Below are 144,179 nucleotides of genomic sequence, written 5' to 3'. Positions count from 1 at the left end.
AACGCTAGTTGATAATCAGACGCGTCTTGAGGGGCGAAATATCACCTGGGGAGACTTCAACTCTGCTATCATAAGACTTGCGACTTGAGATAAGTAATCATGGTGTGGGGACGTAGCTATTGCTGCAGCTGCCATGGCGGGGAGGCCTCCCTGGAAGGTGTGCTGCGTAGCAAGCAGCGCGCGCTGGAGTCGCAGTTGGCTTCCCTGCGGCCTCAGCAGCTCCAGTCCCGTTTGCTTTCCCTTTCCCCTTCTCCGACTCCTAACGCTCTCCTTCGGGCCATCCGGCAGCGCACTAGCACCAATGGCAAGGACGTGGCTTTGGTTGCCGAGGTCGCACGCGGCTCTGAGTCTGCGGATGTCTTGGCGCGCTTGTGCAACGACTATGCACGTTGGGGTGAGGTGTGCCTTCCACCTACATGTCTAGTCTTCTGGTTTGTCTTGACGCCTTGGGCAAAGCAACCCCCGGTGGTCGTGCATACAGAGCGACTTTCATTTTATGTACAAGACCGCATCAATAGTGCAACGAGAGCGTGTCATGATGCGGCAAGCAGCCAAGCAGTAATAGCAATGTTGCAAGTGATGTTGCTATACACCGTCAAGTGGTTGTACATGTAGAGCAACGTTCATTTTCATATACAAGACCACATCAATAGTGATTCAAGATTGCGCTATGATGCGGTAAAGAGTCAAGCTGTAATGGCAAAATTGTTGCAAGGGCTGTTGCTACGCAGAATCATGCAATAATGACATCATTTTTGCTTGGCATGTTGCTGCATCCCTGACTTTTTCCTTTTCATGTTCAGGTGTCGATGCAGTCGCTGTGCGCACAGATGAGAACTCTTCTCCTGATGGCTTAGCTGATCTTGCTGTTGTTTCCAACTGTCAGTATCGAAACTTTCTGATGTCCTTGACTCTCTTGTTTCATGCAATGTAAAGTTTCTCCTTCTGCTTGCAGATGTTGATATCCCAGTAATTCGGGCCGATTGGATCCTTCACCCATTGCAGGTCCTTTATCTGCACAGTCAAACATTGAATGCTTACTGCTTTATGCCTATTGTTCATGGTAGGACCATTTCACTCACATCTGACTAGATCATCATGCAGGTTGCAGAGACCAGGGAAGCAGGTGGAGCTGCACTGCCCATTGTGTTTTCAATCGTCAAAAAAGGTTCAAGAGTATGTCTGTTTGCCTTGTTCTCTATTGTGACCTTGTTTGAGCTTAGTTGATCAAATATCTCTCTCTCTCTTGTTGTAGGCTTACCAGGGCTGTTCAGTTATGCAACGTCTTTATGCTTGGATCCTATTGTTGAGGTAAACATTCAGTAGTCTGTTATGTTAAAGCATGCCTTTGAATTGTTAAAGTTCAAACAAAGAAACAACGGCACATAATAATGTGTACTTGCATGCACGGATACACATAAATTATTATGCATGTATACATATGTTAAAAGTTAAAACTCCCCATACTTCACAAAACCAAATCTCCCCCCCCCCCCCCCCCCCCCCCCCCCCCCCCGCGCGGCCGTGATGCACCTGCACTCGTTCACTCACTCAACACGGCACAGAAAGGTAACATGATATGTGAGAGCAAGGTATACTCTTGTATTATTTAATCAAAGAAACAATACAACATAGGCACATCCCAGGACTACACCCTCATGACACTGCACATAAGAGAGGGTTTGCCATTGGGTATAGAAAATCGCATGTAGAGTGGAAACCAAACAAAGCTTAGAGTCAGTACTTCTCTTTATATAGGTGCTTTTGGTAGCAACACCATGGTATAGTTACAAAGCCCTTACACTCACCTCCGCTTACTGGATTGCTGTCCTCAATAATCTAAGGGCAGAGGTTATTTGACTCATATGGGGTCTTAACACAACTTTTGCTAACAAGCTGGTCAGTGTTTGCCAATCCAGGACTTGTGAGACATTCGTGGGGTCTTAATGCAGTCTTTACTATTAGACTGGTCAGTGTGTGCTGCACTAGGACTTGGGGGTTTTAACACAGCTTTTTCTAGCAAGTTGGTCAGTGTCTGCCTATCTAGACTTGGTAGGGGCTTTTGGTTTATTCGGGTTACCATGCAAGTTCACCCTTGACTCAAATACATTTGAGGAGTAGATGCGTTATTAGGCCTATGATGAGGGCCGTTTTTGGGATGACTCAAGGGGCATTGGAAGAATTGGTGGGATTTTCCTTGAGTCAGATGGCGAAGGCATCTTTGCCACGTTCGCGTGCCTTCTCTTCCGAAATCCAAGTGGCTTCCTTGAGAGGGCACCCGCGCCACTTGGTGAGATACTCAGGGTACCCTTTGTGTCCCCGACGCCAGAGGAATGCTTCTACTTTGAAGGGGCCATTGGAATGGAGCATTGGTACATACTGTCTCCATTGGTTGTCGGGATAGAACTTGTGCAGAAATCGAGCATGAAAGGCATCATAAACACAAATACTTTCTGGTAGGTCAAGCTTGTAGGTGACTTCATTCAGCACTTGAGTAATGCGGTAAGGTCCATAGTAGCAACGATTGAATCTGGGGCTCATTCTTTGGGAGTGACATATTCTTGGAGTTGATTAGGACCATGTCGCCCTTGGTGAAAAGTACTGCCTTTCTCTTTTTGTTAGCTTGTTCTGTCATGGTGATTTTACTTTGTTCTAGGCTCTACTTTGCTGCAGCATTGCGGTCTCCATTTTTTCAAGAATTCTTTCGCATCTTGATCTTCAGTTTGGCTGCTCTTGATGCTAAGGCTAGGGGGGTGATGACTTTTTTTCCCAATGGCTAATTCAAAGGGTATGTAGCTTGTGGCAGAGTGGATTGAGCTGTTGTAGTGAAACTCTAGCACATCGAGGTATAAGGCCCAATCCTTTTGGTCCAGCCAGGCATAGCTCCTAAGATAATCTTCAATGCCTTGGTTGACTAGCTCTGTTTGCCCATCTATCTTAGGATGGAAGGATGATGAGAATCTCAACAGTGTTTCCAGGGTCTTGAAGAGTTCCTTCCACATGTCACTCATGAATCTTTCATCTTTATCTGACACTATGGCTAAGGGTAGACCATGTAGCTTGAATATATGTGTGAAGAAGAGGCGGGTTATCTCCTTGGCATTTAATGGTGGCTTGGTAGAGATGAAGCGAGCTTGCTTGGAGAAATAGTCCACCACTACAAAGATGATGGTGTATCCATGGGATTCAAGGAGCTCCACAATGAAATCCATGCTAATTACATCCCATTGTCGGCTAAGTACTGGCATTGGTTGGAGTAAACCTGTAGGCTTAGATTGTGGTGCCTTCACAAGTTGGCACATAGGGCATGTCTTGATGTAGTCTATGACTTCTTCCTTCATGTTTGGCAAAAAAAAAAACTTTTTGAGTGCCTCAAGTATTTTGCTTTGTCCTTTATGTCCACCTAGTTTTCCATCATGTATTTCATGTAAGATGACTTTCTTTAGCTCCACATTGTTGGGGATGTACAATCTCTTTCCTATGAATAGAATTCCCTTCTCAAGGATATACATGGCCATGCAGTGTCTTGTCAGCTTTTATATCTTCTATAATTTTGTGCATGTCTTGGTCTTGTTTTAAAGCCTCCTTCACTAATTCAGGGAAGTTGTTGCTGACCACACTGATGGCTTTCAAATCAGCCTTTCAGCTTAGGGCATCTGCTATCTTGTTGGTGGAGCTTGGCTTGTGTGCGATCTCCAAGTCAAATTCGGCTAGGAAGTCTAGTCAACGAGCTTGTTTAGCAAATAGCTTTGGTTGGGATTGGAAGTATTTGAGGGAGATATTGTTGATGAAGACTATTGTGTGTTTGTTCTAAACTTAATGCTTCTATTTTCTGAGGTAGTGGATTACTGTGAGCATCTCCTTCTCGTGTGTGTTCCATTTGGTTTCGGCATCTGTGAAATTCTTGGATTCATAAGCTATGGGGTGGCCTTCTTGTACCAGCACGTCCCCAATGCCATAATTTGATGCATCTGAGGAGATCTCAAAGGGCTTGGTGAAGTTGGGTACTTTTAGGATAGGGGTTTGACTCATGCATTTCTTCATAAGCTCAAAAGCACCCTGTTGCTTGCTGTCCCATATAAATGTGTTATCTTCTTTGGTGAGGTGGGATAGTGATGTGGTGATGAGGTTGTAATCCTTGATGAACCTTCTATAGAATACCGTGAAGCCTAGAAACTCCCTCACTTTCCTTATAGTCTTTAGCACAGGCCATTTCTGGATGGCTTCTACTTTCTTAGGGTTCACTTTGATACTGGCTGCTCTTACAATGAATCCTAGGAATTCTAACTCTTTTACTGCAAGCTCACATTTTTCTGGTTTGGCATATAGCTTATGTTGTCTCAACTTCTCAAAAACTAAGCGTACGTGCTATTTGTGTTCTTTTAGAGTTTTGCTATATACTAGGAGATCATCGATGTAGATAATGACGAATACATCTATTCCGGATCTAAAGACTCCATCCGTGAGGCAACAAAAGGTGTCTGGTCCATTACTTAGCCCAAATCCCAAGGCTAACCGTTCAAAATTGCCATATTGAGTACGGAAAGCTGTTTTGGGGATATCTTCTACCATGCGAATGTGATGGTATCTTGACCTAAGGTCTATGTAGCTAAAGTACTTGGTTCCATGTAGTCTATCTAAGAGGTTCTCCACTAGAGGCATGGGATATTTATTTTTGATATTGATCTTATTAAGAGCCCTATAATCTATACGTAGCCTAAGTCCCTTATCCTTCTTCTTGACAAACAACACTGGGGCACCAAAGGGGGATTTGTTGGGGCGGATGAAACCTTACTCTTCTAATTCATGCAACTGCTTCTTCAACTCCATGAGTTCTGTGATTCATATGATAAGGGGCTCTAGCTGATGGGGCGGCTCCTAGAATGAGTTTAATCTTGTGATCCACATCCCTTTTGGGTAGTAGGCCCTTGGGTAGTTCTGTTGGCATGACATCCTTAAACTCCTCAAGTATTTTTGCCACTTTTGTATTACTAGATTGGGGTTTGGGCTTCTTGGTGACCTCTTACTCAATGGGTCGAATCATGCATAGATAAACCATATCTCCTTGCTTAACTACCTTTTCCACTTGCTTGGCAGTACACGTCATGATGCGCGGTTTGATTTGGTTCACTTGACAAGGTGGTGCTTGGGTTGGAGCTCTTGGTTGGCTTGCACTTGATTTCACTGTTTGGTGTGAGACGCTGGGCTTATTCTCATTCATTTGTACTTTGATTGGTGTTCTGCTTGGCAGCAGTTGTATTCTTTTATAGGGTACTCTAACGCCTTCTCCTTGTATATCCAACAATCCTCTTGGTACTAAGGCGGTTTGTGACGTGGCTGGGGTTATGCTTGAGGTTTGACTCTGCATTTTCGAGAATGGGTCTCTAGGAGCATTGGGTCTTGGGGTCCATGAATTGTTGTTGAGGTTGGTGTTGAATCTGTTCTGGTTCCCTTGGGCTGTCCTCCTGCCTTGTAGATCTACTAGTCTTTCAGCCATTCTCATGGCCTTGGGTAGGCTAGTTGGCTCCTGTCTCTCTACATCTCTTCTGGCCCATTCTTGCATGCCAAATAAGAATCCATGCAGTTTAGTGTCAGTGTCCATGTTGGGTAGTTGTAGCATGAGTTGCCTGTATTTGCTTACATACTTCTTCATCTTCCCTTGCGTTTGTTTGAGGTTCCTTCATTCATCTCTAAATTTGAATTTCTCCATCTTTGAAATGAAGTAATCTTTGAGTTCCTCTTGGAGTTCTTCCCATGAAAAGATGGTGTGTCCTTGCTCTTGTTCCAGCAGGTACCAACTAGCAACATTTTCCTCTTAAGTAGATTGCTGCCACCTCTCCCTTTCTATCTTCAGTGATCCTGCCATAGTTCAAGTATCTGTCTACTTTGGTGATCCATTTCTTCAGGACCAATCCGTCCCTCTCTCCTTTGTACTTGGTGGGTAGGGGTATCTTGAACTTGCCGTAGTTGTCTTCTGAATTGTTGCTCTTCTCCTCTTCTCACTGATTGTGTCTTTTGTTCTTCTTATTGTCCTTCTTTTTACTTCTCTCTTCCACTGCCTTCTCCTTGTCCTTTCTTGTATCTTCCGCCCTCTTAGAAGTCTCCTCTCTCCCTAATCTATCCATCTCCTCTTGTAGCTTTTGCCTTCTCTCTTCTTCTTGTTGTAACACCCACTCTGTAACCTTGCTTCACTTTTAATTTTCTTCTCCTTTTCTCTTCCTTCTCTTTCATTTGCATGTTTCTTCAAATTGAGTCCAATAGGCCTGACATACTCTCCAACTGCCTCTCTAGTTCGGCTACCTTATTTTCTTGGGGTACTCTCCATTCTTGCCCTCTGCTCTTTTTTCTCTTCCATTGTTGGGATAGGTACATTCTCTCTGTCATTCTCCATGTGGTCATGGGGAGCCGTGCCTCGGCTTTTGGGCTTGTTGATGCGGGGAAGCCGGATTTCGCCTTCGGGTGGTGGTTGTGCCACGGGGAAGCTGCGTCACGTCTTCAAATGGTGGATGGTATCGGGGTCGTTGTGTTGGGGGTACACACTGGGGTCGAAGCGATGTGGGGCGACACGACGTAGGTCATTTCGGCTTGTTCTCTTTGGGGCATTGGATCTTCTCTCCTGCTTCCGTGAGCACTCCTTCACTCTGAGCAAGAGTTGCTCTGATACCAAGTGTGATGCACCTGCACTCGTTCACTCACTCAACACGGCACAGAAAGGTAACACGATATGTGAGAGCAAGGTATACTCTTGTATCATTCAATCAAAGAAACGGTACAACAAAGACACATCCCAAGGCGACACCCTCGTAATGCTGCACATAAGAGGGTTCACCATTGGGTGTAGGGAATCACATGTAGCGAGGAAACCAAGCAGGGCTCAAAGACACTACTACTCCCTATATAGGTGTTTCTAGTAGCAACGCCATGGTATAGCTAAAAAGCCTTAAAAAAAGAAAAAAACAGAGACCATTGTGCATTGCACTCTTCTTTCCTTTTCTTTATCATCCTAGAGACCATGGTTCATTGCATTTATTTGTAGTAATGTTAAGTCCCTCCAATATTACAAATAGTTGAAATACCAACCATACCATTGCTGCATAATATTTGCTAGTTTATGATAACCATATATTTGTTGATAGTGACTATTTACACTTGATGAGTATGTTAGAATTTATAACACAAAACTTCATGGCACTGTCCATATGATCCACAAAGCTCATGTTATCATCCATTATACAAACACAACATGGATTTGGGCAGCTGGTCTAGTAACTTCCAAAGAATGAGATGTAGCTGCCAGTGAAGTTGGTTTTATGAATCATGTGTCAAATTGGACTGGAAGAGCAAAGTCAGCATGAGTGCTCAATTCAAGAAGAGGTTGAGTCAACATGAGCCCAAAAGTGGAGAAGTTGTCACGATCTGAAAAGAAGGGGACTTTTCCATGCCATTGGGGAGGTATGGAATTGGAGAAGAAGTCATTGCAATCTGAAAAAAAGAGGACTCTTTCATGGCATCAGGGAAGTATGGAAACGATAGGTTGGTGTTGCTGACATTAGCACTCCCTTGATGAAGCATGAAGCTCGGGGAACACTCAAGTGGTATTGATAGAGGTGAGAAGCCTCCAAATGTTTGTGGTACTGGAGAGCATGATGGCTGAAATTCAAGCATTGGAAGGCTTCCTTGGAAGCCCATGGTTCCAATAAGCCATTGAACCAACTTGGGTGAGATGCTTTAAGGAGTCTCTTGGAAGGTCTTTTGAATCTTGAATTGATTCTTAGATCACGACGATATCTCTTTTACTATAGCTATTGCATCTTTTGCAGAGGTAGATCCATGTTAGTTTGGATAGGTTGGATTGAAGTGAGAGCAATTTTCAGCTTGATTCAAGAATTAGGGGTAGGGAAAGAGAGAAACATAGCAGGATAGGTCTGATCTATGGTAGTCTAGGGCTGACTTGGCCCAAAAGACATGGCGGGAAAGACTACAAATGTAACAGGGACGTGAAAATGTGCTTTCCTTAGCATTTGATTAAAAATTAATTAAATGTGCAAATGTGACTTGCACCTCAAGTATTCATAGTGTGGGATCCAAGATTCCAAGATATCAGTTGGTGCCAAAGGTAAAAGTTGTAATAAGTTATGCTTGATAGCTACTAGGTAGTATTGGGTATTAGAAGTTGGCCTAGAATATTTAATTAGCCATTAGTATTAGTGGTGATATTAGGGAATTGGGATTAATTAATCAATCAATGCTAGTTTCGAGCTAACAAGTGCTCAAAATCACTTGGATGATACATTGGCTAGCCAATTTAATTGTTGGTTGGTTAGATTATTTTTTCGGGTACAAACTAATTATTAAATTAATTTTGAGGATTTATATCCTGAAAAATAGTTTAATGGGCTGGATAATATTGAAAATTTAGTTTAGAAGGTTGCCACTTAGTAAAACTTGCCCATGCAAGTTTGAGAAAGTTGAATTAGGGCTAAAGGGAGAAGGAAATCTCTTTTTGTATTTTGGAGCTGTCAGAAAGAGAGGTTTGGATGGTCTTGCCTACTTTTGGGGCCATTTCCGTTATTGGAGACCATTTTGGTGAAGGCGGTTGCATATTTTTGACCAAGGGAAGCTTGTGATCATGGCTGATGCAGTTTCTCTTAAAGATTATAGCCTCTGATACTCCGTTTGGTGTTGGAGAATCCATTTGGGGTTGGAAAATTGGATCAACAGCTCAATTTCACCAAATTCTTGTGACAAATCTTTGAATTTTCTCTCTCCATTAGTCTTTTTCTTTCTCTAGCCATTTTCTAGCTTTGTTCCAAGTTTTACATCAATCTAGCCATTGGAGGTGGAGATTTTGGGTGAATCTTTGTTGTAAAGTCTAATTTACAGTAGAAATTAGGGTTTGGTAGCCACCTAGTGTGTTTAGATTTGAAGGTTTCAGACTTGAAATCAGTGTATTTCAGGAGCATTTAAGAGGCCAGCCAGCCAACATTGAATTTGGGGCTAACTTATCTCCCAAGGAGTACGGGTGAGGGTCTAATTTATAATAGCAAGAGGCATTTGGATTAGCGGAGGAGGTTGAAGAATCTTAGTTGTATTCTATCCATTTGCAATACAAGTTAAAGAAATCCAGCAAGGGATGCCAAGTTTTGGGGCCAACAGGCTATTCAATGTCCAAGATTAAGTGGTAACATTTGCATTTTCAGTTTATGTGAAGTTTATGCTTGCTATAATTGTTGGTTAATTAGGTCATTACCATGCTCTTTGAGGAAGAAGACCGGCTTCAGCAAAATTGCAGCCCAAAGTAACAAATTGCATGTAGAAAGTGCTATCATGGTTGCCATTATCACCCTTGTTCTCCTTGTGTTGAGCTACTAAAATTTGCCTCTAATTTATCAATTTTTTACATCATTATATGACAAGTGATTTCATTGCTAGTATATGCTACCTGATCTACAATTGGGCTATATTAGCCTGATCTGTGTTGTGGACTAGATCTGCTTTGTTTTAATGTTCCGAATCAACCCGATCTGCATTTTGCATTTGCAACTGGTCTAAGCTAATGCTCTTCTAATCCCTTCAAATCCGGGCTTCCATTGGGATTGGATGCAACTAGTTGTCTCAATTGCGGTTGCTCAAGGACGTGTTTACATTGTTGAGGATCTCAATGTGAAGGATGAAGAACAATTGATAAACTTGTTGAAGAAATATCGGGATGTTTTCGTGTTGAACTATGTTGACCTTAAGGGTGTTGCAAGTTCTTACCTACACAATTTTCCTCAAGGATGATGTGGAGTCTATCAAAGAGCATCCCTATCCTATGAATCCTCGATATGTCCATCATGTCAAGGAAGAGATCCACAAGTTACTAGAAGAGGGATTCATCTATGAAACTGAGCATACCAATTGGGCATCACCAATCATCGTGGTACTTGAGAAAAACGGAAAAATATACGTATTCATCAATCACAAGAAATTAATTTTATATTGTTTGCATTGTGTGTTGAAATTGTGTGAACTTTTGAACTCTCGTCTTCGTTTAGGCCAGTTGATCATAGTGCCCTAGGTATATATGTTTGTCTCTTGTTATCTTCTTGCATATCATTGTTTCTATATTGGCTTCTCTATTGGATGTGACCTAACCTTGTTTCTTTGAGGCTTATTTAGAAAGCTAAGAGTATGTTTGGGATATGATGCTCTTCTATTATAGGTTCTTCGCCTTATGCATGGGCTGAATTCTTGGCTTCACCGACATGATTCGTCTCTTTGGTGCTTCTAGAGGCTTCTTGAAGGATGGTGGTTTCCAACATTATGGGTCATCGAGGTTCCTTGTTGACTGCTCTTTAGAGGCGTTGGTGGCAATTTGCCTTTGTTTCATTAAAAAAAGTGTGTCATGTTTTTTAGGTGGTGGTGGTCATGTTGCTTTCAAATGAATAAATGGTGGTGATCAATGTAGAGAGGATCAATGAGTTCTTTAGTGGCATGGCTTGTTCCGAGATGGTGGATAGATGGTTGCTACATTGAGCTTTGACTCATTGAATTGACTTGGATATGGATTCCTTTGTTAGTATTTTCTATCATCGATCTGACTTGGATGTTGATTCCTTTGTTAGTGTTTTTCATCATTGAGGCTCCATTGGTAGAGAGGGATGCCTACATTGCTGTCAGAAGGGTCCAAGTAGCAAAACATAGGTGTAGAAAATGACTCTAGATGCTTGTGATGGAAGTGACAAGGTAAAATACAAGTAACTAGCCATTGTGAACACCCCAAATGCTGTCACAGCAAGGCGTTAGGGTAAAAAACAGCTTTTGGGATTGAAAATGTGAGGTTGGGATCTCCATTGAGTTGTAAATTGCATGGAATCATGTCACTACTAATTGAGTGATGATATCAATGCAACAAGAAGTTGTTAGGTGACGATGATGATGTTGAAGTGTTGGTATTGATGAGACTCTTGAAGTACCACAAGAAAAGCTTTGAGGCTTTAACTTTGGGTTGTGACTCCCATTCTAGAAGAAATCTAAAGAAGTATCACCAAGTTGATGTCAACCATACTCAAACTTTAGTCATTGAAAATGAAAATAGATAGATTTTTGTAGAAAGCACACCGTGATCATGGATTCCCTACCTTTAATCAAACCTTTGAAGTGTCTCGCCTATGCGAGAACTAATTAGGAGTAAATATTGTTTAACATCCAAACCTCCCATCATGGACTTGGAAATCAAACTAACTCTAGGACTCAACTGCTAGACTATTTTGGTGCATGTAGAAAGCCTCCCCAGGGTCCATCGCATCATATGAATTTATGGTAGGCATTAGCCTTACTTCCACCTTGCCACAATCATCTCTCTTTGGCTTAGGGATATGTGAGTGAAACGCCCACCTAGGATCCAACTTGCATAGGAGACATAGCACAAGCTTTATCCATGAACATATGGGGAATGGACATTAGACTCTCATCTCCCAACTGTTGAGTCAAATGGGCTCACCCTTGAGCTTGGGAGCTAGCAACCAACTCGGTCATGACCACATTCCAAGACCTGTTGCCTAGACCCACCAGCTCACACTGTCCTAGTGTACAGGCGTGTTCGCTTACATGCCTCGGATCAAGATTCTAAGAGTGGTGATCACACAATGAATGTGCACAATAGGGCCTTGAGTCCTATAAATAGGACTTGGTTGGGCTAACTTTGAAGTGCCACCTAGTGCATTCGTACTAGTCATATGAACATTTTGACCAATGCTACTAGCACCTATTCAAGATGTCCAAGGATGCAACAGTGAGGATGGCCACTTCATGACTATAGGATAAGAATATCTTGCTCCTATTAAAGACAAACAATGGAGGAGAATGGGTGTTGCAATATAGAAGATCTAGTGTATTCGCACTAGTCACATGTGATATTTCGACTTTGATTTAAAATCTTTCCGACTTCTTGCAAAATGGACTTGAAGAACTTTAAAATCTATAAGTAGAGAATATCTCAAGCAAGAAAAAAAAAACGAGGATTGTAACCCAACATTTTTTCCGGATTAACGAGGACTATAGCTACCTGTCACGGAAGTTACCACGTGAATGAGAGTTATGAGCCATATTAATCATTAGTGTCAATGTTTATAGTATGGATGGTCCAAAAATATTAGATTTTTGGACAAAACTAGCATATTTTGGATATTATTTATTGTAAATATCTTAAAAACCTATGGAAACTTCTAGAACATGGTGTTGAGTATAAAAAACAAGTGGTTTTTTCAGCTAGTTTTGGAGATGTAATGCAAAAAGAAGGATTAGTGAAATCGTGTGTATCATGATCGCAGTTTACAAGCAGCAAACAACACTCTGAAGAGGGAGGAGGAGTGATCTGGAAGACTTTTGACTAGGGGTCTCAGGGTTTTACCCCCTTTCGGAGGCAACGGAACCATTGGATTTGCGATTTGAGCATTAGATTGCATCTTGGAAGCTTCAGATTACTTTTTTTGCCAAGATCTCCTCTATAAAGAGCTCTTCTTCTTAGCCATAACCCTTCTCTCTAATTTAGCTATAAATAAGAACGAATGGAATATAAAGAAATACAACTCATTTTGGATTAAAATCTAGGCAGAGGACCCCACACAATTATTTAATAACTAATGGACAGATCTTAGCACATGTGTGAACATGGCTAGTGCCTTATTTCGATCACACATTTTGATATATTTTAATTTTTAAAATTTATGTATTTTTTTAAAAAAATCAAGATAAGAAATGACCCCTCAATGTTAATATTGAGGAGATTGCGATCAATGTCGATCGCTTGCAACAGTGTTGCCAAGCATTACGCTTGACGGGTCATTTTACAACCAACGTTGAAGGTGAGCGCTCGGGCGGTCCAAATACGTGTGAACTGTTGCTTTAAGAATTATTTAAACTTTTATAATTAAAGGTTGAGCAGAAAGAAAAAGTTTTAATGTGGCTGATCTGTTTGATTATGGGCCGGTAGCTGACAGGCAGCTTATGTGGCTAGGCTCCAGGTGGGGACAGGCATGTGGGAGTCAGTGGCAATACGGCGCAGGGCTGGGTTAGAAGATGACATGTGCTGATGGGCTGCTCATTAGGTCAAATGCTGCACGGATGTCACGCAGGTACGTGGCTGGAGCTGCAGGGGAAGTCACACACCTGTGTGCAAACTAGATGACTGCAGTGACAGTCAGGAGGATTGTGGACAGATTGTCGAGCAGGGCTGGTCCAGAAACTGCAGGACAGATGGCATAATGGACAGGGCATGGAGCTTGGGAAGGTGACGACCAAAGGTCAACATGTTTTGGAACAGACACAGGCTGCTGAACACAGCACTGCCCCCTCCTCCTCTTCTTCTTCTTCTTCTTTTTCTTCAGTCAAGGGCAGACCTTCCTTTTCTTGTAGCATGGACAAAGGCTAGCAAGTAGAACAGAGGAGCTGGTGCAACAGGCTGAGATGCACTCGAACCTGCTCTGATACCATTGTTGGGTATGGAGCTTGTGAAGATGGACCAGCAAGCTATGGCGGATGGAACTCAGAGAGAGAGAGAGAGAGAGAGAGAGAGAGAGAGAGAGAGAGAGAGAGCTCTTGCAAGTACACACAAACTAAAAGATAGATTGATAGTGAGATATGTAGGATGAAAGTACAAGTGATAGGGCTTGAATATGTAGGCTTAGTGTCCACCTACACCTTTGACCCTTATTTAATACCTAAGTGGTGTAAAAGGTGTTCACACCTAAACACACACTTTTACGCACAATAATGTGTGTTCACACACATGGATAAATAAATCTGACATGGATAACATCGAGATGGGGCCATCAAAGCCATTAGGAAGTGGCCATCAAGAGACTTGGATGAAGCATGCTAGAAGCCACCATCATTTGAAGAAGATTCTAAGAGTACCAAAGATGGGGAGTGAATTTGCAAGACTCAGAACATTGTTGAAGCAGAAATGAAGAATCTACAACATCAAACCAAAGATTAAGTGTTCTCCAAGCTCAAAAAGAAAGCCTCGGAAGATTAAGATTGGGCTATGATATAGAAGTCTCAAGCCACTCAAATAGAAGAGTTAGAGTGAAGATTGATGATATGCAAGATGATAGGGATAATAAAGGAGGAGATACTTGGGGTACTTGTGGTCAACCAGCCCGAATGATTAAAAATAGGTTCAAAATTTTAATAAAAGTTCAATCAACCACATAGAAATGGGATCAATTAGTGGAGAGAGTGTAGTGCACAAACATGGCAACCGACACATATGAACCCTCTCTAAAGCACAAATATAATCAAAAGGTACCAACAGCCATAAGAACACAATTGCATGATGAATCATGAAACATAGCGGAAAATGACCATGAATGTCAATGTGCCACATGAAGGAAAAGATCGTTGTCAGCAAGTTAACTCAGAAGTCACAACAATAGTAGGCGGCAACAATCTAGGTAGAAATGCGGAGTTGGTGAGTAGTCTAGAAGGTAATGAAGAGTTGGTGGCAAGAAGTTGAGTTAGCACTTGCTTTCTATGGTGGCCTTCTTATTACTCGATCTTTAGCGAGTATGTTGAGTAATGCTCATCCGGATCTCTTGCCTTTACCAGTATCTTTTCCACGGTGCGATCATGGAGGTGATCTACTTGTGTATCGGTCCCTCGTGTGACAATCCCTCAGAATGAGTATAACTCTCCCCCTTTGGGGATTTTCAAGGTTTCAAATAAAAACAAGGCAAAATAGCCTATCTTTACTTAGGAGAACATTTCTTTTCTACACAACAAAATGTATCTTAAAACATATCGATCAACACCAAAACAATTTCCTTTGAATGTTCCACAAGGAATTGTCTCACTAATAGAATACAATTTATGACATTTCCCATTAGGATAATAAAATCGTAAGTTGCCAAGATGAGAATGTAGCAGTTTCAACATGTCACCCAGCAAAAAAGATAACATCAGTAGCACAAATGCAATCATTGACAGCCTTTTGAGTAGTATATCAGCCGGTAGAACTCTTTCATAGCAAGAACAGCAACACAAAGCACTGAAACCAGCAACATTGGTCATTTGATACCATGTGAGCATGAGCAATCGAAGTGGAAGGATTGCAACTGCTGAACGCTGAGAAGAATGAATAGTGAAAGAGAAAGCATAAGAACTCAAACAATGAATGAACGGGCAAAGGAATCCATAACACAATACATGAGATGTACCAGATAAACTATATAGGGGAATGACACATGTGGTGATCAGCAGTACCTCCAGTCTCCCTCTCTCCAAGTGCATGTGATCTGATATGACAAGACTGGAGGAATGGAGTATATCTAGGCCTTAGGACGAGACTTGAGACAACTGGGCTAGCCCTAACTGGGCTGCCCAACTGCCCATAAAGGCGCCCAATACAAGGGAGTGGCTAACTGCTTGGTGGCTTCTTGGCAACAGCTATACTAGCTCAGGTGCTTCTCGGATGCAATAGTGGCTAAAATGTGTCTAGTTCTCCGAAACATCTGAGACTTAGGCACTTCTTTATTTCTATGGTAGTATAAGCACGAAGCCCTACTTGGATCCATCTTGGGAGGGTATTGGAAAGCAACACCCTACTTGAACATGTTTCCATCTGTTAAATGAATCATCTTGTCTTTGAATATCCATTGTCCTCGCAGAGGAAAAGCTGGTCAAAGCCTACCAATTGTTATGTTACTGTTATTTGTTAAATAAATATGCTTTTGTGGGCATTGCCTCATTGTGTTTTCGGAGAGTCATTCTGGTTCTCTGTTTTCTATTTCTTTTCCTCATTTTGTGATGTGTGAACTTTCATTTTGATGATTGTATGCAATGTGATGCCTTTGTGAAGTTTTTAAGTTGATCGGTGTTCAGCAATGGGATACCGCACTACCGCCTGTAACACTCAAAAAAATGAAAGCTGTTTCCACACACTTTGTAGCCTTCATAAGCTATAGGTGGTTCATTAGGTCTTTGTTTGGAGATGTTAATCAAAGTCAAGATCCAATTTTCTCAATAATGTGGGGTTTCCTGTTTTTTTGGAGACAGCCATGGTGATAATAGATGTAAACCGAAGTTGAGGGCCAAGTATTCAATAACTGAGTTGTTTCTTGTAATTGTTGGAATCTTGCTTAAGAGTACAAGCATTCAGTTCTGATACCGAATTTTGATTATGGCTTCCATTTTGGTTCCCCGTGGAGCAGATTGTGAATCTCCAAGAAGTGGAAGCTGTATCACAATTGGGAGTCAGCCTGTATGGAATCAATCTTTCTGTAGGAATTTCGGTAAGTCTTTGGGCTTCTGTTTGGATCATATAGATGGGTTGAAGTCTACATGGCAAATCATACTATGCTAACTGCCTCTCACCCGTTGCAGCTTCCTGTGCCTGGTATCAGGCAAGACATAGCCAAGTCTCTTCTCCAACTTCTGCATTCTAAATCCCAGACCATTGTGGTAATAAATGCTTGCATTTCACAGGATCTTTCAGAAACGATTCAAGTCTGCTGCAAATTTTGCTAGTTGGACCCTTCATTATCCACTGCCTGCATCCTGTGCAGGGTATTAGATCAGTTGAGGAAGCCTTGGAAATGAAGAAAGCTGGAGCAAGTGCTGTATATTTTCAGCAGGAGGTTTTTCAACAAGTCATGGGTGGAGAGCTTGAGAAGGAAACATGTGTCAGGAGGTTGCGTGATGTTCTTTCCGAAGGCTAGCTCAGGTTGTATTACTGAAAGTCACATGGTCAGCGACCATCAGGAGTCCAATTGAGATTTTCTTGTGAACACCAAATGGCACTGAGATCATATTTGAACATGCATGGAAGATTTGCAAAAATCAGCCTACTGTTGTGGACTCCATTAATTTTAGTGGTTCACAGCTTGTGGGAGTGCCTGTATTGACGCTATTTGAAGTGTTTTTTGCTTCAATCAATTCATATTATGTAAACTGTCATTGTTAACCATCTGAGTCGCTGCTCTGTGAGCATCTTGTTCTTTCAGTTTTAAACTAAGCATGCACAACCTTGAATGAAGTGTGGCTTCTCTTTCCACAAGGACTCTGGTGGAATGCGGGATGTCGCTAAGAGGTCACCGCAACCAGATACTGGTGTTCTAGGGTGGCTAGAGGCGGTCATGCTCAGAGCTAAAAATGGAGATGCGCAGATTTTTAGTTATGATGGCTGCAGATTGACAGCGTTTAGTTGCACTGCAGTCAGATGTCCATACAGCATGCCAATCAAAAATGATGTCTCCCTAGACCACACTCTGAGGAGGGGACTTTGCTGGCTGGGTTTCAAATCACAAGATGTAAGGTGTCTCTTGTCGGGTAGTTGATGTTCCATTCATAAAGCTTAGCAAGATGTCATGACATTCTTCTGTTTTGGTACTACAACGTACCCATTAAAAATCGTCAACGAGATTATTGCTGCTGTAATTGTGCCTCTAAAGCGACTTTTGTAAAAATGTGGAAATAGAAAATAGAAGAAGGGAGAGACGATTCTCCCATTTGAGTACTCTCTTCTCTCGCCTCTCTGTGTTTCTTTGATTGCACCTGTAAATGATTGCTGTCCTTCCCAATACTTGAGGATTGCCCAATACAAAGGAGTTAAAGCCATGAAGTGAGCTAACTTGTTGTAGGTCCAAACATCAAGACATTGGTAATGTGACCCTCTCCTTGAATCATACACAAATGCATCCCAACCATCGCTATTGAGATATGGGTGGTAGCAGGAAACCCTGTACTCTCCTGACATATACCCATCTCATGTCTTCTTCATCAATTGCTGCTCTCTCCAAATCCAACCAAGCAAGTTTACCTCGACTCACTTTTTAGTGCCCCTTGACACTTTGAATCCCAAATGGTTGATGCAAATGATGTAGCGGCCACAACATTTTGTGCCTATGCAGCTCCTGCATCAAAATTTTTGGAGGACAGATACGAGCTGCCCCAACTTCTTTCTAGCCTTAATGTTTTCACAATCAACAGAGGAAAATCTTGTTTTAGTTGGAGCATGTTAGGGGTCATTATTAACTTTTGATATTGTTCCATATTGCTTAAGTTCTTGCAGATTTTGACTCTTAAGTTCCCCCAACCAGATAATATTACTAGCTTGTAGGTTGTTGCTTGGGTTATTGAATTAATTGGCTTGTGCATACTTGGAACTTTCCTTGCAAGTGGCTACTCAAATCCTTGTGCAGGTATCTTGTTTATATGTATGCAACTTTGTGGGTTTTCGATATTGCTAATGTACTTGCACATATGGCATGACTTATAATGTGATTGTTATTTGTTGGGTTGATTTGACTCTAAATGAGGTAGGTGATGTTGGCACCCATAGGTCTAAGCAGACCAATTGTTGATCTTTCGTTGTTGTAGGGTCATCTATTTGTTCACATAGATAGCAGATAGATTGTTGAATGGCATGTTAATGTCACTCTTGATTGGATGAGTTATTTAGATGGTTAGCTAGTCTTGGAGTATCCTGCTATAAAGGTTTATGTTGCCCCTTTCATCATAATTAATTTCCATCCTTCTCTCTCAACTTTCCTTTTGGGGATATAACAACCTATGAAAGTACATAGTATGATAGATCATGGAACAAATGTAATTAAGTTCAAGGCTTTTTGAAAAGCTTGAATCTTATGTTAAGGAAGACCTTCCTTAACATAAGATTCAAGCTTTTTGTCTTCATGAGAAGATTTGCCAAGTTGACTTTAGCGGATATGTAAGGCAACTTTATATCTCCAGTTGTCATCTACTCATGAACATAACAATAATAAACTTCAATGGGTATGTAAGACAACTCTATATCTCTAACTATCATCCACTGATGATTATAATGGTAATGAACTTCTATGTGCTTTGTGTTGGCTTGGAACACTAGGTTTTATGCAATGACCAAAGTACTTTGGTTGTTAGTGTAGATAAGTTTTAGAGCCATTTGGTTGTTAGTGTAGATAAGTGTTAGAATTGTTTGGTGCACATGAAGTTCTACAAGTAACTTGTGGAGCCAAATACACTCCAGTTTGGCTATGAACATTGTTTTGTACTTGGTCTCAGAATTCGAAGTAGCAATTGTAGTTTGTTTCTTGCTAAACCAAGTAACAAGGGATGTACCCAAGGAGAAATAGTCACCACTATAAGGGACACAAGAATCTGAACATCTAGCCCAATCACTATCTGAATATCCATTCAAAGAGAGTGAAGAATCAATATTCTAGAAAAGACAGAGATCCTAGGTGCCTTCAAGATACAAAAAGACATACTTCACTACATGTTAATGAAGTATTGAATGGATGTGCATGAATCGACTTAGTTGGGGGAGATTAGTCTATGCATGAACTTGCTCAGTTGGGAGACAACAAACTAAAGATTGGGCCTCATGTGGCATAGATATATCAAGCATCCAACAACTTGCTGATGTAAAGTAGTGTCAAAGGTTTCGCTACTGTCATCAAAAGTGAATTTGAAACTAGGCTCCAAGGGAGTAGACACTAGCTTGTAGTCCTCAAACCGAGAGTGCTAATGAAGCTATCCAATACACTTAGATTGTGTCATGATGATGCCCCCTCAATGGTGGTAAATTAGATACCCAAGTTATACTGAATTAGGTTGGTTGCGCACCAAGTCAAACCCCTTGCCCAACCTTATAAATACATGGGTGCAATGAGACGTGCCAAAAAGATGTTTGCTCTACAATTTTTGGACCGCAAATAAATTTGGACGGACAATAGCTCCCACCCAAGTGAATCATCCATGTCCAAGTTGCATAAGACAATATCCTCAATAAAAACATAAGTGCATTTAGGGGTGTTTGAACTCCTGCTACTTCTCTCACACCCAATTGGCTTAACCACTAGGCCACCATCATCTTTTTGAAAATATATGGTTGTCTCAATGTGTAATGAACTTGGACCTAGTTTGTTACTTCTTTGAGCTAGGTGGGTGGGGGATTGGGTGTGTGTAGCTAACCTTAGACTAGGATTTGTTGTGGCAAGCATGTCATCAATATAGAGTATAAGAATGATAAAATCGAATCCCTGATGCAAGCTTGTGGAGCCTACTTTAAACCATACAGAGTCTTCTTGAGATGACAAACTTTGTGCTCGAAGCCTTTGATCTAAAACTTGGAGGTTGTGAAATATCTCTTTAGTGAGATATCCATGGAGAAATGCCATCTTCATGTCTAGTTGATGCACCTCCTAATGAAAGCCTTTAATCTAAAACTTGGAGGTTGTGAAATATCTCTTTAGTGAGATATCCATGGAGAAATGCCATCTTCATGTCTAGTTGATGCACCTCCTAATGAAAGTGGGAAGCAAGGGTGATAATACTCCTGATGGTAGTGATGCAAGAGGTAGAGGCAAAGGTCTCCACAAAGTCAATTTCTTGTTGTTGTGGACATAGCCCTTATCAATGAGTGGGTTACTCATGGGAGGGATATCATGTTGTTGTGGTTGTAATTTAGGCTAATTTAAATGTTGTAATGAACTTGTAGATGGTGGAAATGAAGGTTGAGTAGAAGGATAAACTGTAGAACTTGTAGATGGTGAAAATGAAGGTTGAATAGAATGATTAACCATGGAACCATTATGGAAAAGCAGTAGCAGGCTATCAAAGATGTTTGCAACATCAATAATACATTGTTTTTAATAGTCCAATAAAGAATGAGAAGCATTTTCAACACATATAACATCTTAGCTAACAATAATCTTGCATGTACAAGGTAAAGCTAGTACCCTTTGCTTTCAACACTACAACCAATAAATAATACAATGAATAGCTTTATGATCCAACTTATGCATTTTTTGAGAATGCATATGAGTATATGTCAATGATCCAAAAGTCTTCATATGAGAAAGAGAAGGTTTGGAGCCAATCTATACCTCATAAGGAGTGATGGTGCATGAAGATCTTGTGGGACACCTGTTCAAAACATAAGTGGCACAAAGAATAGCATCGAACCAAAAAGAATTTGAAAATTTCTTACTTTTCATCATGCATCTTGCCATCTCCATGAGCGATCTATTCTTCCATTCATCTACTCCATGTTGTGGGGAGTAAGGTGCGGTGTGCTAATGATGAGTAACTCGAGATGCAATATACTTTGAAAACTATTTAGAAAGATATTCACCCCCTTGTTGGTGTGAAGGCTTTGAATGTGAAAGCTACTTTGGTTTGTGAGCATGCTAATAAAAGTCTTAAAGTAAGAGAAGACTTAGACTTAGACTTCAACCCATATACTCAAGTGAATCGAGATTTGTTATCAATAAAGGTGACAAAATAGAGGAATCCACCAAGAGATTTGGTCCACATAGGACCACAACCATCATTGTGAAGAAGATGCAAAGTAGATGAAGAATCGACATGAGAATCTTTGGGAAAGGAAAAATGATGTGTCTTACCAAGTAGGCATTCTTCACAAATGTGATTTGATGGTAGATGGACTTTTGTAAGATCTCTGACCATATCCTTTGACTAGAGTTTCATTAATGCACAATAGTTGATGTGGCTAAGCCTCTGGTGCCATAAATGTGTACCTTGAAAATATTTATTTGTTAATAAGGTACGATCCGATAGTATCTTCAACTTGGGGAATTCACTATATGTATACCGTCTATATCACGTGTGTTCAAGGCTTATCTATAAATATCCTTATCTATGAATTTTCCCTTAATAAAACATAACCATTTTCTATTCAATCTGTAAGTAACCCTTTTATATGGGACCCTTATGTATGTAAAAAATGTGTAAAAATGATATTTTAAAAGTCCCTTATATTGAACCCACATGATACATATATATATTTATGACTAATCTCCCCGGGATCGCAAGATGGTAGAGGCCTTTAGTGAGGGTGCATGTCAGGACAATGAAAGAAGAAACTTGATCATCATATATTGCACATTTAATGCCATAAAAAATGATGTAAGACCTTGAAGTTACAATGGTTGAAATAGAAATGAGATTCTTCTTGATGTAGGGTACATAGAGAACATTGTGCAATGTCAAAGAAGTGCTTGAAACAGAGACAACCTACACATGGCCAATGCCTTCAACTATGTAAGAGGCATTGTTGGCACATATAACTATACCCCCCTTAGGTACTGAGAGATAAATGAAAACAATGCTTGACAAGAGATGACGTGCTTAGGAGCATCACTATCGAGATACGAAGTAGAAGTTGCATCTCTAATAGATAAATAAGTATCATGAATAGAAGGGTTATACTAACATTGAATGAAAAATGTATAATCCTTAAAATAAGGAACATTCAGGGTCTCATGTGTGATAGAAAGACCAAACTCCTTCTCCTCGATGCAATGCATTTTTGATATTTAGTAATGGGAGGACATCTTTGATGGAAAAGGTGTAAAAGTAGAAGGATGACTAGCATGAAGGTTTGTTGGCTTTTGACTAATAGGCTTGTTTTTTACTTTAGCTTTTCCCTTTCCACAATGATGGGTGGAAAAGGCCTATTCAATTGCCAAAGTAATGTTGTGGTTGAGAGAACTTTGTTCTCCTTGCAACAAAAGAGACACAGCCGATCAAAGATGTAGGTAACTTGGTTGCCTATAGTCACCAATCGTAAAGTAGTAGCAAAACTTGATAGGATTTGAGTAGATAATTCAAAGGAATAGAAACAAGCTGATTATTTGGCTAGCACTACTTCATAAATATTTAACAATTATTCATGAAGATATTTGGTGCTAATGAGATAGGCATCCATGTTACCTCCTCCTTCTATACTAACTTCTTTTAGTTACTTACGTAAGTAACCATCCTTTGTTGCATACTCGATATAAGAAGGCAAGCTAATCCCATGCATCCTTGGCTGTCTATGATGATCGAATGTGTGGAATGATACCTCTCCTCACAGATAAAGCAATTAATGCATGCGCTTGGGTGTTATGGCCATCCCATTGAATCTACTCTTGTGTGGGAGGCAATGTGGAAGAGGAAGATGATTCAACATCATGAGACCCACCTCTCAATGAGGAGATGGGAGGTGCTGCCAATCTTGGAAAAGTTGGCCTTTGCTTGATGCTATTTATAATATGCCACCATAGATTCTTTGTGACAAGAACATGTCACATCATATATGCCCACATAGGATAATTGATGCCATCAAGCTTGTCCACTGGCTCCAAAAACATGCCCAATAGGTCATTATTATTACTACCCATCAATGTAAATCAGCAATTAAATAATAATTTCCAAAGGAAGAGATAGAAGATAAATGCTTGAATCATCAATAGAAGAGATGTTGATTGCTTCAATGGAGTCGAGTAATCTGAAAAATAATATTTTTATCTTCCTATTTTCGTATTGATGAGAGGGAAAAATATGTTGAAAATATTTTTTTAAAAATAAAATATTACACAAACAAGGCAACAATCAATAACATGCTAAAATCAAATATTAATGGCTAAAATGCTTCAAGAATGTGAACACCAAGTAGAATTTGAGAAGATTCTCCCAATAAATGCACCCAAATGATAGAAATTTTCCTTAATGTAGAGAAAAAAACAAGGCTTGTAGACAAATAATGTGATTTCTATACATGCACAAGTTGAAGAAAGTGATTTGAGGCAAAAGCCCCAACTTACAAGTGTCTCAAAGGTAAAATTGGGTGAAAGCCCTAAATTTTACTTGAAATTTGAAAAGAAATTGAAGAAATCAGATAAACTTAGTACCCCATTGATGTGAAATGTAACACCTCAAGCTAAATTAAGCCTCGATTTTGATTAAATTAAGTCCTCCATTGCCTACTATAGCACCCTAAAGCTAAAGTCTACTAGTGAAAATAGAGGTTGGTTTGCTTGCATATCTCTTTAACTATTGTCATGAATGGTAGCTTGGGGATGGTTGACTAGAGTGGTCCATGATTCACTTAATAACATCTCCATCAATCATTAGCTTGCAAAGCAACTATATTCTTCCTTGGACCTGATCCCTTCTACCCATTATGTAGATCTCTTATGGACACCATCCTAGAAGTCTATTGTGTGAGCCATCTGTACAGAAAAATAGAGGATGATATAAGAACTCTCATCACAAATAGTAGAAAATGGAAGAGATGGGGTCTAAGAACTAGGGGTGACACAATGTGATAAGGGCCCCCCAAAAATGGAAGGGATGGGGTCTAAGAACTAGGGGTGACACAATGTGATAAGGGGCCCCCAAAAATGGAAGGGATCCCCCTCACATGGGTCCACGATCTACACAATACAAAAAGGGAAGGAGGGAGGCACTTGAAACTCTTAAGGCCCTCCCACGCATTGTACAGGTCTCAGACTCGTACAATGTGACAATGGACCCTTGACAAATTTTGTGAACCCTATTTGCATTGTGTGGGTCCTATACCAATACAACGTGAATAGATGCCGCTCAATCTCTTAAGAGGCCCTATGATGTGTGGACTGAGGATGTGCACAATGCACATAAACACCCCCACACCACCCTTAATAGATTGGGGGGCCCTATTCACATTGTGTGGATCCAAGTTGGCACGATGCAAATAGATATTATTAACATACAACACATACCCCCCTCTCACATTGTGCAAGTCAAAGGCTTGAACAACATGAGAGAGCTCTTCAATGGGCAATGGAGGAAGGGGGATTGGGCTAGCACAATGTTAGACGAGGGTGTTTATTGTGCTTGAATACACTCCTCTCATGTTGTGCTAGCTTTGGGGCTCAATGACTCATTGTTAGATGATCTTAGAATTTGATTTGGGTGCTAAGGATATGCTAGCTCTAAGAATGCAATGTGAAATGGAAATTTTACTTTGGATTTTGGCTATATATAGTGATTGCATGTGATAATGTACTTGATGCCACATCATCAACCATGATCTTCCAATTGTGGAAAGATTTATTGCACATGTGTTCATGCTACATCTAGACGCATTGAGGCTATAAAGATGTATCCACCATCCAATCGACCTATAGTTCTCTCTCTCTCTCTCTCTCTCTCTCTCTCTCTCTCTCTCTCTCTCTCTCTCTCTCTCTCTCTCTCTCTCTCTCTCTCTCTCTCTCTCTCTCTCTCTCTTTGTGTCTCACATTGCACACCCTTATCATTGTGTTGACAGTTTCAAGCTCCCACATTGTGTTTCCCTATATTCAATCTCATATAGTTCAACTCACACAATGCAATTAGGGGTATTGAGATAGTTGAGGTCCTCGTGTCATGTTGTATGGGTTGCCAATTTGGTTTTGCCCCCCATGATCCCCCCCCCCCCCCCCCACCCATCCGCCCAAAAAATACATCACTTGGAGGTTGGTCAATCACAAGGTAGGGAGAGGGAACTCCAATGGTCTTGCCCCCCACCACCACCTAGGCTAGTATAAGATGGCAGTGGGACTGTGTCCTGCTGGTACAACAGAAGGGTTTGCCACCAAGTAATCGTGGGGGAATCCCCTCACATTGTGGTGGCCATGGGCTAAGACAAAAATAGGGGAGGTAAGGAGGATCCCTCAAGGTCATTTGGGACCCTCCAAGGCTAGCATGATGTGAGGGGTTTCCCTTGAGACCTTCAATAGCCCCCCCTCATGTCCTCCCAATGCTAGCGCAACATGAGGGGGAGCCCTTATTGACTCTCCCCCATTGTGTTGGCCCTCAGCCAACATAATGTGAGGGAGGGATCTTGAGATCGTTTGGGAGACCCCTTGCATTGAGTTGGCTTGGGCCCTCGAGATTGTTCAAGGGTATCCCCTTACATTATATTGTTCCTTGGACCATATAATGGAAGGAGGCCCACCAAGGCCTTTGCCCTCGATAAACATTAGAGGGTCCCCACGAGACCTTCTACAACCCCCCCCCAAAAAAAAATTTTGTTGGCCTTAGTTTAAGGGGCCCTTCCAAGCAACATATAGTTCTGCATGTCTACTTTGTAGATGGTGTTTACAAAGGTGCAAGGAATGGAGGAGGTTCAACAACCTGGGAGTAGTGAAGGCACTCTAGTTTTAAGGGCCCTGCTGAGCAAGATATAGTTATGCATGTCTATTTTTTGTAGATGGTGTTTACAAAGGTGCAAGGAATGGAGGAGGTTCAACAACTTGGGAGTAGTGAAGGCACTCTTGATGATATGCTTTTAATGTATAGTAATACATGGGCGGGTAGGCAGAGGCGCCTTTACCTCCAACAAGTCAAGTACTATTTTATTATCGATCTTGATTGATTGTAAATTGACCTTTCTTGGCTACGCACTAGATTGTTGATAGAGACCAAGAAGTCATAGTTCCCTTAGATTGATACTAGTGCAGTGGCGGTGACTGTCAGTGTAGTAATACACGGGCGGCTAGGCAGAGGCACCTTTACCCCCAACAAGTCAAGTACTATTTTATTATTGATCTTGATTGATTGTAAATTGACATTTCTTGGCTACGCACTAGATTGTTGATAGAGACCAAGAAGTCATAGTTCCCTTAGATTGATACTAGTGAGTCAACCCCATGATGCTTTACTATGAGAAGATGAAGAAGTCACTTGAGTAGCTAAGTCTATGAATCTTAAGGGGTGCTAATGATGCTGCTTAGGAAAGGCATTCAAGTGACTATCAAACGTCATATACCCCAGCTCGACTAGCAGTGTATTCATTATAAGAAAAAACTAAAAATATAGGAGGATCATTTACCACCACTCTTATTTGCTACAAATGTTAGAATCTACTAGTCGCAATGGTTTAGCTTTATCTTTTGAGCATTACTATTCCTATCAAACTATATAAGCTTTATAGAGGACATAGTTGATCACCCATTGTATCCACCCATTATTTCTAGAGTTGTTCATTTCATTTTGACAAATAACAAAGGGATACTCGTTGAGTTAAAGCTACTTGTCACAAATATTATTATTGCCACTAAGTTGTAAACTTTGCTTTCATTAAGCTCCTTAAATTAGGTGCACCCACACAAATATTGCATCTAGGGATCCAACCAAATGGCTCCATGTCTAATTGGCCCCATTATTTCCTCCCACTATACAAATTCAAGGTGTACACCAAGGGCAAGACATCTTAGGCTTTCTTGACAGCCCTAAATTGCATTATGCCATTTATTCTTCCACTTATTGGGCCCTCAAGTGTGGGCAATATGCCAAGGACCTTTAAAACTTGGTGTTGGACCCATCTTCTAGTTGCACTTTGCACATGCATCACTTCACTCCATAATTAGATAGGGACACCCCTAATAAGGAGAGTATATTGTTTTGTGCATCCGAATTAAAGAGAGAGTGCAATAACCATTAGTTTCAACAACACACAATCCTCATCAATAGTACTCATCCTATGCCATGACCCTCTCATTCATCAAGTTTCATACACATCCTAGACCTAGGACTTCCTAATACCACCACATTGGACCAACAGAGCATTTGATTGGACTCATGTTATGGCATGAGGTTTCAATCTTGACTTAAGGATACCCCAATAGTCACAAAACCTTACCCATCATTGATGATTGTACAGCCATGGTATATCGACAATTATTATGAAAATGACTAAGTTATCATTAGATACATTAATTGCATTAGCATCTATTTATAAAGTGTAAGTAAACTCTAGCCATAGTGGGCACAATAGTGATAGTTATAATGATAATAATAACAACTAGTGCAATAACAATAGTAGCCATATCGGTGATAGGTATAATGATAACAATAACAACTATTGTAATATCAATGGTGACCACCAATAATAACAACTATTGTAATATTAATAATTATATTAAGTAATGTAATAAAGCTAATGCAAATCATTAACAATAAAAACAATTACAATGATAAATACTAAGGCTTATAGCCTTTGAAAGATTTTCCAACAACTACAATGATAAATACTAAGGCTTATAGCCTTTGAAAGATTTTCCAACATTCGTCATATTCATTGTGAAGATTGCCTCCATACATCCAATGAGGAGTAGGTGTCATGAGTTGCCATTCCACTCACTAAGTTCACCATCATGCAACCACTAAGCCACCACCAAAATCCATGTTGGCCACCATAATTCACTTAAGCCACCACATGTGGCTTAAAGCTATCTCTCTTTTGTTCTTGTAATTGTCACTTCCCCCTCTCTCCATGTTGAAGGTGTAAGGCTAATCCGATTGAGACATGGTGGGGGGCGGGGGGAGAAAAAAAGTAAAGATTAACTATATTTATCTTGAGGCCCATAAGCTTGTACTTTCCATCGATTCCACCAACAGTAGCATGATCAAACTATTAGCCTCTCGAAGAGCCACCTTTGGGCCATTGACCGCATGCAATCCATCCTTGTCTTGTAATCTCACTTCCTCTCCCATAGAATCACACCCATCATGGGGAACCCCTTAGCTCATCAATACAAACAAGGGTTTGGTTACAAGGACAAGGCTATTAAAATAAGGACAAGTTGAATCAAGGCTCCCTTGATCATAGGTAAGAGGTTACTAAACATAATCACCCCCATATACCACCCATATTGTATTCAACCTCCCACTTCAATGTACTATCCCAATGAGTTGCCAAGGCTACCTAGATCATTTGAAGACCTTGCATAAGTAGTGGTTGAAGGACGGAAGTGCTAAAAAAAAGAAAATGGAATGAGATCCAAGAGGAGCACACCATAGACTAGGAGCACCCAAACATGACCACATCGACTATACTATTCCCATCTCAAGCCTTCCAGGTTCCCTTTGGCGATACATATATCAGTTCTTGGATTCAAGCAGATTGTTTAACATACAAGTAGAATATGTGACTTGATAGAGTAATGAATTACTTAAAAGTATTCACTAGAAAAAGTCATTAAGTTCCACTCTTAGAAAAGCTTGGATAGGATTAAGAGATTGATCTATAGTTGGCAGGTTTTCTCTTGAGCTAAGAATAAGAGGTGCATCTTCTAAGAAGTACCTACATCTTAGCATTTAGCACTCTCATAAAAGAGTTACTCTACTCAAAACATATGCCCATTAAAGCATGGAAAGAGGGTCATCCCATAATGGAGAATAAGAACCTCAAACTTGATGTGTGCATCAAAAGGCCCTAAGTTCTAGATAAGGGGCGTGGTGATGCTAAAAAGGTGATGTGACTTGGAGAAGGAGTAGCTATGCCAATAATGTGGTATATCTTAGATATTTTAGATATGCTCAAGGCCCCACCTTGGTAAGGTGCAACCAATGATTCATGGTGCTCTAAGGACTTATGTGAAGCCATTGTGTGAGTTTGAACTTGTATCTCAGATGGGGTCTATGTGATTGGATAGCAAAAATGTGACCTTTGTGGATCTAGCCTTTGGGTTAGATAGAGTAGTTATGCTAGTAGTAACTTGAGTTACAATGCATTGAGTTGTGGGCGTGGGAGTTATAAGGGACCCCTATTTTGGGGTCTAAGGGCTGTGGAAGTGGCCCTTGGCTAGGGGGAGGGGGCATCTCAAGGGGGTGGTGGCCCGCTTGTTGGTGGGGATCCCACTCTCGTTTTAATAGCTAATTTTATAAGATAATTAGGGTGATATCTAACCAGGGTTCCTAGTTATATTAATTTTTTTGATTTTTCCTCTTTATTACGCAAGAGTCTCCATTCAAAGGTAGAAGTTATCCCTAATTTATGACAAAATTTCTAAATCAATTATTTTTCCATTACAACATAAAATGTCTAATTGATTTAGAAGTTCTTGTATGCATCTCTACTAACAAGCACTAACTTCTACCTCGCATAAACCATCAACGAACATTGTTGCATAAGTTATAATAGGTCACATAAAACATTATACATGTAACGCATTGTAATAATAGTGCATTATATACATTGAACATAATAAAAATTTCATAATCATACAACAATTTTATAGTAATCAAGTTTACTCATCCATTGATAAAGTGCTTTTTGATGATTACATTGCATTATTATATACATGGCAAGATTGCATTGTTAAATAGTATGTGTCTACAAGCTTACAAAATCTAATGGATTGAATCCATCAAACGAGCTGCTTGGGCTTGACTCTAATGGATAATTAGGGCCAAGTGTGCCTCTTTGCATCAATGTGAGTTGCATTTGTGAATCACCCATAAGATATCAAAGTTGGGAATTTTCTTGCTTTAACACTTGGTTATATGAGAATATTTCTTTGACTATTTGTCCTTGTGATGCTAATGTGGTGCCTTGTGTTACTACCTCCAAAATCTATTCATGCTCTTCAAGAAGTAGTATGACAAGTCTCTTTTGGTTTAGTTACTGCACATGCCCTCTTTGTGCTTGCAACTTACTGGCAATGCATCCTTAGCCTACTCCTACATTTGATGGTTTATCAATCCCATCTACTTGCCTTCTCAAAATATAATGCATCTAGCATTATTGGATGAATAGATTGCTATTTGGTTTGTAATTTGAGAAACTTTTTTCTTACCGAATGAACTTGGCTAGAAGGACTCTAGATAGTCATGTATGTTGGAGATCCAAAAGTTTTGGAGAGGCGGTGTCCTTTGCTCTACCTCGTGTGCAAAATGACACGTTGTGCACAAGCTAGTTTGAGCAAAGCTTTCTAACATCCTTAAGGGAGTTTATATCCTTCTATGTCATCTTCCTTCTTAATATGTGCTACATTTTACAAATGTTGATTTCCCCATCTTGTTTGCTCTTTTATATGGATTGTTTGGACTTCATTACTATCAAGAGTTGTAGATTGTATGTTAGGTGATGTTGTAGGTTCTTCAACTTTGACCATGATTTAAAGAAAAAAAATAATCTATATGATTATATTAAAATAAAACTATTAATTTAATTAAATGACATTTCAAGCTAAAAAATTGCAAGCACACTATGATTGAACATAGCATAAGACTAAACTCTAAACCCTAAATCCATTTTGTACTATGAGGTAAGCTTCTCACTAGAGTGCTTGGTCTAACTATGACAATCCTCAAGCTACCAGGATGCGATGATTAAAATGAGTGCTTTGAGGTGTCTAATAAGCAATGCTTCTAGATCATGTTCACATTTGGAAGCACTCCTTATCAAATGTTTGGAAAACCTTTGAACATAAGGTTTACCAAACATTTGATAAGGAGTGCTTCCAAACCATGTCCAAAGTTAAGGTGTCATGCTATCCAACATTTAACAAAGGCAATTATATAATAGAAATTTTAGTTTGTTAAGGCTAATGTAAGGCCTAATGCAAGCTTGGATCATACTATCAATAGAAAATCTATGTAAGTCTATTGCTTATATCATGAGTGTGAATACAAGCCTCTAACACTACACAAATATAAATGCCATAATCTAAATTCATTTTTGGCATGTGAAGCGAGCCTCTAACACACACAAAAGTGAATATTTTATTACGTGGATTTACTATTGCAATGTTAGTAGCAAATCCAAGTAAGTCTTTTGCTTATGCTATGAGTGTGAGTATAAGCCTCTTTTAAAACACATCACAAATGATTACCCTAATATCTCAATTCTAGAGTGTCATGTAATCTTCTAGCACACACATTAATAATAAGAGTAAAAAGTGCTTTTGAAGTTTGAGGTAAACCTTTAACATAACAAAAGAATTATAAAATAGTAAATAACATTAATACTTTTGAAGTGTGAGATAAATCTCAAATATAACAAAATATTATAAAATAATAAACAATATTTAAAAATTAATATAAATAATAGAAGTTTAAATGCTAGTGCAACCTCTATGTTTAGTTTCTATGCACATCTCAAAGAAATAAAGGAATGAGTACTTTCTCAATCTATTAAAATTTGGAAGGTTTTACCTTGATGGTTTATTGGTGTCTAAATCATTGAGAACTAGTAATTTGGTGTCTAAATCATTGAGAACTAGTAAATTGGTCTCTTCTTATTGAGAGCAACATGGATCATCCCATCTTTTAATTTCTTCTTCTATTAAAGGCTCTTCTTCTTCCTCTTCTATTTATGAGAGTCACTGTAGCAACCCTACCTCTTCATCTTCCTATCGCCCCTCTATTTTGGCCACAAAATTGTCATTGTTGAGGAGGTAGGTCTAGTTTGGGACAATGTATTTTATAGTGGTTGCATTCCTTATTGTAGTGGAAACACCTTTGGGCACCATTGCTATGATATAATAGAACAAAGGTGCTAGTTGTATTAACCTTGGCCTTCTTTCTTGCATCAAATTGTTGTTGACCTTGCACTCTTCTCATGAAGGCTCAAGGTTCTTTATTGGGTGATCCTTGACCCCAATATCTTGCATTCCTTGATTTTGCTTGGAGACTAAGTGGTTAGCTCTTATCAAAGCATCCTAAAGATCTGTGGGACATATGCTTCTAATGGACTATATTCAAGGGAGGATTCAAGCCTAAGCAAAACCTAGCTACCTATTGAGAAATATCCATAGGTGGGATGTATTTCTTGAGAGTCACAAACCACTAGTAGTATGCTTCCAGGCTCAACGTTAAGTGGCAAAGTTTGAAGAACTCATTCATCTTCAAGGCACAATAGGAAGGTGGAAGATATAATCCATGCATAACTTTCTTGATGAGTTGTCAACAAGTAGTAGCAGCCTATGCGACTTTAGTATCTCTACACCACTACTTTCACCATTGATGTACCTCCCCTATTAGTTTCAACTTAGATAACATGGCATGGTTTGGGATTCTTGTCCTTGTGGCTCAAAAATAAATCTCCATGGATTTAGTCTATTAGTCTAGACCTTAGCATCCTTGTCTATATCCTTACCCTTCTCATCAAACTCGAGAGGGTTTTATTTGTGTGGGAAGGGATTCCTTCTCTTGCAACTCAATAAGATTAACGTGAGCTAGAATATCATAGTTGACAATGTGCAAGGAGCTAGTTTAAAATATGTCATTGAGACTTCATATAAACCTTCTCATGTTTCAATGTCATAAATTTTTAAATAGTTATTGATCTTGCATAAGTAACAAAGCAAAAAACACAATTTATTTATACTTTTCCAATAGCTAGAGGTATTGTATCATGATAGGGATCCTATCAGAGACATTCACCCATGGAAATCCAATACATCAATAGTGCATTAGCATGGAGATTCACTAAAACTTTTAGGAGTCTATATTTGGAGGGTCTAGATAACCTTTTTTACATAATTTTGGTGGCAAGAGCGGGCTAGAATAGCAACTCTATCATTCAGAATTACTTCAGTTACTTCATCATAAATACAATGATTTAGAAAAATTTGACATTCTTTTATGAAAAGAATAGGATTGGCCCTAGATTCCTCAAATATGAATACCTTGACAAGTTTTAGGTTTTCAATCCATTGTATCCATTTAAGGTTGGTTTGAATATAGAGAAGACGATTAGCCTTGATGAAGCAATACATGCCATTCCACATCCATTACTTCTCGTGATACAATGGAGAAGGATCATAAGGTTGATCTAAGGCATGCATAAATTGATCCCTCATTCCAAAACATAGGGAGTCCAGGGCCAATGTAAACATAGTTCAAAATACAAGAAAGAGGTTTTAAGCTTCATTATTTTGATAGAAATTCATTAAGCATTAGTGACAATGAATCATAAATAATTTCTTCTTGATTTAATCTTGTCTATCTTTAACAATTTGCAAACAATATATAGGTTTATATCTAAATATTTCATTTGCTCTAATACCAAGTGTAGAGTGCCTCTCTAACAAATCATGATGGTACATATCTTTTTGGTAGTCCATCAAGAGGTGATTAATGTAACTATCATTTGGAACTCTTTAGAATAACCAAACATCTGTAACCTTAAAATGCTTGACTCTATATCATGATGCTCAACCCCACAAGAATCAACTTGAAATGGGGCCGAAACTAATACTACAGCCTCTTATCAATATTTTCTAGCATTAGTTTTTAAGGTGACTACACTACTATCATCTCTCAAATTGAAGCAAACCATTGTTGTACTTGGTTCAAAGAATAGTGAGAAACAAGGGGGAGCAATAGCATTGACCCATCTATCCATAAGGTGTAATGTTGACTCCAATTCCCTAAAAAGGAACTGGTCAGGATCTAGGACGAGACACTAGGACAACCAGTGTTTGACCCTTCCTAGTTTGTCTTAATCTAGCATTTGAGTTTTTGTGGAAGCCTCTTAGTAGCTAATCGAGACCACCCTACCATAGAAAAGATCCATTAGGGATCCATCCGTCCACTTCTCTTGAGGAGCATTTTTAAAATTCTTTAATTATCCTAACATAATTTAGTTTGATCTATAAATACAACTTCATTATTTAATCTGTTAAAAAATATTCATTACGTAAGTTAAACATAAACATGAATACAAGGGAAAAAAATATTTTTGAAAAAATTAAATATTTATTCAAATTTATAATCTTTATTCATATTCCAATTATTGTTCCAGTTCATATGAGGATTTTACACAAAGGCCAAAGATAGATCCACCAAGTCTATTCTCCACTCTAGTATTAAGGCATTCTTGGATATCCACTCAAGACATCCACTCGAGCTCTTTAGGGGTAAGCTAGTCCTAGCACACCCAAGGAATTATAGCCAGAGATCCATTGGCTCCTTTTTAGTACCTCCTAGCATGTAGCAAGTCCCTACGAAGAGATCTCTCACATGCAAGGTTGCTCCAAGCAGTCTGGACCGTTAAATCTAGCTCCCTTGGCGAAGAGCTAGTGCAACTAACGTTGGGGGAGGCCTAAGTAAGTGTGCATATCCAATAATGAACTTGTTTTGAATATATTATTTCTTAAGATCCACAAGTAGTGTAAATATTCCTTTCAATGTAGCAAGTAGTATAATAAATATACTTCTACATGAGTGCTCATCTAAGCCCTAACCTTACAACCATAGGTCCTACTTGATTTGAGTCATGGTTCTTCTTCTTGAGTCTTGGGTTTCATAGATGAGATGTGTTTCATTAGGGACTATCTAATTCTCAATCTAGGTAATAAGACGATGCTTCGGTTTCGAACATCGAAGACTTTCTTTTTAGAAAGATCAAGGATTTAAGTTTACTAAATTATCTTTTTATTTCCATTTCATTGAGGTACTTTGCTAGACAATTTTCAAGCACAAAGGGTTATGTTTTCATAACCCTTGCTAGTTTGAGAGGTTACGTTTTTGTAACCTTTACTAGTTTGAGAGGTTACTGTCTAGCAACAAAGATTATATTTTTCTAACCCTTACTAGTTTGAGAGGCTAATATCTCCTTGTTAGCCAATTTTATAAGATAATTAGGATGATATCTAATGAATGTTTCTAGTTATCTTAATTTTCTTTGAGTGTTTCTAGTTATCTTTCAAAGGAAAAAGTAAATCGTAATATATGATGAGATTTTTAAATCAATTATTTCTCCATTACAATATAAAACATCTACTTGATTAAGATGTTTGTTCTAGGTGTGGACTAAGTACCATCATGGGAGGGCATTCTTAGAATTTCCTCCAAGCACATATATTTATCATCCATCCACTTGACCCTTAGATATCCATAAGGATCTTGGGATATCTAGTCAATGACCTAATTTTTTGAATATTAATTCATCAAGATCAATTTTTGAAATACAAAGGAACATCTCCTCTAGCTCCAACATTCCTTCACTTTGGGCCATCTTGCTAACGCATAAATTCCTCTAGCGCATTCTTTTCTTGCTTCTCCTTTAGTCTTCATTAGAATCGTGCTCCCTCGAATCAAGGGTCGTCGAGTTAGAAGGGCAACCTCAAAGGAAGTACAGGATTGGGTTGAGTAACGAGAAATTTTGGCTTATGAGGGATAAGCTTGTAGTAAGATGAGAGGAAAGATGATGGATTTTGGGAAAGTTTTTTATGTAACTTCTAAGAAAACTTATAGAAAATAAGAGATGTAGCAAGTGTAAAAGTAATGATGATAAGGGATGGAGAAGGCTTGGTATAGAAAGTAGGGGTCATTTCTAGAGTAGACGGATGGAGGGAAGAGGGTGACAAGGTAATCAAGAGAATTTCGCAAGGAAGAGGTTAAGATGAAGAGTTTGGTATTTTGATCATGAACTTGTTTAACCTCTCACTCTCTTTCCTCTCTAACTCTTCCATTTAACTCCTCTCTCTATTTCACTCTCCTTTCTATCTATCTCTCTCATTCTCCCTCTCTATGATTATTCTCTCTATCTACTTAGTCTCTTCCTCTCTATATCTTTCTCTATCTCTTCTCACTCTATCCCTTACTATACCTCTCTTTCTATCCTCTCTCTCTCTCTCTCTCTCTCTCTCTCTCTCTCTCTCTCTCTCTCTCTCTCTCTCTCTCTCTCTCTCTCTCTCTCTCTCTCTCTCTCTCTCTCCCTTACACCTCTCTTTCTATCTTCTTACTCTCTCTCTATCTCTTCTCACTATCCCCTTCACTAAACCTCTCTTTCTTTATATCACTCTCTTCTTCTATCTCTATCTATGCCCTTATATCTTCTCACTCACTACCTTGACTCTCTCTCTCTCTCTCTCTCTCTCTCTCTCTCTCTCTCTCTCTCTCTCTCTCTCTCTCTCTCTCTCTCTCTCTCTCTCTCTCTCTCTCTCTCTCTCTCTCTCTCTCTCTGTCTCTCTCTCTCTCTCTCTCTCTCTCTCTCTGTGTGTGTGTGTCTCTCTGTCTCTCTCTCTCTCTCCAGCACTCTCGACTAATTACGAATGAGTAATCTTATGCCTTGTAGGCTAAGGATCTTATAGCATTTGGTAATCCCCTTTACTCAACACACTTTGAGGGTTTGGCATTTGTGTTTTTTGTTGGAATGATTATCCGAAACATGATTACTAGCAACAAGTGCTCTTATTTGTTAAAAAGCATGACGAAAGGCCTAGTTCAACAAACACATCAAACAATGGGATTTTGTGCTTTAATTTTTTTAAAATAGTATATGGGCTAGGACCAAAAGTAAGTAGCTTGCTGAGCTAGCCTAACATTGCTTTCTTTCATTCCATTTGCCATATTTCTTCCACACAAAAAGCAAGCATACAAGAGAGCTTTCTTTCCTTTGCATGCTGCCCAATAGTTCAACTAGATTCTAGAGCTGCCAATGAAATGTCTTCCTACACACTCTAGAATAAATTCCACTTGAGACATTGCAGTAGAACCCATAGAGTTGAGGACATGGCTAGCTTCAATAGCCAAAGCCAAAACTAGAGGAATAGTCAAACTTGTTACTGCAAAAGCTTGACGTTGCGATTGCACATTTGCATTCGTTCGTCGTCTCAGCACAAGGACATTAGGCAATTGATCGCATGGATTCTACAAGCTAGCACATAATCGTTGAACAAATTCCACTTTCTCCTCTTGCACTCCTATATCATAAGCTACTTTATCTCCTCCAATAAGCTGCCTTATCTCTCACTTTTCCCCAAGCCCTATGCAGAACTCTATAGCGTCTGAATTGGGCTTCTTACTAATCATATATGGAACTAAACCAACGATTGTTTTCCTCTTCTTCTCTTTTTAGTCTTGCTACTCATCTTTACTATTAGCTTCTATATTCAAGTTAGAACAATTGTGTGCTATGTGGCCCTACTCTTCATTCACAAATAGAACACCTATTGGCAACCTTCAAACTATCACATTGCTCCTCTAGTGTATATATGTTACAATTACATCTTTGCTAACTATTTGCTACAAATCTAAAATTTCTACCACCATTATCTGTCTTGGATGATTTGTTATCATTCTTTAGCTTGTTGGAATGATAGTCACCAACCTTTCCACACCAATTCATCAACTGCAATAACAAATTTTATTAGTTTGAATATGTCCTACACTTTGGTCTTTGTATAATAATCTCACACTTGCATAGGAAATGCACAATAATACTTCTCTATTTGCTCCTCCACAAGGATCCTCTATAAGTTCCTAAATCTTCCAAAAACTGTGTTGTACTCCTCCAAATCCTTGAAATTTTCTCCCCGCAAAATCAATCCCATATTTTCCTTCTACATTGCTAGAAAATTCTTGGGGATGATATTCACTACCACATACTCAAGACTCTAGCCTTTGTGTAGGAGATAATTTTCAGAAGTCCTTCACAATTGAAACAAAAGAAACCCTTCAACAAGATTCAATAAGAGATATTTCTAGATACCACATAATACATCTAAGAAGAACACATGCCCATATAGCCATAGAGTACAAACAAATACTTGAACCAACCTCAGGATCATGCAATCGGCTCCAAGGGGATATCCTCACACCCTACGATAGCATTGTCGACTTTGGAACAACCATCACCTACTGTAAAATAATGTTGTCATGCCCAAATTAGTATCACCATGCCTCTAAAATAGTATTACCAACACCAAGATAGGTTGTCAACTTTCAAAGTGAGCGTGATGAGCAATCGCTAGACACAACCTACACTTGAACAATCACAATTTCTCTTGATAAAGCATGCGTAATAAAAAAATTGTGCTTTCTACCTTTCCCTGTCTTTTCTTGCTTTTTCTATTTTTTGCTTGTTTTTTGTTTTGTTGAATTTCTTAATAAAACAATTAAATTTAAATGCTTCAATCCAAAACCTTGGTCCATGCTCACATTTTATCATTAAATGGAATGATTCATGATGCTATTATTAAAGTTGCATTAGATTGCTATTAAATTTATGAACTTTATGATTAATAGAGGAACTAATATATTTCTATATCAACTGAACAAAACATGCACAAAATAGCACATTAATTAATTTATTGTTTCTTCATAGAATCTTAAAAACTATGGACCTACCCATATGCATTACAATTCATGCAATGTCCTAAATCAACACAAAAATCCAAAGATAAATCATGTACTCATGATAGTTGGATATGCATGTGGACATCCCTTAGATCCAAAATTGGCACCTCCACCTTCTAGTTGGAACAAACATGACACTTCAAAGTTTGAAAATACTCCCAAATATTCCAACTACAAGACATCTACAAATACTAGGAAAACAAAACATACATAAAGGAGATAGAACCTTCAGGATTAATGCCTCAATGGGGGGTGGGGGCACAAAGGGAAAAAACGAATAGGAATAAAAAGACACAACAAAACACCACTAAGGGGAGCCAAGGTGTCAATTGGGGACAAGCGCAAAGAACAAACATGAAGAAAGCACAAAAGGAGAAACAAATAGGGATAGTTAATAGACAAGGTGTGAAACAAACATCAAGGAATCTTTCAATGAACGAAGGAAGGACAAGAACATCAAGACCCCCAAGTAAACTCCCAAGAAGACACCCCAAGGAGACAAAAGACCAAACTTTCCCAAGGTTTCCCAAAAGCATCTCAACAAAGGGGCAAAGAAGTGTTATTAATGAGTATATATTTATTCTATGTAAATTTGTATATCAAATTTTGTGCGATGCTTAATATCAAATGAAATTAGCATATTTTCAATGAATTTTGAGCTTTATATACTTTTAAGGATTGTTCCATTTTCTAAAATGAAATAAATGTTCGTATGCAAATCTATTGAGATAAAGCAATGGAAAATTCATTTTGCTACCAAGGAAGGACAAGAACATGTGGACCCCCAAGAGAACTCCCAACAAGACACCCCAAGGAGACAAAAGACCAAACATTCCCAAGGATCTTGAAAAGCATCTCTAAAAAGGAGTAAAGAAGTTTTATTGAGGAGTATATATTTGTTCTATGTAAATTTCTATATCAATTCTTGTGCAATGCTTAGTATCAAATGAAATTAAGATCTTTTCAATAAATTTTGTACTTTATATCCTTTGAGTATTGTGATTTTTATTTTCTCAAATGTAATAAATGTTCGTATGCAAATCTGTCGAGATAAAGCAATGGAAAATTCATTTTACTAAAGTAAGAAAAGGTTACAGCACTTTAAAGCTAAAAAATATTCTCCAATCAATTCACTATTTATGTAAAATCAAGACTTCGTTTTTATGGTTACATAAATCTTGAAGAGCTTCTCTTGCATGCTCTACTATCCATTTCCTATGGACTAACAAACACTTCAAGCCCTCATCACCCATATGGATATTCAAGTGGCCATCACTTTACTCAAGAGTTCAATGACATTCGTGCATCCATACTCTTCCTCCATCTTTTGGATTACAAACAAATATGACTTGCCTATCTTGGAATGTTTTATGATATCACGAAATTCTCAAATCCTTTGCAAAGAAAAAAATCACCTTCTTTAATTTTCTATAATAACTTCTAATATGGTCCCAAGAGTTTATCCAAAGATGTAGACATTATATACTTATCTAACCACATTGTTTTTATATTGTGCAAAGCTATTTATTGAAAGAAAGATCTAAGAATATAAATTAGGAGGAGCTACAATCTAAGTCCTTTGATATTCTTCAAATCGTCATTAACACTTTGAATATATTTGATTATCTCCAACTTGAATGCATGAATGATTGGATGATTAGACATCCACATCAACAAGCAAATTGAGATTAAATACTTGAAGCCCTCCCACTTTTCATACATCCATGCATTTGTTGAAGCAACATATGTTGCAAAATTAAAAAGTAAATTATCTTAACTAAAGGAAAATACTTCGATAAATAAGATTGCCAAAATTCTACTTGCACAATGGTAAATGTACTTCTAAATGATTTGCATCAATCACCTTTCCACACTTGTAGATGAAAACACATCATAAAGTCTAAAAGTTTATTAAGCAAAGCAATAATGTAAATAAAAGCCATAGTTGTACTCTCGTCCATATACCATTTTCTACCTTGAAACCTACAATTCATTATTTCCAATGAAAGTTAAGTCTCTCTTTAATTGATTGAAATTGTGAAAATCTTTACAAGAGGAAAGCATTGTTATCCAATCATGGAGCTTGTAAGTTCAATAGTCACACCCATTTGACCAATCCTAGCTTTGTTCTTCAAACCTTTTAGGAAAAGTTATGGGAACATGCTACATGTTGTCTTGTCTCAGATTTTCTTATGCCACCTATGTATGTCATGTAGCATTGTTTCATATTTTCTTACACCACCTATGTCATGTCGTACTGAAGTTTCATTCAAGTCAACTTTAAAAAAGTTTGACAAAACCATGAGAATGTAGAATTCGCGTTCATACCCACCTAGAACTCGCATTACCATTACTAGAAAAACCAAGATAGTGCATTCCTGAAAAGAGGCAAAAATAGCAACCTACCACCTCTGCAAAACCCTGAAGATTTAAAAAGTTTTCAATGTCACCCTTGTCAAACTTCTCACAATACACTGTAGAAGATACCTATGCAGTCAAAACAAAGATTACATTCAGTGAATAGTTCAAAGTTGTTTGAAGTTATCCATGTTTACATTCAGTGAATAGAGTTGTTGCTCAGTTTTAAGGAAGTTACACAGCTCTTAACATAGCTTTACCCTGAGACCTCTTCTTGCATCCCTTCATGTCCATGTAAAGGGCTCGTGAGGCATTGGCCATACCAAATGTATACCAAGTCAAGGGCAATAGACTAAGGAGAGCTCAATAGCCACCTAGGCAGTATTGCATGATCCTATCATTTTCACAGAAAGATTAATTAAGGCTAAAAACAGTCAACAAGGATATCATTCTCGAATGGTATATCCTTCGGAGGCAAGTCGTATATTTCTAAAAACTCCTTCAGCTTTGGAGTTCCATCAGCTAATATAACTGCAGCAATAAATAGTTAACCTAGACAAGCAAGAAAAAGCATATCAAAGGTTAGTTTCACCTGCAAGCTGTACCGTTTCCTTACAAACAAAAATGGCTGCAGGATCGTCTGGTAGAAACTCTTCAGCTGAGGAACGAACAGAATCCAGAGCTTGAGCTTGTTGGGTCTGTAAGTGACAACTGACGTGTTTACTGAAGAGAGAGAAATATAGAAAAACCTGAGTAGAATTGATTGAGAGACAAAAAGATTGACCACGATATTTGAAAATTTTGACATTAGCACAAAAAAATGATGCACTAAGCAGCACGACAAAATGATTGTACCTTGTCCATTTCAGAGAGTGTTTTGCCCCACTTTAAAACATTGATATTCAAATTTGATATCTGCAAATAAGCAACATAGTTTGATCGGTCCTAATCCCAGTAAGTCATACTTCGAACGTAGGTTTTAGAACTTGACCATAAATATTGCTTTTGTTCCAGGAACACAATATCATGCACCTCAGCAAGGAGATGTTCTGAATTTCTAGGCTCGTATGGACCAAGATTTGAAGCATTGATAAAACCTGAAAGCCAGCTTGGGAAAAATCTATATGTAACCTAATGAAAACAAATAGAGACCACGATAAGCTCTCAAAAAACTGAAACCAATGAGGGTACAAGTAAAAGCAGCAGACCCACATTCAACATAAAAAATACTTGCATCTTCAATGAAAGAAAGGACACATATTGATTCAATGGCAGATTGTTCAGACTGCAAACTTCTCACGATAGCAATTAGCGACCCTGTATCAGCCTGTAAAAAGACAGAGCAGAATCACATTGAGGGAAACATTTAATTTAGCAGAACGATACACAACAGCTCACTTATGGTAGTCAAAGTAAATCATTGTCCACAGAAAGTAGAATAGTCAAGAGCAAACCACAAGTGGAGGAAGATGAGAAACTTGTTGGGTAAAAGTCTCATAATCAGCTGCTGAAGAGAAGTATCCAATGTCCAAACTCAAGACTCGAGTTTGAGCCAAGATGTGAAGGCAGTATGGTAAACCAGAAAGAAGAAAACACTACCTAAAGTTTCAGAAGGCCCATTTCCTAGCATTCAAACTCTTCAATACACACAGTCACACATTGACCTTATGGATGTCTTCAGCTACTCTACAACGTCTTCAAAGAGTACCGTTTTTAAAACCCAAGTGGCACTAGACAGTAGACTCAAGGTAGTGTTACTGGACCAGAACCCACATTTTAGGTAACAATATTGGACTAGAACCAAGGTCCAGGGTATAATGTTAGACTAGAACCAGTCTAACTTGCTAGTAAGTTCAGGATACATTACACTAGACTGGACTCCAGCAAGATTGCCATTGAAGTCCATCGAACATTGCCGTAAAACCACCTTCAGGATAGTCTGGACAGTTTGCAATTAACTCCTGGCCATAGTGTAAATGTCTGTCCCTAGAGTTGTGAACAGCTAGACTTTAGATGATTGAAAGTGTTAACATTCTAGAGTTTCTGGAAATGCTTAATATAAAACCATAGACATCTAGATGTGCTTGGCTGATGCTGAAGTTGTGTAATTGATATTTACAGCAATTTACTTTCAGATGTTCTTTTACTTGTTGATACAGTGCCTCAAATGGATCCAACTTTGCTGTTGTTTAGAGGAACCTCAGTATTGTCATTACAAGTCTTGCTTCTTCAAATCAAATCTACAAGTAACTTTGAGCCACTAGATAGCTAAATGATACTACATACACCATGGACATGCTAGGAGCACCATTTGGCTTGCTTGCGTGTAAAACATCTCACACTTTATTTCCAAGGTTATCACATCCCTTGAGCTGTTGTGCTCTACAGGGATAGGTGTATTAAGCCACTTCCATTCATTTGGTGGAGGGAAGATCATCTACATTGCCAATAATACTTCGTGGTCTTTTTGACCAACTTGTCGAGATGTTGAGTCCTAATTGGCAAGGCAATATAACTGCATCTTTATGAATAGTCAGGGGCTGTGTATTGGTAGTTCAATATAAGATAGCTATTCTCATGTACTTGACTATTTGGTATTCCTACCTAGCAGTTTTGTGGTGTGTACAGTCTAAGGTAGTGAGACACGATCCATCCAGTGTGTGGATTTAGTATGGTACCGCACATACACAAAAAAGTGTCAAATAAAATCCAGTATTTTGTACAGTCATTAAAAAATACATAGAAAATTAAGAGTTAGACTTGTAAATATGACTTAATTTTGATAGAGTGGCTACCCATGAGAGAATGCATTATCCATCCAATACTAATACAATTTACAAACCACAATGAGTCATGAACATGATGATAGGTTGACACAAAATGTAAACCCAAGATTCTAGCCACAATAATTTCCAAGATCCAATTTCATTTATAAGATTGAAAACATGTACAATGGATCAAAAAAAGAAGCTAGTTGCAATGATGGATCATGGTATGGCAAGTCACAAGTGCCAAGTGGCAAGTACAAAAAGTAGTAGATATAAAGAGAAACTAAAGGCTAAGCCTCAAGGTGAGCTATGTGTAACACAGGCTTCATGAAGAGGCCTAGGCCTTGTGATAGGGGTAAAGAATATAGAGATATAGGTAGAGGTAAGGAAAGGGAAATAACATGAGGTAAAAGGAAGAGGACATAGAAATAGAGCTACATATAGGGAATGAGATACAAGAGAAAGAGGGGAATGTAGAGGTAGAGAGAAGTGGATGGAGGAGATTCGAGAGAGAGGAGTAGAGGAGCTTGTAAGAAAGAGGTAGAAGAAAAGGAGGTGGTAAATGAGGTACAAATAGAGATCAGTGAGGATAAAGAGGAAAAAGTTAAAGCGAAAAAACACTTTGCTTTTAATACAAACTCAACATTTAAAAAAAAGGACGAAAACTGGACGGATTGTACACGTCCCAACCGGATTGAACGGATTGTACTATATGGATTTGGTCTGCAGACAGAATGGAACCATGGTCCCTAGTCCAAAACATTTGACCGGTTCATTAACTCTGTGCTTGTTTGTTTCCAAATGAAATCATTAAGTAGCCCTGTACTCCAATAGAAATTCCATCCACAAAAGCAGAGATGCTTTCAATGTCTACAAGATGTATGGGTGCCATTGATTCTACTTGCATGAAATCGAAAAGATCCGAACCCGAGTTGGGTACCAACTGAGATACAACCACAAATGAAATCATGCCATTATTCTGCAAAGGATTGCTAATGTGCCTTTTTGTGGACATTTAAGCAAGGCTTCTAGGTCTCACAACACACAAAAGGGTATTGCAAAAAAGTCATTCTATCACCTACCATAAGGAAACCAGCATCTCTATGGCCATGCTTTTGTAATCTGGCCCCTAGGGTATAGCATATGAGAGTCCATCATAGGAGATTGTGGGTTTCATCATCTTCTAGTCCCCAATAAAACCTTTTGTCAATATCATGCAGTCCAAGCTCCACAAGTTGATATTTTTAGGGTAATCACTATCGAGATTGTGAAAATATATGTTGATGGAATCCTTAGTACACATTTATGATATCCACAGTCCATCATGGCCACTATTGCCTTTTTTTTGGCAGGGCGCACATTTGTCATGGTTCATCATGGCCACTATTGCCATTTTTGCATGTAGTGTTGATGAGCACAACGGTGCTTATGCACACTTGATCACAAGTAACTGCAAGCCCACCTCGCCCTCCTAGCAGGAATCTCCCCAATGCAGACCACTCCCATTACGGCATTCTTGTGGCCCCCACAATTCTCTATCCAGGCCTTTCTTGCACTGCCCCACACATCCTTTCCATATGCTAATGCCTCATCAACCTTACCCTCCCTCTCCACTCGTCTGCTCCTAGCCACGTAGCACCAACCATCCCTATGCAGGCATCTTGACAATTGGGTTGATAAATTTTTAGTATCACCACCTCATATACATATAGCTAAACAATTGCTCCCTCCACCCGCAGCAACTTCCCCCCTCAGGCAGCACCGCAACATGATTGGTAGCTTTTCAAAAGGGACGCGCAATGGAAACCTCTGGTCAGACGTCGGCGCACTCAGCGAGTGCCCCCCAATCAAACACCTTGCATGTCGTCCTCTCTAAGGAGCAGCTCTTAGCCGTTCAAGCGAAAGAGTTAAAGCTAAAGGAAACAATGATTTATGGGCAGGTAGTAGGACATTCCCCAACCAGGGCCCAGCTTTGGGACTGGCTTCACTCCACACTGCGCATCGGCACAGCGCAGATCGTGGAGGCGGTTCTAATGGGCCAAGGGATCTTCATGGTTCGGCTCAGCTCGACAAACGCAGCTGGGGAGTTACTTGCCAGCTCACCCTATGCGTCCACGAAGGGGGTCATTTGCATGGTCCCTTGGTACAGTGGCTTCACTGTGGAGGCATTTGCACTCCACAACAGGTTTCTTCGGCACCCGGTCACCCTTCTCTTTCCCGGCTTGGCAACCGGTCACCCTTCTCTTTCCCGGCTTGGCAATAGAGTATCACCAGTTGGTGGAAGACTTTGGACAGCTCTTTGGCACGGTCCTTCCTACGTCTTCGCGGACGCAGTGACAGCCGCAGGAGACCCAAAGGTATGGGTGGCAGTGAAAGAGGTTAAGAATATCCCACAGTTCCTAGAGATTGAGGCAAGCGGACACTCCTTTAGGCAACGGGCCGTGACTGGGCAGCCAGATGGACATTAACTGGTGGGCTGGTGCTGAGGTCCCACACTTGAGCATCATCTTTCGAGCCCCTCCATAGTGGAGAGCTCCGAGGGACGTAATCGAGTGGCCCCTAGCACAGGCGGCCCGTTTCTACCAGTGTACCGAGTCACGACTCTCAGCATGGCTGATAGATGCATTGATAGTATCACCTGGAGCATCTATCACCCCTATGGTCCGACCGAGGGCCACCATGGGTGACTGGAGTTCGCCGTCCAGACCGGCGGCAAAGCGTACTTGCATGCCTCACAGTTTCTCCTCCTCATCAACAACCTCCACACTGAACAAATGCCTGTTCGGTTAGTCACACGTTTCCCCATGAGTTTACACCTAGCATCCCGGAATGTGAATAGCCTCCACTATAGTGGGGCACGTGGTTCTAGGAAGTTGATTGTTCGGCAAGAGCTGCAGCCTGCCCTGGCCGAACGGATCGACATTTTGCTTCTACAAGAGCATAAGCTCACCCCCACCCAAGCCCAACGGGTAGGGAAGGTGGTGTCGGGCAGCTCACACACTAACTGGGAGTACGCCATAGGTGCCCACGGCAGGAGTGGAGGCGTATGCACCTCTATTGCCCCAAGTCTCACCACCTGTGTACGAGATCACGGGACGATAGTGGCAGGGAGGGTTCTATGGGTCAGATTGGATATTGGGGACTCGTGCCTTGGAGTACTCAATGTCTATGGCCCTACGGAGGTTAGGGCACGCAGCAGGTTCTGGGTGGAGATAGCGGATGGACTCCCAGAGGTGGACTCCTGGATCGTTGGAGGAGACTTCAACAATCTAGAGACTTTGGAGGACTAGTAGGGCAGAGGCAGTAACTACCAGAGCATGGCTGGGGAGGAGCAAGAGGCATGGGAGGTCTTTTTGCTGGCAGTTGGAGCACGCGATGCCTAGAGAGACCTTGCCTTCCACAACAAGGAGAGGTTGTTGGACTTCTCTTGGGGATACAGGCGGCTAGGTGATCTATTGGAGTGGTTGGACAGGTTTTATGTGGGAGAGTGGGGAGGCTCTCGTGGAGGCCAGATTGAGACATTGGCAAGCACCACGTTGTCCGATCACTGGCCGGTTCTCCTGACATTTGACCCCCCAGCATCCGCCCTAGACACACAATCCTGTCGGATTCCTGACTCGATCTATAGGAGGGAGGAGGTGACGAGACAGAGAGCAGATTTGGACCAGAGAGTGGGGTAGGAGGAACCGAATAGCAGAGGAGGTTGCAGAGATCCTAGTAGAGTTGAGCAGAATCTGCCAAGAGGCAGTCATACTGGCCAGGCAACAGAGCTGGGAGGAGGAGAGAGCACTCCGACGGGACCTTGCAGCCATGCAGATATTATTGCAGGAGGCACCAAGGGACCCCACCCTCCACGCACAGGAGCTGTGCACGCAAGCAGCCATTGCTGGCCTAGAGGACAGGCGCTCGGAGTTCTCTTTCCGAACCTCAACAACTTTCTGGGTGCGGAAGGGAGACACGATGTGTAGAGAGTTCTTCCAAGTGCACCAACCTCGCACCATAAGAGTGCAGATACGCAACCTCCAGGATTAGTATGGGAGGACCCGTTCTAGCCCAGACGAGGTGATGGAGATTGCCACCAACTATTACACACGCCTTTTCCAGCAGGAGACAGCTTCAGCTAAAGGACAGAGATGTAGACAGTAGGTATGGGATCACATCCCATCCCTCGTCACAAAGGAGATGGGGCACTCCCTCCTCGCCCCCTTCACAGAGAAGGAACTAGAGGAGGCTTTCCATACACAGGATGGGCAGAAATGCCCGAGGGAGGATGGCCTCTCTAAGGCCTTCTTCACTACCTACTGAAAAGTGGTGAAGGACCCCTACTGATGGCCTTCCAGGAGATTTTCACTTCAAGACAGATGCCAGGGAGTCTCTCGGCAGGCCTTATCAGTCTTCTCCCCAAAGGGGGAGACCAGTTGGAGCTTTCCCAGTGGAGACCGATCACCTTATTATCAATGGCCTATAAGGCACTGGCAAAGATGACTGGCAGGCAACTACGCCCCGTGCTTCCAGATATCATCCATGACACTCAGACACACTTTGTCCAAGATAGGAGGATCCTAGACAATGTATTTACCTTCTTTGAGGCGACAGACTCGGCTCAGCACAGTGGGCAGAGACGGACCGTACTACTCTTGGATTTCGAGAAAGTTTATGACAGGGTGGACTGGGATTTCCTAGAGGGCACCATGGTGAGGTTGGGATCCCCCCAGGCTTGGATTAGTGGGGTCTTCGCCCTATATAGATCATCCACCAGCAGGGTTCTCATAGGCGGAAGGCGAGGGGAGGAGTTTCGGCTGGAGAGATCGGTTCGATAAGGTTGCCCCCTAGCCCCATACCTGTTTCTACTCTTCGTAGAGGCAATGTCTCACTTTCTTAGGTCACGTGTGAGCGGATTACGCGGCCTCCGACTTCCAGTAAGAGAGGAGACTGAGTTATTAGACTCAGAGTACGCAGATGATACAGCCCTCTATATAGAGGACGATGAGTTGATGCTGGAGAGAGTGAGGCTGGCCCTTGACGTATTCTATTCTGCAGCGAGAGCGAAGATCAACTGGCGAAAGTCAGTTAGTTTCCTCATAGACCCGGACTCTAGCACGGAGTGGAGCGTCCACCTAGGATTTAGATGGATGAGCAGAGGGCAGACCGTCCGGAACCTAGGGTTCCAAATGGGACTCGACATCACTCCTATCCACCAGTTTCTTCCTGTTCTTGATTCTATTCGGAGGAAACTGACCTACTGGAGCCCGGTCTGCCTCTCACTAGCCGGACGAGCCCTTGTGGTTAACCAGGTCCTTCTAGCGACGGCCTGATACATCGCCTCGTATTGGTGCTTCTCCTCATCGTGCGTAGTGCAGCTTCGCTGCCTAGTGCGAAATTTCCTTTGGTTAGGGTCTGATGGTTCCACGAACTCCAAGGCCAAGGTGGCATGGGCGACCATCATACGACACAGGTCAGAGTGAGGGCTTGGGATCATCGACCCAAAGTATCAGAGTATGGCCCTCTTGGGCAAGCTAGTTGTCCGCGGTCTCACACCAGGCGGCGAGCAGACCTGAAAGGTCTTATTGCAGGAGGGCCTCCAGGACTGTAGACCGAGGCTTGGCGGTGAGTGGAGGCCATCCTTGAGATGGATCTTCATGTCAGCCCAGATCACCTTTTCTTCGTAACTTACTCCGTGTGTGGCAGGACCTCTGTAAGGCCCTAATCCAGAGTCCCCCAGGTTGCCAGGAGGAGATAAAACGTCAGTCGGTGATCTGAAACCCCCAGGTCAAGGATCGGGAAGAGGCATAGATAGGTGAGCGCCCCCACATCCAGTGGACTGGGTGGGAGGCCTGGGTGGGAGGCCGGCCTACGGCTCGTACCATCAAGACATGGCGAGAGCTGTACAGGATGGCGGACGAGGAGGTGTTGTAGTGAGTATCAGGCTGCCAGAGAGGAGTGGAGTTGAGGAGAAGGGAGATAGACGTAGCAATATCTCTGGAGTGGTTTGCTCCCCTGATACGAGAGCTGATAGAGCCCGGGGAGTTATAGGCAGCTAGATATTCACCAACAAGCATCCCCCTTCAGGTGGCAGGTAGAGTGGGTGGCACCCTGTAGGGACTTTCTTCCCCGTTCAGAAGGGGGGACGCCTCGCCCTTGACAGACGGCAGCAGGATGAGGGGATTTCTGCCCTTTCATAGAGGAGGATTCGGGTGGTGGGCCTTCAAGGGAAGACATGGCGACTGGATCCCAATGTTTTTTGGAAGGAGCTCAGGGAGTGGCGCCTTAAAGATCTAGGAGGGTGGACCACTTGATGAGCTGGAGTGGGATCTAGGAGAGTGGCTATGGCTGACCTCTGCGGTCGCCAAGAAGCCACCTAGGTTCCTAGAGTACACTGCCAGGATTGGCAGACATGTACTCATGCAGGAGGATATGGACTAGGCACTGGGCGGAGCACAGCATCATGGAGCCCTTCTGACGGACCTTTTGGTGCCGCCTATGGAATAGCTAGAGGCCAAGAAGGGTGTCGTATTTCACATGGCTGGTGGCACATGGAGGCTTGGCGGTGGGAAGTTGGCTTGCCCAGATGTAGGAGAGAGGTTGTAAGCACTGCACACAGCAGCAACCTCTAGAAACCCCAAAGCACTGCCTTTGGTCATGTAAGGAGATGTAGTTCGTGTGGAGAGGAGCATGCCGCATCCTTCGCCGTATATTACCCAGCCTTGGATGTATCTCGTGGGGAGCTTTCTGTTAGCCAGGGCCGTCACCTTCTGTATGAGGCCGGGATGCAGGACACGATATTCATTATCGAGGCAGGGTCGTATGCAGTGGTCGGTTTGGAGGCTCTACCCATCCGCCAGGTACTAGAGCCCACAGCAGACCGCTCAGAGGTATGGAAGATCATAGGGAGTCTTACTGGATGGCATATTTGAAAGGTGCGGTGTCAGGAGGCTTTCGGCGGAGAGAGACTTTCAGCACATGCGACCTTAGCAGAGCTCTAGACCTCCATCATCCACTCCCTCTGCGGCCGATGGGATCAGGTGCACAGCAAGTCCAAGGCTCGTCAAGAGCTCTGAGATCACTTCATGCGCACTTGGGGCGCCCAGGGTCTATTCTTCGTGATGCAAGCAGGCAGCCCCAGTTGGCAATATACCCCCATCCCCATGGCTTCTGAGCATGAGCACTCTGTTGTAATCAGTTTTTTGAGTAATATAATCAGCCACATTTTACTTGCAAAAAAAATATACATATAGTTGTTCTGCATATATCTGTATAATGTGATGATTTCTCTTCAGTTTTAGATACTGATGACATGTGCACAAATCAATGGCATATCATAAGTTAGTTTAACTTTAGATAATGTAATATGATTTGCATAATGTAAATGAATTGAATACATGAACTTAAGACATAATTGAAAGTTAATGTAATATGATTTGCATAATGTAAATGAATTGAATACATGAACTTAAGACATAATTGAATCACAAAATTGATTTTAGAATACATAATCCTTCATAAACATAACCAGCTATAAATTTATTGTATGTAATGGAAGTACATGTTTATTAATTGAGCCTAAGAGTCAACGTAGGTGACATTATCATAAGTTTACACAGCATATAGGTAGGTGCAAAAAGGGTTGTGTTTATACAGGTTTGAGAACAAATCCTCTCTCCATAGTTTCAAAACAAAAAAGGTTATTTGCCACATGGTAAGGCTCCGGTGGCACGTGTTAGATGTGGTGAGCTAGAGGAGACACAAAGGCACTATCAATGGGACTCTCCCAAAGCTCAAGGGGTGGGGAGGAGAGCCCTCACAATGGTCTTCCATAAGACAACAAAGACTATGGGGTGAGCTAGGGGGATCTAGATTTGGTTCAATATGTGGATCTAAGGACTTTCCAAGGAACCACTAGTTTCTCATCATCGGTCAGTATTTGAGCATGATCCTCACTCCAAATTACTCACAAGCACAATGGACTCTGGGACACTATCATAATTGGGAGCTGATTGCGAGCATTATTGCCTAGTACATTTGGACTACAAGGTGTAGCCATGCTATAGACCTCCATGACATCTCCGCTGTAGAAGCTCTTGGGGATCTGGACAGAGATCAACCGCGCTCTCCATGAGAGATAGAAGAGGCTGCAGGGTGGTTCTAAGAGGATAAGGAGCCAAAGAGATGCCTTCTTGTGGACTTGGGATTCCAGAACCCTTTTTCACCTAACCCCTTGTATGGTCTGGCATTATAGCTCACTAGACTGGTTGTTTTCACAACCATGGTATCTATGATGTAGTCAACAGTTCTTTACAGGGATCCATGTGCACTGAATTTCACCTCAGGGGGATTTTCTCCAAGATGTCATTAATAGAATTTGGCTGAGCTCTTGCCATCCATTATTCACTCCCTCAGAGGCAGTTGGAAGCAGCTTCAAGGGACTCTTGACATCAATGGGAGATTCTGCAACAGTTCCTTAACACTTGGGATTGTCATGGCATGTTCTTCGCTTTACAGGATGGCAGACCCTGGTGGTGTTATGCGCCACCATGGCTTCTTCCCCTTATCCCCCCTTAAACCACCCCTAAGAGTCCTTGTATACATGATTTGATTTGCAGACAGCTCCAACTAGACTATTGAGCATTTGTACTTCGTTGTATTTTCTTATGAGTAATTTAATCGGCCACACATTTTTTGCCACAAAATATAAAGATGGCATTCTTAAATATTGATATTCAAGAAGAGCTGCATGTGGTACAGCCTCTGGGTTTTGAAATGCCATGACAAGGGCATAAAATAAGCCACAAAAGGCCTTGTGTGACTTGAAAGCAAGCTTCAAGTGCATGGTATCCCAAGATAGATGATTGTTCAACTAGTAGGAATCTGAAAAGTGGTCCAATGAGAGCACCCTTTGTATCAAGGAGGATTAATGATGATGTGCTGCTCCTAGGACCAACAAATGAAAAATTGTAAAACTGAAGGTTGATTTTGTGAGGATGGAGATGGAAGCTCTCAGCTAAGAGTACATGGTTCACAATAGAGAGAGAGAGAGTACAAAGCACAACCCTTAGACCTTAGGGTTGTGTAAGTGCCGTAAGGTACGTTCACATCCGAAAGTGTAAAAAGTGTAGTAAGTGACCAAACTGTGTAACATAAACACACAAATAGAGAACAATGTGATTGGGGGAAAAAACCTCTCTTATGGAGAGTAAAAAGTGCCCTAGTGTCCTACTGCCGATCATCGACACTCCTCTATGAGAGTAGGCATGAGTCAAACCCAACAAACCCCATTGGAGTGAAAAGTACAAAGATCATCGACCAAACGAGATCAAATTTAAAGAATTGAGAAATGCTTCTAATATGTCGCGATGAAGAGCTTTGGTGAAGATGTCTGGTAGGACAATAGGCAATCCCTCGCATGTAGTCTCTCTCTGACAAAGTGATAATATATCTCAGTGTGTTTCATGCATGCATGAAACATTGGGTTCCGTGCCACTCCAATGGCACTCTAACTGTCTGTAAATAGAGTAGACTCCGTGACAAATATATCAAGATCAACCAATAAACATCTTAGCCATATAGATTCAACTCTAGTAGTGAAATCTGCCCTTGTATTCAGCTTCACAAGATGATGTGGCAACGGTGGATTGTTTCTTGCTAAGCCAAGAAATGCAAGATGAGCCAAGAAAGAAATAGTTTCCAATTGCGGAGTGGCATGAATCAAAATTACTAGCCCAATCTGAATCACTGTAAGCATGTACTTGCAGTGGTTCCCCCTCGGCATAAAGTAATCCAAGAGTCCTAGTACCTTGCAGGTAACGAAAAACATGCTTCACAGCTTGGCAATGTGGCATGCGTGGGCCGTGCATATATCTGCTTAAGGCTAAAACTGTAAACTGAATATCTGGCCTTATGATGTATAAATAAATGAGGCATTCAATTGCTGGAGCATTTGTATGAATGTTAAACAAATCACTATCATTATGCAAAGACAACTTGAGTCCAATCTCCATCGATGTGCTAACTGGCTTGCAATCCTGGAAGCCAACTCTCAAGGAGTTTACCAATATATTTGGACTATGACGATCCAATGCCTCTAGCATCATGAATAATTTGAATACCCAAATAGTAATGCAAAGGCTCCAAGTCTGACATTTCAAAAGTTTGCTGCAAATTTTTCTTGAATGCTGAAATCTGATCAGCATGTTTCCCTATGAGTAGAAGATTATCCACATAAAGACAAATGACCAACAAGGATTCCCCCTCTTTGCATATGTAAAGAGTAGACTTTGATGGGCTATTAATGAACCCTTGGCTGAGTAAAAAAGCATCTTTTGAATACCAAGCTTGTGGAGCTTGCTTCAAACCATACAAAGCCTTTTTTAACTTGCATACCAAGTGTTCGGATCCTTCAACTGCAAAACCAATGGGCTGTTGTACATACACTTCTTCTTGAAGTTCCCCATGTAAAAATGCAGTTTCAATATTAAGCTGGTGCACAATCCAACCATAATGGGCAGCCAAAGCAACCATACACCTAATGGTGGCCATATGGGATGTAGGAGCAAATGTCTCCTCATAATCAATGCCCTTCTTTTGCGCATAGCCTTTTGCCACAAGCTTGGCTTTGTATTTATCAATGGATCCATCTGCTTTTCTTTTCAACTTATAGATCCATTTAGTACCAATGGCTTTCTTTCCAACAAGCAATATAACTAAATCCTATGTTTGATTCTTAAAGATAGAATCAAATTCAATATGTATTGCTGCCATCCAATGCACACTCTATTGTGCATCTTCAAAACAATCAAGCTCCTCATCATCAAGTGTGTTTGCTACCATAACAAACTCCATTGTGTTAGCATGATCATGCAAACGTACTTGCCTTCTAGTATGACCAACAAGAGGAGCATCCAAATGACTGCCTTTTAAAGTCTGCAAGTATCGTCTAGGTATTTGTATAGCCTCCTGATTATGTACATGCTCTTGATGAACCTCAAATTCAGCATCTTGCTGAATATTCAGATCAACCATAGGCTGAGTTTCTGAATTGTTTAATGAAGCACATGGCTGAACATTTTGTTCATTTAATAAAGCTCCAGCTGTATCACCAAAAGAAATAGGCAGCAACCCTTCAAACACATCATTTGCAGCCTGATATGTGTCAAAACCAATAAGAGATAATTCTGATTTTTCATAAAAAATCACATCCCTATTGACAATGACTTTCTTGGAAACAAGATTGTACAATCTGTACCCTTTGCTCTCATTGTTGTACCCCACAAATATGCACTTGATAACATTTTTGCCCAACTTCTTTCTCAATACTTTGGAAATATGAGCATATGCAAGACACCCAAAAGTACAAAAGTGGCTAATTGAAGGTTTACGATTGTTCCAAGCCTCAAAAGGCAGTCATTTTTCATTGCCTTAGTAGGGCACTTATTCAAAACGTGATAAACAAACATAGTTGCTTTCATCCAAAAACCATGTGGTAAATTTTTAGCTTTCAGCATACATCTAGCCATCTCCACGAGTGACCAATTTTTCCTTTTTGCAACCCCATTCAGCTGTGGAGTATATGTAGTAGTATACTGATATGCAATGTCTTTTTGCTTCAAAAAATTATTCAGCAAAGAAGACATGTATTGCCCCCCCTCCTCAGTCCAAACGGAGAGTCTTAATCCGATAGCCAAATTGATTTTCCCCAAGTGCAATAAAAGCCAAAAATGCATCATACACTTTTGACTTTTTTACCAAGAAATAGACCCACTAGCAACGAGTAAAGCCATCAATGAAGGTGACGAAATAATAACATCCACCCAATGACTTTGTCTGCATAGGTCCACATATATCCGAATGCATAATCTGTAACCTGGCCATTGCCTTAAAAGTAACATCATGAGGAAAAGAGAACCTATGCATTTTTTCCAAAATGAATCCCTCACCAATATGCTCAGAAGGCCTCTCTAAGAGAGGTAAACCATCTACCACCTGAGTACGTTGCATAAGCATCAAACTGCCATAGTTAACATGCCCCGTGCGAGCATGCCATTAACTCTGCTTGTGACATAGCAAGAGTAATAGTCATAGAAGTCTCCGTATGTCGTACGATACTAATCATACCGTACGGTACCATACTTGCCCGTACAAAAAAACAAGCCGTTTCTAGCCACCGTATCTATGACTCCTCCAGCGTTCTGCTTGTGCTTTAATCTAGCATGTTTCACCTACATGGCACTTTTGGGGGGTGGGAAGCCTTGGATACCTCATCTCACCCCCTTTTCCAACTATACACTCCCACACACTATCCTGCACTGGAACCGGTCTATGACTCACATAAAGCGGTAGTTCCTTCAATTAACACTTGGTCTTTTCACACACACACACAAACAGAGACCTCACTCCCTTGCTCACCAGCGCCCCTCTCGGTATTTCTTTATCAATTAAAAGATGGAAAGTTACAAAAATGAAATGTTCCAAAATACATAACCTATGAATAGTTGGTTTTCATCTTTTCTGAGTAAATCCCAGCTGCATAAGGACAGTACATCATGACCAAAACAACATCTCCTTTTAGGAAAGCATTTTCTATTACCATAACTCAATAATTCTTGTGCAGAATTGCAGTTTGTATAACTTTGTATTTACTATTTTTATTGTCCAGCATATCCAGAACAACATCCCTTTTAGGAAAGCATTTTCTGTGACCATAACTCAATGATTCATGTGCAGAATTGCAGTCTATAGAACTCTGTATTTGCTGTTCTTATTGTCCAGCATATTCAGAACAACATCCCTTTTTCCCTGGCATCATTTGAGCAATAAAACAGTCCCACAAACAGCACTAAATCAAAGCTGAAAAACCCTATTCCTGTGTGGCATGGTCATCACTTTCTTTAGTTCCTACATCATAATTGATTTATACATAACTATCTATCTCCCTATTCTAATTTCTCTCTAATATCTATCTCGATTCTCTCTTTCCTCTCGGGACCTAACCCCCATCTCTCTTCATTCTTGAATCTTGAAAGACTTAACTCTCTTTCTCTCTCTAACCTCCAAGTATTGTTAGTATACTCCTAATTTGTAAATTGTGGTTGTAGGTGAGCCCCTCGAATGTGGTGCAAGTTGTTACTAACAATGCATTGAATTATCAACGCATGGGCTATTTGCTTGAGACCGAGTTTCCCATAATTGTATGGACTCCATGTACAAGTCATTGTTTGGACTTACTCATGGAGAACATTGGGAAGCTCAAGTGGATGAAGAGGGTGGTTCGCAAAGCTACATCAGTTGTCACCTTCTTCAAGGTAAAGATAAAGGTGATTGTGATGTACCGTGAGCATAGCACATTGAAGTTGAAGAAGCCTTCTTCCATAGTTGTCAGGTATGATACGGTACGGTACAATAAAATACAGTACTAAATGATACCTTATGATTTTCTAAGGTACAATATGATATTAGTACGAAAAAAAATTTAAGATGATTTTTTAAAATTCAAAAAGCATAAATCATTAAACAATAGATCATAGAATACATGTTTAAAGTGGAAATAGCCATTTCATTACAGAATAAGATGAATGCATGAGGGTGACCATCACGGTCGCATGGTTTGTGCAAAACATGCGATACAAGTACGGTCTAGTATATCTGATACAACAAAGAGAGAGACCTATGAATCTATGATGAGGCATCACTATCATCATCATCAGAACCGTCTGAGTGCTCATCGAGAGAGTCTAAAGACGACTCCTTGGCATTGGATGATGAAATACACTCATACTGATCCTCACTAATGAGGTAACCATAATCATCAACATTCACCTACACAATGCAGCGACGCACGTAAGATTGTAAATACTAAAGTCTAAATTGTAAAGTATAAACTTCAAATTTGTTTTAAATAACAAATTTTAAATGTTATGGTTAAGTGTTTAAACTTTACCTGCTTTGGACTACCCATACTCGTCATAGCCCTCATCGTGCGTAAGTTAGTGCAGTAATAGACTAGGTACTCTAGCTGTCGTGTACTAAGCCGATTGCGAATCTTTGTGTGAATGAGAGAATAGGCACTCTAGTTTCTCTTAGATGCACCCAAAAAGCAATCTTGGGTAAGGATCCTTATGGCTAAGGGATGAAGGGTCTCCAATGCATATCCAAAGTTTTGCCACCAAAATAAAGGCTTCACAAGTGACTCTCTATTCCAACAAGTGGGAGAAGCAAAAGCCACATGCCCTCTCCCATTTATATAGTATCCTAGCTCCTCCAGCACTACATTGTGATTATCCACAGGGACCACATGAGTCAAATAAGCAAGTTGGTCCGAACGGAACTTTCTATCATCCATGACCGCCGGCGACTTGTAAGCCGGATGTACCAATGCGGCTGAAAGATGACTCAGACCAAGACAGAAAACGATGAAGCCAGAAGAGAAATAGTTCTCCTCCGTGAGCACGAGTGATCCGTTTCTCCTCCCAACCACGCCTAGATAAGTGCTGGCACCTCTCTCCCCGTTTCCTCTGCCAGCCGTCCACTTTTGGTGAGTCCTACTATTCTTGGACTCTCTTACTCTCTAGGCTCCCCTTAACCCCGTTCGGGCGCCCAAGAGCCCGGACGGTCATCCTCGTGAGTGTTCCTCTAGATTTACCTTAATGTTACATTAAATGTCACTTTAATGTCACATTCAATATTTGTGACCTTAATGTTACATTAAATATCACTTTTAATATCACATTAATGTCACATTTCCTTCCCCTTAAGAATCGGGTTCATCCTCGAAAACGATACTTGGAAGGTCTAACTGTAAATCGGGAAACCTTTTCGTTAAAGTACTTACTCACTCCCATGTTGAGCTTTCTTCTGAACAATCTTTCCACTTAACCAAACATTCTTGGTAAATAGTATTCCTTGTTCGTCTATTACGAACATTTAATATTTTTTCTGGTTCATGTGGATTAGATTGGTCATTGAATAGCTCCTCAATATCATCATTTAAGATTAGATTATCCAAATCACCCAGCTTCTTCCTTAATTTACTTACATGAAAAACTGGATGTATTTTACTACCAGCAGGTAGCTGGAGCTTGTAAGCCAATTCTCCCACCTTTTTAAGTATTATGAAAGGACCACAATACCTTGGTGAAAGCTTTGGACATTGTCCCTTTTTCATAGTTTTAGTTTGTTGAGGCACCTTAAGATAGACCAATTCTCCTTCTTCAAAGGAGATGTCTCTTCGGTGAGGATCTGCATATGCTCTAGCTCGATTTTGAGCCTTTTTAATATTTTCTTGAGCAAATTTTAACATACTATTCATATCCTCCAAAAAGTCTTTAGCTGCCTGAACCTTTTCCTTATGCAGTCCTACTGCAAAAGGAGCTCTGGGCTGAAACCCATACATTAACATAAATGGACTATATCCAGTGGAAGAGTGCTTGGCACTGTTATATGCAAACTCTGCTATCGTTAAATACTCTTCCCAATTAGTTTGCCTTTTACTCACATATACCCTAAGCATATCTTCAAGAATTTGGTTAACCCTTTCAGTTTGCCCATCTGTTTGCGGATGATTCGCCGTACTCATGCTAAGTTTAGTATCCAATTTCCTAAATACCGCACGCCAAAAATGGCTATCAAATTTTCTATCCCGATCAGAAACTATATTTGCCGGAAGGCCATACAATCGGTATATGTTCTCTACGAACAATCTAGCCAATTCTGGTGTTTTAACATCAGTTGAAGTTGGAATGAACCTAGCCATTTTGGTTAACCTATCCACAATCACCCACACAGAGTCGTGCCCCCTCTGTGTTCTAGGTAAAGCAACAATAAAGTCCATGGAGATACTCTCCCATTTTCCCGAAGGAATTTCTAGTGGATGGAGAAGTCCTCCCATTTTCAGTCTTTCAGCTTTATTAACCTGGCATTTATTACATTTGACCACATAGTCAAGGACGTCCTTATTCATTCCAGGCCAATAGAACTGCCTTTTAATAAGACTATAAGTCTTATTAACTCCTGGATGTCCCGCGCTAGGGGTATCATGACACTAAAAGAGTATCTGGTGCCTTATTTCTGTATCTTTCGGGACACATACCCTACCCTTGTAGAGTAAATAACCATTATCAATGGTAAAATTCTTCCACTTGAATCGAGTTTGAGCAACCCCTGATGCTCCATTTCCTTGTTGAACATCCTCAGATATTCCTTCCTCAATAGAAGCACTTTCATTTGGATCCCCATTTTTTATTGCTTCCCATATATTGGAATATGCCGGATCAACCTGGCATTTCCCTTTTAAAGATTCAAGCAAGTTGGAAGTGAACTGAGTAAAACTCAATTCATTAATGATGGGCATTCTGCTGAGTGCATCAGCTACTATATTATACTTTCCTTTTCTATATCTTATCTCATAGTCGAACTCTTGGAGGAGTTCGGCCCATCTGGCTTTACGCCCGTGTAAATCCAGTTGATCATTAAGCCACTTAATGCTTTCATGATCCGATAAAATCAAAAGTTTGGCACCGTACAGATAGTGCCTCCATTTCTTCATTGCATGTACTATTGCATACAGCTCCCTCTCATAAACAGAATAATTCTGTTTTGCACAGTCTAATTTCTTGCTTTCAAAAGCAACTGGTCGACCTTCTTGTAATAAGACCGCACCTATTGCCTTATCACTGGCATCAGCTTCAACCACAAATGGTTTATTGGGATCCACTATTAATAATACTGGAGCTGTAGCAATAGCTACCTTAAGTTTTTGAAAACTTTCATTTTGGTCTGTTCCCCAATTAAAACTTTTTCCTTTCCCTTTAAGTTGGTCTGTCATTAGAACAGCTATTTTGACATAATCTCGAATGAATCTATGATAAAATCCAGATAAACCTAGGAAGATCTGCAGCTCTTCCAGGTTCCTTGGAGGTGGCCATTCAATAATTGCCCTTACTTTTTCTGGATCCATGTTGATTCCCTCTTTCGAGATAATATGCCCCAAATATTTGACCTCTTGTGCAAAGAATTCACATTTAGTTTTCTTTGCATAAAGGGAATGTGTTCTTAACAGTTGGAATACTAATTGTAAGTGTTCCAAATGTTCTTCTCTTGATTTACTAAAGATCAAGATATCATCCAAGAAGACTACTACAAAATGTCCTAGATAGGGCCGTAAAACACTATTCATCAGCTTCATAAAGGTAGCTGGAGCATTAGTGAGGCCAAAAGGCATCACCAAAAAATCATAATGCCCGTATCTAGTACGAAAGGCTGTCTTGGGAACATCTTGTGCCTTAATTCTTACTTGGTGATAACCTGATCTTAAATCTATCTTTGTGAAGAATTTTGCCCCTTGCAATTGATCAAAAAGATCTTCCATTCTGGGCATAGGAAATTTATTCTTCACCGTTATTTTATTAAGTGCTCTATAGTCAACACAAAGTCGCATAGAACCGTCTTTTTTCTCTACCAATAAAATTGGTGAAGCCCAAGGTGAATTACTGGGTTGAATAAACCCTTTATCCAGGTAATCCTTAATTTGTCTTTCAACTTCTTGATGCTGTGTTTCACTTAACCTATACGGTGGTTTAGAAATAGGGTGTGTATCCTTATTTATGTCAATTGGGTGATTTATATCATCCCTATCTGGTGGAAGGCCACTTGGTAAATTAGAAGGAAACACATCTTTAAAATCATCTAACAAACTACTTAATTCATTATTAACATTCAACTCGCAAACATAAGAAAATTGTTGCTTTATATTACAGAAAGTAAAAGCGTTCTGTACAGGAAGAGACCATAACATATATACCTCACAAACTTCCTTCTTTATCAGCTTCTGAACTTTAGTAGAACACAGCAAAGCATTATCAGATACTTTATGTTCACCTTGAATGACAAAAGTCTTACCATCCCTTTCAAATTCCAGTGTATTATGGTGATAACTACGTTTTAAGGATGGTTCAATCCCCATTCCCTCCCTAGAGCAATATCAGCTCTTTCCATATTCATAATTTGGAAATCAAGTTTATCTTTATATCCTTGAATCTCAATTTCCAAATTGGATACCATTGTATCCCATATTTTATTGTCTTCGCCTTGCATCATACGAACAACATATTGATGCCTACTCTTTTGTTGGGGAAGTTTCAATTTTTTGACAAGTGCATAATTTATAAAATTATGTGTGGCAGAGTCATCAATCATGACTCGAACCCTCTTTCCAGCTATCAATCCATGTACTCTAAGTAAATCATGTGGCCCAAAAGTAGGCTGCCACATAGAAGTTGACATACAGCACTTATGTTGTACATCCATGTGCAAGACCTCTAAAGATTTGTACTTTTCATGGCCCTTTAATTCTAAGGTCTGCACTACATGGATTTGTTTTTCTTTTCCCTTGCCCTTGTCCTTATCCATTCCTTTGTCTTCCCCCTTTTTCTTTTGAGGGCAATTCCAAGCAGCATGGTTAGGGGATAGGCAATTGAAACACAACTTTTCTTTTTTGGCCTTATCAAAGTCATCAGGACTTAACTTTGGCCTCATATATGGTTTCTTTTTAAAAGGTTGTTTTTTACCCTTAAAGAATGGTATTTTCCTTTTAAATTTGCCCACAAATTTTGAGGTTTCCAATTCCTTAGACTTGGGTTCCGTATCAGTGAGACTAGTGAGTGTACCTGGACACATACTATCTTCATGAATTAATGCAGATTTAATTGCCTCTTCCAGCGTCTTAGGTAAACTCCTTTTTACTTCCTTTTTACAGGCTTTATCTAGTCCCCTAATGAATCCTCTTGTTTTTTGGAATTCATCTATTCCTTCCAATTTGAGGATTATCTCACGATATTCCTCCAGATATGTCAGCAGGGGTCTTCCCTTTTGTCTGACATAATCCCAATCTTCCCAATTTCTTTCCATTTCGTTTTCAGGAAGGAATTCTTTCAAAAAGACGGATTCAAATTGAGCCCAAGTTTCAGGTATTTTATTTGCCTCCTTTAAAGTTCGCCACCACTTATATGCTTTGGGCCCCAAAGTTAAACTAGCCTCCAGTGCTTGGAGATGTGGTGGGGTATTTTTTAGTTTATGTAAATCTTCCCATTTTTGGAGGAAATTAAAGATTGTATCTTTATTCCTATCTTTTTCCTCCCCGTGAAATTGAGGTGGTTTCATATCCTTTAAAACTGGATTATCCCTCAATTTATAGTGGGGTTCCTTAGCATCTCGCATAGTCACATCTAAATCTTTCGATGAAGATGGGACATTGGAGGTTTCTATTTTATTTTTATCTCATTCTAACAATAAAGTTAATTGAGATTTTATTTCAGTGAGTGTTTGGGTTAAAAATTCCATTTGAACCCCCTGAGCTTGCACACGAGCAATAAGATCATCAAATTGCTCTCGTGTAGCAAAAAATTCTTCCCACTGTTCTTCTTGCATTTCTGGGTCCTGGGGATCTACCATAGGGTGGTCCCCAGAACTAGAACCTTCCATTACTCTCTCTTTCCCTTTTTCTGCCATTAATACACTGGAATTGGAAACAAAGATAAGAAATTTGCATACAAAGTAAAGTACTTCCCTGATTTTAATGGAAGGCAGTTGTTGCTGGTTTGGAAAGAAACCCGAAGAGTAAGGAACAAATTTTATCGCCCGAACAAAGTCGGTTACGCAGGAAATGAAGCTTCTTTGCAGAAACGACTAGTATTCAATCCCTTTCTTTAATAATCACGCAGGTCATCAATGCCCCTTTCTTGAATTTGCTCTCTGCTGAGCTTGTACTTGTGATGTAAATGCAGTCGAGGCTGAAAAGAAGAATTCCGAACACGCAGTCGACTAATCAAACACGTATCAGAAAATAACTTCAACTTCAGCCCGTGAAAAGGAGAAGAATGCGTGTTTCGTTGGTGTGTTCACGGAGGGGCGTTCACGGACGGGCGTGACCAGGATTCGGTGGCCCACGATCAGCCTACGGCGTTCACGGACACGCGTGAAAAGGTAGCTGCCCCCTCGATAAGTGACGTGACATAGATACACGTCACGTCAAACTTTACGTGACGTGTCACCCAACACCTTTGACCAGCGACCTCACGGATTCGTGACAGGTCGACGAAAAAAAAAACAAAACCCGTCGACAGAAACGCTGGCGAGCGAGCCTCACGCAACTGGCATCCTGGCTGGCAACTCGTCACTGAAACGAACCACGACACCATCGATGAAGAACTACACAAGTCCACACGACACTACCTGTCGGCTCTGATACCAATGAAAGATGACTCAGGCCAAGACAGAAAACGATGAAGCCAAAAGAGAAATAGTTCTCCGTGAGCACGAGTGATCCGTTTCTCCTCCCAACCACGCCTAGATAAGTGCTGGCACCTCTCTCCCCGTTTCCTCTGCCAGCTGTCCACTTTTGGTGAGTCCTACTATTCTTGGACTCTCTCACTCTCTAGGCTCCCCTTAACTCCGTTCGGGCGCCCAAGAGCCCGGAAGGTCATCCTCGTGCGTGTTCCCCTAGATTTACCTTAATGTTACATTAAATGTCACTTTAATGTCACATTCAATATTTGTGACCTTAATGTTACATTAAATATCACTTTTAATGTCACATTAATGTCACGGCGGCAAAAGCTGGATGGGCTTATGTATCCATGCCCATTTCCTCTTTGCTGTCTCTAAGACATGTGCACGCTATGTCTCTGTGATCATTGTACAAGCACATGCCTCCACCAATACTGCTCTAAAGAAGTGAACGAGAAGGCCCATGGTGGACCCCTCGCAATCACTCATATGTAACACCCTATAAAAGGGAGTCATGACAATGACAACGGTACGGACTTTTTACCAAAACTGCTCATTAAGGCACAAACACTACATGGCTTTGGCCTCCTTTATCTCATACTCATCCCACTCATTCCATAGAGTAGACACCACTGTCTAGCGCAAGGTGGCGGACCACACCTCATAAAGGCGCTCCAACAATAACCACATGTAAGCAAAGCGAGTTGAAGAAGGCTTCTCCAGTGTGCTATGCTCACGATACATCGCAAGCACCTTTACCTTTACCGTGAAGAAGGTAACAATTGATGTAGCTGTGTGGACCACCCTCTTTACCCACTTGAACTTCCCATTGTCCTCCATGAGCAAGTCCAAACAATGAATTGCACATGAAGTCCACACAATTGTAGAAAACTCGGCCTCAAGCAAATGGCCCATATGTCGATAATTCGATGCATTGTCGGTAACAACTTGCATCGCATTCAAGCTGCCCACCTACAACCACAATTTACAAATTACAAGTATACTAACAATACTTGGAGGTTAGAGAGAGAAAGAGAGAGTTGGGCATTTCAAGTTTCAACTTTCAAGATTCAACAATGAAGAGAGATGGAGATTGGGAGCCTTGGGGCCCGAGGGGAAAGAGAGAATTGAGATAGATTTTAGAGAGAAATTAGAATAGGAAGATAGATAGTTATGCATAAATCAATTATCATAATGAAAGAAAGTAAAACAAATTTAAAAGGCAATGTATACCTCAATGATAGCTTGTCAAATGTGGCGGTCGATAAATGTATCCGTCGTTTTCCTCCCTCTCTTGCCGGTATCTACGGCCCACAAAAAGTAAGTGCCGAGTGGACATGAGACGAGTATGTTGATGATGCCCCGTTTCTTACAATCACTTCATCCGTCGGTGAGAATGGAGCAACCATATTTTATCCATGTGGCCCGAATAGGATCAAGGGCTCTATCAATCCTCTCCTTCTCTTCATCAATCTTTTTCGTCCTCATGTCGTTGTATGTGACACCAATCCATCCTTCACATGAACCCACATTGGCAATAACTTTTACCATCTTCTTCCATTGCTCTTGCTTTAGGACATTGAATGCAAGATTGCACTCAATCATCGCGCATGCAATTTTAATGTCCGCAAGCCGTCGTTTCTCTAAGAAAGGCAACCGATCCACGCACATGACCGGGAGCTTGAGAGAGAGAGAGGATTGTCTCTCCGGCACAGCATGAATCTCCACTCTTTGTCTTTTACTAGAGCCGGATACGGATGTGGAGCCCCCACCACCAATGGTAGAGGTCTCTTCCGCATTAGTTGAAGATATGCCCACATTCTATGCTTCCTCGTTAGTGGGTATAGGAGTTGGTGCCGATAAGCCACTTCCTCCTCCTCTTGTGGATCCCCCACTCATATTGGTGAGAATTTTCTCCACGATGTTTTAAGGGATCTCTTTGCATGGAGCAACTTGCCCCCCATCTTGGAAAGATATTGGAAAAGCCAAGTTGCACCACTTGTATAGCGCTTCCCACAATACTTGCATGTCCAATATGGTGGGAGTTACTTCTTTGTGCCCCTCTCCACATGGATCGTGTGCAAATTGAAGGCCTCGTGCTTCTCACGAGTCATGGTGCTGATGACGAATAAAGAGGCCCGAGTGAGAGTAAGAGAGAGAGAGAGAGGGAGAGTAAGATTCTTGAGTCTCCATTCTTGAACCTTGAGTCTTGAAAGTTGAAAGGGAGGGAGACTCGAGAGGCCCGAGAATTGGGATAAAGTTAAAAGAGCAAGAGTGAGAGAGAGGGGATGGAAGATGAAAATGGAAAATGCTTAGATAGGGTGTAGGATAGAGGGAATGGGAGATGAGATTTGAGAATGGCAAATGCTTTGATAGGGTGCAGGAAAGAGGGGATGGGAGATAAGAATGACAAATCACAAGTCCATTCAAGATCTAAGAGAGGAAGATGAGAAGGGTAAATGCTTGCTGAATTGCTATGGAAGCATGGAGGAGAAGAGCACCTTTTGTAAATGAGAGAAGGGTCAAAGTTCAAACAGTCAAAGAGGGCTCAACGGTCAAAGAGAGGACTATCAACAGGATGGAAACCAAGGAGGGTTGGGGGGGAGTGCATGGCTGGAAAAGGGGGTGGAATGAGGTATCCAAGGCTCCCCCCTCCCCCACAAAAAGTACCACGTAGGAAGGCAGAATGCGTGGGAGTAAAGGCAGGGCTATAGGGAACATGGAACGTATAGGCGAGGTGGCCAGAAAGGGCTAGTTTTAGCATATGAATCCGTACGGTACGGATTGTACAGTACGAACAGTACCATACATCGTACGGAAACAACTATGCCTTCTTTAACTCGTTTTGCTTACATGTGGTTATTGTTGGAGCACCTTTATGAGGTGTAGTCCACCTTGAACCAAACAGTGGTGTCCACTCTATGGAATGAGTGGGATGAGCATGAGACAGAGAAGGCCAAAGCCATGCAACACTCGTGCCTTAATGAGCAATTTTGGTAAAAAGTCAGTGTCATTGTCATTGTCCTAACTCCCTTTTATGGGTGTTGTATGACTGATTGCGAGGGGTCCACCATGGGCCGTCTCGTTCACTTTTTTAGAGTGGCATTGGTGGAGGCACGTGCTTGTACAATGATCACAAAGACACAACGTGCACATGTCTTAGAGATAGCAGAGAGGAGATAGGCATGGATACATAAGCCCATCCATGGTTTTGCCGTATTGGTACATCCGGCCTACAAGTCACCGGCGGTCATGGATGATAGAGAGTTCCGTTCGGACCAGCTTGCTTATTTGACTCGTGTGGTCCCTGTGGATGATCACAATGTAGTGCTGGAGGAGCTAGGATGCTATATAGATCAAAGAGGATATGTGGCTTTTGCTTCTCCCACTTGTTGGAGTAGAGAGTCACTTGTGAAGCCTTTATTTTGGTAGCAAAACTTTGGATACGCATTGGAGACCCTTCATCCCTTAGCCATAAGGATCCTTACCCAAGATTGCTTTTTGGGTGCATTTGAGAGAAACTAGAGTGCCAATTCTCTCATTCACACAAAGATTCGCAATCGGCTTAGCACACGACAGTTAGAGTACCTAGTCTATTGCCGCACTAACTTACGCATGATGAGGGCTATGATGAGCATGGATAGTTCAAAGCAAGTAAAGTTTAAACACTTAACCATAACATTTAACATTTATTAATTTAAACTTTGAACTTTGAAGTTTATACTTTACAATTTAGACTTTAGTATTTACAATCTTATGTGAATTGAGTAGATGAATATTGATACATTCAAGTTGACGGGCAACACTCTTCCGAGTGTACATTAGGAGGTGGACGAGGAGGAGGAGATGATTTTTGCAGAGCTCTATAGAGAGCTTATAGAAGCACATACTCATGACACTCACAATCAAGGTACTCGTGGGCGAGGAGTTTGGGTAGGTGGTAGCAAGGGCATGGTCATTTGACGCCCTCAAACATCAAAAAGAGGTAGTTCGAGTGGCTTACAGACATGTAAGGCAGGGCTCTAGTAGCTCACATCCTGTGCCTCGTGATAACATCCGCCCCCCCTTGCCTACACTGCCGCCACCTAGGGAGCCATTATTTGATAATGATGGTAACCTCATCAATAAGGATGAGTATGAGTGTGTCTCATCATTCAATGCTGAGGAGTCATCTTCAAACTCTCTTGATGAGCACTCAGATGATTCTGATAATGATGATGATGATGATGATGATAGTGATGCCTCATCATAGATTCATAGGTCTCTCTCTTTTTTGTATCTACTATGATCTATTGTTGTATCCGCATGCATGACGCTACTATGATACACTAGATTGTAGTTGTATCGCATGTTTTGTGCAGCCCATGCGACCATGATGATCACCCTCATGTATTCATCTTATTTTGTAATGAAATGGCTATTTTCACTTTAAACATGTATTCTATATGTTAATGATTTATGGTTTTCTAAAAAATCATGTTAAATCTTTTTTTGTACTAATATTGTACCGTACCTTAAAAAATCATAAGGTACCATTTAGTTCTGGATTTTATCATACCATATCATATCGTACCTTTCATACTTGACAACTATGATAATGATAGATGCCAAATAGATCAACTGATCAATCGAATGGATATCTAACTCATAGAGTCCATGATATAATGTGCTAGTCAATACCAAAGTCAAGAATTTCTTATCCCTAACCATGTATTTGTCATCATCAAACATGACTTGCATTCCGCACTTCACTAAAGAAGAAATGGACAATAAATTCTTCTTTATCTTTGGCACATATAATGTATCCTACAAACAGAGAGTAAAGTTGTCAATGGCTTTCAAGACAATCTCTCTAACACCTCTAACAAGATAAGATACATTGTTGGCACATTGCACATATTTGTCAACAAGAGCTGCAACAACAGAGGTAAATAAATCCATGCGGGATGTAATGTGCTTAGAAGCACCACTATCAAAGAGCTAAGTGTTAGCATTCTTTGTAGAGTTGAATGCTCTATCTGCCCAAGAAGAATCATAACTACAAATGTAAAAACAGTAGTCATAGTCAACAACAAACAATGCAGACTTTGTAGTAGTAACAATACAAGATGCATCAAAAACAGACATCCCAAACTTTTTTTTTTCCTTGGCAATGTGTTTCTTGCATTCTATGATGTAGTGATCTGGACTTTTATAATAATGGCACTTGTCTTTTTGGCTTGCATGCCCCCCTTCCCTTGCCCTTCTGTCTCACCATAAAAGCTTGTTCAGATGCTACAACATCCACCCCAATATTCTTCCTTGTTTGCTCTTCTTCCAGTAGCAAACTAACCAATTGAAGAAAGGTAAGTGGCTACGGAGAAATTCTCATTGTGAGATTCAATGCTGTGTGAAAGGCCAAATAAGAAGGTGGCAAAGAATTCAAAGTAGTAGAGATCATCTATGCATCAGAATAATACTCATCTACATTAATCAATTGCTCATGCAAGTCCTAAATTTTGTTAAGATGATCCTGCATAGCATCACCTTCATCCATCTTTACATTTTTAAGCTCCTTTTTCAAGAAAGAAATGTGTGTCTCATTTTTTCCAACAAACATTTGCTCAAGTGTAAGCCATGCTGCTCTTGAAGAGATAGCAGATCATATATGTGGGATTATGGACCGCTAAATTACCAATGCAATAAGTGACAATGCTTGGGCATCCCGAGTGTCCCAACCCTTCTGTGCAACTGTTCTTTGGGGGCGTGGCTGAGCTAGAGCTGGCCACTGACCATGTCCTCCTTAGGGAGGAGTTGCAAGAGCCACAATTCCACAACAAACTTTTTCACCACTAACATACTCCCAAAGATTTTTAGCAATGAACACATCATTCATCATGAAGGACCACAGAGAATAGTTATTGCCGTCTGATCTATCCTCCTTAGACACATAAGTGAATACATCACTCTGTGCTTGATTGGCGATGATAAATGTCACTCTTCCAAAAGGCATGAGAGCAAGAACCAAAGCTAGAATAACCTGGAAATCTGTAAATGTTCAGAAATTACAGCAAACACCAAGCTGTAATTAACAATAAATGCATCACACTTGATCACTACTATCCAATGTGCTGAAATTTCCACAGATTTCAGCAAATAGCATGCTGTCCAATGCATGAACAATGCTCAGCAGCATGTAAAATGAAAAAGCCCCAAAATTTAGCTGCCTAATATGCAAAATTTCAATCAATTTCAGACTGAATCTTTAGTATATGTACCAACGTTTGCCAAATATGCAAAAGCCTCAAATTTTCTGACCCGAATTCCAAGAAATTTCTGCAATGTGTGCCCAAAAGCACTTTCTAGAGCTGGAGGAGGCACTTCAGGGCAGAGCTGGCTGCCCTAGTAACAGACAGGGGTGCAGGTGCAGGCAGCACTACAGGCTGCACACGTGGAGCTAGGAGGCAGTGGCGACTGGACTAGGGGCAGCGTAGCTAGACGATGGTGACTGGATGGTGGTGCTGCAGGCGACAGCTACTGGGCTGCTGGTCAGGGGCAGCAGCAGGGTGGTGAGCCTGCTGGCTCGCTGGGAGGAGCTGAACCTAACAAAGCTAGAGCTGACGAAGAGCTCAGTGAACTTGAGATCCACATTTGAGATGTCAGATATGGAGTTGTTGCTATCATACTTGGGCATTCAATTTGTGCAAAATGCTAAGGGCCTTCTTATACAATGGCCCTATGGAGCTAGATGGTAGTGAACCATTGATGCTTCCTATCACAACCACATTGTTGGATGCCTTATCTCTTTATTCAACACAAGGCCTACTTGCTTCTATTGCTGTTAAACTCTCTCTTTTTTTGGGTCCATTCCATAAACTCAGTTTCTTATATCTGGAACTCCTTCACACTATGATGCTCTAGTACTGCTAGGCATGTACATACTGTTGTATGCGTGGAACACAAGCATTGAGATGAACTCAGCTGTGGTAGCACTAAGAAGTAGTTGAGGATATATGTAGCTTGACCTAATTTTTTTTACAATGGCATACTTATAGCTTGCATAAGCTGGGTTGGTCAACTTTGTGGGAAATAGACTGGTTACAATGGAGGGGATCTTGCTAGTAGGGTATTTGATTTTGTTAGGTGATAGTTTTCTTGTGTAAGTGGGATTGACACTATGTGGATCTGGAAAGCACAAGGTTTGACATGCAAATATTTTGTCAAAATCATGAGAAGAAATATGCACACAAATATGAAGGGCAAAGCACAAATCAAAAGTATTGGGCATGAGCTACTGTGAAGTATTATGGGTTAGTGACGAGACTAACTGGCCCACATTAATGCAAAGGGATGATAAATATTTGTGATTCTTAATGTGAAGCAAGAAGAAAGGGTACTTGCTTAAAGCCTGTTATCAAAGCAATGAAGCAATCCAACATTCAAGCAAGACACGTAAGTATTTAACTGTGAAGAGCTTGTTCAAAACAGTTAAGCAATATCGTATATTTTTACCTCGAGAACATGGAGACAGCAAGTAGGGTAGATAAGCAGAAATCCTGTAACCTTGTTGATTTTTCCCACCACCTTCTGAATGATCTCTGTGTGATAGCCTGAGAACAGTTCAAGGTGAGACTTATAAGACTAGATTAATGCAACTTGATGACCTCTACCAGCAACAAAGTGAAAATAACTTCAGTATGCGTTAGGATCTTATACAACTGACTACATAACTTTTTCACCTTACACATTCTATTGGACAATCCAGTAAGTCATGTTAGTGCAATTTTTCAATTTTTATGTACACACCATTACCTGATTAATTCCTATGCAGTACCCTCACTTTCCACACTCAAGAAGGTAAACAATTTGTTGCATCAAAATTATACAAACCATCCACTCTTTATTCTCACGTGAAGAAGCTCTCACTTGATTACTTAAACAAATCACATCAGGCATAAGAACCCTGTTTTTTACACATCAAAAGAACAAGTGACTGGCCAAATCCATACTTGACAGGTGTTGTTTACTCGTCTCTTTGTTTACAGTCTTTGCAACATACATCAAACGGCTAACTGCTTGTTTCTGTTAGGTGCATGGAAAACTATTGTTCAGAAAAGACCTGTTATTATTTGAGAAAGCAGTTTGACTAAACATGAAAATGGCAGTAAAATTAATTGAAGAACGTACGCATGAAACTGGAAACATGCAGAAAATATTCTTAAACGTGATCAAAACACCACTATATGAATTGTAAATGATATGCATCAAAATATCCCCTATTAATCCCAGAAATACCAAAGCTGAAAGCATTACAGGATACAAACAGGAGAAGACTAGAACACCATTGGGGTGACTGCGCTGTGTAGGACAAGTCATAAGAGTTGAAGAGGACAAGGCCAAAATGGAGGGCTGTACTGCTGTAAACTGTGGCCCTGATCTTACTGAAAGGGACTTGAAATCAAGACAAGCAGGAAAGCTCTAATCGATCAGCCACAAGATTAGAAGATCATCTATACAGTTCAAACAGCCATGAAAACAAGAAGGGAACCACCCCCAAATACGGAAAAAGACATCAGAGGCAAAGTGTTCATGCCTTTGGCCATTGCAAAGTTGATCATAAACGTTAGCAAAGTTCAAATCAGCAACCTAATGCTCTTTCATAGAATCCAACTCAATGTGATAAACTATGCTAACGGCTGAAATTTGTGGCTTACGTAACAATGCATCAACCACAACATTCTTTTTACCATCAATATGTACAATCTAAAAGTGAAAAAGAGAGAAAATTTGCCCATCTCATATGCTTCTCTAACAACTTTGTCAACATCAGAAAGCGCCTCAAAGATTGATGGTCTGTCTACACTATAAAATAAGCTCCCAACAAATAATGTTTCCATGTAGACAGTGCATGAATTATAGCCAAGAGCTCTTTCTCATAGACTTGCAAATTCTTTTCTGCACCATGGAAAATTTGGCTCTCATAAGCCACAACTTGGTCCGTCCTACATAAGAGCTCTTTCTCATAGACCTGCAAATTATTTTCTGCACCATGGAAAATTCAGCTCTCATAAGTCACAACTTGATCCAACCTGCATAAGAATAGCCCCAATGTTGTTATCACATGCATCACACATTGAACTACAAATGACTTCCTTAGATCGGGCAACACAAGCACAGGATCTAAAGTCATCTTTTCCTTCAACTTTTCAAATGCTGAAATTTCCATTGTTGTCCATCTAAATGGCGCATCCTTTTTCTGAATGCATGTAATGGAGATGCAATTTCAGCAAACCCGCATACATACTTCCTATAGTAAAAACATAAACCCAAGAAGCTACAGATCTCATGCGACTCTGCATGGCCTTTACATGCCATTCCAACTTCCCCTATGGGTCCCATCTCACCCTCTCTAACGCCTAAACAAATTGCCATGTCAACAGAGATAAAGTTGACTCGTGCACCATTATCAAAGAAAATCAATGCATGTTGATCTCTAATTTTGCCCCATGCTCTGCGAAACTCAATAGCATCATCATTGGGTTGATCACTAACAACATCAGGCACCAACCCCACTGATGTTTTAGGCTTTTTTCCTTTAGAATCTCCATGATTTTCTGATTTTCCAACTTGCTGCCTATTGGAACAATCCCTTGCAATGTGACCCTCTTGTTCACAAATAAAACATTTATTTACAGCCATCAATTCCCTACGTCATGCCAATGTTTTCGAGCCCTTCTTTGCTGTTTCGGCCCCTTTTCAGGCTCATTTTCAAATCTGCCCCTTTTCTCAACCTTAAACAACTTTTTATTTGGCTTCTCTCCACTCTCTAAGAAGCCTAAATCCTTCCCACGTAGCAAAGCATCAACTATAGCAATAGTCTCTATGAGCTGAGACATGCTAGACACTGGATTTAATGCAAAAGTCCATGATTCCTTTGGGTAGTCCATAAATATATTTTTCCACTTACTCATGAAGGGGTACGGGGAGATAAGAAGAAGTAATAGGCAGCAATCCATTCCAAAACTTCTTATTATATTGCTTCGAATTCTTACATTCCTTACCATCCAACTTATTCCAAGCTGTCATGATGTCCACCTCAAAAGTACTTGTTAATCAATTTGATGCAAACATTTGCTTGTATTGTACCCACGTTGACAGTGCTCTACGCATCAAAAGAGTGGACCACCACTGTAATGCATTCCCTTTCAAGAAAGTGATTGCCTTTTGAATCTTCGAGGACTTGGTGAAGTTTTCCCCTGAATAGGCTGCATCAAACTGCAAAATGAAAGTCAAAGCTTTCAACCTATCTTGTGCACTACTGAAGGACTGAAACTTCATTGCTTTTCCACCGTCATCATAGTCTCTTGCTGCCCCTTTGGGTGTCACGTTGTCATACATTGGCTGCTACAAAAAGGGTGTATTTGCTATATTTACATCAAAACCAATGCGAAACGGAGCACTTGCATAACCAACATTCATTCCTTGAGCCCCATAAGCATTCGCAAGTGCAGATGCAATACCAAACATGCTACTTTGTGCCCCAAGCATCAAACCAATGCTGCCATTCATAGGGTTTTGCATATTTCCAGTCATACTCGAATACATTGGGCCTTGCACACCATGCATTGGTTGTTACCTTCCATAGGGATTTGTGCCATACATTTCCATATGCGGTCCTTGTCCAACCATAGCATGAAAAATTGTGCTTCCACCAAAATATCTTAGTTGCGCCATCATAGCGTGCATGCCCGACTGTCCAAAATCCATTGGATTGGCACTTGTGTAATAGCCTTGCATTTGCATTCCTTGCCTCATAGGTACCAACTGTTTTGTTTCATTAGCATCTATGGGAGTGTCAAATGAAGGGTTTGGCATCATCTTTGATGCACCTTGCAATCCCAAAGATGTAGAAGATATCTTCTTTTTCTTGCCTTTGTTGTCCTTCTTCGTAACATTCAAAAATTGGGTAAATTGAGGATCCTTTGCCAATTCAGCAAAGAGATTTGTTGTTGTCCTTATCAAAGTCTTGAACTAGTCATCAAATTCCTCTTCACTTTGCTTCAATTCTTCATGAAGAAATTTTGAATTTTCTCTCTCCTCAGCATTCTCTCTAATCTACCAGCCTTGCTCCGAAGATTACAGCATTGAGATTACCAGAGGCTGAGAAATTCTAGATTTCTCTACTGTAAACCCTAATCTGCATCAGAAATTAGGTTTCAGCAACAACTTTGGAAAGCGTGCCAAAAATTGGAAGCTCCAAGACTTGGATTCAATAGGGCTAAAGCTGTTTTCGATTAAATTGGAGTGGAGGGACCAGCAAATCAATGAATTTGGGGCATTTTCCATCTCCATCAAAAGCAAATAAAGAACAATTGACTACCTAAATCAAAGGGCAAATCAGATTGAAGCTTATTGGTCATTTTGGATAACAAGGGCAGTTGAAATACTAAAAGGGATTGAGAAATTCCATTGTACATTAAGTTCTTCAATTAAGTTAAGGAAATACCAATAGGGGCGTCAGTTTTGGAGCCAATAGGGTGTCCATTGTCCAAGATTGTAAGTTAATTTGCATTTCTCAGTTTTGTAATAAACGTTGCTACTGTAACTAGATTGTAATCAGAGAATTACCACCTCTCCATGAAAGGAAGGCTAGTTTTATGGTTTCATGGTTTCATTGCCGGGGTACCACTCAATCCCTTGATTTGGTGGGCTCGAGGCACTTGATTGCAAGCCAAAGCTTTGTGCTAGTGCTGATTCTTACTTTTAGCTAAGAAATTACAAAAATATGTCTTCATACACTGAGATGGACTCAAGTAGTAATGATGCCTCTCAGTACGAACGTTCGCATGAAAATGAAAAAAATGCAATGCTTGACCTTGGACAAGGCTCAGACCATGGACAACAAGCTGAAAATGTTGTTGTTGGGCAAGATGCACAGCCTTCAAGGTATAAGAAGGCTAATGACCGGAAAAGTGAAAAGGAATTTGATGACTAGTTCAAGACTCTGATGAGGACAACAACAAATCTCTTTGCTGAATTGGCAAAGGATCCTCAATTTACCCGATTTTTGAATGTTACGAAGGACAACAAAGGCAAGAAAAAGAAAACGTCTTCCACACCTTTGGGATAGCAAGGTGCATCAAAGATAATGCTCCTTCGTTTGAAACTCCCACAGATGCGAATGAAACAAAACAGTTAGTACCTACGAGGCAAGGAATGCAAATGCAAGGCTATCACAGAAGTGCCAATGCAATGGATTTTGGACAGCCGGGCATGCATGCTATGATAGGGCAGCCATGATATTTTGGTAGAAGCACAATTTTTCATGCTATGGTTGGACAAGGACCGCATATGGAAATGTATGGCACAAATCCCTATGGAAGGCAGCAACCAATGCATGGTGTGCAAGGCCCAATGTATTCGAGTATGGCTGAAAATATGCAAAACCCTATGAATGGCAGCATTGATTTGATGCTTGGGGCACAAAGTAGCATGTTTGGTATTGCATCTGCACTTGCGAATGCTTATGGGGCTCAAGGAATGAATGTCGGTTATGCAAATGCTCCGTTTCGCATTGGTTTTGATGTAAATTCAGCAAATACGCCCTTTTTGTACCAGCCAATGTATGACAACGTGACACCCAAAGAGGCAGCAAGAGACTATGATGACGGTGGAAAAGCAATGAAGTTTCAGTCCTTCAGTAGTGCACAAGATAGGTTGAAAGCTTTGACTTTCATTCTGCAGTTTGATGCAGCCTATTCAGGGGAGAACTTCACCAAGTCCTCGAAGATTCGAAAGGCAATCACTTTCTTGAAAGGGAATGCATTACAGTGGTGGTCCACTCTTTTGATGCGTAGAGCACTGTCAACGTGGGTACAATTCAAGCAAATGTTTGCATCGAATTGATTAACAAGTACTTTTGAGGTGGACATCATGACCGCTTGGAATAAGTTGGATGCTAAGGAATGCAAGAATTCGAAGCAATATAGTAAGAAGTTTTGGAATGAATTGCTGCCTATTACTTCTTCTTATCTCCCCGTACCCCTTCATGAGCAAGTGGAAAAATATATTTGTGGACTACCCAAAGGAATTAGGGATTTTTGCATTAAGTCCACCGTGTCAAGCATGTCTCAGCTTATACTGCCGCTACAGCCAATGCTTTGCTACGTGGGAAGGATTCGGGCTTTCTAGAGAGTGGGGAGCGTCAGAGTGAAGCAGTGCAGAAGCGCATGACCAAGACAAAGAGCGAACAAATAGAGAAGAGAAAGAGAGAAAGAGAGAGTAAAACAAAGAAAATTTGCAATGAAGAATGCTGTATAAGGATGCAAATATATTACATAGGTGCAAAGAGAATGTCTCTGTGTGTCTCCACCTCGAAGATCTCGCACTCTGAGAACCCCGAGGGCAGTCTCCACAATCTTCAGTCTGAAAACTGAGAGCACAATTGTACAAGAGTGTGGAAACTGGGGCCTATAAATAGCCCAAGAAAAATACATCAAAAAAAGCAAGTCGGCTGCATTAAATGCGACCGACTGGACAAAACTGTCCAACTAGCTGCAGTCCCGACCTACTGCAACTGTCCAACCTGCCCTGCCACGTGTCTTACTAATGTTAGCTCTTGTTTGCCTGTCTAGGGAATGCCAAGCTCTAACACCCCCTCTCAGATCCTAGACACGACAAAAGGCTAAGGGATCTGGAGTGCTATCAAAGTAAAGCCTAAGGAAGCACCTTCGTAAACAAGTCGGCAAGATTGTCCTTGGTCTTGCAGTAGACCAAAGCAATAGTCTCATCCAGAATGTTTTGCCAAATGAAATGGTACTGGATCTCTATATGCTTCGTCCGAGTATGAAACATAGGGTTCTTGGCCAAGGCAATGCAACTCTCATTGTCACACTAAAGAACAGTAGGACCTCTTTGTAGGCAGCCAAGCTCCTCCAAGAGCTTGTGAAGCCACACTCTCACATGTAGTAGAAGACGCCGCCCAATACTCTGCCTCCATCGAAGATAGAGCAACAGTGGGTTGCTTCTTATTGCTCCATGAAACAGCACCAGTATCCAATGTAAAGCAATAACCTCAAGTGGACCTCCAATGATCCATATTGCCAGCCCAATCTGAATCACTCCATCTTGTAAGAACCAAGTCTTTAGCACATGTACTTGCTAGATAATAGATCCCAAGATCAAGGGTCCCCCGTAGGAACCGCAAAATCCTCTGAGCAACTTGCCTATAACGGGTGGCATTTGCCAAAGGAGAATTGGAATGAGCTGTAGCCTTCCAATTCGGGTCCATAGGAATCATAAGAGACTTACATCCCTCCATCTCACACGTAGTTAAGAGTTCCTGTCCATAGGAATCGTATCCCTCCATCTCACACGTAGTCAAAAGTTATTGTACATACAGCAGTTGGGAAATAAAGATCCCCCTCAGAGTCTGATAGATCTCATGACCTAGGAAGAAATAAAGGTTGCCCATATCCATCATCTCAAACTTCTCATGAACCGCTGCTTTCGTCCGCTTAACCATCTGAGAATAGCCACCTGTCACAATCAAGACGTTCATATAAAGGACAAACAACACACAACCTCCACCTAAGGTATGAATATAAAGCTAGGGGTTTTCCGGCCTTGGAATGCCGATACCCTAATTTCTCTTGGAGGAACAAGTCAATCTTCTCATTCCAAGCATGAGGAGCCTACTTGTTGAAAAATGGCAATCAGCTATGGAGAGAGAGAGAGAGGAGAAACAATGACAGCAAGAGAGTGAGCTCAAGCAAAAAGAGTAGAGTGTACTTGCTAGAATGAAAGATAGAGTAAAAGTACAACTTATGTTTAGGTCAAGGATTGACCTAACCAGCCTTCCACCAACTAACTAGAGTTAGGTTTATTTTACTCTAGAGTCTAGTGTCACTACTTTAAGTTTCTAAGACACTAGGTGTACACACCTTACATTGACACTTTAATAGGTGTCCACACCACACAAATTACATTGGGCACTGCCCATAGAATCGGCAAATTCTAATACCCCCTTGCAATGCCAATGTGATGAAGTACAAGGATGATCAATCACAAAGGGTAACAAGTTTAAGGACTTTCGAAAAGCCTCAAACTTCTCGCATGGTAGTGCCTTGGTGAAAATGTCTGCAACATTTTTTTTTGTGGGTACATACATCAAGCTGATCTCTCCTGCATAGCATCTCTCTCTGACACAATGGTAATGCACCTCTATGTGTTTTGTGTGAGCATGAAACACAGGATTTCGTGCTACTGCAATAGCACTCTGACTATCAGAAAGAATGGTAAATGTAGATCAGCCAACAATTTGTGCAACCATACACGTTCCACTATTGCCGTGAAGGCTGCCCTATACTCAGCCTCACAAGACGAGGTAGCCATTGTAGGCTGTTTTTTTGCTTAGTCATGAAATGCATGAACGGCCTAGAAAGAAACAATATCCACTAGTAGACTGCCTAAAGTCTGCATCACCAACCCAATCTGAATCACTGTAAGCCTGTAAGTGCAAGTCTCCCCCCTAGGAAATAATAATGCATGTGACTGAGTACCCTGCAAATATCTAAAGATCCGCTCAACAGCTTGCCAATGTATAGTCTATGGGCTATGCATATACCTGCTCACTTGAGATACTACATACTGAATGTCAAGGCGTGTGTCGCAAAGATAAATAAGACAGTCAACAGTCTCGCTGTAAATTGCAACATCAGACATCTCTTCACCATCATGCATAGACAGCTTTAAGCCTAGCTCCATAGGAGTGCACATAGGTTTGCAATCTTGCATACTAAACCTATGTAACAACTTATCCACATATTGTGATTGTGACATGATGATACCATGCTGATTTTGGGTGAATTGAATCTCCAAATAATAGTGTAGGCAGCCCATATCTAACATAGCAAATGCATGTTTCAATTCAACCTTAAAATCTGCAATTTTTTCTTTTGTAGGTCCGGTGAGCAGCATGTCATCTACATAATCAGCAAGTTCCCCCCCCCCCCTTCATTCTTAATGTATAGAGTGGGAGCAATTCGACAATTTTTGAATCCTTTGCTAACCAAATAAGCATCAATTTTGGAGTACCATGCACGAGGAGCCTATTTGAGATCATAAAGAGCTTTATGCAGCTTGCATACCGTGTGCTCTTTCCCTTTAACCACAAACCCTGGAGGTTGTGACACATAAACATCCTCATGCAAATCCCCATTCAAGAATGATGTCTTAATGTCCAATTGATGTACTTTCCAGCCATAATTTGCAGCCATAACAATCACACATCTCACCGTACTCATACGAGATGTAGGAGCAAAAGTTTCTTCATAATCTATGCTCTTCTTCTGTGCATAGCCTTTTGCTACCAACTGTGCTTTGTACCTGTCAATAGTACCATCAGACTTGCGTTTGAGTTTAAAACCCATTTTGTGCCAACGGCCTTCTTGCCAAGTGGTAAATCCACAAGACCCCATGTAGAGTTAGTGGCAATAGAGTCTAACTCATCCTGCATGGGCTGCATCCAATGTACATCTTGCTAAGCTTCGTCCAAGGAAGTAGGCTCATCATCATCCAATAGTGAGCTCATAAACACATGCTCATCACAATCATCTACTTCCTTAAAATCAATCAAATGTGCCCCCCCTGCATCATTTGTTGCATTTCTAGCAGCCCTTCTCGTGCATTGAGGTATAGGAGCATCCATTTTACTCTCTTGGAGAATTTGTAACAGCCATCTTGGGACTATTTTGGCTGCATTTACAGCAGCCCTTTCATCTCCTTCTTCTCCTTGTCGGAGCAATTCTTCTTCTAGTGACCTGTTTTGCCACATATGTGACAAGTGGACTCCTTTTCCTTGTCCTTCTTTGATTTTTCCTTCTTTTGATCCTTCACCTTCTTCTGAGAAAAAGGACCAACCAAGGCCTCAGATTTAGAAGCATTGGTCCCTTTCAATTGCTCCTCTTGGTCTAAGACCGTAGGTACCAACTCCTCCCACCGAAGAGTCTCAGACCACACTGAAGCAATCAAGGTGGAATAAATGCCACTGAAGCAAGGCGGTAGCTATGAAAGAAGAGTTATCGCTATATCTTCAAAAGCGATCACCTTCCTTGCATTTTGTGCATGCATTTGAAGCTACCTCAACTTGTTAATATGTTCCTGCATAGAAGATGACTTGTTGATACTCATGGTCCGTACCTACACTTCCAAAGAAACACGTTTCATGATCGTCATACGATTATACATTGAGTTTGTCCCAATGTGCCTGAGCCTTTACCAATTCCAACTTACACTGGAAGAGAGTCTGGGCTCATCACGCAAAGAAGGACAATGAATAGCCTCTGTAACAAGCTCCACCAAATCAAGGACTCCAAAATGGCAAGAATCATAACCTGCCAAATACAGTAGTTCTTACCATCGAGCTTTTGATCTGATGGAAGAGGCGGTAACACGGGCACCTTCTAGTCCATGATCACTCGAAATTCTATCTCCGCCTCAGAAGACATCTTCACCTACAATGCTTGCACAAAACACAAAAAACAGCCCCCTTTGATTGTGTGAAAGTAGCTTGCTAGGGCTCTTCATCGCTCGTCGCACTCCTTCACCCGCCAAAGGCAATGAAAAGGTAAAGTTTACACTTAAAAGCTCAAAACGCAGCCTTTTTCCTTCTCTAACAGCAAAAATCAGCAGCAACTTCAACAAATCTGCTCCTTTCTCGCACCCCCACGCTCGCCTCAGCCTTGTTCCGATGTGCAGCCCTCCTGCTCATCCTTGAACACTGAAGACGTAGCCTTGTGTCGCACTAAAATCTCCTCTTCAAATAGGTCCACCCTTCAATTCTCTAATACCATGTCAAAATGAAGCAGTGCAAAAGCGTATGACCAACACAGAGAGAGAAGAGAGAGAAAGAGAAAGAGAGTAAAACACAAAAAATCCGCAATGAAAAATGTTGTGTAAGGATGTAGATATATAGGCGGGTGCAGAGAGAGTGTCTACGTATATCTCCACCTCAAAGATCTCACAGTCTACAACCTTAAAATTGAGGGTAGTCTCCATGGTCTGCAGCCTTAATACTGAGAGCAAAACTGTATCAGAGTGTGGAAATTGGGGCCTATAAATAGCCAAAGAAAAATACATCAAATAAGGCAAGTCAATTGCATTAAATGCAGCTGACTGGACAAAATTGTTTGACCTGCTACAACTATCCAACCTGTCCTGCCATGAACAGAATAAAAAGCTGTTTAAGGCTAAGAAAGGGGCAGATTTGAAAATCGGCCTGAAAAGAGGCCAAAACAACAAAGAAAGGGCTCAAAAACATTGGCACAACATAGGGAATTGATGGCTACAAATAAATGTTTTATTTGTGAACAGCAGGGTAACATTGCAAGGGACTATCCCAATAGGTAGCAAGCTGGACAATCAGAAAATCAAGGAGATTCTAAAGGAAAAAAAAGCCCAAAACATCCTGTGCTTGTGTTGCCCAATCTAAGCAAGTCATTCATAGTTCAGTATGATGCATATGGTAACAGCATTGGGGCTGTTCTTATGCAGGACGGCCGAGTTGTGGAAGCAAATTCCATGGTGTTAGATCTTTTAAGATGCTGTCGTAAACCACAAGACACAATGGGAGCAGTATTTGCCCTTTGTTGAGTTTGCTTATAACAACACAATGCATAGTTCCATGGGCAAAGCTCCATTTGAGATGGTCCTAACTGTTGATCATTCTCAACCTGTGTGCAGCCACTACTGCATGCGTTTTCAGTCCAACACCTTGCATTTGCTGCATTTACTGCAGCGTCAACTAACGTCACCAATCCCAGCATTTGCGTTTTCAGGCTACGACCCCCTGGTAGCATCTAGTGGTTCCTATATTGCTATTGCCTACTATGTTTACCCCAAGCTTTCTGCGTTTTCAGCCTCTGATACTTCTCTACTGCTAGGTGATATCTTTTGACTATTTTCTTGCAGATTTTGATACTAGCAACATTGTGTTTCTGTGATCAGCCTGTAAATACTACGTGTGATCTCTTATCTTTGTGCAGTCTATGCTGTTTGGTTGGCGTTCTTCTCTCTCTATCTACCTTCTATCTTCTCTTCTTATCCTCTCCATATGGCTCCTCCATGCACTTCTACAAATGATAAGCTATATGGACTTGACTATCTTACATGTAGTGTTATAATAAAAGCCTGTTTTGTGCAAAAGCAGATTTGATACATTGTTTGTAGAGCTATCCCACGTCCTCAATGTCCTTTTCCACTTCCTAACAATTTTGATGAGGACAACCATGAGAAAGTTGTACTTACATGGGATTTAGATGATGTGTGTACCTATTCTACTTTTTTTAAATGTATTTCTAAAGAAGTTCTAACGATGGTTACCTCCTATAAGACATCTTCCAAAGTATGGTCGAAGCTTCAGATGTTGTAAGAGGCACCTTCCACCATACGTGCAGTGACCTTTTATGGTCAACTTCAACAGATGAAGTTTAAGCCTAAGGACACCAATTAGTCGTTTTTGCTCCGTGTTACACAAGTATAGGACCAGCTTCGACATATGCAATCTACCTTTCCAAAGACACATCTCGTGGAAGCAATACTCTACAAGCTCCCCCTAGAGTTTTATGGAGTGGCAAATGCTTTTCAGGCACAAACAACATTTACCCCTATGAGCTTCATACATATGTTCTCATTGCTACTAGAGCATGAGGCATCTTTGCATTTACAGAGGAGGTTTCTGTCTCATTATAGAGGTTCCAATGAGGCCTTTATGACTTCAAAGAGGAGTGACTGGAAGAACAAGTCGAAGGCCCAATGTTATCAATGTGGTAAGAAGGAATACTTGCGAAAGGACTACAAGGAGTTAGCAGTCTCATAGAAGAAGAAGAAGAAGAAGAAGAAGAAGAAGAAGAAGCAGCAGCAGCCGCCACCAAATGCGAACTCCTCTAACGAGTCATCCTCTTTCTCAAGCTCCGCCTCCGATCCTCCGGCCAAGGAGTAGTCCAAGGGGCAAAAGGGATCCGCTTCCTCAAATCAAAGGCATGTAGAACAACTAATCGATTAAAGCTAGGCTAACACACTCCTTTTTTATTACTTAGCGTATGATTAGGATGCCAAAATGACTGAAGCGCTTAAAGGAAAATTCTGCATGACTTCGGTCAGCAACAAAACTAATCGTCCTCATTATCGTAAAACAAGAGCAGGGTAGGAATCATTAAGACACCGAACCATCCAATGTAAAGAGGTTTTCGATGCTAGTGATCCGGTCACAGAAGCGACCCCATAGGCTTGCGCTTTCGCGTCTTTCTAAAGTTACGATCATGGTAATTTTTGGTTTTCAAAACAATGAGTGATTCCCCAGGTGAGTGCACTTGTTAACTTATACTATATCATGAAATTCTATTCATGTCAACTAATCTTGACTCTGCTGCTTTCTAGTGCAAGTGATGCGGTCATCCCTCACAACTCTCCAATGCCAGAGAGTGAGTGTGAGAGGGTGGTGAGATGGGGTCAGTGAACCTCATCTATACAAGTATACAAGTGTGTAGGTTCCAAAGAGGGACGACCCTGATGCATTGATTGAAGTCTGGCAAGTTCAAATCCTAAAGCTGAGATTGCCATCCAAGTTTGTGATGGGCTAGTATTTGACAGAGCCGGCTTGGCTCCTAGTCTTGAGCTCACATGAGGGGACACCTTGGCAGTTTGGATTAAGGTCAAGGAATCCATAGTCACATATATTCAAATCGACATGCTATAGTTCTTCTCTATTTTTCAAGATAGTCTTGTATGCTATTGCAAGACATTGATGACGGACATAGAGACATGCTATGGTTCTTCTCTATTTTTCAAGAGCTGGTACGATTGACATCAATATATCAGGTTCTCTCCGAGGCACCTTGGTGGTGGCTTGATCACCCACTTCTTGGGTATCCATGGTTCTACTCTAGTAGTTCTATATTATATGGATTGTGCTGAGTCATTATCACTATATCATTGTATTATATTAGATCACCCATGATCAAAGAGAGGGTGTTGGTAAGATTATCAGATCATGTGTGAGTCCGTGCATGCCAGCTAGGGTTAGGCATACTTGACCTTATTTTAGGCATTTTATTGTGATTTATTTATGTGGCATTTTATGCCAATCAGCCAACATTTAATGTTGGCCGATCAATTGTTGTATTTGGCATATTTTTTGTCTCTTCATTGTGGGGCTCCTCCTCCGCAATCATCATCATTCAGCAAGTGAGAGAGGAGCCATTGCCAGTGCCCATGCAGCCAGTGACTCACTATCGTATACAATTGTCTCGTGTTTAGTATATAGATTCCATTTCTCGAGCACATCTCTGAGTTCTCTTCTTTTACAGTATTCTTATGTGTTCTCTCTTTCTTTCTCTTCTATCTTGTGTTCAGCAATTTATCTTAGCACTTATCTATGCTTCCATTCCTGCACCTCTTCTGACAAATAGCGGAGGCCACTGCTTCAACCCAAAGACACTAAGGTATCTGCCCCGATGCTCCATTATAGTTCACGCCATCTTGATCACACTACGATTCTTCCCCTCCAATATGCCATTCTCCTAAGGAGTATTCGTGTTGGTAAACTCATGGTGAATGCAACGATCTGCACAAAAACGAGTTAGCTCTTCGCAAACAAACTCCCCACCCTTGTCAAACGCAAGATCTTGAGTTTGTTGCTAGATCTATTCTCTTCAAAGATCAACCAATCCTTAAAATGAGAGAATGCTTCTAACTTCAATGCCAAGAAATACGCCCATGTCATCCTACTAAAATCCTCAACAATGAGGATAAAATATAAACTCCCCTTAAGGGACTTTGTTCACATGGGTCTGCATAAGTCCGTCGAAAGAAGCTCCAAGGGCTCCTCAACACGTTCTGAAGCCTTGCTGGAAATTGCATCTCTATGTTGCTTGCCACAAATGCAATATACACATGGCGGGTGGCTCACCCCACCTCTAGCAACCCACATACCAGCTGACCATGAGCTGCCTTTCCAAGATACTTGTAGTTGAGGTGGCTAAACCAAGCAAGCATGCCAAAGCTCAATCTAAATTTGTGCAGAAAGAAGATGAGAGGAAAAGACAGAAGAAGACCATATCTTGTAGACTCCATTCTCCTTATGTCCTACACAAAGAACCTATCAAGATACACCATCAACAATCTAGGAGTCCTTATCAAACTCAACTGTCAAACCAAGAGCACAGATCTTGCTCATTGAAAGAAAATGATACCCTAGACCCGGCACATAGAGCACCTCTCATGTGTAGGAGGCACCGTCTTGCCTATCCGAAATCAACTACATATCACCCTTGCCTTTGTTGGGGACTAAAGAACTATCACCTATAAGGATTTACCCATGCATCGGTCGCATATGGGTAATCCCGTCTGAAGAAGGAGTCATGTGCCAAGAAACACCATTGTCCACAATCCACTCACAAGACTATGGAACCATCATTGATGCATCAAAGGCTATCGGGGAAAAATCCTTTTATCACCTCCAAATGGAAGAAAGCTATTGATGAAGAAGCACCCACCGCTTCTAAGTCCTTTGTAGACTTCTCCTTCTTGGTATCCCTTTTGTCCTTATCGGGGCACTCTTTCTTCCAATGTCCTATCTTGCCACCACAAATGTAGCAAGTAGACTCCTTGGCTTTGACCTGTTTGGACTTTTTGTCCTTATTATTGTTGTTATTCCCCTTCTATTGGAAAGACCGACCGTTCAAGTATCTGCAATTGGCGAAGCTTACTGAAATGCTCCCACATAGAAGAAGACTTGTTAGGACTCAAAGTCTGCATCTGAACCTCCAAAGACACCCACTTCATCACGGTAACCTGATTGAACATCTGATCTAGCTCCAATCATATATCCCGAGTCACAATTAGGTGCTCGATGTGAGCAATGACGACTGGGGAGAGAGAGAGGGAGAGAGAGAGAGAGAGAGAGAAAAGAATGGATGCTGACATTTAATTTGTCGCATATACATATATCTTTATCAACTCAACTTTCTCGTTTGTAAAAAGCTTGGAGGCATCACAGGTTGTAGGACAATCTATAGTCTCAGTCACGAGCTCCACCAAATCATAAGACTCGAGTATGGCAAGCATCATTACACGCCAAATGCAGTAATTCTCCCCATCAAGCTTTTGATCTAAAGGAAAAACTGGCAACACGAGGACCTTACACTCCATAATACCCTAAAACTTCACATCAATTTTCAATCAACATTGTAAATGGAATGGCCTGCATAAAAACAAGGGCAGTCCCCCTCTAACTCTACGCACGGTGCCAGGCCTACTAGGGTTTCCTCCGCTCATCCTCAAAGAGTTTCACCCACCGAAGGCAATGAAAACTCAAAATCTACTTCAAAAGGCTGAAAATGCAAACCTTTCCTCCTTCACCAACAACAAGGACCTACAAAAAACAGCAACTTCACTCCTTCTCCACATTGTACCTATTCACCTCAGCCTCCAAAGGATGCAAATACAAACTTTTGTTGTGAAGAATCCTCCTGATCAAGTCTACCCATGATCAATCAGCCCTTCTACGTTACTCTGACACCATGTCAAAGTGCAGCAAATGCGGAAGCATATAGACAAGTCTAAAAGATAATGAACACAAGAGAAGAGGGAGAGAGAAAAGAGACACAAGAATGCAGATATGAACAAGTCTGAAAGACAATGAACACAAGAGAAGAGGGAGAGAGAAAAGAGACATAAGAACATAGGAATCTGCAATCAATGAATGCTGAAATGATGAGAGCAAATTTATAAGGGCTATTGGTGTATCTCCTCAAGCCAAACATCTGTCACCAAACCTGAAAACACAAGTGAGGAGGGCAGGCTACACGGGTGCTATATATAGCACAAAAAGAATGCAACAAAATAGGCAGGTTGGCCAGACAAATCTGGCCAAACTACCACTAATATGGCTGCCGGAAATGCTGCAATAAATGCAATCTGATCAGCCTGCCCACGTGGCACTAGACTACCCACAGAAACTGCCCAAAAACTGGTGCCTCCTGAAAAGGATGCCCAAATAAATGACAGGAAATGCATAAATCTCTCCAAGAGAACCGACTGCACCAATTGTATCCTGAGAATGCCAGTCCAAGGCATGACTAATCTCTAACACATGAGTGGACATCATTTTGCAGTTATGACAAGCAGTCGGCTAGTTTTTGAGCATGTCCAACCTGTTCATAGCAGGTGAGCCAGTTTTGCTGCAGATGCCACTATATAACGTCACCCTCCTCCTCCATCATTGCAATAAGCTCATCATCTTCCCCCTATGGTCATGTTATCTTTTCCAGCCATCATCATCATCCTCTCTCTTGAGTCCTCTGTCAAACCTCTCTTGCCATTGCAATCCAACGCCCTTGCTGACATATTGCTTGGAAGAAAAACTAAAGATACAAAAAAAGGCTGATGTTAAATATAAAACCTAGTCACAAAATATAATGATTGTATGTTTGTGTAGAAGTCAGGGACTTATGACCCGAAACCAAGATTGCTTGTTAAATAATACATAGATCAACTTGACCGTCAAATAACAAGGTCATACTTGTCACATCTTTAAATATCCAAATAGTATAGGAGTCCTAAAACTAACTTTGTTTTCTTGATTTTGGAACTGACTACATGAACTTGGCTCGGTTGCTCAAATTTCATGGTCATGTCCCTGACACATATTTGAGGAGGTAGAGTAACAAACGGATTACTTTTGTTACAGGAGAAATAAGCGCGTGGATGCAATTAAATTCTGCAATTTACTGTAGTTATCAGTCATTGGACGTAGAGTGTTAAGTCTAGTCCCCTATCAGGAACAAGGCTTAGGTATCACTGGGCTGAAGATAGAGGTACGCCGGGGTGCCCTACTCCAAATCCTCACAGTACATGTCTAGGAGGTCAGTAACAAACAAAATCAGCAATACAACATCCAGTGGCATGAGGAAAGATTGACAGAAAGTGCTAAAAGGGAAAACGCAGCAGTGTATTCCGAAAGAGAAACCAAATTTCAAGAAAATTGACCAATTTTGTAACCCTGCGACAATCTCTGGGCGTTCACTGGCATGGACAACTCTCTCTCTCTCTCTCTCTCTCTCTCTCTCTCTCTCTCTCTGTGGTTAAACAAGGCACAAAGAAGACCAACCCGAGGTGACAGTGAGAAGTCCGCCAGCACACGGTCCAGCAGCGATGTGCGGGTGAGATGAAGCACATCGTAGTCTTCCATCTCTCTCTCTCTCTCTCTCTCTCAGCGGTTAATTGGGCAATACGGTAAGAACAAACTGGTAATCGTAGAGTTTGCAATTACATGTTTTGGTTTTCCCCTTTGAGACAAGACTTAGAGCTTTGGAGAGAGGTTGCTAAGGGCAGCAAGAGATACTTGTAGAGACATTATCGTGTGCCCTCACCAAGAGTAGTAATATATGGATGCCATTTTCTTACATGGGAATTTTTATCCAAGCATAGTCAAGACAAGACTTGTGAATCTCTGTCAACAATCCACTGACAAGTTGAGTGGCATTGTCACACCACATCCAAGCCATTTTTCTAGGGTTATGCCATCATAGATGTAGAGGGTTCCAAGATGTTGATTCTAAAGTCCCCCAATGTGGTGAGATACGTAGACTGCCACACTAACTCTCAAAAGACCTGACCTAGAGTTTCGTGAGGAACTATAGGGCATTCTTGCTTGAGGACAAATGAAGATTCTATGTTCAGTAGTTGAATGAGTGTCAAGGCCTAGATCCATGGTCACTTACAAGGATGATAAGCTTTACAACATGGCAAGCCTGAGTTGTCAAGTGGAAAGATATTATATAAACATAGTGAGCAAAGATGCTATGCATGCATGGACAATGTGTGTTTTAGTGGCTCTAGCAAGAAAAGCAATGGAAGGTCCTTGATACAAAGTGTGGTATACACAAGACCATGGATTCTTATGGCTTAGAATTGTTCCACACGCAACCATTATAAGTTCTACATGCAAATTAACATGCAATTAGCAAGAAAAATTCTCATAAGACTACTTTATTTGCTTGCTCAACTTGGGCAAGTCGATTCTCTCTTTGGTTTGGTACTTGCCTTTTTCATCCACTTTACATTGTATTCACTCTTTGAGTTATGCATTCTAGTGGTTTGTCTCTAACTTTACCGAGGAGTTGCCAAGCACTCTTTGGGCATGGGGGGAGGGGGTGCGCGGCTATTGTCATATATTGAAGACCTAGCAAGCCCAACATATTTCTAACAATATTTCATCACTAAGTAACTCAATAATTTAGTGAGCTAAAGAGGGGCTTATAGTAAATCCATAACCTTTTTAACAAAAAAAGGTGGGAAAGAAATACATATGTCACATTCCAAATGTCTTTACTTCAAATAATTGGAATAGAAATGAGAATGTTATATAAGCATGGGTAGATTGTCACATTTCACAAATGAGGAGGTCCAATATGATGATTTTCATTTATATTAGATGAAACTTCAATGGCTATCATGATCTTTGGGTGTCTTCAAATTAACATAATCAAGCAAAGCAATACCATTTATGATCAATATGCATGTATTTCAATACATAAGAGAAGTTAGCTTCTTCTTTTTTGCAATCCCCCAAAATTTTTTCCTCATAGTTCACTTATTCTTTTCACATCAACTTTCACTTGCACTATTCACCAACACCATTGCTTGCCTGACCACCACCATCTTCTCCTCAACACCACTGCTCTCTCTCTCTCTCTCTCTCTCTCTCTCTCTCTCTCTCTCTCTCTCTCTCTCTCTCTCTCTCTCTCTCTCTCTCTCTCTCTCTCTCTCTCTCTCTCTCTCTCTCTCTCTCTCTCTCTCTCTCTCTCTCTCTCTCTCTCTCTCTCTCTCTCTCTCTCTCTCTCTCTCTCTCTCTCTCTCTCTCACATTGGGCTTTGGTGCGAATTAAATTCATATATCCATTGGTGATAGACCCTTGCATTTGCTTTAGAAGAAAATAAAATATAACTTCTTGTTGTTTCATTACATGTGTCAATTTATCCTCTCAAGTATGCACACTACCATGCTCCTAACTTTATCAATCAAATGTTACGTTTGTCTCGTGAAAGTAAAAAAAAATTTGTGCATGAATATGGTAGGCAAAAATCAATTGAATATACAAGTCACAAAAATCAATTGAGTATACAAGTCACAAACAAAAAATTTACAAGTATCCAACTCATTGAGGCCGAAATGAGTGTTCTCTAACAAAGTCCTAGGCATCCCCATAAAAACTTGCTATTTTTGCAAATAGGGTAGCATATAATCCAGGAGGACAATACTTACATGTTTTTCACTAATGTAGATGGACATATAAAAGACCTAGGTGGGTTATTTTGCATGTTCTCCACATTGCCATCCATAAACAATGTTGTTGTAGAGCTGAAGTGTCGGCCACTCAATGTCATCAAAACGTTTCAAGAAGGGTGGATCAACTTGCTTCTTTCTTTTAGATTAATTTTTAGCAATTTTCCTACACGCCTTGACCATATCAAAAGATGAATAGTGGTGTTTGTGCAATTTGCTTTATGTTCTCTCCAAGGGTTTGATTGGTAATGACACCGTTTACTAAAGCACCAGGCTTGGTTTGAACACAATAATCATTTATAAATGTAATTTCATGAAAGAAAAGAGTACCATTAGCTTCTACCACATCAAAAGTTTAGTTGCTCATGTTACTATTGCTCTTAAAACTCTCCCATGTTAGCATAGTAGTATAAGCATACGACTTGTTTGCAAAAATCCAATGATCCTGGTGTAAGGTCACCAAAAATAGCATTACAAACTAGGATTGTATCCCCTTATATTGTATATGTTTACAAGATTGTCCTTCAAAAAGCCATGCTACATTGCATGCAACCTACAATGTGCATTATTAATAGAAAATCTACAATTGGTACTAAGGTTCTAATAGTATATTATGGGTTAAGAATAGCCTTTTTGATCGGTATGAAAATGAGGGATCACATGCTAACCTCTCATGGGAGCTCCTGTCATATCTTGCACCTAGTCAACCATCATTGTATCATCTATCATGAAATCTGGAGGGATGAGTCCTCCATGGTTGATCTTTGTGCACATGTATACTAGTATTTGCATCACATGAGTTGCATTTCAAATACAAATGATAATATTATCAAGTGTAGTTTTCAAAAGAGGGACTAGTTTTGATATTCTTGTATACAAATGGTATGATACAATGCAAATTAATACTACTTACATCTCTATCTCCAACAACACATGTAAGTGTTTCCACTATGGACCACTTATGTCATGCGCAAAGTCCAATGTCTTTGCCCCAACTCAATATCTATCTCCAACAACACATGTAAGTGTTTCCACTATGGACCACCTATGTCATGCGCAAACTCTACGATCTTTGCCCCAACTCAATTCATCAACACCCATCATCCACATCCTGCTCAGTGAGCTCTACCACAAATGGCACTATGGCGATGAAAATTAAGAGCCCTTTGTCCTTGAACAAGCAATCAAGCAATTGCACCCTACTTCCCCTCCTGATGGAATGGTCTTGATCATTCTATATCCCTCCACACATTTCCTATCATGAATGTTTGTCACTCTCTATGTCTTCGTCTTCTTGATTTCATAGGCCCTGTACAATCATTGTCACAACTTATGGTTGGAAATAGAAATATTGTACTTCATGAGAATTGAAGGCTACTAATGGTAATAAATCAAATCTTGCAAGATTGGAGAAACTAGGTTGATTAGTGAGGTTGGACGCCTTCCACTCTCCCTTTGTTACTAGATGTCAGGTTGCTTTTCTCAACCAATTTTTCAACCTCTATAACACTAGAATCACTTTGTTACAACTGCCCATGCTTTCATAAAAGGGGAACATACTAGCACCACATACCCTAAAGACACAATATGAAACACAACTACAAATACTTACTATAGCTTTTGATTGCTATGTCTTGTGCACTTATTTTCTCTTTGAATATTTTGTATACATTTCTCATGGGATGGAAATTCTCCATTGAGGTAGTTGATAAAGAGAGGGCATCTTTTGCAGACCTCCTCATCTCACTGTTGCTCAATCTCATAATCCTCATGCATGTTCTCCCCCTCCTCCATGTCTACCCAATCCTTGCATTGCCTTGGCAAATTCTACTAGTAATCCTCATACATGTACTCCTCCCCCACACATACCCAATCCTTGCATTGCTCTAGCAAATTCTACTATGCCTCCTTTCCCATTGGTTTATATATAGACCATCCCATACATGGCCTTGCTACTTACAAAAAACAAAAAAGCAAGAAAGCATCACAAATATCCTTGTAAAAAATGGTGTCATTTTGAACCTTCAGAGAAGTCTCCATGCTACCAACATGCTCATCTTTTAAGACTAATGTCTTCATCTACTTTGAAATCATTAAAAGCATGCTAAAACATCTTCTCTTTGCACTTCCATTTTGATATTTTGTATGAATTGGAAGTACTTGTCACTAGTAATATAAATATTGTAGTACTCTTTCCAAGTCAACAACACATGATTTGCACCCTTGTATACCATGATCCAAAAAGTCTCTAAATTGATCATGCTCTAAATGTTGCATTTCCTTCTATGAAACATGTTTACACACCAAAAGTTGTATACTTGCCTTCCATTTCAACATATCAATCTCATATTTAAAAAATGAACATTTGAGTAAGAGTTGCACTGCCACATAGCCATGTCACATTGGTCCTGCATAAAAATAAGCTTAGTTGCGTTGCTAGTATTGAATTAGATGTAATACATAGCACGAAAAGGATTCCAAACTAAAATTGAAGAAAATACCTTCTACATAACACAAGCAATAGTAGTCAATGGTAATAGATACCACACAAATACAAATGATGGATTCTTGTGTGCTTGCACTGATACCTTTGAATCCTCATTCAATTTCTAGAATATTGTTGTGTGGTTAGCTTACCCCAATATTCTCACTTTGCACACAAGATTTGGATACATTGTATGGACGATGCACTTTTACACTAGTCTATAAGGATATTGGTCATCTTACAAGCATATTTAGTTCTATTAAATTTGCAATAAGAAAATGTAATCCAAACATTTATAAAATATCCAACTATTGAGACAAAAAACGGGCCTGACACTGGCTCTCTAGCACTAGCCGACGGACCTCTAAGACACACAAGACACCCCACATTGCCTTGCGGCTAGGAGCGTTTAAGGACACACTACACTAAACTCCAATATCAATCTTGCATTTGTAATAGGACACAGCCCAACACTGCCTTGCGGCTAGGAGCGTTTAAGGACACGCTACACTAAACTCCAATATCAATCTTGCATTTGTAATAGGACACACACCTCTCTCCTCTCTCCTCTTAGCAACTGTTCATATGTATCAATGAAAGAGAGAAGGGGGTGAGAGGGTGATGACGATTTTGAAGCAAACGATGCTGATGGAGCAGTAGAGAACATAGATTAGGGCCAGATAGCATGTCAGTGGCAAGAGGGAAGCGTCAACAGCCTCTCAAACTTGGGATACGCGCCTTGAACACGCGGGTTTCTATGAGTAAGTATTATTATTTTTCCTTTGATGAAAGATAATTGAAGGAAATGATTGATGATTATTGATCCTGGTTGCATATACTAAGTTATCTCTGAAATGAAAGAAAAAACCGGAAGTTTTGATGATACACTCATTTTTTCTCAAAACACGTAAAACATGTGGTTTTTGAAAAAATTGTGGAAATTGGGGGTTTTTGTGAGTGTTTTGAGTTTCCATGGGATAAAAATGAATATAAAAATGGGGTTGAGTGCCTTTGATCAGTGAGAGCTCATAATTTTGATTTTTCATAAATTTTTTGAAGAAATAAATATAGAAAAATAGAACAATTTAGGTTTTTTATGATAAATAATTAGAAAAAAATATTATTAATGTTTGTGGATGTTTAGCAAGGTTGAGGCATGGGGATTAAGCCTCAGATTATCCTTGTTTGTATGTTTTAGTGTGTTTTTATTACTTTCCATATGAAAAAATGACATACAAATGAACCTTGAACCTATGCCACGTGGCAAAACCTAAACAGTTAGGGGGAGAGGGTATTTGTGAGTGTGTTTAGTTGTTGGAAATACATTAAATTCTGCTTCATTTGGTTTATGCATATCATATAGACCGATAAAAATTTTAAGTTTAAAGAGGCTAGTAGTATGAGGAAACTTGGTGCTAGTCTCTAGCAACGCAGCAACAACAAGTAGATAAAAAATCATTAAAGTATTGTCTTTGCACACCACGTGCCTGATTTTTAATCATAAAATGCTTTCGCACAATGGTCTTACACTTCTGTATTTTTCGTACCACATGGTACAAAACCTGCATGTATAGCATTTGATTGCTAAATAAATGATCGACTTGGAGTGTGTGAGGATTCCTAGGCTGTAAGTGCGGTTCCTTGGGGTAAGTTTAGTGAGGAAATATCAACTCCTGGATTGTTTGATATACACTAGAAAATTGGATTTTTAAATCCTCCATTAAAATGGGCAAGCTTATAGCGATCTCGTTCCTCTCTTTGTCCTGGTCGAGGATCTCCCTCTCTCTCTCTCCAAATAGATGTGTATCGGAGAGACACCGAGCAATTTTGAGGAGGCGCAAATATCTGTTTATCGGAGAGACATCGAGCAATTTTGAGGAGGCGCAAAAAAAATTTGCGCCCCCCCTGTTCGACAGTTTTTCCATTAGTTTCAATGCTTTTATAAAGCCTAAGGTTAAAACTTTAAAATAACCGGTTTGGTTTTTTTGTGTTCACATTGTCCCGCAAGTGGATATTTTGATTTTGGATGAGTAAACAGACTCGGATTTGAGATCCATCTAGATAGGCGACTTCACAGCATCGAAATCTATAAAGTTGGCCTTCGTTGCACACTTTCTTGCTCTCGGATCTAGTAGCTGCTTCATAACGCCAAACCGTGTGTGGATTAAATGGGGGGTCAAATGACCTCCGATCGATGAAGTGAAACTTGCGTTGGATTCCTAACGTCGAAATGCATCTAAGAAAACTCTAGCTCAACCATCCGCCACTGCTTGATTTTTCATAAAAATTGGCTCTTTGACACGTCCTGGCCATGTTTTCGCTTCTTGATCGGCTCAAAACCGCTCCTAAACTCCGGCTCTCATCGTCAACCATAAGATAGGGTGACTTAGCCTGTCAAATCCCACGAACAAATCTGCATAACCATAAGCACGAAGAGCATCAAGCTGATACAAAAAATACACAACAAAACACATCACAACTTTCACCTTACCTCTTGACAAAACTAAGGCATGAAATCCACGATGAGTAGGCCTAGCATTATTTGATAGAAAGCCCCAAGCGAGTCACTAACCAACTGCTCCAATATAGCCAAGCTAAAAAGAACTATCAAAGAGGTCATCCTAAGTGGTGGTCTAAACTACCTACCGAACAACTCAACCAGGAGCTCCTACTAGGCGAGGACTCCTATAGCCTGATAATTTTTTTTAATCTTTTAGCACATTTTTCTTTTAGGTCTTTAATGTTTTTTTCTTCATACTTGGGTGTGTAAAAAGGAGGGAGCTAAGCGTAGTGACCCAAGGAGAGCAGGGCATCGGCCTCAAGCCTTGTCTTGGTATCCAAGAACCTACCAAGCCCTCGCAAGGCAACACTTAATCCTTTTTTTATGCTCACTTTTATTTTTGCTCCAACCTTCCTTTCTTTTCTTTTTAGCTAGTTGCTACCCCTAGGAAGACAAGGCATCGGCCCCCAGGTTGACTCGTCCCCAGGAACCTACCAAGCCTTCGCAAGACAAGGCATCGGCCCCAGGTCGACTCGCCCCTAGGAACCTACCAAGCCTTCGCAAGGCAATAGACACTTCACTCAAAATTTTTTCTTTTTTTTTTTCCTATTTTTAGAGGGGTTAAAAAGCCCTTTTAATACACCTCTGTATAGATATACATATATTTTCTTTCAAATATTCAAGGTTTTTCTTCTTTTTATCATCAATTTTTTTGGCACGCTTTTCTAACTACCTCACAACTAACAGAAACTCCTAGTCGACTGTAACGTATCCACCTGTTGTCTTCACGACACGCCTTAGCAGTCCATCGGAAAGGATGTCTAGAAAGCTCCGCTCGGCACTTCCATGGAATGTTACGGGGTTTGCGATCTAAGACTTTCCGCGTCTGCCACGTAGCGGAAGTATTCTGGTCATTCCCACTTAGGACCGACCTGAATCAGGGTTTTCCCTATTGGTCATTTCCTAAATGGCAACTAGCGTCGAACCCAAGCGAACTACTTTATGCAGAAACGCCAGGTCCGAAGCGGATTCACACTGCACTTGGTTCAAGGAGAATGGGAAACGAGAGGGATGCAAGGCTCGACCTCTCTGCCATAAGGCATAGTCCCATTTTGTTCCCCTAAAACAGTGTAAATCGGGATTGGATCTCGAGGCCCGCATACTAGTCTATAGGTGGAATCTTGGATTAGTAATCCCTGTGGATTGCTGGATAGCCTTCAGGCGGATTATGGATAAGCCTACGGGCTGGACTTTATGTATTTCAAAGATAAATATGATAACACGTTGAAAAGGAACTTGTTTGACATTGCTTTTCTATGTCAAGTGCTATGATTACGTAAAGGAACCAGTGCCTAACGGACTAATTAAGGAAGCTATTTGATATGTGTCCAACTAAATGTGGTAGGTAATTAGGTAACTAAAACAACATGAGAAAAGTGCAGTGGATGTGGCCATGGGTCCGTCCTACGGATGGATGGTCCTGGTTAGCCAGGAACTTTTCTCAATCATGATGGACAATGAGAAGATCGTTCAAAGGACATGAACAGCAAGGGCGCTGACCTAGAATCTAAGTTATAATAATCTCGATTTACGCTGTTTTAGGGGAACGAAATGGGACTATGCCTTATGGCAGAGAGGTCGACCCTTGCATCCCTCTCGTTTCCCATTCTCCTTGAACCAAGTGCAGCGTGAATCCGCTTCGGACCTGGCGTTTCTGCGTAAAGTAGTTTGCTCGGGTTCGACGCTAGTTGCTATTTAGGAAATGACCAATAGAAAAAACCCTGATTCAGGTCGGTCCTAAGTGGGAACGGCCAGAATACTTCCGCTACATGGCAAATGCAGAAAGTCCTAGATCGCAAACCCCGTAACATTCCATGGGAGTGCCGGGGCGGAGCTTTCTAGACATCCTTTCAGATGGACTGATAAGACGTGTCGTGAAGACAACAGGTGGACACATTATAGTTGGTATCATAGTGAACCAACAAAGGATTTGTTTTAGGAAATCTTAATAAGATGAAGTAAAGCAAATGTTGCTGTTCCGAACATTTCCTTACTTTCAATGCTGTCTTGTAGAATTATGAAACATGGAACAAGTTCTTAGTGTTTCGAGTCATGTTTATGACTACGATGCATTCCCTGGATTATCAACAAAGGGTTGAGATGATGAACATCCTAGAGCGTATCTATAATCCATTACCTTTGTACATGGAATGAAGATGGACGAGCGCCTCAGGAATCTACTATATAGCTGCTCACCGGTTTGCATACCTTCAAACCAACCTAAAGAGGATCAAGTGGTTGGAAGACCTGAAAGTCATGAAGCTGTTCATTTTTGTGGAGGCTCACGTAAACTCAACTTTACATATTCAAGGTCGGAGGGTTGAGCTGAACTCATATGTATATGAGGAAGTGACTCGTGTAATCCCTGCCGACAAGATCAAGGTGTTGGGGCGCCATGAGAAAAATGGGTTCCAAAGAAAAGGATACCCTGATCTTCCAATGACTTACCAATTCCTGAAGATCCATGATCCGAAACCATACTATTATCCAGTTCCTGTAAATAAATGTAATACAACACTATTCTCCCCGAACTAAATGTAACAACTGCTTTGCCATACCAAGAGATGTTGTACTCCAAAAGGGCTAGGCCCATTTAAATGCAATAAGACTTCTTTTTATCAATGTATGTTTTGTTCATGAGAATTGATAAGAAGTTAAGTGGTTAGATTGCTTGGTTGATAGCTGAAATGAGGAGGAAATATAAATCGTAACGATTAATGAGTAATAACGTTAAGAAACCTTTATCCAGGCACAACCACAGGTATAGATTCCTAGTTCGCCTCCTACATCAAGTACTGCTGTAATCCAGGAGAATAAGTTTCTTCTCAAGCAAATTAAGCCGCCCGAATTTGACGGGAGAGGCAGGTCCATCCAAGCAGATGCTGAAATTTGGATTGAATCCATGGAGGATTACTTTGAAGTAGCCGATACTGCACCCGCCAACCAGGCTATGCTCGCCAAGCTGAAGCTCACTAGCGAAGCTAGGCTTTGGTGGAAGCAATGGTGTAGAGATCAAGGGATTGCAAAAGGATCCGTTACCTGGGAGAAGCTGAAGAAAGCCGTGCAAGGAAGATACTTACCACCTGCATATCACATGCAGAAAGTGAATGAGTTCTACAAGCTGAAATAGCTGGGACTCACTCTTGGCGCATACTACTCTAAATTCATCTCACTCCTTAAGTACGCGCCACAGATGGACATGACACAGCAGGTGTCAAAATTTTGTGCTGGTTTAAATCCACTAGTGAATACCCGTCTCGAATCTATGCGCCCATCAGATCTTCAGGATGCACTCATTCGAGCTGTCCCTATAATTCAGGAGGTGCATGCTAGACCAAGAGGTAACAAAACTTGGTATTATAACGACCCGAACAGAGGAGCATTTAGGTCTCAAATGAAGAGAGTTCAAGGTTAGAATTAGGGATAAAGAAAGAAAGCAAGGACTAATAATGTCAACAACTTTGTCTCTACTCAAAGCAATGGCCGAAACCTCCGTTGTTTCCACTGCAATGAGCTCAGTCATTTCAAGAGGCAATGTCCCAAGCTTGGAGGAGGACATTGCCAAGCACCTTTCTAAGGAACTGGCTGTGGTCAAGGAGCCGCTACCCGAGGCAGAGGAAGAACCGCCTGCGTTGCCAATAGGCAAATGTGCAAAGAAGAAGAAGATCCAACTATGGAAGCAGAGTTTGAAAGGGCGACCGTCCATGCCGCTCTTCACAAGAAAGGGCCGAATCGCCAGTTCTCGGTGATTCAGACACCGTCCGACTACTAAGGTAAAGGTTTCAAAACCTTGATTGATTGTGGCAGTACATATTCCTTTATCTCACCATCTTGTGCAAAAAGATTAGGAATAGCCACAGTAGAATCACCTATCTTGCTTGTGGAATTAGCAAATGGTCGTGAGGTCAGTTGTACCAAGCAAACTGCTTAGGTGGAATTCTTTCTGGGAGGAAAGACGACTTCGGTCAAATTCAGAGTCATGAGCCTAGGTATCCATGAGTGTCTACTCGGAATGGATTGGCTTAAACCTAATGACGCCCGCATTCATTGTGGAAAGGGCCAAATTTCCTTTTGAAACTTTGAAGGGGAATTGGTCACAACTCAAGGGGAAGCTGGGAAGCCAAAAATTCAATTGGCCAAAGCATCACGGATTATAAAGGGAGTTAGAAAGGGACTACTTGTCTACTTGATTAAGCTCAACAAGTTAGATCAGAAGCAGGAGTCTAATGAAGGACCTTCGTGGCTAAAGGAATACGCGGATTATTTCTTGAAGAGTTAATAGAACTCCCGCCTAAAAGAGAAGTGGATCATGAGATCAAGCTAGTATCAAGAGCTGCGCCAATTGCAAAGAGACCTTATAGAATGTCCATACCAGAAGCAATTAAGCTGAAGGAACAACTCAAGCAACTGCTAGATCAGGGCTACAACCGTCCTAGCAGTTCACCATGGGGAGCTCCAGTACTGTTCCAGAAAAAGAAAGATGGAATGCTTTGACTGTGTATTGATTACAGAGGGTTGAATCAATCAACTGTTAAGAACAGATACCCTATTCCTAGAATAGATGAGCTTCTTGATTGTCTTCACGGTGCGAAGATCTTCTCCAAAATTGATCTCACGTCTGGTTACTATCGGATAAGAATCAAGGAAGAAGATATCCCAAAGACGGCCTTCAACACAAGATATGGACACTTTGAGTTCCTAGTTATGTCATTCGGGCTTACGAATGCGCCTGCCACCTTCAACAGGTTAATGCATGATATCTTTAGGCCATATCTTGATGACTTCGTACTCGTCTTCTTCGACGACACTTTAGTCTATTCTAAACAGGAAGAAGATCATGAACCCCAACTTTGGATTGTCCTTGAGACAATGAGGGCACATAAGCTGTATGCTAAGATGAAGAAGTGTGCATTCTTCAAACGTCAGATTGAATATCTGGGATTCATCATATCAGCGGAAGGAATCTCAGTGGACCCAGCCAAGGTTAGAGATGTGCTAGAATGGCCAATACCAACAACTATCAAAGAAATACGCAGTTTTCTTGGATTGACAGGATGGTATAGGGTCTTCATAAAAAATTATGCCTTGATTGCAGCACCTTTGATGGATCTACTGAAGAAGCAAACATCCATTGCATGGTCAACTCCTGAACAAACTAGCTTTGATAGATTGAAGCAAAGTTTGGTATCAGCACCTATCCTAAAACTTCCAGACCTCAGTAAGGAGTTCGAGGTAGTAACTGATGCTAGCACACTTGCCTTAGGATGTGTGCTCATGCATGAAGGTCATCCTGTAGCATACTCTTCAAGGAAACTGAAGAGTCATGAGAAGAATTATGCTACCCATGATCTAGAATTGTTAGTTGTCATCCATGCTCTAAAGCTTTGGAGACACTACCTGTTGGGTAACAAGTTTACTCTAGTGACTGATCATAAGAATCTCAAGTGGATCTTTACCCAGAACGAGTTCAACATGAGGCAATGTTAGTGGATTGAAGTGCTGGAGGAGTATGACTTTGAAATCAAGTACCGACCAAGAAAAGAGAATGTAGTTGCCGATGCACTCAGTCGCAAGGCATTCCTTAATTCTCTAATCTTGCAAAATCCATCAACAGCTAGATCTCTAGCCACAAAGGTATCCATGCCAAACAACCCAATACTTGAGATCCAGCCTATCAAAAGATGCTAAGGGAGATCTCTATCAAGGATCAGGACCAAAAGCTATAGGCTAAGTATCATGAATTCTCTATCAATAGTGGACTTGTCTACTATAGAACGAGGCTATGTATACCAGCAAGCCTGTCACTTAAGCAGAAGATATTGTGGGAAGCTCATGATTCCCCTTTCTCAAGACATCCTGGCTATGCCAAGACTCTCAATGCAGTTAGAAAGAGCTACTATTGGGAGAGGCTTAAAGGTGACATTCTTAAATATATCACTGAATGTTTGTCTTGTCAACGTATCAAAGCCGAACATGTCAAAATGCCAGGGAAGTTGCAACCACTTGACATTCCCCAAATGAAATGGGAATTCATCAGTATGGACTTTGTTGTTGGCCTACCCTAAGTTCAGGGGGGATACAACTCCATCATGGTTATGGTTGACATGCTTACTAAGGTTGCACACCTTATTCCAGTAAAGACAAATTATAAAGCCTCAGACATTGCAAGGTTGTTTATCAAGGAGATATTCAAGCTACATGGGTTACCCAAAAGAATCATTAGTGATCATGATTCTCTCTTCACGTCACACTTCTGGAGAGCTATCTTTGAAGCTATTAGGACTCAACTCTGTTTTAGCACATCTTACCATCCCCAAACCGATGGTCAAACGGAGCGAGTCAATCAAGTTGTCGAGGATATGCTTAGGGCACACTGCTGTCGTGAGCCAAAAAGGTGGATTCAATACTTGCCTTTGGTTGAATTTGCCTACAATGCTTCTTACCAACAAAGCATTCAGATGACCCCTTTTCAAGCATTATATGGTCATGACTGTCGAAGTCCCCTAAACTTCTCAGATCCAACCTTGAGGGTTGAAGCTTCAAGGCAGATGTTGGAAGAGATGGATGACCAAATAAAGTCAATAAGACAGGACATCCAAGCCACCAAGGATAGACAGAAAGCATATGCGGATTTGAAGCGTCAAGATAGAATCTTCGAGGAAGGAGACACGGTCTTCATTCGCGTACACCCAAAGAAGAGTTCTCTATCCTTAGGAGATTGCAAAAAGCTAAGTCCAAGGTATTGTGGACCATACAAGATCCTCAAGTGCCTAGGGCCTAATGCTTATAGACTGCAACTCCCGGAGAACTTAAAGGTTCATAATGTATTCCATATCATCCTATTGAAGAAGTATGTACCTAATCCTAACCATGTACTTGATGACCAACAAGCCTAGTCTTTTTGACCCCAATTTTATTTATCTATCTATTTATTTATTTGTATTTCATGCACTCAAAAGGTGATGATCAATAAAGATTGGGTGGTCATTACAATCTCTTCCCCTTAGAGAAATTGAGATGTCCTCATCTATTGAGAAGGTGTACCCACCCCTAGAGCCAAAGGAGGTGATGTTTGGTAGTTGATTGGATGGCTTTCTTGAGTAATACTATTCGGACCCCTTAGGATTCTTAGACTTAGCTAGCCATATGACTTCCGATTCTATGTTATAGTAGAATGTTATGGCCTTGACTCACTTGGATTGACTTGAGGGATCTAAGAAAGGTCACTTTACAATCGATCAAGACCAAGAGTGAACTAGGTACTATACTTGGTTCAAAGAGAGTGAGAGACGAGGGGAATCTAAGCATCGACCCCTCTATCTCCACATAATCTCACTCTAGTCTCCTAAAATGGTAACACTTGACCTTAAATTGTTAGCCCTTCTTATACATTCTATTAGGACCCAACTTATTATCATGATAGCTCCACCCATACACTTTGTATTTTTAATTTTGTAATTAAGAGTCCTATCTCACTATGACGAAATATGAAAATAGATTTTTTAATTATCCCATTACACAATATTCATTGATCATCCTTTATGCACAGCATCAAAATACTTGAGAACAGTATTTTCAAAACAATTAAAGTAATTTCTATTTGATTAGTTTAGCCAACTTCAATCAATATTGATAACCTATCATTGAATATTCTAACATTTCTCCAAGTTTTTCACCCTTACCCATTTTTAGAATATCCTAGGATTGAGACTGATATCCTAACATTGAAAATTCTAAACTCTCTCCAAGTCCACCCTTACCCCTTTCTAGAATCAAGTCTCTCCATTCACAACATTTCAAGTTGATACATTTGCATGAAGATGGGGGAAAGGGAAATGTGCTATTAAGGCTCCTTAGTAGCACCAAATATTGGGGGGCGAGTGGAGGTGTCATTAAATGGCTGTGATGAGCTAGCAATAAAGAAGATGGAGGTGGTCACATTCAACGAGGAGGAAAAAGGGGGCATGAAGGTAGCAACATGACTACACAAGGGAGGTGTAGGGGTGAGTGAGGTACTAACCTTGTTCTATTGATTGATTTATTTATGTAGATTTTTTATTTTTTTACTTACACATGAATCTAAGACATTCATGCATGTACTCAAAGGTGAGGATCAATCAAGGTCAATGTTTATGTGGGTATGGTACATTATCTTCCCCTTAGAGAAATTGATATTTTCTCAACTTGAGAAGGATAGGGTGTCATTTCTATGGTACAATTTAGTCTACTCAAGTTTCTTGATGATAGCTAGCTCATCAATTATTTCTGTAGTGATATTGTCTGTGACATATCCGCCCCTAAATAACTGAGCCAAGGTGAAGTGGGAGCTCATGCTCGACCGCCAAGATCCATGTACCACTTATTGTTTCAATCGTTTTAAGTAAGCAACTAATGGCTATCTCTCACCTAGCCATATGTGCTCTTGATCCTACGAGTGTAATGAGCTTACCTTGATGCTCGATTGAGTAGCCTCCTCCCTCAAGCACTCTAGTAGCTCCATTGATTTGAGAGATGGGAGCTTAAGCAATCTCAATCCTCTACCTTCAAGCTCCATTCTCCATAGCCACACGCGCGAGACAAGAGAAGAGAAGAGAAGAAGAGAGGAGAAGACGGAGAGCTTCTCCACTACGGTCCCTCACCCTCACACACTCACTCTCTCACACACACACTCTCTCTCAAATACAAGCACAAGCACAAGGAAGGAGAAGACAATAAGAGAGCCACTTTAGCCACACACCAAGAATGAGCTTTTCTATTCGCTTTTTGGCTTTTATACATGCCCTCATCCCCTCGGGTAACCATCCCCTTTTTTACATGATCGGGCATCTTGCCAAGGTCCTCTTTTCCTATTCCCTTCTATTTATATTATCCTTTCACCTATGCATGTCTACCCCTTTATAGATTTGCATAGGAGGAAGTTGATGCTCTTTTACAAAATTTGGGGGTGCCTTTGCATTTTAAAATGTGCCTTTCTGCTTTTCCTTCTTTGAGGTTGCCTTTGAACCTTTTGCATTTTCTTCTCTTCTTTCCTCCATTAGATCTGCATTTCTAAATTTTCTTGGATTTATTTTTGCTTTCTTTTTCCTTGTCTTACACTAGGGTTAATATTACCCCCTCCTAGTCGAGTGCCAGTCCCATAGCACTTGTTGGTGAGGGCTTGGTGATTGAAGGGTTGTCATGTGGTTGATGATGGGGCTCTTGTAGGGATTTGACATGGAAGAGAAGTATGTCACAACGGTTGAGGAGACCGAGGGTATATTGAGTGGTTGACTAGCCTCCAAGGTTGGTGGTTGGTTGCATTTGTATTTACCTGAAAAGGAAAAGAGAAGTGCACTATCGAGCATGCCTACCTTACCATGTGGGGCATTGTGTCCATGTTAGTGGAGGTGGGAGCTCAGTTAAGCCTGGGGTGTTGTCCCACACTTGAGGACCCAGTTCATGTATAGGGGAGGTGCAATGGGTGTAGCTCAGGGAGACAGGTCTAACCATAGGCGAGTGTGAACTCCCTAGGTATGTCCTGCCCTTGATGTGCCCCCTAAGAGTGAAGTGGGGAACAAAAGGGACCGGGGGGTTAGGCACAAAGCTGCTAGCCCTGATCAAGGCCATCGGACATGCCTAACTTGAGGACCCCTAGGTGCAATGATTGTCATACTTAGCAAAAATGAGATGTATTGTTTTTGTTCATTTTTTATTTTATTTTTTGTTGTTTTACTTTTTCCTTTTGTCTTTTCTTTTTGCTTTTTAAAAATTTTTAATAAGTATGCGGAGAGCTACTCCTCATGATAGTGATCGTGGGAGGAGGAGGCTGGGGGGCTCAAGGGACTTGCCAAGAAAGTACTTGCAATGCATATATCCTTTTAAGTTTATACGTACCATGAGAGGGGTAGTGGACAGGAATGGGTGGTTGCATCTAGTGAAGTGGCTTTCATTCATATCCTTTAAGAGGGCCATACAAAAGGATGGAAGGAGGGCAGCTTGCATCATTAACATAGCCATGGTGCAACTATTTATGCCGGCATTTAGATCAATAAATAGGGGTGGCATGTGGTATTAGTGAGAGGTAGGTGGTTGCTTAAGAAAAACCCTAAGTAAACCTAAGGTAGTTACAAGTTGTGATAAAGGCAAGATTGGGGCAGGAGGAGAATTTGCTAAGGAAGTGGGAGATGGAGGGTCCTAGGTCATTTTTCGGAAGAGTACAAGAGCTTCCTCTAGCTTAGTAGCATTTACATTGTAGATCTTAGGGAAGTTGTATAGCGACCATGGATGTTGGGGTTAAAGTCCACCCTTAGCCTTCTTGGATATGGCATGTACATTGGGTCATTGCTTTCGTAGGGTAGGGTGCTACAAAATGACATCCGTGCATCTACATTCCTATCCCAAATTCTCTACCTCCATTTTGGCTGTGATTTGTATCCTTTGATAGTCCTGGGTACCTCCATGACCTTGTCTTCTGAGTAGTCATATGCCTTTGTCCCCCACAGTGTTGGATGTGTCTCTTTTTATGCGCTCCACTACTTCCCAAGCCTTTTGCCCATGCTGATCACTTCCTACACCACTTTAGGGAATAATACCTGGCTTAGTGTGGGTGGGTGGGTATCAAAAAGTGAATTTGTAGGGCTTGTACTTGCTCTCCCATTGCTCCCATATTGTGAGTTCCAGGTTCTAGTTGATTGGAAAGCATTCTTCTCTTTGTAAGATTGGGGCTTCTGGGGTTGTTAGGGGTCGTGCCCTTAGCCTTCTGTGTGCTTGCTTCAACATCTTCTTCCTTCTTTTTTTGATCTTCTCTTTTCTTTCCATCGTTGCATCCTTAGGTGGCACTTCCTTGCTGGGCTTCCAGTCTTGGAGAGGGAGGCTTTGGAGCCTGCTCCTCATCTTGTTCCCCCATCTCAAGATCCAGCTTTGCTTCTGGAGGTGGCACCTGTTGCTTGCTTTCCCTCATGGGCTCTTGTGGTCCTTGTCCCTCCTTAAAGCCTAACAGCTCCACTTCTTGGACTGTCAGACCTATCCTTAACAAATACTCTCGTTGCTCCTGTTGGCTCAGGCTAGTTCCCGCTCCTTATGGTTGGACACACAGTCCATGTTTTATGGCATTGCGGGTGATCTCCAACTTCCTCTCTTTAGAGCTTCAATAGCCTCCTCCTTTTTCTCTTCCTTCACTTTGGATCACCCATGCTTTGGCCTTCTGTTTCATCTCCTCTAGGCTCTCACTTTGCCTTTGGGCTAAAGCCGCTATCATTGGCTCTTGGCCTCTCCACTTTTGGGTCACTTTCTCCTTCTTCTCCTCCAAGTACTCGATTTCTCTTTCTAGCCTTCCTTGCTCCTCTATCTCCATTACTACTCTATACCTCATTTTCTCCATCTCTCTTTGATGCTCTTCTCCTTCCTGAGTTTTCTCTACTTCTCCTGGTGTGAGCTATTCCATGGCTTCTTGAACCCTTCTCAACTACCTTGTCAGGTCTTTATGTTGCACAATTTTAGTAGTTTGTACAGTCTTTGTAAGCCAATTAGCTCTTGCGCTTCCTCTTGCGAGCTGTTCTTGCCATTGACTTCATCTATTTCTTTGGACTTGAGCTCTGTCTTTAGCTCACTTATCTCTTTTTTATGACCGACAACTTTTGGCAAGTCCTCTCAAGAGGCTGTCATTGTTTCTCTTTTAGCTTCCAACTCGAATACTGCTATTTTCTTTTCTTTCTTAGCCCTCTCTAGCTGTGACAGGAGCTCTTTGATGTACTCATTGTAGCTCATGGATGGCAGCATTGTTGTAGGGATGGACGTTGTGGATGCCTCTATTTTTTGCTTCTTTGGGTCTTCTCTTGATTCGACATCTGCAGTTTGCCGTTCTCTTTGTTCTAGTTGTCCGGGCTCCTCCACTTGAATCTAGAGCTACCTCTTGTGCCTTATTTACTAGGAATTGCATCCAAGCCATGAGATTTCCCGCATCCACTATATTTGAGGTGCCTTGCCCTTGCTTTATGTTATTGGTGTGGTGGTTCCTGGCACTTGGACACTAGTGCTTGGGCCTTCTCCTCCTCGTGGGATCATGGTAGCCAACTCCTCGTGCCTAGAGGGTTGCTCTACCAACATGCGTAATGCTTGAGCCATGTCTTCATCTTTCCTTCATGTGTAGCTTTTCTATCTCTTCTTCTACTCTTCTCTTTCTTTCCTATTCGACTCTCTTAGACTCCTCTTGTATCCTTTGCAATTCAGCTTCTTCTTTCCTCCATCTTTCTTCTTTAGCCTTCTTTGACTCTTTTTGTGCCTTCTTCAAGTCGGTCTTTTTTTATCATTCTCTCCCCAACTTCTTGCTACTACTTCCAAGGAGTCTTCTTCTTTGGCTTTTTAAGCCCTCCTTGGCTGGATTCTATCTCCTATTCTTCTCCCTCGCTTACTGTTCTATTCTTGCTTATTAGGTGGTGTCCTCTCAGGTGTCTCTCCTTCTTCCTCTTCACCTACCACCTATCCCACTGCCTCTTGGATGAGGGCAGTTAGTACTCCACCAAACCCTATGAATGGAGCTTTTAAGGCAAGTTTCTTTCTTTCTGTTCCAACTTTTGATGCTGGGGACTCTCCACCAGCTAGCATGCTCCCCAAGGCTAGTGCTCTGGTAGATTGATTGATCATCTTCCACACATAGCCATTCCAGTCAATCTCATCGGGCGAATGGTGTGCCACACTCTCCAATAGAGGCATCCAATCCTGTGCATGAGCGAGTTGTACCTCTGGTTGGAAAACAATGTGTGGATGACCTTGGCGGCTTGGAGTCTCACTTCAGGGTCAGGGATATCCTAGATGTTGATGTCGTTATTTGTTACGACTTGGTCCTTGTTCATGTTGAGCATGGCATAGACATCTCTTTTTGGTCTCCTCTCCACCTTGTGTGCTAACCCTAGTGCCCTCTCCACCAAGGCCTTGCTCAACTCTACACTACACCTATTTGGCCTCTTCACCTCTTCCCACACAATCACAATGCCACATGCTCTATCTGAGTCATAGGTTCTCAAGAACTCTATGCACTGATTGTAGTTGCCAAACTTCTCAACGTACTTTGCTAGATTGCACTATTCTATGATTCTTCTGGTTGCTTTCTCCTTGGCCGCCACCTTGTTGACATTATGAATGGTCCTGAACTTCAATTGATTATAGGTTCGATTCTCGAGGGCAATGCCGTATCGTCTTCTCTCTTCTTCTGTGAACGAAAGTCGATGGATGTGGTCTTGTTGACTTGCCATTTCTAGCTCATGTCATAGCACAATAAGCTTCCATTAGTTCATTTGCGAGATTGTTTTCTCCACAAGAAGACAAAGAGATTGCAACACAATTTTCACTTCAAGGAATTCATTTATTCCAAGCAAGCATTTCCTCCTTATTCTTTTTAAGTATAAAATCTTTTTTCTCTTCTTTCCACTTTTAGGTTTCAATTTTGAGGTTCTCTTATTGTTTATTTTTCCTTTTCATACTTGTTTTGTTTGCTTTTTGGTGTTTTGATTTCCAATTGATTTCCACCTTATCCCCTCCCCCTGGGAATGATATGAATCCTTCCAAGGATTTGAGATTGAAGGGTTAAGGGCATTCAACACATGCTCTAAGGTGCTTTACTTCCGTGTGAGGCAAGTGTACAAGTGTGGGTTGTACTCCAAGTTAGCATAGTGGTCCATGTCAAAAGGTTAGATGCCTACGTGAGTAATGTAGGTGAACATTCGTTAGGAAGTCACCAGAGTCGATTCTACTGGCAATGTGTAGCTCTTCCTTAGTAAGGATGAGATCTAAATAGGGGTGGGTCATAACATGCTCTTCTAGAGGTTGGTTGTAGCGAGTAATGGCCAATATCCTATAGGAGGTGGGAGCTACATAAGTGGGGTCATACTTAGAGGTTTTGATTGTGTGTCTCTGCTCAGCATTGGTCATAATTTGGTTTAGCTGTCTTGCCCCCATTGAAGTCGGAGAGCATACCATTTTTGCAAGAAAGAGGAGTCATTGTCGGCCGCCAGGTTTTTTAACCCTTCAATTCCCTATTTTGCAGCATAGACTATGCTCTTGTCATAAGATGTGATGAGTCATTATTTGCATGCTTGCTCACGAGAAATTTTGTTGGCAGTCAGCTCTTCAACTGCCGTGGGGGCCTTAACAAACACAAATTCTGATTCCTCCCAGGTGCAAGGTAGTGTACACACTTATGTTGCTAAAGGCTCTTCTAAAAGGCCTAAGTCTAATCTCTCATAGCTTTTAGCAAGCATGGTAAATGTGGCATCCAAATGTCAAATTCAAGTGACCAAGTCATCCCTCGTATTTTCAACTAAGTTAGAGACCAAGGCAAGGATGGATCACCACTCATAAAAGGGTTTAAGGCTGTAGGAGGTTGGGGTCTGAGTGGACTAAACAACTTAGCAAAACTAGTGTCTGCGACTTTGACTGATCCTAAGGGCACAATTTAGCCTCTTGTGCAATAGGCATGGTTTGCGATGCTAATGTTATGCTATTAGATGCTTGTGATGCCCTTGGGACACTGGCAATGCTAGGTTGAGGTGGTTTGGAAGCAAAAGCTGCGGTTTTTGTCGATAGACTTGTTGAGGCTTTGCAGGCTTAGCAATTTTGGGCTCTACAGGCTCCACAGCTTGAGTCTCATGTGGTTTCCATTCCTTAATTGTTATGCAGTCTTGTGTAGGCAAGTTTGAGAGTTGCACTTGAGTGGTGCCCTTGGCAATATTGGCTTTAGGTACCCATATCCATGTATTGCCCTCATAATAGCCTTGCACTTGTAATAGAGTCTTGGGGACCCATCGTGCCTTGATCATTTGTCTATGCCTATGATGTCTTCTTTACCTTCTAGGTCTCGAGTATGAGTTGCTAGTAGCAACACAAGGTCATGTTGTCTGCTTATATCTAGGTGGCAGTCCTTGGTGCTTAGGCACCCATTTGAATTGGGGTTCATTGGCCTTGTTTACACTCTTGACGATTTGCTAGCGATAAGGCTTGGCGGGTTGTGACAAGTCACAACCCCCCTCCTTAGACTTGGTTCTAGGTTCATTTATTGGTGGCTTTGCGGGCTTTGATGGATCTGTGCTACCCTTGCTAAAAGGTGCCACTATGCATACATTGACAATGGCAAGGTGAATGCACTATGACTTGTAATTGATATTGCAATGTGCCATCTTCTTAAATGTGCATCCTAACAGTGATTCCTTACCAGCATCCTTTGTGTTGGCAACACATAAAAGACCATGGGTATGCTCTTAGACTCGATAGAGACTACAACTTTGCACTTTCCCAAAAGCGCATATGATTGACCCCCAAATGGGCTGATTTTAGCATTTGAGGGTTGTAGTTGTGGTCGACCAATGAGAGTCCAATGATCATGAGTTAAGATATTAAAATCGGCCCCCTCACATCAATCAATGCATCGAAAGTATGCATTTGTTGGGCAGTGATTGTTATGCATAGGTAAGCGGGTGCTACTACTTCCTCATCTTGGTCCTCAAGCTATGTAATTATGGCAACTTGTATGTTCACAAGGGACTCTAACGTCGAAGGCTCGTGTAGTGGATACATGGGAGGATAGTACTTCTTTATGCGGCTACCATTGAAGAAGCCTATGCCCTCTCCGTCTAGGGTCTCGAGCTCTACATTGTTGGTGTCCGATTGATGGTACAGACTCTAAAAGGCCCTAATCCCATAAAATTTATCTTTTGTTTATGGCCTTTCACTGAGTATAACAGTACTAGGTCACCCTGGTCGAAGTCTTGCTGCTTGATATGCTTGTCAAACCAACTCTTATATCGTGCCTTTTCACAAATTAGTGCATGGATAGCTAGAATTCGAGTCTCTGATAGGCATTTTAGGGCATTCTAGCTCAACTAGGCATTCTATCTGTGCCTCCTTTCCATCCCATCTCTCTTAGATGGCTACTCTCAGGCTAGGGACAAATAGTTCCACTGGTAGAATGGCTTTAGTGTTGTAGGTCAACTTAAAGGGAGTCTTCCGCCCCACAGCCATTTTAGAGGCTGTTTGATGGCCCATAAGGTTGCCATCAGCTTGTTGTCCCAATCATTGCACAAAGCAGAGACTACCTTGGTTAGGACATTCACTAAGATCTTATTTGTGGATTCAGCCGGACCATTTGCTTGAGGGTAGTAGGGCAAAGATTTCCTACAGATTATTAGGAAGGTAGGTAGGAGATGGGCAATCACTTCATTGATGAAGGGCATGCCTTGGCTCACTAACTAGATCAATAGGGTAGCCAAATTGTGAGGTCAACTGCTCCCAAAGGAACTTGGCCATGGTCCTAGCATCATTTTTCCTAGTGGCCCGTGCTTTTGCCCACTTTGTGAGGTAGTCTATGGCAACTATGATATACTTGGCCTGCAAGTATTATGCCGCATGGTTAATTGGTCCAATGAAGTCAATCCCCCATTTTTTGAATGGTTGCCTTGTGAGTAGATTGGGGTTAGCTCCACCTTGTCCTTGTGTTACCGTGTTTCCTGCAGCACAAAGGAGCGGAAAATGTAAAAAGAAAAAAAAGGAAAAAAGAAAAAAAAAAGCAAAAAAAGGCGCCTCAATTGGTAACCAGACCCTGTAAAATTTAAATGTTCGAGCACGGCCCTCAGAAAGCCTCGATGTCGCCCTGAGACAACAAAAGAGAAAAAGGGCTCACCATTAAAATGTGGGAACGCCCCCGAATCTTTAGTGCCAGGCTCGCTCCTGTGCAAAGTGCATGCATTAGTTGGGAATAGGATAAATTAGAATGGTGGGAAATGGGAAAAAGGGCCTAGGCTACGGCCGGCCATGTAAAAAAGGGAAAAGGGGATGACCGCCCAAAAAGGATTTAGGGCTTTGTATATAAAGTTGAAAAGTGAATGAGAAGCTCATTCTTTGGTGTGTGGCAAAAAGAGTCTTCTTCTTCCTCTCTTCTTCTCTCCTTTTTGCTTGTGTGTGTGCTCTTGAGAGAGGGAGTGTGAGAGTGTGAGGGAGTGAGTGTGTGTAGGAGTGAGGGATCAAGAGGGTGAAGCTCTTCACCATCTCCTCTTCTCTTCTTCTCTTCTTCTCTTCTTCTCTTCTCTTCTCTTCTCTTCTCTTGCGCGCACGGCTATGGAGGATGGAGCTTGGAGATGGAGGAGGCTTGAGGATGCTTGAGCTAGCATCAAGAATCGTGGAGCTACCGGAGAGCAAGGGAGAGGAGGGTACTCGATCAAGCATCAAGGTAGGCTCACTATACTCATAGGATCGATGGCGCGTCGGCTAGGTGAGAGATAGCCATTAGAGCTCGCTTGGAATGCTTGAAACAATAAGCGGTCGGTGGGTCTTGGCGGTTGAGCGTGAGCTGCCACATTTTGGTTCCGTTGTTGCCGGGACCAACAGATTCAAGCTTGAGCACTTGTGCGCCTCATCGAGCATCGAAGTAGGGTATTCATCCCCAAAACGGAGCTTGAGATAGGTAGGGAGTTGGGTGTTTTTGATCTTCAAAACAGGTAAGTATTTTGGGATATTCTGGTTGTTTGATGATTGGAAAACAGGGAGAAATTAGTTAATTTTTTGCTTTCGATTTGTTTTGCATTTAGAGTAGGTTAACAGTAGGAAATCACACCCGAGAGGCATAGGGTTTGCTGCTGTGAAGCAGGGAGAAAATCGGGGAAAACAGGGGAAAAATGGAGGAAATGTGCATTTGAATGTTTAGGAATCGCAAGGAGAGTGATTAGTAATATTCGGGGAATGTCCAGCAGGGTTATAAGTTCTTGAAGGGCAAGGGAATCCTCATTTGCAACCAGCTGAGAGAGAGAGAGAGAGAGAGAGAGAGAGAGAGAGAGAGAGAGAGAGAGAGAGAGCTTGGGCGACCCGTTCGATCGATCAGGGCAAGGAGTGACGTTGCTATCGACGATCCCCAGGTATATAGATCTCTCCCCCATCACTCCAACATCATTCCTGGTGAATTTTATAGTCATCGATGTCTTGAGATTTTGGACGAATTTGGGCTCAAAAGTGCATTCGGGCTAGCGGAATCGGACACCCGATTCAGTGTCCGATTCTGAGAATCGGATGCTCGGACAACCGTCCGATCGGACCAACCCGTCCGACTTAGACACTCGGACTCGGACTCGGACTTGGACACTTGGACCAACCCCGTCCGATTGGAGCACTTGTTTGATTGTATGATCGAGGAAATCAGACTCACGAATTAGGACATGTTAGCAATCGGACCACACACTTGGTCCGATCAGACCACTTGTCCGATTTTCAAAAATCGGATGCCTAACCCCCGTCCGATTCTGAGACTCTGACGGTCCAAACTTGGACACACCTGGTCCGATTCCTAGAATCGGACCATTAGTAAATTGGATGTCCGATTCCCAGAGTCGGACAAAAAACAAAAAGGGGGAGAAACCTGAAAAATTGGCCCTCACGACCGACTAGAAGCGCAACCCGCCCCAGGACAACATGGCAAATGCCTGGTAGACAGTTCCCGACGTAGGAGTCAAGACCGAGGGACAGGGGGACAGTGCTAGAGCACTCCCCAGTGACCTAACGCATTGAGAACGGAAATCCAATCAGAGGACCTGTGATCGATCCCCTAGTGAATGGTAAGAAGCAGCGTAGACCCTAGAACTCGCTAGAACGGTCAGGACTTGAGCAACGAAGCCTATCAGGCCCGAAACAAGCGAGAGTGAGTAAGACGCTGAGGAATTGCTTGCGGCACTCACATTGAATTTCCGCACTTGAAGTACACTTAAGAAAGCTGAAAGCCTGATTGGGCACAAGTGCACGAGAAATGACACACTCACCGAGTGACCATAAATTGAGGCTTGTAGTCAATAACCAAAGGAACTCACTCAGATAAACCACTCAAGGAACCCACCAATAGGAGAGGACCCAAGACATAGACAAACGATTGAAGCGCAGGGTAGGACCAAGCAAGGAGCGCCAACGACAAGGATCTATCAAGCTTATTCACCTTGGTCGACAGCGTAGTGGAGCGCAAGAACTCAACCATGATTGAAGAGAGCTCTGACCATCAGTCTAGTGAGGAGCTTGATTTGAACATATTCCTCGATGCTATTCAACAGCAGTAGCTGGTGAGTAGTTACGACGCGCACGCCCGGTACGAGCACCGCGGCAGGACAACAGACGCAATCATTGCAGACCTGGAGGAGGAGAGAAGGCTAGCCCGCAAGGCATTGCAAGGAATAGCTGATTATAATAGGGATCAGCAGGCTAGGAGCCAAAGGCAAAGCATGGAGTTGCATGAGGTGCAGCGAGTGCTGAACTTGACTGGCCGAAATCGAATGGACCATGAGAGAGCACTAGAAGGAGACCTGACATTGAGCGAGCTCCTCATGAAACGGCTGCTCGATAACACCGCAGTAGAGCAGAGTGCCACCGCACTAGCGACGTCTCTGCTCGCAGGATTAGGGGCAAACCAAGGCTCAAAGAGCCAGGCCAAGATATCCATTGTTGCCAAGCAACTCGATAAGTACCAACCTCATGACGACCCCTACAGCTTCGTTGAGCAGTTTGAGCAAGTCTGTGAAGCCAACGGCCTCAACAACCAGACTCAACGTTCGCAAGCATTCGGGCTTTGCCTAGGCGACAAGGGTAGGACGTGGTATACAAGCCTGGATGCTGTAGAGCAAGCCAACTTCAATAATCTCAAGGATCTCTTCGTCAAAAGATTTGCCGAGCCGGGATACTCCGATAACCTGTTGGTACGCTTGATGAATGTCAAGCAGAAAGAGAAGGAGGACATCCGTGACTACGTGACCCATGTGAGAAGTCTCTTTAAGAGAATCCCTCTAGGTAAGCGACCGACTGACATAGCAGTTTCAACTGTATTCATCAGCGGAATTCGAGACGAGGAGTTATATAAGGCATTGGCAGGCAACTCAAGCTTGCAGCGGGACGTGGTGGCTAGAGTTTTTGAGGAAGCCATCAGAGTCGATGACCAACTGAAAGAGCAGAGCTCTAGGAGCTCAAATCTAGAAGAGACCAACCCGCGAAGCTCAGAAAGAACGTCAGGCTCTAGTGAGCGGTCAATCCCATCATCCCAAGATAAGGGGAAGGCCATCGAGAAACACCAAGGCTTGGCTGAGGTCAACATGGAATTAGCCAAGCTACAAGACATGTTGAGACGACCAACGCGCCTGCACGTCCAATGCGTGCACTGTGGCAGAAACCATTTACCGGTCGAGTGTCAAGACCCTAGGTCAAGACCTTGTGCTAACTACTGTAGGTTCGGCCATGATGTCGCCCATTGCAGACTACCAAGAAGACTTCCATACTCGCAACCCTACGGCCAGCCTTATCTAGCTAATAGGCCGCAGTCATTTTTCGGAAGGGGAGCCCCATTAGCTCTTCCCGCGCCCAACGGTATGAAACCAACCGTCCCAAGAATGGACATAAATCCTACAGGCATTCCTAGACCGCCTGGTCCTTATGTGACCCACCCACCAAGCGATGATCCAGTACACTATGTGGAGGAGCTGAATGATGAGGAAACCTACATATACCCTTACGTCTCGCATGACGATGAGGGCAATGTGGTCCTCATGGATTATCGACCCATGCCGGTGATGGCGTTAGGACGAGGACGAGGTAGAGGCCTAGGAGGGTAGCTGCAGGATCCAATCACTTGTTGGACTTGTGAACACTCGGTCATATCTCATCACACTGCCCTGAAAGAGAGCAGCAAAACAGGGATAAGACTGACCAAAGGTGCGCAGAGTGCGGAATCACCCATCTTTTCATAGACTGCCCAAAGCGAAAGCCGTCCTCTAGCTTAGCCAACTTGCCATCTGTCCCATTGGGGCTGTTTGGTGTTGAAAACCCCGATGGGGAGGCGACACCCATCCCGTTGTGGGTTATGACTCGAGCCCAAACGAAGTAGGCCGGCATCTCTCTGCCAGGACCTAGCAATCTTGATGTAGCCTCGATAGGAAAGAAAAGCCGCAGGCGCAAAAAGAAAAGATCGGAACCTAAGGTTGCACTAAAGACCGCCGAGAGTGCTACGACTCTACCTATGGGAAAGAAGATTTTAGACGTGGAGGCAGAAACTTTAGCCCCTAAGACAGCCGAAAGGGGAAGCGGTAAGGTAGGGGAATACCCGTATCTGAAGTGACAATTAGAGGCCATAGAAAAGGTGAAAGAATGGGTGAGGGAGGTTCAACAACATCTCAAAGACGCTGAGCCCATCATAGAGGATGAGATTGATGATCTCTCCAGCGTCAGCATGCCAATATCACCGCTTCAACCTAAGTCGACAGAAGCAACTGTGCCGCAAGCAGTGCCACTAAGACCAAGTCTAGACGTGACAGAGCCGCAGATCAGCCACGGCCATTGGCATGGACAATCTAGGCTAAGGGAGGGACGAGTATCTAATGATCTCCTGACCACTCTAGTGACCACCCCTGTAACACTTGGCCTGGGAGATCTGCTTAAGTAGCACCCTACCCTATGGCAAGACCTTAAGCAGTGGGTCGAAAGATCACAAGAGCAGGTCATGACAGACCCTCGAGATCAGGACGCAGAAATGCAGTTGCCAAGTTTGACGCTGCACTCCGTGCCTAAATCGTTGCACATCAACGCCTTTTGGGAAGGCTCTGAGATGCATGCGGTCCTGCCGGTCCTAGCCCTGGGTGACACAACAAGAAAGGGAATCATAGACATAGGAGTTGGGGTTAGTGTGCTTAGCCACGCAGTGCTTCAGACTTGGGGAAACCCGCCTGTCGAAGCAGCTAGGTTTAATGTCACGCTAGCAAATGGCATGAGAGTGAAGCCATTAGGGGTGCTGAAGAATTGGCCAGTGAAGATCACAGGTGTCCAGTTCTCTGTCGACTTTATAGTCATGAAGGGAGTGGACTACGATGTCCTGTTAGGCCGACCCTGGATGCGCAATGCTAGAGTCATCGAAGATTGGGATAATGGCTTGATCTTCCTTGGCAATAGAACGGACACCGTAAGAATAGAGATGGACACTTGGAAGACCCCTCCGGTCGACCTAGACGCCATCTCGGCTATGCTCAAAGGGAACACTCAGGTCAAGAAGCCCTATGGGTCCTTGACCAAGTATATCCCCTGCCCAGAGGATGAGCGGGATTGGATGCACGTTCTCGCAACAATCGACCTGCCATTCTCAGATCAGGAGGCGTACGAGCAAGCCATCAAAACAATCGGCAAGTCTAACGAAGCGCTCTCTGCACCAATCTGCATGATGGCAGCAAGCCTCCATGGAAAGCCTGAGCCTGTCACCTTCCAAGTACCATCCAACAAAAGGGAACTCCAGGGGGTATTGGAATACCTAACGGACCAGCTAGCTGGCAACCCTGCTGCAAATTTCAAACCACTCCAGGATCTCCTAGAGGATTCCAAGTGGCAATGGACCAGGGTGCACGAGTTGAACCTCATGTATAACTGGGCCTTGGTTCCTGACCAATGATACGAGGCAGACCAAGCCCTAGGAGACGACAAGTTGTCGAATGACGAAGATTCTGGTGACGAATACAAAGACTACCAATCCTTCAGTGATGATGAGAGCGAGAATGAAATAGATACCATAGAATATGACACTGAAGGACGAGAAATTTAGCAAATACGAGTAGACGCCAAGCCGCAGAAAAGGCAGGCCCTTAGAATACAACGAGGAGTCATGCGCATGGAATGTGATTGTGCTTGGTTGGAATGCATAAAAGCTATAGACCTTGAGCAAGCAGGCTTAGCCCAACCGGGAACGACATCAGTACTTAGGACCGAATCGCCATCTGAACTCCGGCCACCAGGGGAGACCACCTCTTCTAGCGAAAATGGAGGGTTTGACTCTGAATCGGAAGTTACTTTGGATAGTGACCCAGATATCCCTAGGCCACCCATGACCAGACGCACCAAGGGGGACTTACCCGTCCACCTGAGGCGCAGACGGTTAAGGCAGGATAAGGCGAAGCACCCTAGGGATACATGATCAAAAGAACAGCGGAAGCCGCAGGACCTCCCTAAACGCTTCACGAAATTCAAAAAAGGGGATAGGGTAGTGGTTCTGTTAGGTGCCAAGCGTCAAGGGTAGACGAGCGAACCAATCAAAGGACCAGCCAAGGTTAAGGAGGTAGACCTAGCCCAGGAAGGGGAAACACCCCGACCAACGTTCATTGCCGATGACTTGACTGGTAAAGAAGAAATGAGTCTTGTCGCTCTCTTGCGGGAGTACATAGACGTGTTTGCCTGGTCCTTAGAAGAGCTATGAGGGGTAGATCCGAGTGTTGTGACTCACAACATACCCATGACCACGGACGCAACGTCGGTCAAGCAGCGACCGTACCCTATGAATCCAAAACATGCTCACACTGTCAAAGAGGAAATTGACAAGCTGATGAGAACTGGATTCATTTATGAAATTGAGCACACGGAGTGGGTATCACCCATAGTTATTGTGATGAAGAAGAACGGAAAAATCCGAGTGTGCTTCAATTACAAGAAGGTGAATGCTGCTACGAAGAGGGACAACTATCCATTGCCGTACACCGAGCACATGCTTGAGAGGGTGGCAAGCAAGGAAGCCTACAGTTTTCTGGATGGCTTCTCAGGGTACAACCAGGTGCAAGTGCATCTTGTCGATAGGCACAAGACCACCTTTGCCATTGAGTGGGGCGTCTTTGCATATATAGTCATGCCCTTCAGGTTGACTAATGCCCCCGCCACTTTCCAATGCCTCATGTGCACCATCTTTAAGGACATGCTTCGCAAGGATTTAGAGGTCTTTGTCGACGACCTGTGTGTCCATTCGACCTGGATCAAACACTTAGACAAACTCCGCGCAGTCTTTGAACGGTGCCGCTCATACTGTCTCTCCTTGAACCCCTTGAAATGTCAATTTTGGGTAAAGCACGGATGCATCTTAGGACACGTGGTGTCGAAGAACGGCATTGCCACTGACTTCTCAAAGGTCAGGATTATTGTTGACCTTCCACCCCCAATTAATTACAAGGGAGTTCAATGCTTTTTAGGCCGTACAGGATACTATCGACGATTTGTACTAAACTACGCGCTGATCGCCAGACCATTGTACAAGCTGCTGATTGTCTTCGAGTGGACCGAGGCATGCCAACGGGCATACGAAGAATTGAAAAAGGCTCTAACAACAGCACCAATTTTGCGAGCCCCAGATTGGACCATTACCTTCCACGTGCACATCGATGCTTCTAAGTTTGCCGTGGGGGCAGTGTTGTGCCAACCTGGTGAGCACAACTTAGATTACCCAGTGAGCTTTGCTAGCAAACAACTCACCGAGACGGAGATGAACTACTCGACAACAGAAAGAGAGGGACTAGCCATGGTATTCGTGGTGAAGAAATTCCGGCATTATCTATTGGCCACACCCTTCATCTTTTTCGTGGACCATCAAGCCCTGCTCTATTTAGTGAACAAACCTTGTGCTATAGGGCGCATAGCTCGGTGGCTCCTCCTGCTCCTAGAGTTCGATTTCTCTGTGGTGGTATGGAAGGGAAAACAACATTACATGGCTGATCACATGTCCCGCATACCCACAGGAGAAGCTGCTGGACAAGGCATCATTGATGAGTTACATGACGGCCACTTATTCCACCTGTCCAACGAGAGAGATCTATTTAAGGCTGATCTAACGCCATATTGGGCAGACGACATAGTCCAAGTGCTCGAGCACGGACTACCTGAGCGACCGATAGAAAAGGCACGACTTAGGCGCTTGATCTTGAAGATCCAGCTCTACCAGCTGATTGCATGCCAACTCTATAGGCTGGGGCAAGACGGATTGCTGCGTAGGTGCGTGTGTGAGCATGAGATGCATGATGTGCTCTTGGAGGTGCACAGTGGCATTGCGGGAGGACACTTTAGTGGAGACACGATAACATGAAAGGTGTTGCAGTCTCAACTATGGTGGCCCACACTTTTCCGCGACGCCAAGCGATTCGTCAAGCATTGTGACGAGTGCCAATGGACAAAAGTCCTGATTCGTAAAGATCAAATGGAGTTAACCCCAATTATTGCTCGCCAACCCTTCAAAAAATGGGAAATCGACTTCATAGGACCCATTAGCCCTGTGGCGCAGTACTCACAGGCCAAGTACATCGTGGTGGCCATGGATTACCTCACGAAATGGGCAGAGACAAGAGCCACACGAAAAAATGACACTAGGATGACTGCCAAGTTCTTATGGGAGCAAGTGATCTCACGCTTCGGTTGCCCCATCGAACTGGTTAGTGACCAAGGCACACACTTCATCAACGAAGTGATAGCACATCTCCTATCCATCTTTCTCATCATCCATTACAAATCCTCACCATACTACCCTCAGGCTAATGGCCAGGCAGAATCAACTAACAAGATTCTTATCAATGTCCTGACTAAAGTAGTCTCAGCCTCACGAAGCGACTGGGACAACAAGTTGATGGCAGCCCTGTGGGCCTACCGTACAGCTTATAAAACGGCTGTCGGCCGGCCAAACCCCCTTTAAGCTGACCTATGGGACTGAGGCAATTCTACCAGTAGAATTCTTTGTTCCTAGCCTAAGAATAGCACTTCAAGAATGATGGGGAGGGAAAGAGACTTGGATGCAATGCCTGGTCGAGTTGGAATGCCTTTCAGAGACTCGTCTTCTAGCCACCCACGCGCTTATCTGTGAGAAATCCCGACGCAAGAGCTGGTTTGACAAGCATATCAAGCAGCGCGAGTTTGAACAAGGTGACTTAGTGCTCCTCTACTTAGTTAAAGGACATAAGCAAAAGATGAAATTCAGAGGTCTCGGACCCTTCAAGGTTCGTGCAATCAGCCGAACTGGCAATGTCAAGCTTGAGACCCTAGACGGTGAAGGAATAGGCTTCTTCAATGGCAGTCGTGTCAAGAAGTACTTCCCTCCCCTCATCCCTTGCATGAGCCACCAATGTTAGAACCGCCGGTCAAAATACGAGCAGCCACAATCACTGAAATCAATGATGATGATGAGGAAGCTGTAGAACCCGCTTACCTCCGTGTCACGGTCTGCCAAGCAAACACGCGCTTTCAACACCTTGATCGATGAGGGAGCATACTTCAATGTCTTAACCCACAAGCATTGGATCCAACTTGGCGAACCACTACTTCAACCCACAACTGCCAAATTAAACCCATATGGGGCTCAATCTTACGCACTTCTCGGCAAGTGCAGAGTCGTCATTTCTATCGAGTCTGAGACTGTTCTAATGCTTTTTTACGTGTTGCCCAGTGCTATAGACGCGGGCATGGAGTCACTGCTCGGGCGAACCTTCAAAAAGGAGACTCACTGCAATGTTGATTATGAGTCACAGCGCATCCACCTAGCAATCGGCAACGTGCTCTTTGTCATAGCTTTCAGCAAGGGCTGCGCGACACCATCACCGTCCGTAGGGCCACCGATAGAAACATCAGTAGGCAAGATTAAGGAGGGAGGTAGCGCGCATCTGCCACTCCCTGACTTCCATAAACCGCAGCCCGCAATGATCAAAGAAAAGACCCAATAGCCTTGCCTTGAATGGGTGCCTAAACAGCCGCAACAACTGCCTAGGAGTCGATGTGCCCATCCACATAAAACCCATAACTCTAAACCTAGGAGGCCAAGATGCAATCACAGGAAGAGCTACATGATTAAGCAAAGATGGGTCCCTAAAGCCCTCTTGCATGCACAAGGCTACTATGAGGGAAATGCCTCACTGTGGATCCCTAAGGCCCCCACGGCCAAAGGCATTAGTCATACGCCACCCTCAAGCTTGATCAGCCCACGCCCCCCAACACCTCAAACCCATAGGCTGCAGTGCTCTCCAGAGCCCCAACCATCTGACTCATCTAAGCTTCGGCCCAAGAGAGTCGCACAAACCTATCGGCCCAAGCAACAACCACTATCAAAAGTGGCATCATCTGACCAAGTCAATTTGACTCTCCGCAGCAAAGCTGACTGCAGCAGCCCAACTGCTGTGACTGACCCTAACCCACCCATCTTCCAAACAGCCTGGTTGCAGGCTCAAGGAAACTCCCAACCGCAACTATGTACCGTGAAGGCCTCTAGTTCTAGCAAACCTCGACCGCTTGTCGGCCTTACGCCCTCCTATGAACGGAAGTCATTTCTAGCCCTAGCCGCTGACCTGGCGGAGGACACCGGAGATGATGGGGTGGAATGCATTAAACGGCTCGATGCCACCTTCGTGTCGCTAGCCCTTAGCTATGACCACTTGGACTTGGGTCTATTAGAAGAACCCCTTGCAACGGAAGTGCGCAACATGCCTTGCTCTTGGGAAACTTTTGAATTTGCATTTGCAAAAGCTTCTCGCTCTGTTGCTGAGTTGCTTGGCAACGAGATCTCCCAAGAGCAAGCCATTAGACAACATCTCACCACATCCTACGATTAGCGAACCACTTCGGCTATCACTAATCAGGAAATCACCGAGTTATCCAAGCTCGCTGATACGAACTCCACGTTTTTGAAGCATTGGTACACTCTTCGTGGCTGCAATGGGAAGTTAAGGGGTGTCGCATAATGACCAACGCTGAGCAGCGCTGTGCAATCAAAACATCAGAGTACGACCCCACCTATGTCGTGCCAACCTTATATCGTGTATTAACCACTCTCCGTGGCCAACCCATGGACGAGCACATCAAAGGGCACCCCTACCTTGACCGCCTCCTAACAGAGGAAGAGCTCCATATCGCAAGTCGGGTTGATTCCGGCGATCTCCTAACCGATGTTGTGACATACATCATGCATGTTGGTATCCGCCCATTCGACTTAGACAGGGAAGCTCAGCTAGAGTATAACCCCAACTTCTACGCTTGGCTCCTGCACAAATAGAGCAACGCCCTTTATGCTAAATGCCCTTGGCCTCTCAACCTCCAATCCTGGGATGGATTCTTCTTGTCCAAAGGGAAAAGGGGTAATAAGGTGGAATGTAAAAAATAAACAAAATGGAATCTAAAAAGTAAACCAAGTATGAAACGTCAGTTAAATTTGAAATGCAAGGGTAAGATGTAATGGTAAAAGTCTGGGAAGAAAAGTTAAGGCTATGTTCAATAAAATCTGCTACGCTTTTATTCTTCCAGCAAATTAGTTGTCAAAAAGCACTAAAAGTGGAAATGGCTGAACTTGCAAGTGGCGATCATGGCAAGCCAGGACAAAGCGGGCAAGCTCCCCTTCTCGGAGGAGGAACACGCAAAGTACGCCCTCACGGTGGAGATGAGAGCCTTCAACCAGTTGAAGTTCCGTCACATCTTCAACCTTGAAGACATGGCCATCGAAGAGCCGACAGTACGCCAAATCATAGAGCAGTGCCACCTGCAGAAGTACCTGGACGCAGTGGGCCGGAGGGTGGACTACACCCAGTGCGCTGACTTCTTGCGCACCTTCAATAGGAACAGAGGCACCATCACGGTGCATGACAATGAAGCCACCAGACAGGTGCAGATCGAGCTGACCCCTGAGTTGGTGGAAAGGGCACTAGGGCTACCGAATAAGGTAGAAGGAAAGCCGAAAAGAGACATCTACGCCATGTTGGGAATGGACAAGGTGAAGGTCCATACCAATGATGGGATTAGCCTGGTGGACATCCCAAGCCTAGAAATCCAACTGTAGGAAAAAATGGTGCACGCCTTGTTCTCAAGCCAGAGGTACAACAACATAATGAGCCGAATCAATGTACCTCTGCTCGACAGCATCGCGGCACAATCGCTGGATGAGGTGAACCTTAATGGGTTTGTGAGGAAAACCATCGAGGCTTCGGCTAAGGCCCTGGCAATAGGAGGAAGAGCCGTTAGAGGGGAGTCCCCGTCATCCCGATCAACCCGCAAGGCATCATCCTCCAAAGCTGCAACCATAGGGTTTGGAGGTGTCCTTACGAAAATCATCCAAGAAGCACTAGGGCAAGGACGAGAAGGAGAAGACAAGAAGGGAGGCGACGAAGGAAGTAACGAGTCACCGTCACAATCTCCACCTCACACAGAAGAGTAGCGAAGGTCATCAGATGAAACGGAGACTGACGAAAACGAAGAGGGGGAGTCCCAGGGCACCCCACAGAGGCACGCAGAACAACGAACCAAAGCCCTGTATGGAAAAAGGGAAGAGGAGCGAAAGAAGAAAGAAAATGAAGATCTGAAGAGGGCTCGAAGGGAGTCAGTCAAGGATGAGGAGGAGAGGAAAAAGAAGACTGAAGAGGAGCTGAGAAGGAAGGAAGAAGAAGAAATAGTGCTGGCCACCCGTCGCTCCATCGAGGAGCAGCACAAAAGAGACGAGGAAGGCGCAGAGAGCACGCACCGAACAGAGGCACCTGGTTCTAGTACCAGTGTGCCGGAAATCACACCCCTGCCCCCAGCAGAAGAAAAAGGAAAAGAACCGATGATGCCAACTTTCCCCCTCTTCATACCTTCCATGCCAGCCACTCCTATCATGACAACACCCACTGCCACCGCCACCCAAGGTTCCACCCCAAAAGTCGAAGAGAAGCAGCCATGGCCACCCCATCCACGGCTGATCTGGAGCCAGGGCCGGAGCTGAAGAGGCAGAAGATAGAAGACGCCATCACCACCACCACCATGCCCCACCCCCCACCTCCAGCAGGCCAATACGACGAATATGTTAAGGAGTTGCTCTCGTAGCTAGAAAGGTCCAGGGAAGAAAGGAGAACAGCCGTGGAGGAGCTGGCAAGAGAACGAGAATTACGAGCTGCTCTCCAGTTGGAGAGAACAAAGCAGGTAACATAATACCAAAGGGAGATCGTTGCGCTCATGGAGGAAGCCAGCAATAAGGATGTAGAGGAATTAAAGGCCCTGAAGAAACGTGACGTTGCTTGGGAAGGAAGGAGAAAAATCTTGATGGAGCGTCTCAACGGGGGAGGAAACAAAGCCAATGATCAGTTGTCTACAAAAGAAGCTAACCATTGCACGTAGAGCTCTAACAGCATGCCTGCACATGCCACTGCAGCTAGGAGGCCTGCCGCAGAGCCTGGAGGAGCAAAGAAGATATCTTGCATAGGTAGGCCTGACGACGTAGGAAATAGATAAACTCGGTTTCACAGAGGCGAAGGCACAAGAAGACGTGCAAGCAGAAGGGGGTGCCGGAGTTTGATTTGGGACCTCAAGAGGAAGAATATGTCCCGCCACCCCCTCAGCCACAATAAGAGGAAGTGCAGCCCCCTGACACATCTGCTGAGAGGAAAGCAGCTCAGGCTAACTGCAGGAAAGAAATGGTAGAGAAGGCAAGGAAAAAGCTGAATGTAAGACCTGTTCCAAGACAGCCTGCCCTTCTCCTGCCGCGCCCTCAAGACTCCCCTGCTAAATTCCATGCCAAGTTGATTATCTGGGAGCAGCAGGAATGTAACCGCGACCCCTTCGACTTGAGCTTTGAGTTTCCCGCTACATTAAACAGAGTAATGCCCATTCAATTTGTGAATGATGTCATCGCTATGGGTGCAAGGCTCAAGGCCAAGTGGCTAGCGGAGCGAGAGGCCAACCCAACTGCTTGGAGAGCCGAGGACCACGAATTTTGGCAGGATAAAGTCCTCCAGGTACCTAGATCAGTGGAAGGCTATAATTGCCAAACCACCTGGAGAAGACGCATTTTCGACGTCAACCTTAACGCGTGGATGGAATTTTGTAACACCCTCCCTTCTGAGAGAAACGAACCCACTTTCATGCCGTATCCTCGAAGGGTAGGGGTCGACTTTAACCCGTCCATCCATGACATGTTCGACTTTCCCATTATTTATAACGCCAATAGCACCTCCCATAGGGACACCCTTCTCTTTACCCTTCCTAATTTGTACAGCTCTATAGATAGATTTCTTAGTGAGTTCACCTCATGTCCTGACCCCGCCTTCATAACCACTTGTAATTATCTTAGACTAATTAGGGTCCTAGTCCACCAAGAGCCCGCACCTCAAGAACGCCACCTCCCACCCCTCTACTTCGACCCCAACACCATAGATAGCAGCACCATGACTCGCCTCATGATGCGCGCTTCTCTTTTGCCATCCTTCTACATTACACTGCGCTCAAAGATATGAGTGATAGCAAATTCACCCAGTGCAACCACCCCTTCCTTTCCACTACCACTCTCAAAACCTGCCTCAACCTCAAGGGCTACTTGTTGAGTCGTAGATTCCTCAACAAGGCTCCCCGCCCTCCTCCATCCCCTACCTGCCATTCGGATGACGAGGAGTAAACTCCCGTCATGCCCTTGTACCACACATATCCACGTATAAGTCTCTTTATATTTATTAATTAAAAAAAAAGCCACAAGATAACAGGAGGGTGAACTGGAAAGAAGAGACGACAGCAGAGCAAGGCCAAGGGAAGCATCCCGCTTGCAACTCCCCTTTGCCTCGACGTGCACCACCATCATTGCACCTAGGGTTCTCCCTAGCCCCTCCTCCCCACTCCACACTTAGGGCACATCAATGGCAGGACTTTCAGACCTGTCACCCTAAGACTTACACCGCACTTCCAACAACACACGAATTGGGTCCTCAAGTGTGGGACATTACCAAGGGCTTGCCCAAGGTTAGACCCATCTCCCAATTCCATTGCCACGGGCACCACGCACTACATGGAGAGGCAAACACACCCCTTAGGGAGTGCACAACTTTTCTTGCAGGGTATGTTCAAGTTCAAGAAATGGCTACTTTGCTGAAGAGGATCACCCACGGCATCCTTTAAATAACCAAAACTTTTTGCCTTGTGCCGGGGTCCAGCCATCCACCTACTGCTGATGGCTACCATGATCAAGCCAAGTCAAAATACATCTTCCATTGGCATACATCTTGGAACCTCAACTTCTGAAGATGCATGCTCGATGCCTCAAGATCCACGAATCGCTTATTGAGTCCACAAGCCTGAAGATCTTCAACTCAAGAACTGAATACCTTCAACTCAAAACTGAAGACCTTCAACTCAAAGATGAAGACCTTCAACTCAAAGACAAAGATATTCAAATCAAAGACACAGATTTTCAATGCAAACAGAGTTCGGGGGGGGCTTCTCCAGTATAAATCCCTCCAATACCATCCTCCTAAGGCATTGCTTATTGCTTCAAGCGTTTCTGATGCTCAAATGACGACCGGCTAGGTCATCGTCACCAAACTCCATCAACTCTCATTCACGCAACCACCTTGGAAGCGGTGTCATCCACCTACCCGTTCTGCCTAGTAGCCAACCTAACTAGCCACTCCATCCCACCGCAGTGCCATGGGACTGGCACTTGGCTAGGAAGGGGGTAATGTTACCGTGTTTCCTGCAGCACAAAGGAGCAGAAAAAGAAAAAAGAAAAAAAAAGAAAATAGCAAAAAAAAAAGCGCCTCGACTGGTAACCAGACCCTGGAAAATTTAAATGTTCGGACACAACCCTCAGAAAGCCTCGGTGTTGCCCCGAGACAACAAAAGAGAAAAAGGGCTCACCATTAAAATATGGGAGGGCCCCCGAATCTTTGTAAAAGAGTGCCAGGCTTGCTCCTATGCAAAGTGTATGCATTAGTTGGGAATAGGATAAATTAGAATGGTGGGAAATGGAAAAAAGGGCCTAGGCTACGGCCGGCCATGTAAAAAAGGGAAAAGGGGATGACCGCCCAAAAAGGATTTAGGGCTTTGTATATAAAGTTGAAAAGTGAATGAGAAGCTCATTCTTTGGTGTGTGGCAAAAAGAGTCTTCTTCTTCCTCTCTTCTTCTCTCCTTCTTGCTTGTGTGTGTGCTCTTGAGAGAGGGAGTGTGAGAGTGTGAGGGAGTGAGTGTGTGTGGGAGTGAGGGATCAAGAGGGTGAAGCTCTTCACCATCTCCTCTTCTCTTCTTCTCTTCTCTTCTCTTCTCTTGCGTGCGCGGCTATGGAGGATGAAGCTTGGAGATGGAGGAGGCTTGAGGATGCTTGAGCTAGCATCAAGAATCGTGGAGCTACCGGAGTGCAAGGGAGAGGAGGGTACTCGATTAAGCATCAAGGCAGGCTCACTACACTCGTAGGATCGATGGCGCATCGGCTAGGTGAGAGATAGCCATTAGAGCTCGCTTGGAATGCTTGAAACAATAAGCGGTCAGTGGGTCTTGGCTGTTGAGCGTGAGCTCCCACACCTTGCGAACAACGACCTTGGTTCGTTGGCACTCATCACAGTGCTTCACAAATCGTGCTACTGCATCACAAAAAAGCGTGGACCACCACAAAGACTACAACACCTTGCATGTTGTCATGTCTCCATTGAAGTGTCCTCCAGTTATTCCACCATATACCTCCGCAAGTACGTCATGCATCTCATGTTCGCACACACATCGTTGTAGTAAGCCATCTTGCCCTAACCTATAGAGCTGACCGATTATCAACTCATAGGGTTGTATCTTGAGGATAAGTCGCCTAAGTCGAGCCTTCTTTTAATAGGTCTTTTGCATAGTTTGTGCTTTATCACTTGGAATATGTCATCTACCCAGTATGGCATCAAGTCGGCTCTAAATAAATCATTCTCACTAGATAGGTTAAAAAGATACGTGTTTGGTAAGTCTTCTACGATACCCTGTCCCCAACAGCTTCTCCCATGGGTATGTAGGACATGTGATCATCCATGTAGTGTTGCTCCCCCTTGTATACAACCACAGAGAAGTTGAATTCTAACAGAAGTAGTAGCCATGTAGCTATGCATCTAGTAGTGCAAGGTTTGTTCATGAGATATAGTAGAGCCTGATGGTCTACGAAGAAAGTGAAAGGCATGGCTAAAAGATAATGTAGAAATTTCTTCATAGCAAACACTATTGCCAAACCTTCTCTCTTAGTTATGGAATAGTTCATCTCGGTATTTGTGAGGTGTTTGCTAGCAAAGCTCACTAGATAGTCTAGGTTGTGTTCACCAGGCTGGCACAAAACAACTCCCTGGGTAAACTTTGAGGTGTCAATATGTACGTGGAAGGTTATGGTCTAGTTTGGGGCTCTTAGGATTGGCACGGTTGTTAGAACCTCCTTCAACTCTTCGTATGTGCATTGGCATTCCTGGTTCTATTCAAATACTATCAATAGTTTGTAGAGTGGTCTAGCGATTAGTGCATTGCTCAACACAAATTACCAAGAGTATCTGATATATCTTAGGAAGCACCGAACTCCCTTATAGTTGTTTGGTGGTGGAAGGTTGACAATAACCTTGACTTTCGAGAAGTCAGGGGGCAATGTTGTTCTTGGACACCATGTGCCGCAGGTTGCATCCATGTTTGACCCATAATTTGCACTTAAGGGGGTTCAATGAGAGACGATACAATTTGCATTGTTCAAAAACTGCATGGAGTTTGTCTAGGTGTTCCCTCTAACTTGAGTGAATACACAGATCATCAATGAGCACTTCTAGCTCTCACCTAAGCATGTCCTTGAAGGGTAGTGAATGCGGTCTTATGCTTGTTATCAGGATACACTTGCATGTGATTGTAAACTAAGGAGCCATCCAGGAAATTGTAGGCTTCTTAGCTAGCCACTCTCTTGAGCATATGGTCAGTGTATGGTAGTGGATAGTTGTCTCTCTTCATAGTAGTGTTGACTTTCTTATAATTGATACACACTCTGATTTTTTTGTTCTCTTCTTCACGATGATTATGATGGTCGAAACCCAGTCTATGTCCTCAATTTCATAGATGAATCCAACTCTCAATAGCTTGTCTATCTCCTCCTTGACTGTGTGAGCATGCTTGGGATTCATCGGATATGGTCGCTGCTTGATCGATGTTACGTCTGGTGTCATGGGTATATTATGAGTCACTACACTGAGATCTACTCCTTTTAGCTCGTCGAGGGACCAAGCGAATATATCTATATACTTTCGTAGTAGGAGTGCAATGAGACTTTCTTCTTTCTCGATCAAGTCATCAACTATGAAGATAGGTCGGTACTTCTCCCCTTCCGTAGCTAAGTCAACCTCCTTGACTTTGGTAGGCCCTTCTAACTATGGGTTCGTTTGCTTGTCCTTGCCTCTTGGCACCTAGCAAGATCACTACTCTATCACCCTTCTTGAATTTCGTGAATCACTTTCGTAGATCCCTAGGTTTTCTCTTTCTCTCCTTCCTCAACCGTCTGCACCTTAGGTGGATTGGTAGGTCTTCCCTTGGTGCGTGCCGGGGTATTTCAAGATCGGTATCTAAGCTTACTTCTAACTCATGATTGAACTCTTTGTCTTCACTAGAAGAGGGACTCTCTCCTAGTGGGCATATCTCTGAAGGTGATTCCTTTCTATATAGCGGTGAGCACTTGGTTGGGTGAGCCCTGCTTGTTCGTAATCAATTGCCCCTAAGTGTTCCAACCATGTGCAAACCATGTGCAATCGCACTCTATTTGCATGATTTCTCTCTCGATTTTAAAGGTATACCCCTTCTGCAGTTTGGAATCTACTTATATCTGCTCAATCACTTAGTGTTATACTCTATTGTGCCAATCTCTTATTCGCTCTCCTCATTCAGGGAACAACAATGTTTATACTCGTCATCCGAATTGTCCTCATGAGACTGCTCGTCATCTCATAGGTCTCTAAGCTCCTCTTCTTTCTCATACGTGATTAAGGCCCAATTGTATATCTTGTTTAGATCATGTACCTTGGTCCACTTCCACTTGGTTTGTCCATGAGATCCTTGAGGGGTTTAAGGTTAGTGGCTAGGTTGCTAGCTAGCTTGTCTATCAAGTACTCTAAGATCCCATGGAGCTCTAGCTTGTTGTTCGGAACATGGAACGTGACAGGGGTGGACCGGCTACTATAAGAGCTTCTGGCCATCATGCACAATAGTACTAAAGGCTTATTTGTGGGCTCACTAGCTATCTTACTGGCTTGCACGTATTCCTCCTCCTTGTTCGAGAATGGTAGATCAAGGTGGCTAACATGTGCATCCAATCTCGCTCATCCTCAGGGATAGGGATATATTTTGTTAGCATCCCACAAGGTTCAAGTCGACACTGGTGTTCTCTTCCATGTATCCATCTCTACTCTCACTACTTCTGTCTGGTTGCTCAAGAAGATTAGATCGTTACCCCAATCTTCTATGACTCGTATGTTCCACATACAAGGTCGGTGGCCTAGTAGGATGTCATAGTCTACTCTCTTCATGACGATGATGTCCATTGAAAACTAGACTCCTGCGATCTTCAATGACCAATTATTTGACACTCCAAATGGCCTAACTTTTGTCCCATTGGCCAGTGTGACATTAAACCTAGTGTTCTCGGCAGGTAGGTTAGCCCAAGCCTGGAGCAATGTGTGGCTAAGTACACTGACTCCAGCTCCCATGTCCACAATTCCTTTCCTCATAGTGTCTCCTAGTGCTAAGACTGGCAAGAGTGCATGCATCTCTGTGCCTTCCCAAAAAGCATTAAGATGTAAGGACTTAGGCACTAAGTGCATCATCAAGCTAGGTATTTAAGTCACTGCATTGTGATCATGTAAAGTAAGTCAACTACCCCTTGCTCTATTAGTCCTTCCACCCATTGCTTCAACTCTTACTACAACATTGGGAACTGCCTAAGTAGGTCTCTTAAGCACAAAGTCACATGGGTTGTCACTAATGTCATAAGAAGGTTGTTAGCTGCTTGCTTTCCTCCTAATTTCATGCTTCTTGGCCAATGGCCCTAACTAGTTTGTTTGCTCATGGCACTTAAGCTTTTTCTATACAGTATTGCTACTTAAGGTGCAGATGCGTCTCTTGACTTCAGTTGCATAGGTGAAACTAGTGTGCCCACACTAGAGAGCTTATTGATTTCATATTCTAGGATGGGCTCAGCATCCTTCCAGTGCTCTTGGCTTCTCTCACCCACTCCTTGACCTTATTTATGGCTTCAAGTTGGTGCTTTGGGTTGGGGTACTCCCCAACCTTGGCACTCCTATATTCCACCATCTTTGGAGTAGATGTTTTTGCTTTGCGTATGTGACTTTTTTCCCTACGGTTAGTGTCATGGCACTCTCCATCTTAAGTATGACCTTTGCTTCGATTCTCTTCCTCCTTCGCCTCTACTATGACTCCTTTTTCCTATTGAGGTTGCATCTAGGTTACTAGGCCTTGGCAATGATATGCCAGCTCACATCATCTGTGCTTGGGTCATAACATGCAATAGGATAGGTGTAGCCTCTTCGTCGAGTGTTTCAACTCTAGACAACCCCAATGGTATTGATGGTATGATCATTGAACTAGAGGGTGGTTTCCATCTAGGGCAATAGGCAAATAGGTGGGTGATTCCACACTCTCAGTATCTAAGGTCAGCCTTCTCTCGATTGGCTTGCTCCCTCTTGGGGCAACACAAAGAAATATGCCCTGGGTGACCACAAGTCCAACATGCAATTGGCTCTTGGGTCTACTATCCTAGGTCTCTACCTGTACCTGTGCCTAATGTCATCACCAACATTGGTCGATAGTCCATGAGAATAGGACTGCCCTCTTCGTCGCACAAGATGTAAGGCTTCATATATGCTTTCTCATCATTCGGTTCCTCCACATTGTGGATTGGAGCATCGCTTGTGGTAGGTGGGTTACGAAAGGTCGAGGTGGCCTAGATATGCTTGTGGGATTAATCTCCAATAGGCATCTCATTTTATTTTTCAAGTTTTCTAATGTTAGAGTAGTTAGGCTTAACTTTTACTTTTAACACTCATCTTTAGTGATACAAGAGCTTACAAATTATCCAAATTTTCTTTACTAAAGTTTTATCTTGATGACGTGGGCTTTGATTGAACATCTCATAATTCCCATGCTTGTTTTAATGAAATAGTATTTTTATGTGTACATTACAATTTGATATACAAGTAGTTTTTGGAAACCTCTAAGACTCTATACTACTAGGTTATGTAAGGAGTCATCATATTTGTCCCAAATCTCCTAGTATAGCCATCCTATTAAAAGGGATAACCTTGGTTATGTGATCATATGGATGGCAGGTTTGGGTGACTAAATGACCATTGATAGTCAAAATGGAATTGATCCTTCCTTCCTTCCTTGCACAAGACCATGGCATGTTTGGGTGATTGATTGACCATTGATAGTCAAAATGGAATTGATTCTTCCTTCCTTGCACAAGACCATGCCCCTACTAGCTTGAGCTCTTCCCTCCAATGGATATGCTTCAAGTTGATTTCTCGGTATGCTTACTTGTTGTCATCAATAGTGGACTCCACTTTGGACCCATTGTTGCTTAACAACAAGGCCCAACGAACAATAGAGACCTCCAAGAATATCCATGAAGGAGTCTCATTAGCTATAGTTCCAAGAGTGAAATGTGGACATAAACATACAATGAAAAGGGCTGCCATGGATCATCATGAACCTGGACATGAAATTTTCATGGGTCAATAAGCCTTTATTTACATACTTTATTGAAAAGTTGACATAATGAATCATATTTATTCTAAGGTTTATACAAAAATGGGATAGTTGGTAGACAAAGTATCATTAACTATGGAACTTGTAAATTGAGTAGGAGGTTCATCCATGGGTTTGAATCCAAGGTATTTACTAGGGAGTTTCCCAATTTGATAGCTCTTAAACAAGAGCGGCCTATGGTAGAAATCTAATTGGGTTGGATACTTACAAAATATTAAGTCTTTCAACCCATCGTAGCTTTCATAGATAATGCTCCATATTCTCTAGTTCTTTAGCTCGAATAGGACCCAAAGATTGTCTAGCCTCTATACTATGACCATCCAATTAGGAGAAAATGGAATCATGAGGGAATAAAATTGTTTTGAGAATCCTAAAATTTGTTTCTTTTGTAATGTATACTTACATTGTGAAATCACTTGATAAAGTAAAGGGAACATATCATGCAATAGACTTAAATATTGCACATATTTACAATGGGTATGGCTTGAGGATAGTGTAGAGCTCAAGAGAATCCTTTATAACATCAATAGCTTTAATATTGTAATCTACATCATAGGCACATGTGATACTATCGCATTAGAGGATAGTATCTTGGTCACTTCAAAGTAAGCAAGCTAGCTCTTAGTTATGGGCTGGCCATTTAAAATTATTCGGGTGTTAGAATATTGGGTCTCGAATATGTAAGCAACTAAGGCATTTCCAACCTAGCCAATGCCAAGGAGGATATCATTAATAGTCACTCTGGGCTCTATCCCAATTAGCACCATTCCAATTCTGTGGAATTCCTAAACTTAGACAACTAAATGGTCCTTGAGTCTACATTGTAGCAACATGTTATGGCTTTTACCCATAAGGATCAACTTGAGGTTCGTATATCACTATAGTCTCATATTATCTTTCTAGTGTAGAAAGATGAGAGAGAGATAGGGGCAACAAAGAGAGTAGACAACTCTCAGTGATATTTATCATTATTATTCATCGCACCAAAAAACCAATGTATAGCTAACTTAGATCTAAGTGACTAGTGACTAACCATTGACTAACTCTAGTTAATTCAGCTATCAACTTATTAAATATATACACATGATAGACAGCTACACACACACACAACTGTCATGTCGGTAGGTAGTAGGTAGATTGAGCTTGCATATCTCAATGCTCCCCCTTAAGCTCAAGTCACTTCTTGTATCCCAAGTAGTGATCCAAAATGAGTGAACTTATCTTTACCAAGTGATTTGGTAAAGATGTGTGCCACTTGGTCTTTAGTCTTCACATGTATGAGGTCTATCCTACCTCCAAGCACCATTTTCTTGATGAAAGGGTAATGGACCTCTATGTGCTTTGACATGGCATGATAGATTGGATTGCTTGCCAGGAGATGTTATCACAATATAGCTTGGCTAGTTTATCCACACGAATCCCCAAGTCATCCATCAACTTACCAACCAAGCAGCTTCACATGCAGCCAATGTTGCACCCTTGTATTCTACTTCTATACTTGAGAGTGCCACAATAGATTATTTTTTACTACTCCTGCTGACCATGTTACTTCCAAGACCAAATGCATATCCAGTGGTTGATCTTCTGTCATACATACAACCAGCCCAATTTGCATCACTATAACCTGTAAGCTCAATAGGCTTACCATGCTCATAGAACAACCCATAAGACAATGTACACTTCACATATCTCAAGATCCGTCTCATAGCATCTAGGTGAGGTTTCCTTGACTACTACATAAACTTATTGATCAAACCAACTGCATAACTCAAGTTCGATCTAGTGATAGTTAGATAGATCAAACTACCAACCGTTTGTTTATACATAGTCACATTCTCTATCACATTTCATGTATCAACAATCAACTTTATATTTTGCTCCAATGGTGTGTCCATGGGTTTGCAGTCCAACATGCCATACTTCTCCAACATACTCTTTGCATACTGTTTTTGAAGCATCCAAATGCCATGAGGTGAACACATAACTTCAATCTCTAAGAAAAATTTCAACTTTCCCAAGTCTGTAATCTAAAATTCTTTCTACAATACAACTTTTATGTCATCCAAAGTATGTCATCACCTATGATCACCAAATCATCTATATAGAGCACCAAAATCACATATCGTGTCTCTGTTTTCTTGGTAAATAGGTTGTGATCAACTTAGCTAAAATCCAAGTGTTTACAAGTAGGAAGTAATCTTAGCATTCCATGCCCATGGGGCTTGCTTTAAGCCATACAATGCTTTCTTTAATCTGCATATATATGACAAATAGTCAGAATTTACATAGCCCTATGGTTGATCCATGTAAACCTCTTCTACCAAATCACCATTTAGGAAAGTATTTTTAACGTCCATCTAGTAAAGATTCTAGCCTTTGGATGCAACCAATGCAATAACAATCTGTAGAGTTGCCATCTTAGCAACTGGGCTAAAGGTTTCCTCATAATCTAGCCTATACTTTTGGGCATATCCTTTCATGACCACTCTGGCTTTATATCTCTCTAATGAGCCATCAAGCACCCACTTACATCCAATATAAAATTTTCCCTCAGGCAACTCAACCAAATCCCATGTTCTATTTTTTAGCAAAGCCTCATATTTGGCCTCCATAGCCTTGCACCACTTTTCATCCTTAACTACTCTTGCAAAAGAAGTAGGCTCTTTGTATTTCTACACTTCTCTCATGCATGCATAATGTTTCACTAAGTAACCATTATAGGTAAGCCTATCCACGAGGTAATATGTATCTCTACTTAACTCTAGGTGTAACCACTATAGATATGCCAAAAATTCGCTATCCATACTCTCAGGAGACTCATATCTTGAAGTTAATGAACTTGTGACATCATCCAAAACCTTCTCTTTTCCTTTATATTTCCCCCCTCACTGACATATCCATGTTAGAGAATGGTGGAGACCCATGGCTCCATAGCTTACCTATCTAACGACTTACACACCCAAATGCATCCTAAGTAGGTCCACTAGTAGACATAATGTCTTGCTATCCATTTTTAGCATACGTGCCACCTTGCGAAGTGTCATCATGTACTATAGTCTCCTTAGCACCATACCAAGATGCTAACTCATTAAACATGACATCACAACTGAGCAATATCTCTCGAGTAGTTGAAACAATGCACTTGTATGCCTTTTTTTCCTGTGAGTATCCAAGGAAAACACACTTCACTGCTTTAGGGTCAAGTTTCTTCTCTTTGTCATCTGGAACATGAAAATAGGCAATACTACCAAATAGTTTCAAATGTTGGATGTCACGCTTGTAGCCATATAGCTACTCATAAGGTGTCTTTTCATGTATTCTTGTTGTAGGTGTTTTGTTCATAACATAGACATCCATAAATGTTGTTTCAGTTCAATATGACAAAGACATGTCCTTCTTATTCAATATGGCCATGACTGTCTCCATAATCACCATGTTCTTCCTTTCAACCACTCCACTCTACTAAGGAGTGTATCTACAAGTTAAGTGACTCTTGATCCCATGCTTTGCTAAGTATTTTTAAAACTCCTTTGACACATACTGGCCACCACCATGACTGTAAGCATGAGACATAACAATTAAGCTCTTTTTCAGCATGAGCTTTAAAACCCATAAAGTCGTCCAAAACCTTATCCTTATGCTTTAGAATATATATCCATATGTACGTGCTATAGTTATCCACAAAGGTCACATAGTATTTAGACCCACCAAGTGATGCATTATGTACGGGTCCCTATTCCATGTATTCTTGGCAAATGGAAACCTGGCTTATTTTCCAAACTAACATGCTGAGCAGACATGTCCCAAATAAGCATACTTAAACATTCATAGCCCTGTAGCAAGGTCCTTATGTTGCATATTTTTAAGCTTTTGGACATTGATATATCTAGTCTGCATATGCCATATGCCAAAGTCTTGGATACTTGCCCCATCATGAGCAAACATAACAACATTCAATTCAGGGATGTTTGCATCTAGTGTAAACATCCTACCATATCTTTGGCCTTTAGCAACCAATCTACATTCTCTTCCATACTTCTCTATGAAATCGTACTTTTGCAAGTTTTTGCTCAACCATCCGACCAACAGATGATAGATTCTCAGTGATTGATGGAACATGCAATACATCATACAATTGCTTTTTCTCACTATCAGACATAACCAAAGGAATAATCCTTGTGTGTGCTATGTCATATTGAGAATCATCTCCAGTACATACATAGCCATTAGCACATGTTTTTAGCTCATCAAACCACTCGCCATGTGGTGTCATGTGGTCTGAGGCACTAGAATCTATATATTGGACATCATCAGAATTTTCTTGCTGCTTGCCCTTGTTGCATACATAAGTCATAGCAAATAGTCTCTCACCAGTCTTAGGCTCTGCATGATTAGAAGATGTATATTGACCTTGCTATCTACCCTTGTTATTAGCCTACTTTTTCCAACACTCTTTTGCAATGTGGCCATCCTTGCCATAGTAATGGAAATCTTTATCCTTGTTTGCATTTTCATGAGTAGATTGAGTGTGCCAGGATCCTCTACTCCTAGACTAAGATCTCCCCCTCAGAGTATCCACCACCTCTATTAACAAATCCCTACTGATTTTCCATGCTAAGATGCATGTTGTTAGGTTCCCCTATCACGGCCTGAATCTCTACCACCATGGCCTCGTTGATTAGAGTAAAAAGTTGGATCTCTACTTTTAGAGCTACTCAGGCTCGTAGTCAAACCCAATTTTACTTCTTCATTGGATAAGCAAGGATACCAATTCATTAAAATTAGGAATTTTAGCTCTGACTAAAATCGATGTATCGAAGGACTTGTATTTAGGCCCTAGACCATTCAGGGTCATAGCCACGAAGTCCTCATCATCTACCTTAGTCCCAATGGATGTTAGTTGATCCGCAATAGTCTCTATCTCAGCCACATAGTCTTGAATGGACCGTCCTTTCCTATCTATTATGTTAAACTTCTAGTTCAACTATATTTCTTTGGCACTAGTGGTAGTATGATAGTATCTCATCAAAATATCACATGCATCTTTTGTGAGCTACAATTCATTATTTGCATAACCATAGCATAAAAAATACATAGGGATAGTCAATGCAATGCCCTTCGAGCTCTCTCAGTCCATGCTTGATGTGCCCTAGGCTAATTAGGAGTTGCATACTTGTCGGGGAGTTTGGGCTCACACTTGTAACCAAGTCTCAGTAACCCTTGCCAATGAGAAAGTTCTCCATCCTGAACTTCCAGATAGCATAGTTGTTGTTATCAAGTTTCTCACCCACTATTTGAGTTATGTTATCAACCTTGTCAGCATTTGCCATCTCTGCAGCTTTATGTATTCAATGCAATCTTCAGTAGTTAATGAGTGACTAGACACTACCTGACTCCCTGCAAACCAAGTCAACCAATCACTAAGGTAGTGTCTAATCTAGACACTACTTATATAAGACAATTTTACTCCACTGATTTGTGATAGTAGATTGACTGCAGAAACCAAGGTGTTTTCACATTACAAGTATGTCAAAAACATCCCAAATAGGTGTCATACCATTCATGGGCAAAAGCATTCCAATTAGGTTGCATTGACTACCCACTAACATGTAGACATGGTTTAACATTTAATGATAGGATAAAATCTGTAATAACCAATAGCCAACTACAAAACCATCACAAAGATAGTCCAAATCTTTGCATTTAATGCTCACATACATCTACTGTTGGCCCCACAATCACGTGATAGTGTTTCAACATGAAATGTCATTAATACATGTCCAAGTTATTTAAAGCAGTGAAATACATTCTATTCCAGACTTTGTTTCAATCTTCATTTGCAAAGTATATTCCTTAACTATATCTCAATAGCTTCCAACCTTTCCAAAGCATACAACCAAGATGCCAAAGTCTATTGCCATGATGTCCATATAGGCCATCAATCAACAATGGACTATCAGTATTCAAGACAGCTTGTAGAGTATTTCAGATATGTAAATACACTTTAATACTTGAAATTTAGGCTCCTATTCATGCCCAAATACATGAGTCTGAAGGCATACAGAATGCCAAGCATACAAGTGAACCATCTACCCTATGTAGACCAAAAAGAAGCTTGACTTCTTAGCAATGATGCTGCCCACACAAGTAGAACCTCATAGTGATCTGCTCTAGATTTAATGCTACCAATTACTTGCTATAACTAAGCACAATCAGTTTTGAGTATACTCTTGCAATGATCAAAACACTTGCCAAATACCAAGCATGAGCAAGGCTACTCAACCAAGGTGCTAATGCTACAAATCTAATGCTTATCATGAAGAAATTAATGCTTGTTGTGTTGCTCAGTGTTGCCCACTTCTTGCTGTCTGAAATAGGTGCAGTTTCATACATTCATGCATACTTCTACAAGATGAGTATTTTCTATTTTCCACAATCTTACTAATTAGCATTCACACTGATATGTAGACTGAAACAATGAGCTTCAAGCATAGCTCAACCATGTCTCCTATGCCATTCACCTTTGCCAAGATATTTAGCAATCATTCTTGCCTCATTTGCATCAAAGATAAACATGCCCAATCCTTTCAGCTTCACATTTTTTTAAACAGATGCCAAATAACCCAACAACTAAGCCTCAATAGGCTCTTACATTGATAGGACTCATATCTCTCTAGTACATACCACTTGAAGTATCTACCATGGTTGCCATTACTCTATTTGAGAGATTTGAGATCCCACTTCCAAATCTGTACTCCATCTCCTGCTCTCTACCGAGCTTCCAAGCTTCTCAAACTTCCATTGCTTCATGGGGTCATGGGAATTCATGGCTATGATACCATGTAGAAAGATGAGAGAGAGATAGGGGCAACAAAGAGCACACAAATCTCAGTTAGATTTATCATTATTATTCATCACACCAAAAACCCAAAATACATCTAACTTAGGTCTAAGTGACTAGTGACTAACCACTAACTAACTCTAGTTAATTCACTTAAAGATACACACATGATAGACATCTACACGCACAGTTGTCATGTCGATACCTATATTGAGCTTGCATATCTCAATATCTAGTGCTTACTGAGATAGGTTACTTTGCAACCTATCGAGGATAAGAGTATGCTTCATTTGATGTGATACCCAACCTTTTGGTACAAACCAAAATAATGACAACTCTCATAGTTGCCATCTTTGCCATTAGAGCTGACATCTCCTCATAATTGATCCCATAAGTTTGTGCAAAATCATTAGCAAACTAACATTGTTCTGTACCTCCTCACATTGCATCTAATATTGTCAATTTCCCACCCATGACTTGCTTGTAATGCACATGAACAATAGCTTTCTCGAAACAAGTGAGCTCAACTAATTTCACAACATTTTCTTATATATGCGTAATGTGATCATCATAATAATCACATGTCAACCTATGCATGTGATACCTCATTCTAGTCGAGCTATGCACCTATATTTTCTTTCCAAATTGACATGCTTCACAAAATTTCCACATATCAACCACTCTAAACTTATATAACCTTATCACGATTTCACATGATTGCATATTCATCACACGTTGCACATTTACATGGCTAATACATTTATGCCAAATGTCAATATTTTCCACAACTTCTCCACCTTGTGCAAGCATGGTAGCTCTGATATTGAGTATATATCTACAATAAATATGCTATCAATATGCTTACCTTTTGTAATCAACCTACACATGTTCTTGAAATCTACCACAAAATAGCCATCCTAATAGAATTTTACTTACAATCCTTAATCATCCACCCAACAAAAACCAAATTCTTTGTAATATTAGACACATGCAACACATCACTTGTCCATCTTGCATGCATTATCAGACACTCCCAAGATAAGTAATAGGATGCATTGTATTGTCATCCACAAAAGTAGGCATTTCAAGATCTTTCATCTCTCTCAACCATTCTCCATGAGATGTCATATGGTCGTTGACACATAAATCCACATATCATACATCATTCATTACTCACTGTTGATGCATTAGCACTCATTGTATTCATCATGTGCTACATAACAAACAACTTCTCATTATCAATTTGATTGTTGGTAGATGTATACTTACTATATACTCTTCTCCTTTTTTTTTAATTTCTATCTCTTTTCTTTTTTGGATAGTCATATGAATTATAACCTTTTTGACCACAATTGTAGCATTACCTATATTTTATCTATCATATTCTCTATGGTTCTCCCTGCCTCAAGATTTGCCTTTATCACACGTATGTGACACGCTCCTATGAGTTATAAGATTACCCTTGATTTTGCACATAATGTCCACCACCTTAGCCTTTACCACCATGACCTCTACCTCTACTTGTGTTGAAGTAGCGCACATATTGTGAATTGTTTTGGCTTCATAAAAAAGATGTACAAATACCCAAATTCTTCTCTTCCACTATCAACATAGATATCAAATCACAAAATTAGCAATAGCCTCCCTTGTGTTTACTAAGGTTTGGAACTATCATATTCGAAGTGAGTAGAATGCTTGTTTAGAAAACGAAAAATGTTGGGGTGTGTATGTGAAAATTGAGTGAGTGTCTCCCATGATGGGAGCACTCTACTTGTGGATGGAATAGATTTGTCAGGTGCTTTCCAAAAGGAATTTATAGGTAGGGTTAAATTATTATAGACTACCTAGGGCCGAGTCTTCCTTTTCTCAACAAACACCATTTTAGGAACCGAAGTGTGACTATTGTAGCATAGGGCTTGATGCTCAACTCCCCTTATTTAACACTCTCTTTGAACCAAGTGCAGCGATAGCATGTTACAAATTCACTCTTGCATTGCAAGAAGTATATATAGAGTAGCCATATGGTTTTGAGAGTATATGTTATCCCCATTATGTGTATAAGATATGCATAAAGCTTTCTATGTTGCAAATGTTGAATCAATCTCCTTATGTGCATCAAAGTCATAGGGGCATTTTTAAAATTACAGTGTATATGGATGTTTTAATTATTGGATGTGATAATGTGCAAGAGATGGAACATGTGAAGAGTCTTCTCAAGCTGAAATTGGACATGAAAGATTTGGGAGAGTTGACTTATTTTGTTGGTATTAAGGTGATCAAGATATCTAAGGGGACAAGATATCTATGGGGATATGGTTGTCATAGAGACAACATATTTTTTATGACAATCTGGCATAGCTAATTGTAAGCAAACTTCAATGTCATTGGATCAAAATATGAAACTAGGAGCAAATGTAGGTGAGATCTTATAAAATCCCACAATGTACAAGAAGATCATGGAAATCGTTTGTGAGTGATTCCTTTTTAAATGTCACAAATATTCACTACCTATTTCTATCTTATAGTCTTATTTTCTCAAGTCTTGTTTCTAATCAAGTCTTATGTTGGGTATTAAAGGTTGCCTATACCTAGCTGCC

At 41.8% G+C, this 144,179-nt stretch overlaps 2 protein-coding genes across 11 annotated transcripts; one reads left to right on the top strand and one right to left on the bottom strand.

The window, feature by feature from the left end:
* The first annotated feature begins 13 nt into the window (after positions 1-13).
* On the top strand, positions 14-16,948 carry LOC148023004 (uncharacterized). 6 transcript variants are annotated; one of them, XM_087695979.1, is made up of 8 exons: positions 14-394; positions 804-881; positions 956-1,005; positions 1,105-1,168; positions 1,256-1,311; positions 16,194-16,274; positions 16,366-16,443; positions 16,548-16,948. In XM_087695979.1, exons 1-8 carry the CDS (start codon positions 100-102, stop codon positions 16,698-16,700), a joined length of 855 nt encoding a protein of 284 aa, XP_087552105.1. In that variant the 5' UTR covers positions 14-99; the 3' UTR covers positions 16,701-16,948. The 6 variants fall into 6 exon arrangements, with proteins under 6 accessions (XP_087552105.1, XP_087552111.1, XP_087552110.1 ...); XM_087695985.1 differs by having other exon boundaries at positions 16,556-16,698; XM_087695984.1 differs by lacking the exon at positions 956-1,005 and having other exon boundaries at positions 804-830.
* Positions 16,949-41,159: 24,211 nt separating this feature from the next.
* On the bottom strand, positions 41,160-89,438 carry LOC148023003 (uncharacterized). Of its 5 annotated transcripts, XM_087695977.1 has the most exons (10): positions 89,212-89,367; positions 88,256-88,465; positions 72,053-72,125; positions 71,556-71,653; positions 42,260-42,352; positions 42,058-42,156; positions 41,881-41,940; positions 41,642-41,723; positions 41,473-41,556; positions 41,160-41,353 (listed from the first exon to the last, which is right to left on the bottom strand). In XM_087695977.1, the coding sequence occupies exons 3-10, from the start codon at positions 72,102-72,104 to the stop codon at positions 41,310-41,312; spliced, it is 612 nt and encodes a 203-aa protein (XP_087552103.1). In that variant the 5' UTR covers positions 72,105-72,125; positions 88,256-88,465; positions 89,212-89,367; the 3' UTR covers positions 41,160-41,309. The 5 variants fall into 5 exon arrangements, 4 of the variants coding, with proteins under 4 accessions (XP_087552103.1, XP_087552101.1, XP_087552102.1 ...); XM_087695975.1 differs by lacking the exon at positions 88,256-88,465 and having other exon boundaries at positions 89,212-89,414; XR_015693595.1 differs by lacking the exon at positions 88,256-88,465 and having other exon boundaries at positions 41,309-41,353; positions 41,631-41,723; positions 89,212-89,415.
* Between the last annotated feature and the right edge of the window lie 54,741 nt (positions 89,439-144,179).

The sequence above is a fragment of the Lygodium microphyllum genome, chromosome 16 (genome assembly GCF_053477565.2).
Source record: "Lygodium microphyllum isolate KBCC chromosome 16, Lygodium_microphyllum_v1.1.10, whole genome shotgun sequence".
NCBI classification, from domain to species: Eukaryota; Viridiplantae; Streptophyta; class Polypodiopsida; order Schizaeales; family Lygodiaceae; genus Lygodium; species Lygodium microphyllum.
This window is presented reverse-complemented; position numbering and strand designations above follow the sequence as displayed.

Coding starts and splice junctions, on each gene's coding strand:
- LOC148023004 (XM_087695979.1), top strand. CDS start 100: ATGGTGTGGGGACGTAGCTATTGCTGCAGCTGCCATGGCGGGGAGGCC. Junction 1,169..1,255: donor GTTTTCAATCGTCAAAAAAG/GTTCAAGAGTAT, acceptor CTCTTGTTGTAG/GCTTACCAGGGCTGTTCAGT. Junction 1,312..16,193: donor GCTTGGATCCTATTGTTGAG/GTAAACATTCAG, acceptor CCCGTGGAGCAG/ATTGTGAATCTCCAAGAAGT.
- LOC148023003 (XM_087695975.1), bottom strand. CDS start 89,292: ATGGAAGACTACGATGTGCTTCATCTCACCCGCACATCGCTGCTGGAC. Junction 41,557..41,641: donor TCCTGCAGCCATTTTTGTTT/GTAAGGAAACGG, acceptor TTATTGCTGCAG/TTATATTAGCTGATGGAACT. Junction 41,354..41,472: donor GGATATACCATTCGAGAATG/ATATCCTTGTTG, acceptor GACTTGGTATAC/ATTTGGTATGGCCAATGCCT.